This window comes from Halictus rubicundus, chromosome 10 (assembly GCF_050948215.1).
Source record: "Halictus rubicundus isolate RS-2024b chromosome 10, iyHalRubi1_principal, whole genome shotgun sequence".
NCBI lineage: Eukaryota > Metazoa > Arthropoda > Insecta > Hymenoptera > Halictidae > Halictus > Halictus rubicundus.
The window spans coordinates 1,792,440-1,905,770 of record NC_135158.1 but is presented as its reverse complement, the minus strand read 5'-3'; the positions used below and the strand labels follow the sequence as shown (position 1 = coordinate 1,905,770).

The 113,331-nt window shown below is 41.7% G+C and overlaps 2 protein-coding genes across 6 annotated transcripts; one reads left to right on the top strand and one right to left on the bottom strand.

Moving 5' to 3' along the window:
- Positions 1 to 16,646: 16,646 nt before the first annotated feature.
- Positions 16,647 to 35,723, bottom strand: LOC143358221 (mitochondrial basic amino acids transporter). 4 transcript variants are annotated; one of them, XM_076795191.1, is made up of 4 exons: positions 35,463 to 35,723; positions 35,096 to 35,201; positions 34,752 to 34,879; positions 16,647 to 17,714 (listed from the first exon to the last, which is right to left on the bottom strand). In XM_076795191.1, the coding sequence occupies exons 2-4, from the start codon at positions 35,127 to 35,129 to the stop codon at positions 16,677 to 16,679; spliced, it is 1,200 nt and encodes a 399-aa protein (XP_076651306.1). In that variant the 5' UTR covers positions 35,130 to 35,201; positions 35,463 to 35,723; the 3' UTR covers positions 16,647 to 16,676. The 4 variants fall into 4 exon arrangements, with proteins under 4 accessions (XP_076651306.1, XP_076651308.1, XP_076651305.1 ...); XM_076795193.1 differs by having other exon boundaries at positions 16,647 to 17,710; positions 35,463 to 35,481; XM_076795190.1 differs by lacking the exon at positions 35,463 to 35,723 and having other exon boundaries at positions 35,096 to 35,270.
- A 550-nt stretch (positions 35,724 to 36,273) lies between these two features.
- Positions 36,274 to 95,434, top strand: Hn (phenylalanine hydroxylase). 2 transcript variants are annotated; one of them, XM_076795188.1, is made up of 9 exons: positions 36,274 to 36,294; positions 36,729 to 36,966; positions 73,552 to 73,680; positions 76,300 to 76,454; positions 77,761 to 77,943; positions 88,322 to 88,518; positions 88,989 to 89,251; positions 89,325 to 89,554; positions 95,058 to 95,434. In XM_076795188.1, the coding sequence occupies exons 2-9, from the start codon at positions 36,892 to 36,894 to the stop codon at positions 95,215 to 95,217; spliced, it is 1,392 nt and encodes a 463-aa protein (XP_076651303.1). In that variant the 5' UTR covers positions 36,274 to 36,294; positions 36,729 to 36,891; the 3' UTR covers positions 95,218 to 95,434. The 2 variants fall into 2 exon arrangements, with proteins under 2 accessions (XP_076651303.1, XP_076651304.1); XM_076795189.1 differs by lacking the exons at positions 36,274 to 36,294; positions 36,729 to 36,966 and adding an exon at positions 72,483 to 72,613.
- Positions 95,435 to 113,331: the final 17,897 nt, after the last annotated feature.

Here is a 113,331-nt window from a genome sequence, read left to right as displayed (position 1 = left end):
ATGGTATTGGGTCGTAAAGGGGTGTTAAGCAGAGCTGCAATGCAGCCCATAAAAAATTAGTAGAACGGTGAAATAAAGAGTAAACTAGAATGTTTTCGAGTAAAATTATTTAAAAATAGTTCTAATGTGTTTTTAAAGTCATCTAGTAAAAATCTTATGGTGTTGAGGCGGAAAAAAATATTTATTCATGAAAGAAAATTTTTTTTAATTAGTAATAACAGTAACTAAATATATGAAAAAAATTAAGATAGTGTTGATGACAATAGCTCATTATTAAATTAATATTCAGGTTGGTCGCTTTTAAACTTCGATATGAAATCTGTATTTGTTCGAATTTTTCCGGATTTTCCATTTTTTACAACTAGAGTTTGCAACTACAAAATTGGAAAAAAATAAAATACGTATCATTACAATTAATATTATTCTTAATTTATATTAATTAGAGATTTTGTACACAAGATTTACATGTTAGTTACATATTTCATATAAAACAATTAAGCTGTACGTTCTAATCCTGGTTAAAAAAATAATGTGCGTTCAGTCTTATGCTAAAAGACTGACCGGTTCTGTTCCAGGAAAGACTGACCGGTTCTGTGCCATGCTAAAAGACTGACCGGTTCTGTTCCAGGAGAGACTGACCGGTTCTGTGCCATGCTAAGGCTGAGCAGATGTCAGCACTATATCGGGAACGCCGAAAACCCGGGCGTGAGCACTCTCATTCCTCTCTGGTACAAGGTTGCAAGGGTTCGGGAGGCCACGATATATGGCCCGATAATGCAAAGATCGGGCTTTTCAAGGGTGAAAAGCGTTAGATAAAAGATAAATCTAGGTCGCTTGACTACCGGCAGGTCCTACTTTTGCATTTTCTAGGCGTAATTTGCAAAATTCGGCAAAATTTGCACATAAGGACAATTTTCTTAAATAACCGGGTTCTTATGGAGACCGTTGGACTCAAGCGACCTAGCAGTGACATATACAATGTCAATGCAACCTTTATTGTATTGTATAATTACGTATTAAACACAGGAATCGTGGCCCCCGAAAACCATCCCGCACCTATTATTTCAATTAAATATAGTTCCGGCATTTTTCGCTACGAGCGCTGTATTCTGTTTCCGATCATTGTCGCATGATGCCTGTCAGAGAGGCTATCTGAGCACGCGTGGCCGACATCATAAACAACGGCGCTGCCGTAGCTTCGTTCGAACAGCCGTGCCGCGATGAGAATAGCAAGGTTTCGGGAGGCCGCGATTCCTGACTCTATAATACAAAGGTGGGGCATGTCATTGGTCAAAAGCGGTAGACGAAGGATAAATCTAGATCGCTTGACCACCGGCAGGTCCTACTTTTGCGTTTTCGAGCAACATTTTCCATTATTCGGTCGCATGACGCCTGTCAGAGAGGCGATCTGGGCACGCGTGGCCGACATCGTAAACGACGGCGCTGCCGTAGCTTCGTTCGAACAGCCGTGTCGCGGCACTCTCACACACCGCCAAGTCGGCCTGTACGTGTACCGATGAGACTAGCAAGGGTTCGGGAGGCCGCGATTCCTGACTCTATGGTACAAAGGTGGGGCATGTCATTGGTCAAAAGCGGTAGACGAAGGATAAATCTAGATCGCTTGACCACCGGCAGGTCCTACTTTTGCGTTTTCGAGCAACATTTTCCATTATTCGGTCGCATAACGCCTGTCAGAGAGGCGATCTGGGCACGCGTGGCCGACATCGTAAACGACGGCGCTGCCGTAGCTTCGTTCGAACAGCCGCGTCGCGGCACACTCACACACCGCCAAGTCGGCGTGTACGTGTACCGATGAGAATAGCAAGGGTTCGGGAGGCGACGATTCCTGACTCTATACTACAAAGGTGGGGCCTGTCAGTGGTCAAAAGCGGTAGACGAAGGATAAATCTAGATCGCTTGACCACCGGCAGGTCCTACTTTTGCGTTTTCGAGCAACATTTTCCATTATTCGGTCGCATAACGCCTGTCAGAGAGGCGATCTGGGCACGCGTGGCCGACATCGTAAACGACGGCGCTGCCGTAGCTTCGTTCGAACAGCCGCGTCGCGGCACACTCACACACCGCCAAGTCGGCGTGTACGTGTACCGATGAGAATAGCAAGGGTGCGGGAGGCGACGATTCCTGACTCTATAATACAAAGGTGGGGCCTGTCAGTGGTCAAAAGCGGTAGACGAAGGGTAAATCTAGATCGCTTGACCACCGGCAGGTCCTACTTTTGCGTTTTCGAGCAACATTTTCCATTATTCGGTCGCATGCTGCCTGCCGTAGCTTCGTTCGAACAGCCGTGCCTCGGCACACTCACACACCGCCAGGTCGGCTCGCTCGCACGAACTTGTCCGATTCTTTCCGAACCCGCCGGACAAAGTCGAGCAGGCAGCCCGAAACTCTCGGGTAGCCCGAAATGCTCGGGCCCCCCGAAACTCTCGAGTAGCCCGATGTGTCATGAAGTATCGCACGCCCGAATCGAGCCCGCCCGACTGTCTGCGACCCGACCCGAATCCGAATATCGGGCGGCCCGCACATGCCTACTTGTTACACAAGTAAATATCATCGGAATTATATCATATTTGGTTTAAAATTAATCAAAAAAATGCCACGAATATGTTGGTAAAAGTTTCATAAAAAAATAACGAAAAATAAAGAAGTTTTGTAATTGGATTAGTAGTGGTCGTCTGATCTCACACCGATATAGCCGACAATGTGTGGCCCACTCCTCGGCGACGACGGTTCTCGAGTTTCTCTGTCCGCTTTGCCAACTCGACGAATAAACGACGACGACGTCCGACGAGGACTGACGAGCGCCGAACGTCGAAGACAGAGCGACCGACCAACAGCCTACATTGTAAGCAGATGAAGAATCGAGCATTATTGGCAATTTATGCTTTTATGTTTTTAATCAGAACAATATTGTTAATACGAATAAGTTGTAGAGCTTACCCCGATCAAAATGAGTCGAAACACGACATCATTTGGACTGTTTTTAATGAGATTGTAATTTTTATCGTAACATTACGTATCAATGAAACTTGTTCGATTACACTCGAATTTGCCCTCATTTTTATCGGGAATATCCCCTCCATTCGCTCGTCACAATTTTATGAAGATATATTGAAAAATCTAAAAGTTTATTCGTGAGCGATTCTCCATCCGCTTACATTGTATGTCGTTTGTCAGTCGCTGGGTCTTCGACGTTCGGCGCTTGGCAAAAGTTATTCGCAGATTTATTCGAAGCCTTCGAATAAAAGATACAGATAAAAGATGAAAAAATTATTCGAAGTTCGAATAAATCCGCTACGAATAAAAAAAATTATCTTTATTCGTCAGATAAATTCTCGTCGAATAAAGATACTTTCTTTATTCGAACCTTCGAATAAGGAATATAAAGGCTATAGCCGGTTTTGGGGGCCAAATCGGCCCCGGAAGGGATTTTATTCCAATTTGCGACATTCGATAGCCTACCAAAAAAGATACCTTTCAGCCAAGTTTTAGCCCTATAGCTCATCCGTAAGGGTAGTTATAGAGGAAAAACAAAAATCCAGTTTTTGGCCCATTTTCCCCATTTAATGACAATTTAAAATTCTGAAAAAATCTCACACATGTCGGACACCAAACCACATACTTTGAGTCGTTTTCAGATTTTTCCGTTGCAAACTCTGGCTGTAAAAATCGAAAAACACGAAAAAAATCGAAAAAATGCAGATTTCATATGGAAATCTAAGAGCAACTAGAATAAATTTATTCTATTTCTAGCCGTACGATTGTTGTTACGCTATTGTAAAAACATTTTTTAACTATGTTTAAACTATTTTTTAATAATTTTCCGGAAAAATATTTTTGGAGTACTTTCAACCTTTAGTCATCTATGGGCTGTATTACTTATCTAATTTTTATTTAGATAAATATTTTGCCCAACTCTGCCATTTTGCATTATCGAGCAATGAATCGCCGCATCCCGGACCCTTGCGATTCTCGTAGGTACACGTACGCGCCGACCTGGCGGTGTGTGAGTGTGCCGAGGCACGCCTGTTCGAACGAAGCTACGGCAGGCATCATGCGACCGAATAATGGAAAATGTTGCTCGAAAACGCAAAAGTAGGACCTGCCGTTGGTCAAGCGATCTACATTTATCCTTCGTCTACCGCTTTTGACCAATGACATGCCCCACCTTTGTATTATAGAGTCAGGAATCGCGGCCTCCCGAAACCTTGCTAGTCTCATCGGTACACGTACAGGCCGACTTGGCGGTGTGTGAGAGTGCCGCGACACGGCTGTTCGAACGAAGCTACGGCAGCGCCGTCGTTTACGATGTCGGCCACGCGTGCCCAGATCGCCTCTCTGACAGGCGTCATGCGACCGAATAATGGAAAATGTTGCTCGAAAACGCAAAAGTAGGACCTGCCGGTGGTCAAGCGATCTAGATTTATCCTTCGTCTACCGCTTTTGACCCATGACATGCCCCACCTTTGTATTATAGAGTCAGGAATCGCGGCCTCCCGAAACCTTGCTATTCTCATCGCGGCACGGCTGTTCGAACGAAGCTACGGCAGCGCCGTTGTTTATGATGTCGGCCACGCGTGCTCAGATAGCCTCTCTGACAGGCATCATGCGACAATGATCGGAAACAGAATACAGCGCTCGTAGCGAAAAATGCCGGAACTATATTTAATTGAAATAATAGGTGCGGGATGGTTTTCGGGGGCCACGATTCCTGTGTTTAATACGTAATTATACAATACAATAAAGGTTGCATTGACATTGTATATGTCACTGCTAGGTCGCTTGAGTCCAACGGTCTCCATAAGAACCCGGTTATTTAAGAAAATTGTCCTTATGTGCAAATTTTGCCGAATTTTGCAAATTACGCCTAGAAAACGCAAAAGTAGGACCTGCCGGTAGTCAAGCGACCTAGATTTATCTTTTATCTAACGCTTTTCACCCTTGAAAAGCCCGATCTTTGCATTATCGGGCCATATATCGTGGCCTCCCGAACCCTTGCAACCTTGTACGATCTAGCGTTGTGTGCAGCAAACCATGGCACACGCACACGGCACGCACACGGCACACACACTGTCATTTGAGCTTCTCCTATGCGGCCGTTCGTAGCGTGAAGATCGCTAGGAAGCTTCTCCTAGTTCCTGTTTGGAGCGTGGCGACTCAAGGCCACGTAGGAAAACTGGCCCTTAAGGGCAGAGAGGAATGAGAGTGCTCACGCCCGGGGTTTCGGCGTTCCCACTTTCGTGACATCGCCGCTTTAGCATGGCACAGAACCGGTCAGTCTTTCCTGGAACAGAACCGGTCAGTCTTTTAGCATGGCACAGAACCGGTCAGTCTTTTAGCATAAAACTGAACGCACATTATTTTTTTAACCAGGATTAGAACGTACAGCTTAATTGTTTTATATGAAATATGTAACTAACATGTAAATCTTGTGTACAAAATCTCTAATATTAATTGTAATGATACGTATTTTATTTTTTTTCCAAGTTTGTAGTTGCAAACTTTAGTTGTAAAAAATGGAAAATCCGGAAAAATTCGAACAAATAAAGATCTCATATCGAAGTTTAAAAGCGACCAACCTGAATATTAATTTAATAATGAGCTATTGTCATCAACACTATCTTAAATTTTTTCATATATTTAGCTACTGTTATTATTAATTTAAAAAATTTTTCTTTCATGAATAAATATTTTTCCACCTCAGCACCATACGATTTTCACTAGATGACTTTAAAAACACATTAGAACTATTTTTAAATAATTTTACTCGAAAACATTCTAGTTTACTCTTTATTTCACCGTTCTACTAATTTTTTATGGGCTGCATTGCAGCTCTGTTTAACACCCCTTTACAACTCAATACCATGGTACCATCCATATTCAAGGAAGAACAATTTTTTGCGACGACCATTGAAAAAACAAAAGTGTTTCCTTCATTTCAGTCCTTTAGTGCGTTGGTGACGTAGCGCCCAGCACACCTACCTGTGTTCTGTGTAACATCTGGAGTTTTATGGTACGCTAACAATTGCTATTGACTCGCAAGCCAGACCGTACAAGCGAATGCATCCACAACTTCCAGAGACCTGCCTCCAAAACTAATTAAAGGAAGGCTAGACATGCAGTGTGTACTATACTCCTCAAAAGAGGCGGATTCCAGTCGCTCGTGTTATAAACCTCATTCGATACTTCATCGAAAGGGTGATCTTACATATTTCTGTAACAGTTCCAAGTGCATGCACTTTGTTCATGATACCCTCTTTGTAATTATTAAATTCAATTAAATATTAAGTAAATCTTTCACGGTGCTAACGGCCCTCGCAGAGATGGGCATTATTTGGGATAAAAAATTATTTAAATGAAAATTTGAATAAAAGATACTTTATCTTTATTTGTTATTTGAAGGTTCGAATAAAAAAAAGCATCTTTATTGGACGAGTATCGGATAAATAATTTTATTCGACGAGAATTTATCCGACGAATAAAGATAATTTTTTCTATTCGAAGCGGATTTATTCGAACTTCGAATAATTTTTTCATCTTTTATCTGTATCTTTTATTCGAAGGCTTCGAATAAATCTTGGAATAACTTTTGCCGAGCGCCGAGCTTCAAAGACCCAGCAACGACGGACGACATACAATGTAAGCAAATGGAGAATCGCGCACGTATGAAAGTTTAAACTTTTAGATTTTTCAACATATCCTCATAAAATTGTGACGAGCGAATGGAGGGGATTTTCCTGATGAAAATGGGGTCAAATTCGAGTGTAATCGAACAAGTTTCACTGATATGTAATGTTACGATAAGAATTACAATCTCATTAAAGACAGTCCAAATGATGTCGTGTTTGGACTCATTTCGATCGGAACAAGCTCTACAACTCGTTCGTCTTAACAATATTGTTCTGATTAAAAACATACAAGCATAAATTGCCAATAATGCACGATTCTCCGTCTGCTTACATTGTAGGCTGTTGCTCGGTCGCTGGTCTTTGAAGTTCCGAGCTCGCGGAGTCCCGAGATATCGGTGTGAAACAACTACCAATCCAATTGCAAAACTTCATTGTTTTTCATGATATTTTTATGGGACTTGCGCCAACTAATTCGTGGCATTCTTCTGATTAAAATGACACTAAACACGGTACAAATTGGACTGTATTTAGCATTTTTATCCGTAGATTTATTCGAAGGCTTCCCTCGAAAATCCCCTCCATTCGCTCGTCACAATTTTATGAGGATATGTTGAAAAATCTAAAAGCTTAAACTTTCATTCGTGCGCGATTCTCCATCCGCTTACATTGTATGTCTTCTGTCGTCGCCGAGTCTTTGATGCTCGGCGCTCGGCAAAAGTTATTCGAAGATTTATTCAAAGCCTTCGAATAAAAGATACAGATAAAAGAGGAAAAAATTATACAAAGTTCGAATAAATCCGCTTCGAATAAAAAAAATTATCTTTATTCGTCGGATAAATTCTCGTCGAAGAAAATTATTTATCTGATACTCGTCAAATAAAGATACTTTTTTTATTCGAACCTTGGAATAACGAATAGAGATAAAGTATCTTTTATTCGAATCGTTATTTAAATAATTTTCTATCTAAATAATGCCCAACTCTGGCCACAGGTGCCTTTTGGAAGGACAGCCCACCTGTTATCTAAACATTCTTTTAAAGTCCTTTTTTTACAGTCGCAGAGGAAGAAACGCTCTGTATTTTGGATTTCAAGTAATTGTAGAAACTTGTATGATTCTGTTATATATACTACTTTCACAAAATTAGAAAATAAAAATTATGTGGCGTGTGTAATGTCGTACAAAGCAGTGTCAGATGAATGATAATGTGTTCAGGAACTGTTACAGAAATATGTAAGATCACCCTGTCGATGAAGTATCGAATGCGGTTTATGACACGAGCGACTGGAATCCACCTCTTTTGAGGAGTTTAGTACACACTGCATGTCTAGCCTTCCTTTAATTAGTTTTGGAGGCAGGTCTCTGGATGTTGTGGATGCATTCGTTTGTATGGTCTGGCTTGCGACTCAAGCGTACCATAAAACTCCAAATGTGACACAGAACACAGGTAGGTGTGCTGGGCACTACGTCACCAACGCACTAAAGGACTGAAATGAAGGAAACACTTTTATTTTTTCAATGATCGTCGCAAAAAATTGTTCTTCCTTGAATATAGATGGTACCATGGTATTGGGTTGTAAAGGGGTGTTAAACAGAGCTGCAATGCAGCCCATAAAAAATTAGTAGAACGGTGAAATAAAGAGTAAACTAGAATGTTTTCGACTAAAATTATTTAAAAATAGTTCTAATATGTTTTTAAAGTCATCTAGTAAAAATCTTATGGTGCTGAGGTGGAAAAAATATTTATTCATGAAAGAAAATTTTTTTCAATTAATAATAACAGTAGCTATATATATGAAAAAATTTAAGATAGTGTTGATGACAATGGTCGCTTTTAAACTTCGATATGAGATCTGTATTTGTTCGAATTTTTCCGGATTTTCCATTTTTTACAACTAAAGTTTGCAACTACAAACTTGGAAAAAAAATAAAATACGTATAATTACAATTAATATTATTCTTAATTTATATTAATTAGAGATTTTGTACACAAGATTTACATGTTAGTTACATATTTCATATACAACAATTAAGCTGTACGTTCTAATCCTGGTTAAAAAAATAATGTGCGTTCAGTTTTATGCTAAAAGACTGACCGGTTCTGTCCCAGGAAAGACTGACCGGTTCTGTGCCATGCTAAAAGACTGACCGGTTCTGTTCTAGGAAAGACTGACCGGTTCTGTGCCATGCTAAGGCTGAGCAGATGTCAGCACTATATCGGGAACGCCGAAAACCCGGGCGTGAGCACTCTCATTCCTCTCTGGTAATAGCATTTCTGTAAAGGAAACTGTACGGCAGATACCGACCACCGAATCTTGAAAAGTCACGTGACTGACCCGGGCCCTTAAGATCAAAATTTGATAGGTATATGGGTGGTGGCCTGGGTTTCTTGTGGAGCTGATGGGTCAGCCGTTGGTTGGAATTTTGATCTGACTGCTGATTGTGGTCAGTAGTTTGCTTTCCAGGGTTTGGAGGTGAAGGAGGTCTATGGATTCTAGTGGACTCCAAGGGGTCCGTGAGATTCGGGTTATCTGTGAACGATGACAGGACCTGGTACCTGTTAGATAATACTATTGGGTTGTCAGTTGACATGTTTGTAGTTGGTTCCGTTAAAGGAGGAGATTTAGTATTGTTGGATTTTTTATTTTTCGGTGAGGGGACAGCCCGGTAATCGTCCTCGTCCGAGGGCACGAGATTATTGCCTTGGGACGTGGAGTCCCTACAGGAGGAAGGGATTATCTGCGGATGTTTGGATATATCCAGCACAGGGTCCTCCTGATTAAAGAGTCTGATGTTGTCGGTAGTTAGACGGTGAAAGGTGAGCGGAATATCATGAGTTATAATATTTGCTGATTGATTAAATTCTGTAGATTTTTCAGTAAGTGGAGGAAGTGGAGAAATCTTCGAAAGATATGCGAAGTATATGATTGTACTATGAAACACTAGCCAATGCTGGCGTAAGGCGCGAACTATAGGACTCGAGAGAGGCGACTGAGTAGACGTCCGCACTCGAGCGCGGCTCGCGATGGAATGAAGACAAACTCCGCTTGCTGATTTTTTTTTTTTTTATTACGGAGTAAGGGCAGAGGAGGGGAAATCTCAAGCTGGCGAGCCGTAGGCTTTCAGGAAAGCCTTGGCTTTCTTATCGGCTGACTGATTGATTGGTATTACCTATGGAAATGGAAGGGTATGAGAACTGGTTGATTAATGCCCAGGAAATTGGCAAAAACCTGGGGGTAAATAAATAGGAAAGGATATACCTGTCCGTGGACTATGCCCATGAGTTTCGTTCCCTTGCACTAAAGAGTAAGACTTGGATGTTTTCCCCAGAATTTCCGGGGGGCTTGCTGAGGACAAGCCCTGGGAGAGGGGGGGGGGGAAGCACCCAGTTATAAAGACTGGAGAAAGGAAGTAAAGTTGATTAGTCCAGGGTCGACATGACCTGGAGAAATGCCTGGAACTTCTGAGAGTTTGTGGTGCATGCTCTTAGTTTTTCGGCAAGGATTTCAGCAGTTGATAGCATTAAGTTGAGATCACACAATTTTGTGATGTCACGGATAGTGTCGGACAGTTGAATGAATTTATGTATGTTTGGATTTGGATTAGTCAAGTTTGGGACTATATTGACATTGTGACTACCCTCTGAGCTAGGGTGGCCCGTACGGGATCTGGCTTTAGCAGCCTGAGCATATGATGTATAGGCTTGAGCCGAAGGTGTGAGACTTTTAGTTGGAGCAGTTACATGTGGAATTCTATTTTGTTCTGTCGGTAAAGGTTTAGCAAAGAGAGCGGTTTTTTGTGGTTCCGGAGCTCTCTCTTGGCCAAATATTCAGCCAAGGCCGGGCACTGGGAATAGTTGGCAGTGTGTTCACCCTTGCAATTTGCGCAAGTAGGGGAAATTTCATACGGCTTGTTACAGTCGGAAGAGGAGTGATGCGCTGCGCACTTGACGCAGTGTGCAGGAAGATTACAATTGTTTGCTAAGTGCCCGAAGGTCTGGCAGCGAAAACACTGTGTGTAGGCTCGTTTTGAAAGGAATTTTTCCCAATAAACCCGAGTATTGAATATGAATCCCACCTTATTGATGGCAGCTGTGGTGGTGGAGGAAGAGAAAATGGCCTTATAGATGGTATAATGAGATGGGGAATTTTTTGGGGAGATCTCCGTTATAGAGGATATTTCCAGCCCAAGGGACTCGATTTTCTCCATGAGTTCAGTGGAGGGAATGGGGAAGACAAACTCCGCTTGCTATTTTTTTTTTTTTTTTTTTGTAAAAGGAGTGTTAGGACAGAGAAGGAGGGGGGGTCTCTATCCGGCGAGCCGGAGGCTCGCCGGGTGAGACACTTCTAGGCCTATTTTAGCCGCACCTGGAGGCCTTTGCCTCCTTATCGGCTAATAGAGTAGGATTGGGATTACCAATGGATGTTGGTGAGCCTAAGCTACCTGATTATGACTCAGCAAATTTGCAAAAACCTGAGTAAGATTGCAAGGAAGGATGAGTTGAACATCCGTGGCGAAAGCCATGGAGTATAACCCCGAAGGGCTGTAATAGGAATTTTTCCCTTGGTTCCGGAGGGTTTGTGTAACAAGCCCAAGGAAGTCGGGAGTGCATCTATCTGATTATAAGATGATGTGATAACCTTATAAAGTAGCACCCATAAGGAAGGAAGAAGGGAGCATGATAAGCTGGAGATATTATGCTAAAATAGTTTAGATGAGATTAGAATGCGAGAGGAAATGAAACTTTAATTTTGTACGGTATCTTGTCTACAGTGTAACTCCCCGTTAGTTTGACTAACGGGTTTTCATGCTCGGAGACATTATAGTTAGCTATCATTTTATTTATAAAATTATTAATTAGCGGTATGGATGTTAATTGGTGTAATTGCTTTGTGGGAAATCGTTTATCCTTGTTAAGGATAGTTTTCAGGATTTTAGACTGAGTCCGCTGTAGACAAATCTGGATAGAAATAGGAGTGGCATAATACCAAATGAGAGCCCCGTATGTGAGCACGGGTCTGAGGCACATCAAATAGGTGGTTAAGCGAAGCTTGAGTGGTAGATGCGAAGAAGGCGCAATAAATGATTTTAATGTAGCGAAAGCGCGTAGAGTTTTATTTGTGCGATCCTTCAATGCAGGTGACCATAGTACCATAGTTTGTCATGCAGGATAACACCCAGGTATCTCACCTGGCTCGCCCATCTCACAGGTTCACCATTTATCATGAATTGATTTTGCTCTTTAAAAGCGTCCGTACGAGATCTCAGAGCCTTTGAAAAAAGAATGGCTTCTGATTTAGAAGGATTAGGTACTAGTTTCCAGTCACTGAAATATTGTATTACACAATCAAGGTATCAAGGTGGGTCAGTCGACCCTTTCTCGTAGAAGTAGAGTATATTGCTGTGTCATCAGCATATAACGCTTTTTCACACAGGAGGGGATGTCGTCGATGTACAAAATGAACAGTAATGGTCCCAGTATGGAGCCCTGAGGTACTCCAGTTTGACAGTTGTAAATAACGGATTTATGAGAGTTTAAGCATACGTAGCACGTACGCTCAAGCAAGTATGAATTTAGTAATCTTAATATGGAGTGAGGTAGTGCCATTTCATAGAGTTTGTATAGAATGGCTCTATGCCATACAGTGTCAAATGCCTTGGAAAGGTCTAGTAAGACCATGGCAACTTCCCTTTTTACATTGAGCGCATGTGCTACGTATTGCGATATACGACCTACTTGGTGCAGGGTAGAATGTTTTTCACGAAAACCAAACTGTTGACCAATGATAATATTGTTCATTTTGACGTGATCCAGTATGAGATTGAATATTATTCTCTCTAAGAGTTTACCCGGGATGGGTAATAAGCTAATCGGCCGGTAGCCGGAAGGATCAGAAGAAGGTTTGCCCGGTTTGTGAACCGGGATCACTTTTGCAAGTCTCCATGCCCTGGGGAAATAGTTATATTTAAGTGAAGCCTTGAATATGTAATGAAATTGGCAGAAGATTTTATGCGAGGCGTTTGCCAACATCGGAACGGTAATTTTGTCAGGGCCAGGGGCCTTTTTGGCCTTCATTTTTCGGACAAGATCGTATATATCCTTGGGTGAGGGTACCTTGACGGGGACACAGTCACTCACCTCCCCCCAGTCAAATTGATTGTAAAAATTGTTGACGGACTGTTCATGTCGTGAGGCAATCAGGGCCGCGTCCTTGTGGACCTTGGCAAAGTTATTTGCTAAAGCATCAGATTTGTCATGGTCAGAGTGCAAAGTTCTGCCTTCAACGTTGAGGACTGGTATGGATAACTGGCGTTTTTTAGCTAACGTTTGGTACGTACTCCAAAACGTAGGATCAGGTTTTATAAAGCTCTGTAGCATTTTAGCCCAGGCTAGTTCCCGGATTTTATAGATTCGGGTTCGTATTTCTTTATTTATTTCCTTCATTAGCTGGAGGAAATAAGAGTCGTACGAGATTTGATATAGTCGCCGTAGTCTCCGCCTGGTCCTCAACAGGGCAGTTAGACGTTCATCATTTGCTATTGACTTTCTTCTGATTGCAACAGGAGAATTTTCCATGTTCGGGTCCCTGGACGTAGAGTCCCATTTGGAACCAATCAGAAATGATGTGAGTGATTCTATGCATAAATCAATATCGGCAGGGGTTTGTAAGTAAGTGACGATGCCCCAGCTCAAGGTAACCTCTTTGTACTTTTCCCAGTCAACAGATTGGTGAAATAATGAACCCTGGGAGGGGTCCGTAGGAGCAATTCTTTTAATGGAAACTGGCCTGTGTACCGTCCCGAATATGTCAAGGGTCACGCATTTAAATGACGCTGTGGAGTTGGCGATGAAAAAATCAATGATGGTGGGTGAAACCCGCGGCGCGTAATGAGTGGCGAGCCAGGTGCGATTATTGTAAAGTTGGATTTAAGCATGAAGTTGTATAGTGTAATACCAGCCTGATTTGCTCTGGCATTTTTCCAGTACCTGTGCTTGGCGTTCCAGTCACCGCCAATTAAGTACGGTGACCCGTAATTTGTTAAAGACAAACTCCGCTTGCTACCGGTTCCGGCCGGATCTATATAGGCCAGCGTTGACCACAACGAGAGCTCTCTCGTGTCGCGAGGCAATTGGCAGGCGTTGGCGCTCGCTGATTGGCGCGCTGTCGGGCCTAGCTGTGACTGGCGCGGGCCTGGTCGCGACGCGAGCTAACAACGGGACGATGCACAGTGGTGCCAAATGGCTAAAAAGCGGCAAAAAATCTGTAAAAACGAAACTATCCAACGAATTTGTTTGAAAATTTGTGGAGAGACTGCCACAGGTACAACGCTTATTTGGCAAAAAAAATTTTGTAAAAAGTTGTTAACATTAAGTAATATGGGCTAATCGAAAATCTCTGTTTTCTGCCCATTTTTTATTTATGAAAGCATACAAAAAATACTTTAATAGATTTTGGTCTGGAACTAATCGTTTCGGCAAGGTGTAATAGTGATCTAACTGTGTGCAAAAAATTACGAGACCCTTCGAGACCTTTTCGCCGCAATTTAAGTTTAAATATCAACTTTCAGAATTTCCAAGAGTGAATCGTGCGGAAGTTACGATTAAAAATTTCACCTGAAACATTAAATAATCGTGACATCCGCGCGATTCATTCTTGGAAATTCCGAAAGTTGATATTTAAACTTAAATTGCGGCGAAAGGGTCTCGAAGGGTCTCATGATTTTTTGCACAAAGCTATGATAGATCAATATTATAACTTGCCAAAACGATTAGTTCCAGATCGAAGCTTTTCAAAGGATTTTTTGTATTCCTCCATAAATAAAAAATGAGCGTAACGCAAAGAGGCTTCAGGTTAGTTCATATTACTTAATGTTAAACAACTTTTTTTGAAAAATTTTGTGCCAGTTAATAGTTGAAGCCATTTGCAAAAACCCATATGATTTGTAGCCCCCTAAGTATTCAATTGTAGGCGGAGTAATTACATAACTATCGCACTGAAGACTGATGAATTCCCAAGAGTGAAGAAATGGTTATTTACCATGCGTATATCTCCGTAAAAAATTTTTTCTTTTAATCTGACTTTGGCCCATCATGCACGCACTATTAGGCTATACAAAAATAATTTTTTTTTTATAAAAATCGAAAATTTATAAAATAGATTTTTTGCCGCCTTGGCACCACTGTGCGATATTTCATTCCAAGTTGAAGAGGAACAGGAAGAGAATGACGAAATTGGCTTCATCCTACAGTATACTGCAGCAAGCGAAAATGGAGTGCTACCTATTTATAAATGATTACATTACCAGCAAGCGTATTTTAATAAATTTCCTTTTCAGACTAAGTACATTAATTCTTATTAATACATTACTAAAAAATATTATTCTTAATGTTGTATTAAGCATTTTCATTTGTTCATAATTATTTTTTTTAAGTTAAAATACTATAAACAAGTTAATAGGTACATTTTATGATGTGGAAAAATTGCCACGATCCCTCCGAAGCTGAAGAGGAGTCTCTAGCATTCAATTACGAAGGATCGGACCACCCTCTGGTGGAAGTTGTCCGAGGAATAGTTGCAAGCACTCTCACAGGGATGACAGAGAAAATAAGAAGCGAGATAATAATACATTTCGTGTGTCGCGTCGGATCGCGTGACAAGTTTCAGGACTGTATCTTGGGCCCAGGGAGCCCGGATGCCTTTTCTCCAAAATAACATCTTCTGCTGCTGCAACTTGGGGACACCCGCTTCACCTGACCACCGGAAATCTCCCCGGGGAGGAACGAAAAGAATCCCGAGTACGGGCAACCTGGATGCGCTGAAGAGGGACCAAGGGGATACAGGAAACAGCTGATTCGATGTCCCGCGGATGCCTCGCCCCGCAAATTCGATGGTCCCCTGCGGAAGCAGCTCGAGGAGCCCTGGAATGTCGCCAGGTCGAAGTCCCTTCCAGCCGCGAGGAGCGTCCTACGTAGAATCCTGCTCTCATATTGAGTTAGTGCAGCCTTTGCAACCGTGCCCTCGGAGGCTTCATGTTAAATTCCGATTTTTCATGCAACACTAGCCGGTGTCTGGCGTCCGAGAACTAGCGAACGATCTTTTATCGCGCTATCAAAGCCTCCGAGTCCACGTTTTATCCCGGGCGGACTATGCATCGCACGGCCGCGCATAGTCTGGCCATAACGCCTGTAAAATCTCGGAGTCGCCTATCGTTCCGCCTCTTCGTCCGAAGCCCGGAAAAATAAGTGACGTAATAATTTTAAACCAGTTAAGTGAAAATTTTCTACATTGCTTAAATACTCCACTGTCCGTCGACGGAGATGTGGAAAATTCTGCCACGTCCTTGCGTTCATACGAGATGAGAAAATATTATGAATTTAATAATTACTGTTAAGTTACAGAAAAAAATCAAAAAACATGTGTATAAATTGTATAAAAATCGAATAACAATTACAAAGGAAAATAGCTAAAGTTTTTAAGGTATTGGTTAAATAAATAGTGATATTTGAAATCTGTCTTCACGGATCTATTTTTACAAAAAATACACAACTTTTCCATTTAAACCATTCCTCTAGCTCTAACAGTTTCCAAGTTATTCGATAAAACATGTTTAACTCTCAAGTCTGAGTGCTGTTTTCACCCTTTCGATTTGGACGATCACCAATAAAAAAAGACAATTGTCGAATATCTAAGAACTACCTTTCACAAAAGTTTCATTAAAATTGGCTTGTAAACTTACGGCTCAATTGAGAAGAACAGTAGGATTAACTTAACATATATATTTTATTTTTTTATTAATTACTGGTCTAAAATGTTTTTATATAAAAGAAATTAGATTAGATAATAATATAAATTAAACTATTTAATAATAAATGAGATGAATTAATGTATACAGAAACTTTTTTGACCCACTGTATACATATGCATATAATGTAAAGTACAGTTTGCGATCTCTGCACTGAGAAATATATGATATTTAATTGTTAAATAAATTATTCCAAATTGTTTAGCATTACAATATATTTTGCGTCTTTAAGAGCAGTTCAACAGTCCAGACGTATCTATAATACACTTCCCAATGCTTCGTTCAACTTTCTTTTCGTTACATCCTGTATCAACATCTTCTCTTTCTTTTGACGTCTCCGTAATTTCAGTGCATTTATCGCCTCGAACGTGTTCAACGGCATTGTGTTTAATCCCCGTCTCTGATCCTCTACTAAACTGTGCCACAACAGGCTGTTTAAATACGGAATTACCAATGCACATCATTGATAATGTCGAATACGTAAATCTAGGGACTATTATACTGTAAGAAGCATCTATGGGAAACGAGTTCCATTTCTCAAGGAAAGGTACGTCGGACATTTTTCTGACGGCTTGAACAGTTTCAAGTTTCTTTGTCTGGGATGTCTCATGAGTTTCTTGACCACATATTCGAAAGATCCACGTGACCACAGTGAATGTTACGGCGTTCGTGGGAAAGGCTCGGAGAATCGTAGAACTCACACCTCTGTACAAACAAGAATAACCTTCGGTTTTGATCGATTGTCTAAAGCAATTAACCACTCCCGTGTAACGATTGTTATCGGCTTGGATTCTAGACTTGATCACGTCTAGAGGGTAAGTTAGCACCCAAGAAGCGGTTCCAGCAATTCCTCCGGCTAGTAGCATACACGGTGTTGAAACTGGTTCGTTACCGGAGGATCTTGTTATTGCTTCATATGTTAGGAAGTAGACGCCAAAACTGGGAGCTTCTCTGAGAACCGTGATATTGAATCCTTTGAATACTCCTCGGTAACCTTCGTATTTATAAGTATGTTTCAGATACTGTAGAGGTCCAGAAAATTGGCCGCTCGACGTCTGTAATTGGATACGAGTTTTAGCCAACTCTATCGGACTACAGATAGGACTTTGGGCAATTCCAGCTATGGTACCGGCGATGAAGTGCGATGAAAGGGAATCTCTGTTGGCCATGTGTTTTTGAGTCAGACCGTATACACCGAAGGTGATTGCGTTCACCATTGCTACGCCTGTCATTGGCGACGTCATACCTCGATAAAGGCCTGCTACCTAAAATGACAAGTATTAGTTCGCATTCAGAAGAATGAGGTAAGATAATTACTTATTCTCAGGCGTGTACGGGTTCCCGAGATTTCGGGTTCGGGTCGGGTCGGGATTTTTCGGGCGAGACTGACCGGGCCCCCGAAAGTATGATACGTTTCGGGATCCTGAAGCTATCCGACTATTTACATGCGAACATATCGAGATCCGGAAAAAGTGTATCGAGAAATAGGGATGTCGAAACGATCTGACTATCTATATCAGAGCTGTTCAGCGTCTGTCCGTACGGGCAGCAATTTTCTTGCCCTGGGCATACACCAAACGGTGGACACTAAGCCACGCCCTTGCGGGCACGGCTGCATTTATTTGTCACACTGCATGTTTGTCACAGTTACGTGGCCAGCTACAACTGTGCTACGGCCTACCTCCACTCCACTAGGACACTTGTCCGTAGCTATGCAAGTAGCTGTGCCTGCGAGCTATGCGAGAGTTCAATCGGAATATTTTTTAGTTACAATAACATGGTTCAAAGAGAGTTTTAAGATGATTGTACAATTTCTTACACTCATCTTTTAGGAGATATTAAGAAGAATTCGGCAAGCACCATAAAATGTATTTCTTCTTCATCTAAACCAAGGGAACATTAAAAAAATATCATTTACCTTAATTGAATCGATACTCAAAGTGGTGTCCAGTAGCAGTAATACAATCGCGTATACGGTTAAGATGCAACTGCTTAGTTCTTTCTATGACGTCTGCATTAGTGGTTTAGCATGCATCTACAATTCTCTGTCGCATATCTTCCGGCATTGTTGGAGATTATTTATAAAGTTTCTCTTTCAATGCATTCCATGAAAATGAACCTAACGAAGATCGGGAAAACGAGCTGGCCAATTGACTACACTGTGACGACCGATCCAGCATCTAGGAAATTTCCTATCGAATACTTGACGTGCTGCCATTGCATAATGTGCTTCATAGCACAGAACGAAATGTTTACAAACAGTACGCGAGAGATCAAGTAAAAAATGACTAACGCTAATCTATTAACAGTTCTGAAAAATGTACAATAGTGTAGCTTAATATTCCTCTTTAACATGTTCGCGACGGGGCCTGAATTTAGTGTTCCCGCCGTGGGACGGGGTTGTTTATCGTACCGATGAGACAATTGTGTATGTACTACCGGTGGCTCATCCCGTCCCATGAGACAGACAAGAATGTACCACCGGTGGTATATCCCGTCGCGAATGTGTTAATAGAATCTTGCAAAATTCTTCCGATTAAAAGTTTTCTTCAGTCTTTTTAGATTCAGAAAAAAATATTTTTTTATGATACCTTGCCGAATTCGTCTCAATATCCTCTAAAAGAAGCCTGTCTAACTTTTTCTTCATTGCGGGCCACACACGGTCCTTATCATAAATCTGTCCGTTCCCCCACTACTTAAGCCATCACCCAGGCTCCTTCATATATCATAATATACGATATGAATAGTTCCGCGATGAAAATAAATGCCATGCGTTTCTGGCGATACGACCGTGTCAAATAGTGGGAGAACGTCATTTCTCATCTTAGCGGCATGAAGAACTGGGAGAACGGGCTAAATGTAGATTGCGGGCCGCGTGTTGGATAGGCCTGGTCTAAAAGAAAGGTGTAAAAAATTGTAGGCTCATCTACAAAAAACTGGGACTTATTAATAGCTCTTCTAATTTAATAGCTCCTCTGAACCTAAACAATCCGTATAAAAGAAAGGCTATTCTCAATGTGGCATGGCGAACTCAAAATAAATGAGCCGCCTTATTGAATGAGACGCTATCAAGTTACGCACGTTTCATGACAAATACATCCAAACTGCAAAGGTGGACGACACAGTACAATTTTGCAAATCGAGGGAAAAGCATCGCATTATTTTTTAAATAATTAAAATTATATAAAAATAAATATGTATCGTCATTTTATGGAAGTTATTTATCTACTAATTCAGTCAGCAACAAATTGGCTATTATCTACGTTTAATTATATTAACAATAACTTTTTTTAAGGACCGGTCATTTTGACCGCACACGCAGGAATAGGTCTACAAGAAGTGTCGGTAGGTTTAGTATTAACCCCTCAACGACGGGAGGTGCGTAACGGAAAGCTGTTTTTCGTGCTGGGGAGTCCGTGCGAGCAGCGGCATCAATATGCTCGGGTGCCATGGTCAGATCAGGGGAAAAAGTTGAAGAGCTCAGGGTAACAAACGGTCAGCTCAATTTCGACGTGACTGTAAAAGAACAAATTCTTTCGATAGTTCGGTGCCACGTACGTTCATATCATGAAACGTTTATGACTGTTTGTTGCCCCGAAGATTAAAAACTCTAAGTGGGCAGTCATGTCTAAATCGAGCTGACCGTTTGTTGCCCCGAATGTTTACAGTCGCTCTGACTGTTAGTTGCTTCGAACGATTCTGAAAATCCAAGTGGGCAGTCAGGTCCAAATCGAGCTGACGGTTTGTTGCCGTGAGCTCTGCAATTGTAATCAACCGAAAGTACGAGCGTGCCGACCATGTACCGTATTCGTATTGTTTTGTAACGACGCGCTTCGCTCGACCTGTCTGCTGCTGGCCTTCTAACCGGCATCCTCTGACGATTTTGACGATGTTTTGTTTGTTTGTTTTTAACATCTTTAAAGTTTGGTAACTGGTCTCAATTTCTTTACGAGGTCCCTTCCCGTCGCGGGGTACGGCCCGTTCAATCCTACGTAGAATCTTGCACCCGTAGCAGGCTCATTCAGCCCTCGCGACCGTGCCCTCGGAGGTATTGTCCCAGATCCGGTACTTTCGTATGACACCCAGTGGTGTATGGCGCCTGAAACCGCGAACGACTCTGTCGTGTCACCGACGCTTCCGAGCCCACGTTTTATCCCGGGTGGACTGCCTTACGTGCGGGCGTGCGTAGCCCCCGTGCCTGTAAATACCCGGAGTTGCCTATCGCCCCCCCCCCTCTGTAAGAGGCCCGGAAAAATAAGGAACGTGATAATATCTACACTCTACACCCATGATGGGCACGGTAGGGGTTCCTCAAACGCTTACTTCACCCACCAACCTCTCTTTCATGCAGTACGAACTTTCGTCGCGTTCGCTGGTGTCTCGCGTCTTGCTTGCACCCCATGGTAACGACGCTTACTGGAAGGGGACGCTATGGTGTGGACGGTCTTGTCCCAATTGCTGCTCTCCACAGTACTATGTATTGTGACGTGGCAAGATTTGCCTACGTCCCTCCGAAACGGTAAAGTGTGGGGATTTTATGGCGTACCGATGTACGTATTGGTGTATTCCGACGGTCCTCCACGAATGTGGGGACCAGGAACGTAGATCTCGTAACGAACGAGAGATTGGGGTCACCAGTGGCCGGAAGCCACACGTCCTCTCGCGAGAACGCTCGGAATAAATGTCCCGACGAACTGCGCCCAAGATGGACGCGCCACGTGGTCGCGGCAAGGAGGAACTAGGTTATGCGCGTGAGGCCCACTCCTCACGAGTAATGGACACGTCGGGTAGCAACCGAAATAACGAGGTTTATTGAACAAACTCCGAAGGAGAGCTCGCGACACCCGAGAACGAATCGCGACAACAATGTCCGGAGCCGGCACGGTCGTGCGGTACTACGCCGCAGAGTAAACTTTTTGAAGACAAGACGCGTCTGTGCGCAGCGAGGTTCTCTCGAAGAAGCCCCAGAGAAGAAGGAAGAATTGACGGCGAACGCGACTCGTTCCATCCGCATGCGACTTGGCGCAGGCGCACAACGTGCAACCTACGCGCCACCGTGCCGCCGCCCCACAAAAGAGAGGCCGGGCTGCCCTCTGGCAGTGCCGATGCGAAAACGATGCAGTCGCGAGCCGGAAACCCAAGGGACGAGATTTAACGCGTTTTGAACGCCGCGCCACTTGGCGCGACGCGAATTTTCGGGACCGTAACACCCCAAGGAACGCGAGGAACCTCACAGAGACGCTCACAGGACCGGCTCCGGAGGAGATTCCGCACTGAGACACCGAACAAGATCATCTCCACCCCGTCGCTGTCTCGCCCTGAGATAAACCAGGACCCGCGCGGGACCGGCTCGAAACCTTCCTCCGCGCGAAGTGACCAATCATCGGGGACAACCGCCAAAGGGATCGCAATTCACCGGATGCCGAGGGACCCTGTAACACAGGATCCGCCCCTGCCGCGATAGCGGCTCTAATAGGCCTGAGCGTCGCGTCAAAAGAATGAGGAAAGTGAGGGACGCCCCACTTCCGCGTTCCCGAGCCACTGAAAAGTAGGGCACTGTGTCGTTGGCCATAGTCAGTAATAGTCGTTTAACGATTGTCTAAATTATAAAGTCAGTTTGCGTTGCCGAAAAATAGGAACCAGCGAGAGGCAGCTGCCAAAGAACCGCAGTCACAAGCTGTTGCCGTTGGTAAGCGCCGATCAAGCTTTCGTACTATTTTGATAATTTCGTGTTGGCTCGGGTAGCGTTTTCGTGGGTCATAATTCGCGTCGCGAGACGACGAGATCTCGATAGGGCCGAGAATCGCGAGCAGAGAACGTTCGTGTAGGTCGCGAGTCGAGGGAACGCGAATTCGGTCGGACAGCGGAGGGCCGCGTGGCCGTCGCGAGACGGTTGTACGTTACCGGGATTGTAACGCGGAGTCGCGGATTCGTGGGAGGCTCGCACCGCTGTCGATTTTATGATTGGGGAAGCACCAACTTCGAGCGCCTTCCCACCGCGGGCAATACCCCGAGCTCCTTCCGCGTAGAATCCTGAATTTGTTCGCGAGACTTCCAGAATATTGCGCGGCCCTCGCAGATTCGGAATTACCGTTCGTGTTTCGCGATTCTCAGGAAGTCGTTTGCGCGGCACCTCTGGGTGTCTAATAATCGTTCCGATAATCTTTCGCGAAAACCGAATCTGCGAGAAGTCGTTTGTCCTGGACAAACGTGGACCGAAGTGGACCGAACGTGGCCCAGCCTTCCGGCCTGCAAATACCCGGTGTCGCTCAGTTTTCCGACCTTTTGACAGGAACGAAAACTGGTCGACGTGACAGTATACATACAATGCGATGTATCGGGAATCCCACAATGCTTACATATTAATATGAATATACAGATATATACATAAATGTATTATATACAAATTGTACATGTGTGAGTTAAAAAATGTACAAGTAATTATATGTATATAGAGTATAATAAATATTATATTTTAAATTGTATTGTACATACACAACTTTACGGAAATCATTATCTTGTAATTTCGGAATGATAATGTTATTAGTAGACTGCAGATTTTATGCATTTATAACAAAAATGAATATATGTAATTCAAAACTGTAACGACGTTAGAAGAATCTAAGAGTATTATTGCACAGTTTTCAACTTACTAAAATGGTTAACAGATAAAATTCACTTTTGTCTAGTTTTTGTGTCTCACAACGCTTGAAAAATGTTTATTTTGCATAAAGATCCGCAGTCCAGTTAATGGTAATTCAAGTACATGACGGAAGTAGATTATTTTCATTGTGTATATTCATTGATTGTATTATCTTTTTTAATTTCTTGATTATTTGAAACCGATCGTTTTCTGATAGAAGTGGTTTCGATTTTTCTTAAATGTTCGAAACATTCCTTCCTCACTGTAATATTAAAATAAAAATAAGTAATTAAAACTTCACCGCATATAAATGATTCATAGAAATAGCGAAAATTGTTTCACTTTGTGTTCCATTCTTGAATTCACACGTACATGTATGTATAATTTATATATAACATATATGCCTGTATGTTCATAATAATATGTACGTACTTGTGAGATTCCCCAGTTAGTCGTCGTGGAATTATCCTCACTACCTTATACCTATACCCCGTGAGGGGCCAAGAAACTCGAGAGCCGCCGCCGCCGAGGAGTGTGAACATAACACGGGTCGGATATATCGGTGTGAGACCAGGAGGCCACTACTAATCCAATAAGAAAACATCTTTCTTTTCCATCTATTTTTTTTTGTGGGACTTCCACCAACATATTCGTAACATTTTTCTAATAAAAATAATACCAAATATGATATAATTGCGATCATATTTACTTGCGTAATGAACGATGAAAGTTACTTCCCATTATAATTGTATTGACAATTATATTACAACCATATTGATAATTATATTACAATTATATTGACAGTTATATTACAATTATATTGGAAAATTAGTGTAAATCTGATCCGAATTGTATCATGTTTGGTATCATTGTAATCAGAAAAATTTAAGAAATATATTGGTGAAAGTCTCGTAAAAAAATAATTCATAATAAAAAAGATTAACTTTTGATTGAAAGGCCTGAGCTCTCGCCAGTCTTTCATCTTTCCCGAACGCTTCGACTCTCCGTTTCTCTTTCTTTCCCATACGACGTGTTTACGCGGAGAACTGTAAATGGCGGTGACTATCGCTGTCCTTTTTTACGTTCGGCACTGAATCAAAGAATAGTTCCCCGGCCGCGACAAGACCCGAGCTGCTGACATATAACGCGGATTCACTGTATATGTATGGTATTGTATAGATATACGGAGATAGTCAGATCATTTCTTGATACGCCCTTTCGGGATCTCGATACGTTTGTACTAATGTAGTCGGATAGCTTCGGGATCTCGAAGAGACATACGGAGCCGGAAGATCTTAGACCATACATACTTATAGACCCGGCATAGGTATAAGACAGGCTTCGGAATTAATAGCAATTTCCGAGGCATTTTCGACTGCTACGCCCCTTCTGACGGTCCTAGTTCTCGAGTCACCTCAGGCCTGTACCATATGAACTGCGCGTGGACCGCTTTGCCGCCTTGATGATTCTGTGTAACCACATACACATAGAAGAAACTCAAATACGTATACGAACTTGCAAGCGTTCACGGGGAGTCAAACTGACGCTTCAATATCGCAATGAGCAATTCAGAAGTGATCAATTTGGTTTCCTAAAAGTCCAGTTTAGGACTGTTCGGTCTCTAAAATGCCTATTTGTACGTTATCATGGAGTGATTTGTAATATTCGGCGGCATACTGCCTGTCATGAGGCGTCTGAAACTGCACCTCGTATTTCCAACATTTTTCACTACTAATGCCACTGTCATTGTCAGGCAGTATGCCGCCGAATATTACAATTTACTCCACGATAACGAACAAATGGACGATACACTACGCTGGCAAGACCCGTGTTGTGACATACATCGAGAATTCACTGTACTGGCGCCTTTAACTGACGTCACAAGATAATTTCAAATGTTGGATCGTGTGTTCGATACAATACATATACAGGGTGAGTCCGAAGAAACAGAACACCTAAATATCTCCGTTACTCTTCGTTGTACGAAAAAACTTCTTAGGACAAAGTTACACTGTTTGAAGGGCCACATGTAACGGTGTAAGGGAAAAAAATTTCAAGGTCATTTTTTAATGAGATTTCAAGGTCATCGATGTTTTTTTTAAATGGAATGATATATCTTCGTTAACGTAATGTTGTAGTTGACAAAATAACGAATTCATCCATGTAGCGCAATATGACCTACAAATGACCTTCAACCCAGAAAAATAGAATAAATAAAATTCAACGTGTAAGATTCATTTGCTTTATTTCTGTCACGCAAAATGTTAAAAAATATTCCCTTGAGCTGCTATACATTCATTTAGCCGTGAAGTTCTCACCTTCGTACATTTTTTATTTTCAACACTACCAGTTTCACGGAATTTATTTATCAAATTGGAGTAAACGGAAACTGATGGACAATTACGATTAGGAAATCGGTCCTTGTACAACCGCACTGCTTCTCTTAAACACTGTCCACTTTCTCCATAAATGAAAATCATGTCAATCTTATCTTCCTTCGAGTAACGCATTGTGAAACGAGAGGGAATATTTTTGAACATTTTGCGTGACAGAAATAAAGCAAATGAATCTTACACGTTGAATTTTATTTATTCCATTTCTCTGGGTTGAAGGTCATTTGTAGGTCATGTTGTGTTACATGGATGAATTCTTTCCATCTTACCTTGAAAATTTTTTCTCTTACCCCGTTACATGTGGCCCTTCAAACAGTGTAACTTTGTCCTAAGAAGTTTTTTCGTACAACGAAGAGTAACTGAGATTGTTGCAGATCGCAACAACGAAGAACGGCGCGTGCCGAAACGCCCGTACGGCGGCTTAGGCCGCGCGATTTACAACCCGACACCAGACGCAGAAACCCTACGGACTGGTACCGAACTTTATAATTTACAGCTTTTTAGGGCCACCGAGACCCTACAATAAAACAGCCGGACACCACGTGCGACAGGACAGAAACAGCGACGAACGCCACCATAAATTTAGACATCGACAAGACGAGACAAGCTTCCTGACAGCTTCCCCCTCCGATTTCCAAACTTCCCAAGACACACCCACGACCAATTAAAAAACGCAACATTCCACCATCTACAGCGACAACCGACCAATGACGACACAACCGAGGTGACGTTAGACGAAACGTAACGAGACACGAGCAGATCCTTTAAAAACTCGAACAAAACGCTCTAAGATCACTACCTACAGATCGCCACGTCGAAGTCATTAAATACAATACGTCACGGAATTTCGCAACGCACTTTGTACATATTGATATTAAATAAATTGTGATTAGTGTACATAGTACCTCGTGTATGCCAGTCAATCGAACAAGGTGCTCAGTGACTAATACTCATTGAGAGAAGGCGCAGTCTCCAAATTCCTGCTACCTTCGTATACATAATTTTGGTCCTTCGAGCCGGACACAGTACCGTGGTATCTGTGTCCATCAGTATACGTGCATCGCGAAATTCGGAAGAGCAAGTGCAAGGAGCAGCGGAGTCGGTCGTGCCTTGAGCATCACCTCTGCAGCATCCAGAACAAAGGGTACGGATTCAACGGTGCTGTAGCATCGCCTCCCTATCAACAACACCGGATTCGGTTGTGCAAAGACACAACGTCCGGAACATCATCATCACGGATTCGGCTGTACTGGAGTACAACATCCGCACCGCAGCGAGCAGATTCGGTGACGTCAGGAGCGTCACATCCGCCGACTGCAATCGACCATTTGACATCGAGATCATCGCTGCCGAGGAAGCGCATCGGGATCATCGAGAGTCATCAACCATCGCGACTACCAGTCACGGAAGCAGAACTGCGGAAACATCTATAGGAGGATCTCATCTGGAGCTTGCCGAATCACAGCGTACACAACGGGGAACGACGAGATTCGTAAGTCGCTAGTCGCATATTTCCGTTCCGTTTTATATTTTTCGGTTTCGGCATAATATAACGTAATTAGTCAACATGTCAAACTCTAAGCAAATGAGCGAATCAGAACTAGTTAGGAAACGCGCTTCCCTAAAAGCAAAGGCAACTGCGTTTCGTAAATACTTAGATCAATGTAATAAAGCCGAAGAATCCACGAGCAATGAGCTGCGGACGCGAATCGCGAGAATGCAGGAGGATCTTAAATCATTCGATTTGATTCAAGACGCACTAGAAGTAATAGCGGGGCCGGAAGTATTTGAGACGCGGTTACAAGAACGAACACAGTTCGAAGACGCTTATTTTAAGGCAATTGCGGAAGCACAAACGATAATCGATAACGCGGCGAGAAAGGTTGAGGAAACGTCAGGCAAGGGCCAACCGGTATCTTCCGTAACTGAGAGTACGGACGAATTACATGTAAAACTGCCTACAATGCACCTGCCTAAGTTTTACGGGTCGTACGAAGCATGGCCAGGTTTTTCAGATACATTCAAATCAGCCGTACACGATAACAAACATTTTCGAGACGCACAGAAATTAATGTACCTACGCTCGTGTCTGACAGGTAAAGCAGCGGAAAAAATAGAATCATTAGAAACCACTGCAGCCAACTATTCGGTCGCGTGGAACATTTTAGAAAAATGTTACGATAATCCCACCGCTATTATAAATAATAGAGTAAAGGCACTGTTTGAATTGCCTCTTGTCACTAGAACGCAACAAAATTCCTTACGAGAGCTGTTAGATACAGCTAACAAACATTACCGCGCGCTAGAGGCCTTAGACAAACCGTTTTTAGAAGCCTTTCCAGTATATGCTATCGTCTCGAAACTAGACGAACAAACTCGCATCAAATGGAAGGAACATACACAGGGGAAAACATTTCCGACCGTGAAAGAATTATTAGAATTTTTGCATGACCGTTGTCAATTGTTAGAAGAGTCGCAACAAGAAATATGTAGAAAATCGTATCAGCCCATACAACGTACATCAGCACCACAGAATCAGTATAATCATTCGAAATCGTCACTCGCATATCCAAGCAGCGTAACATCTCCGTGTATCTGCAATTTATGCAAAGGAGGTCATTATTCGCAATACTGCCCGAAGCTTGTAAACATAAACGTAGAACAACGAATTGAATTGGTACGGAAAGCGGGACTCTGTTATAACTGTCTTCGTTCAAATCACGCGACTAAAAATTGTAAAGCAACCACGTGCAAAAAATGCAAGGGAAAGCACCACACAATTTTACATATAGACAATCAAGAATCGAACCAACCCTCGCTGTCTCCAACTACCACGCTAAGTTCAATGAATTCACCTTCGGAAGTACTATTGTCGACTGCATTGATTCACATTGCAGACGAACACGGCAAGCTTCATACATGTCGCGTCTTGCTAGATTCTGGATCTCAATCGCATTTCCTTACAGACAACTTAGTCGCCAAGCTCGGTCTCCGGCGCGATCCAATAAACATTCCAGTGACCGGCATAAATCAAATCGTTTCGACAATTAAAACGTCTGTTAGCACCACGATACAATCGCGCATGAACATATTCACCGCCAAACTAAATTTCTTGGTAGTTCCCCGGATCAGCGGATCCATCCCGAATCAAGCGATACACGCCGCGGAACTAGCAATACCTGCGAACATACGCTTAGCGGATCCCAACTTCCACAAACCCTCGCGAATTGACGGCTTAATCGGAGCCGAGCTTTTTTACAAACTGCTCGCGATCGGTCAAATCACCCTTAATAATACGTCTGTTATCCTACAAAAAACCAGATTGGGCTGGGTAGTATCGGGCAACTTACCGACAACAAATAAATTAAACTCACGGGTTTGCAATTTAGCGCTAGATTCGCTTCATAACCAAATCGCGAAATTCTGGGAGGTGGAAGACAGTCCTGAACGGTCCCCCCTATCAAAGGAAGAGTCAGAATGCGAAAAACGATACCAAGAAACAAGTACCCGTAATACACAAACAGGTAGATACACCGTGCGGCTTCCGTTCAAAGAGGGTACCACGAGACTCGGCGAGTCGTACAATGTAGCAGTAAAACGGTTCTATAGTTTAGAACGCTCATTTAACCGAAACCCTCAATTAGCATCTCAATATACGGAATTCTTAAGAGAATACGAAAGCTTAGGGCATATGACCGTAACACAGTCTTCCGCGACCGATAGCGGTTACTACCTGCCGCATCACGGGGTAATAAAAGGCAACAGCCTCACCACAAAACTGCGGGTTGTGTTCGATGCGTCATGCAAAACCTCGACAGGTATATCGTTGAACGAGACACTTATGACCGGGCCCACCATCCAAGACGATTTATTTTCTCTATTGATTCGGTTTAGATCACACGTTTATGTACTGACAGCAGATATCGCGAAAATGTACCGACAAATAGAAATTCATCCGGACGATCGCAAATACCAACAAATTCTCTGGCGGGAAACTTCAGATCAACCCATAAAAACATATAAGTTGAATACAGTAACATATGGAACCTCGTGCGCTCCATTCCTAGCCATCCGAACATTACACCAACTAGCAAGGGATGAAGCCGCGAATCACCCAATAGCGTCGGAAATACTTCGTACAGACTTTTATGTTGATGATTTGCTGACGGGCGCGAGAACGTACGAAGACGCGATCAAAATTCGGGAGGAAATCACGACGCTCTGTCAAAAGGGAGGATTTCAACTCCGACAATGGGCATCCAACGTCCCCGAACTAATTGACGGCCAACAAGATAAATGTGAGGAGGCTCACCTTAACTTAGACCTAGACGAAACAGTAAACGCTCTAGGTATACAGTGGAACGCACGGGAGGATTCGATAAGCTACGCGAACAGAGAATTCACATTTACAAAACGCATAACAAAACGAACTATATTATCACAGGTAGCACAGTTATTCGATCCTCTAGGACTGCTAGCACCGATCATAATTCGAGCAAAAATACTTATGCAAGAGCTATGGGCAAACAAATTAGAGTGGGATGAATCAGTACCGATAGAACTCCATACAAAGTGGATTAACTATTGTCAAGACTTAACATACGTAAAAAGGATAAACATAGCACGTAAAGTAGTAATTAACAACTACACGTCGCTACAACTCCACGGATTCTGTGATGCTAGTGAACGAGCGTACGGAGCATGCATTTATATAAGAGCGCGGAACTGTCGGGATATACAAACGCAATTGCTATGTGCCAAATCGCGGGTAGCACCGCTGAAAACATTGACGTTACCGCGACTAGAGTTATGTGCTGCACATCTGATGACTAAGTTATTTAATAATGTATTAAACAGTTTACGTCATTTACAATTTAACGAAATCAAATTTTGGACAGATTCAACAATAGTACTAAATTGGATAAATTCATCCCCACATGCTCTAAAAACCTTTGTCTCTCATCGCGTAGCGGAAATTCAATCTATCACGAGTAAATACGAGTGGCGACATGTACCTTCAGGCGACAACCCAGCGGACAAAGTATCGCGAGGTTTAACAACTGCAGAATATATAGGAGACAGATTATGGCAATTTGGGCCCACGTGGCTGTCGTCTGAAGAAAGTCAGTGGCCAACTACTAAATTAACTGCAACGGAAATACCGGAAATGCGCCCCCTGAAAGCGTTCGTTACTCAACAAACAGAGTGCGAAACATTACAGCGATTCTCATCATTTTTGAAACTACAACGTGTCGTAGCATATTGCCTTCGGTTTCGCACTAACAGCTCGCGCAAGGAACGCGTTACAATTGGACTCACAACAGACGAGATAAACAAGGCCGTTTTGCGAATAATAAAGCTCACACAGCAGGAAGGGTTTGGCAAGGAAATTCATAGCATCACCAAACAGAACGATAGCAGTAGCGCATTATCCCCATTAAATCCATTTATAGACAAGGACGGATTATTGAGAGTAGGCGGTCGATTAGCACACTCCAAGCTAACATATTCAGAAAAACATCCATTGTTACTACCAAAGGGCCATCACGTCACAAACTTGATTATAAGGCATCATCATCTGCAAAACTTTCACAGCGGAATCCAAGCGACTCTTCATTCCATTCGACAAAGGTACTGGATTCCGAGCGGCAGAAATTCGGTAAAACACATTATTCACGCTTGCGTTACCTGTCGGCGCGCTAAACCCACGACAATAGATTACCTAATGGGAGATCTACCAAAAGACAGAGTCAATTGTACACGACCATTTTTGCATTCAGGCGTTGATTTTTGTGGCCCAATATTCATAAAAGAAAAAATTAAACGAAATCGCGGGAAAGTAAAGGTGTACCTGGCCATCTTCGTGTGTTTTGCGACAAAGGCGGTACATATAGAAATCGTAAGCGATCTGACAACGGAAGCCTTTCTCGCGGCGCTACGTCGATTCTTTGCGCGCAGAGGGAAAAGCGCTCATATCTATTCGGACAACGCGACAAATTTTGTGGGCGCTACACGAGAATTGCAAGAATTGTACGCATTTGTAAGATCTCAATCGATAAACAATAGTATCGCAAACACGTTAGCCAACGAAAGCATACAGTGGCACGTCATTCCACCACGTTCGCCGCATTTTGGGGGACTTTGGGAGGCGGCCGTAAAGTCACTCAAATTTCACATGACGCGAATAATAGGCGAAACCCTACTATCATATGAGGCGTTATTAACATATGTTAACCAGATTGAGGCTATTTTGAACTCCCGACCACTGACACCTCTATCCTCCGATCCAAACGATCTTTCCGTCCTAACACCTGCACATTTCTTGATAGGCGACACACTAATTACTGTACCCGATCATAACTGGTCAGAGATCCCTACTGGTCGATTGTCATCGTGGCAACACGTTCAGAAAATGCGACAACATTTTTGGCGACGATGGAGTAAGGAGTATCTACACGAACTCACCACACGCAAAAAATGGCACACTCGTAAACCAGAGCAAATAGAAATAGGCAGCATCGTTACTGTACGTGACGACAATTTACCAGCGATGCGGTGGACTCTCGCTAGAGTAACACAACTTCATCCGGGAGAAGACGATATTGTCAGAGTCGTCACTATACGAACCGCGAGCGGCGAATATAAAAGATCAATTAAATGTCTAGCACCATTACCGATATAGTATTTAAGTTTATTTCATACTCTATATTATACATATTCATAAGGCGCTATATATGTATATATTAGTGTAAAAACCTCGTAACGTATAACACATGTAAATAGGATAATGTAGATTAAGCATCGACGTACATAGTTCACATCGCGTACACATTGTATTCATAGACAGGGACTCCAGTTGAACATAATCGTTCAAGGGGGGCGGCATGTTGCAGATCGCAACAACGAAGAACGGCGCGTGCCGAAACGCCCGTACGGCGGCTTAGGCCGCGCGATTTACAACCCGACACCAGACGCAGAAACCCTACGGACTGGTACCGAACTTTATAATTTACAGCTTTTTAGGGCCACCGAGACCCTACAATAAAACAGCCGGACACCACGTGCGACAGGACAGAAACAGCGACGAACGCCACCATAAATTTAGACATCGACAAGACGAGACAAGCTTCCTGACAGCTTCCCCCTCCGATTTCCAAACTTCCCAAGACACACCCACGACCAATTAAAAAACGCAACATTCCACCATCTACAGCGACAACCGACCAATGACGACACAACCGAGGTGACGTTAGACGAAACGTAACGAGACACGAGCAGATCCTTTAAAAACTCGAACAAAACGCTCTAAGATCACTACCTACAGATCGCCACGTCGAAGTCATTAAATACAATACGTCACGGAATTTCGCAACGCACTTTGTACATATTGATATTAAATAAATTGTGATTAGTGTACATAGTACCTCGTGTATGCCAGTCAATCGAACAAGGTGCTCAGTGACTAATACTCATTGAGAGAAGGCGCAGTCTCCAAATTCCTGCTACCTTCGTATACAGAGATATTTAGGTGTTCTGTTTCTTCGGACTCACCCTGTATACTGTTTTTACTATTCTTTTTTTTTTTTAATAAAGAAAGTTATGAGGAAATAAATACAGATTTCATATTATCAACATCTACATTAAGAGATAACTTTTTCGAAATTATAATTGACAAAATGAATTAGCACTATTTAAAATAATAAGAGTAAAGTAAAACTGTACGAGTAATAAAATAAAATATTTATACAGAATGAGATACGTCAGCGACTCCACTTTCCCCTCTATTGCCGGGTCCACACTTGTGTTCGCCGGCTGCAGCGTGTTCGCTCGCTGAGCGGTACACCAAAGGTACTATTCGCGGGTCTATATGGACGCGTTTGTAACAACACCACAGTGTTCGATGGTATAGAGTAGGCCTCAGCGAGTTAGTCCCCACCATGTCCACTTTGCGTTTTCCTTCGGCACGAAGCACATGATCCCTTCATCGGCAGGTTACTCACCATTACGACGTATTCATGTATGTACATATACATGCCGAAGGAAAAGTCGGAGTGGACTTGGTGGGAACTGACTGGCCGAGCAGGCGAAGAGGAGGAGCAGCCAGATCTGTTCCACGAACCATCGTTTACCAGGCCTGATATAGAGTATACGGGATTTCAGGACAGAATTAATAACTCCTAAACTAATACATTTTCGATCTAAGAACATTTTCGATCTTTTATACTTTTTTAAAGATCATATGAGAATCTATCAGATGATGAAAAAACATACAATCTTTTTTTAAAAAGTTTAAACAATTTCAGTTTTTATTAAATAAAAGAAATTACTTGTTTTGATATTTTAAACAAATGTATTAAACTTGAGTAGGAATCACCCGATGCTAAAAATCGTAAAGTTACTAATAATCTCTGACAGAAATCGCTATTCGAAAATTTGTATCATCTTTTTATATTTTTAGTCCAATTATACCGAGTAATTTTTCAGTCTTTATATAATATTTTTGCAAAATTTCTGAATCCCGTTTTGTTTTTTAATAAGTCATTTGTTAAACATATTCCACCAGAAACGCGTTTTCTCGAAAATTTCTCTTTGTCAGCATTGTCGCTTTTTTTTTTCTTAACACTATCTTCTTATATTGCTAAACATGCAGCTGATACAAGTAAAAGATCTTCTTCAGACATATTTTATAATTTTCGTATGTGCACCCAGCAAAATCTACAACAAACTGTCCACAATCACCAAGCGAACAAACCTGGAACTGTTAGCGAACAGCTCGCGAACAGATCTACTCAGTGTGGACCCGGCATGACACTACAGCTTGGCTGTAATGCGACTTCTCTACAGCTTATAGCATTTTACCCACAACCGTCATCTGGTAGATGATATATGGGACAGTGCATGTTATCTGAAGCCGGGTCTATAAGTATACCTATATGGTCTAAGAGCCGGATACTTTCGGGGTTTCGAAAAGTATCATACATTCGCCCAGTCGTTCTCGAGCCGAGTTCATATCGGGAATTCCGAGATTTTGGGTTCCCCCACAAGCCTGCTTATTCTGCATAATTCTATTGTCAGTTTCTATTCGTTACAGTTTATAATATTATGTGTTTAATTATTATTAACGCTTAAATTTTTAAATATACATATACACCATCTAACTGGCTATTATGTGAAAAAATGTGTAACTTTTTCAATAATATTAGTAATAGTAAGATTCACTGTAATTCTTTTATCATCGAGTTCTATATGTATAATTATATAATTACCGATTCCTTCGTAATGATTGTACGGAAACAATGCCAATTGCCTTTGTATTTTGGGTTTCGATAGTCTTGCGTTTGCATGTGTACCTTGATCGTATCCAAAGGATATCCCACCACAATACCGGCAAATCCTATAATTCATTATTCATAAATGTAATTGACGAATGTTAATTGATAAATCGATTAAATAATCAATTAATAAACCCGTACATTTCGGTTTTCTGAGAATAAAAATCCTGCTTTAATTTTCACATTTAAAATGTTAACTCTTTTCATTTGTCATATGATTTTAGAGTTGGTATATAATACACAATACATAATACACAGTACTGGTATTCCAGAATTACCTCCCAGACATCCAGCGATGAAGTCAAGAGCCATTTTCTTGTTGATGTAATACCCACGCGTTTCTTCCACCCGTACAGCGACTGCGTATTTTCAAAATGACTGCTTCTGTAAATGTGTTCTACGTCGTTTACGGGTGCACTAAGATACAAACAAGTTGAAGATCGATTCGGTTTCACAGGTAGAGAAGGTCGATCCATGAAAGATTGATCCTCTCTCTGTCTTCGTACTTCTGTCTACGATACAAGTACAAATGAGAAATATGTTTTTTATAATGCTTCTTCAAAAAAAGCTTCTGATGGAATCAAACATTTCTGGTGAATGGATATTTATTTTGTGTAATTAAACTAACAAGCAATTGGTACTTACCAAATAGTGAGTCATCGCTACATCTCCAAAGGTATACTAGCGAACGTTTTCATCTCCTTTAGTCATGGAACTTTCGATTTTTGTTGATTTTTATATTCAATTCAGACGAAAGAAAGCTTTCGGTACACACCACTTGTCGGATAAAATTGATTACTGAGTACGAGCTGTTTGGTTCTCAAAGGAAAGATCGTTCTTTTATTATCATCATATTATTGGTACACGACTACAGACATCATCAAGTTATTACGACAGTAACGTTAATAACTTCGCTGGACCTATCGCGACGAAGAAGCGATGCGAGGGTCAACTGTTGATAAGAGGTCGATTTTACGTCGTCCAATCAAGTTATTTGGCTGTACATTTGCTTTGATACACGATACACAGCTGTTCGTCAGCCGTTGCTTCGGTAGAATTTCCTTAATTACGTTGGAAAACGACGAAGAAATGGTTTCAACGAGTAGCCTCCATCGAACAGGAAAACTTTCGCAATTAGAAAAGACAAAGACAAATTTATTCAACAACTTGATCTCATATCGAAATACATACCTATGTCGCATATGACAAATGTAATATATCAATTTTATTCAAACAATTCAAATGTGGTGAAGCTACACGAAGAGTGAAGAGTGTAATATTTATTACAATTTAAATTTCGCCATTTCGATTATGAGCGATTAATATGAGCGATGAATTTATGAAATTTTTAACACTTTCTAAGTATAAATGACAATAACTATTAGATAATATAATCTACAATTGCTTACCAAATATAAATTTATTTCCAAGATCAATATCCTACACTGTCATTGATTACACAAATACTTGTTGAGAGGTAGGTTTGGTTGAAACAGCAAGTTAAAAATAAATTGTGTCTGTTTTATCTTCGCAATACGTAAAATATTATGAAATGTTGATGTCCGTTCTATTATTTAGAGTAAATTATATTATACAAGACGTTTCATAAATGTCATACATAAACGCGATAGAATCACGAGAACACAACTTATGAATAGACTGCTACATCTTTGTACAGAATAAGAAATTTCTAAGTCAACTGTAAGAAGTTATGATGTCAGGTAACTTCTTTCGAAAGACATACCGTAGGTTTAAGAATTAAAATTTTGATCTCTTTTTAGACGCTAAAAAGATCTTAATCTTTCAGTATTTAAAATCTGATGGTTAATAGATATGCATAATTATATTTATCTAAAAAAAACAACAACCTTTGTATTGCGTAATCAATAATAAGTGTTTATTTCGTTGTAGTATAGGCCGGAACGTTTTTTTCAAAGGCTGCGGCGGTATCTTATTAAAACAAACTAACGCGACGCTGCAGAAATCAGTCACATTAAGACACTCGGCTTGTGAAAATCATAACAGTTCCGATCACGTTCCAACGCTTTGTATACTACATCATCAGGGTTGTAAAATGTACGCAAAACCAATTTCAAAAACAGAAACCATAGAGGGAACGAACAATCTCGACGATTCACCCTTTGACAAGGTGAGGAAGAATTTGTGCATGAAATGTTGCTCAACAGAATTACTTACAATCGCTTTACTAACAATTTAATCATGTATTACAGAAGAGGAACATTTTTACAAACTAATATGTGAAAAAGAAAGTTATATAATATTTATGTCCATTTGCGTGTCAATATAAATGTATGTGTTTATGATCAAATAATGTACATAATTTTTAAAATCCTGTTATTTGAGTGAAGTAACTATGTACATTTTTGTAGACAATACTTTCGGAAAAATATACATATAGACCGCTTGTGGCAGCACTCGCTTCATGTCTGCTATATTTGCTGTACTTTCGAGAAAGTACATTTGCGTTAATTTGCCATTGTTCCGAAGCTAAATAAAGAAGCTAACCAAATATATTTTAAAATTATTTGAACGCTTATTATAAAGTTGAAAATACTTAACAAACTAAGGTGGAGCGGAAAAAACTTTTTTCTGATGATCAAATTCTAATAGTGCGGCGAAGTTGCCTACTTGGTCAATAAAACGTGTAAAAAATGTCAGCTTACTAAACGCACACTTTTTACGTACCTTCCTTTTTTATCCAGGACTATATTTGTTGCGCAAATAAAACAAAGGAACACCCGTGGTTGGTTTTTGGAAAGAGAGTAATCTCCTATCGGAACTTTAAAATATCAAATATGCACTTTTACCTCGTAACCAAAACGAAACTCGTGTTATCGATAATTAGACAGCGGATTTGATGCATTTATGACAAAAATAAGTACGTGTAATTTAAAACAGCAAAAGCATTAGAACAATTTAAGAATACTGTTATATTATTTTCAACCTACTAAACATATTGAGGAAGAAAATTTTCTATTTCATTCGAGTTTACTGCAATTCGGGTAGAACATTTTTATTTTGCATAGAGATCTGCGTCCATCAATAATGGTATATATATATAATATAATATAATGGTTAACGGTGACCAAAAAGTAATTCTTATCAACGATAATGGTTATTCGTAAACGAAAACAATTCTCGTTGTCAATAACAGTTATGCGTAACCAAAAATAAATTCCGTCATCGATAATAGTTACTAATGAACAGAAAAATTTTAGTCATTCATAATGTTTATTTGTAACCAAAATCATTTAATTTTAACTCTTATGCCACAACTTTTAGAATTTTCGTTATAATAATTATGGTCTCTGGTATTTACATACATACAATCTCTTTCACATTAATCTTCACCGATAAATTTATTATTAGTGCATTTCCATGGAGGTTGTGGTGGTGAAGAACGGAAGTTAACGTGCAAACCGAAAAATGTGGTAATTCTGAACTACTGCATGATACTACCAATAACTGTAGCCTTGGTTATCGCGGTTTTTTAACGTGGTTTGTATAGCATTGAACACTTCAAGCAGATTACAACATCAACATATAACTTACGACGTATTTAATTAATCCGCATATATACTATAGATATATTAATTCTCATGTTACGGAATATGTTTGACTTTAAGAATACTGAACAAAATCTTAAAGTAAAATTTCAATGCAAGAATGTATAATGTAAATTTTATCAAGTAATGCAGAAATAAATACTTTCTGGTTTCCAAAAAAGAAATTTCGAATTCTTATTTCATTGATAAGAGAAACTCTTCTCTTGTAGATGAATGAGATATATGTATGTACATATTACAGTTCTGTGGATTGTGATTAATTGGAATCTTTTATAGATAAAATTGGTACGCTTATTACAGAATTATTTAGCATCGTGTAATGATATCACGCTCAAGATTACACAGAACTGATTATGTGCATAAATGAAATTAAAGACGATTAACATACCGTGACTCGCATTAATATTCGGACACTATGATGTATAAGATATTATCGTTGTTATATTTCCTTTCAATAATGTTAACGGGTTAATGGAGATATCATGCATTAAAGCGAACATTGTAGTTAGAAGAAACATAATCTTTATTTATTTAATGAATATATGTTCTTGAATAATAATAGATAAATGAAATAATATGCAGATTTTATGTCGCAAAAATATTCGGTCACGTTATTTACCCTACGCTGTGTTTGCTTAACACTTTACCGACCGGTAGCCTATTACAGTGAATTCGCAATATACAGTGTGTCCCACGAGCTCTGTCCACTTGAATATCTTGGTTATTTCAAACAATACGAGAAAATGTTACATACAGAACTTGTAGGGTTTAAGAACCTACATAATATGGTATAAGTTATATTGTTGCAAGTGGAGGCGTAGAGATGATATAGAGGTCACCTTTGTTTTTTTTTAATGAAATGTCCAATATTTATGGTCGATTTCGATAGATTGGCGTATTTTGAGTATATAAAGACTAAATTGTATTGTATTGTATTGTGTATTTGTTCTAAAACCTACCGTTGCTGAGATATTTGACTGTTTTTATCCCATTACTTTTAGTGTCAGTCAGTTTCTCAGTTAGTGAACATAAGATAGTCAATATGAAATTTTCATTCGAAGAACAATTAGAGATGCTTCTAATTTATGGACAAAGTAAGAGAAACGCAATTGTGGCTCGAAATTTGTAAGGTGAAAGATATCCAAACCGCATATGCCCTTCACACAAGATTTTTGAAAGATTGTGTAAAAAATTAAAAGAAACTGGAAGTCTCGCTGTTCGTAAGATGAATCGTGAAAAGCCTGTATGTAGTGATAAAGATAATGAAATTAATGTTGTTGCAATGGTACATCATAATCCTCAGATTCAGCGTGAATCTGAAGTCAGCAAAAGTAGTGCGTCACGAATTCTCACTCAAACAAATATCACCCGTGCCACATTAGCCTTCACGAGAAATTACATGACATGGATTATGTAAATCGTGTTAGATTTTGTGGATGGGCTCAAGAGCAGCTACAAATCAATCCACTTTTTTTCTCTTTAATACTATTTACCGATGACGCTACTTTTACCAGCACTGGACGTGTTAATTTACATAACACGCATTATTGGTCACTACAAAATGCTCACTGGCTACGAGAAATTCATCATCAAAGACGCTGGACCATTAATGTGTGGTGTGGAATCATAGGGCAACAAATAATTGGGCCTTATTTCATTGACGGCACTTTTACTGGTCAAAAATATGATACGTTATTAAGAAATACATTGAACATTGAAAAATATTGTGTATCGAGATACACCAACAACTCCGGAAGATATGAAGTTTGATTTTAATCAGAAAAATTCCACCAATACATTGGCGAAAGTACCATAAAAAAATAATAAAAAATAAAGAAGTTTTGTTATTGGGTTAGTAGTGATTTCCTGGTCTCACACCGATATACCCGATTCGTGTTATGTTCACACTCCTCGGCGGCAACGGATCTCGAGCTTCTGGGCCCCTCACGCGGTATATCCCGCGGTAGTGACGATAATTCCGCGACGGCTAACTTGAAAGCCTTGTCGACGTGTATCCCAGATTCACTGTATTACAATAAAGGTTGTATAAAAGGTTGAATAGATGCAGTTTTGTCATTATTACAAAGCAATATACATCAGTCGCATTTATTACTCCTTAGGTCTAGTGTCAATGGTTTAATTGACGGTATGTAGCAAATTTTTGACGTAGAAGAGGAAAGCGAATGAAAAAGAAAGAGAAACAGCGATCGCGATGGTCGGAAAAAATTGAAAACGTATTGTATTGTTTAAAATACGAATCTGATGCTAACTTTTTTATTTTAATTTTTTTTCTGATACAACCTTTATTAAAATTTTTGTTATACTGCGTATCAGCAGGTCGCGCTATGCTTCAACGGGCTGTTAAGGTGTTTATGTAAACAAAAAATAATTTTCATTTTCCAAACTTGTTATACAATAAGCCCTCCAGTGTACGATCTAATTGTAATCAAAATCTGGGCAACTTGCGGCTGGCGAGCCACAGACGATTCCTCTCCCTACCTCTGTGTCCTCCCCACCAAATTCCCATAAGTTCGTGCCGTTTACTCTTATACCATTTAAATTCTAAAAATGAAATATGTAATCACCCTTTCATTCCACAACCTCTTCTGACCATTTTGGCAAAGACATCATACCATCATTATAAAATTTCTGCGGTTGTTCATTAAAACACTTTTCAATGGTGAATAATATAAACATATCCTCGGCACGAATTTATGGGACGACCTAATACATGCATACATTCGCAGCACCCGAGGACGCGACAGTGACGGGCAATTTTTTATCTAAAATTTTTGAGAAAAGATAATTTTCGGTTATCCTTTATTCGTATTTAGTTTTCTGAAGAATAAATTCGACATAGTTTATCTATGAGATTGTCTTACAGGAAGTTCATTCGTCACTTATGGTCTATTCGAAGCTCCAATAAACGTATTCAACGCCTCTAGCGGCGAGACGTTATTCGAGAGTCATTATCCGTGACAGTGTAGCTGATAGGTTTTAGCTTATCCTTATTTTTAAATATTTACTTTTTTTTTAACATTGTTTATTGACGGTTTAGTATACATTCTTTGGTTTTATGGTAACAATAAACATTTGAAAAAAAACTACCAAATAATATTGCTGTAGGTGTCCGTTGGTCCGTTCGCAAACGGAGCTCGCGGATATACGGCGTCTTATGTCTAGCTATTTAGGAACGTGGCTACTGACTAGTAATATTGCAGTCGGGTAGGACTTACGGCTGATTGGTAAAGTACAAGGGGAAAAGAAACAGGAATAAATACTATAAAAGAAAGAAAAACCCATGTTTCAGTCTTTGGATTGGCCTTAGTAACTAATTAAGGGCTAACTTACAAAACTAGCTTAAGCCCAGGGGGTTGAATGTACAGTATATATAATTATTTACAGAGGGTTATAATATCTACAACTACATATTTACAGAAGGCTTGGAAGTGAGCCTTAGCACGTTTCTCTAGCTTGGTATGGAGATCTTCGTAGTGCTGCTCTACGATTCATTAGGTTTGATATATGGGCGTCTTCTCGTGAGAGCCACCAGTATTTTTTGTGGTTTAGTCGGTGGAAGTCGAATTGCTCGCATGTGGGAAGGACTTGGGAGTATTTGAAGTTGTTTTGGGAGGTGCTGGGGTTCGAGTGGTGGTATGCGATGCGTTTGTCGGCTTTGTTGCGTCTCCTGTGGTAGATGATGTTGATATTGTCAGCGTTTTGTATAAGTCCTGTCTTGTCGCAGTGGATGAATGTCTGTGGGGAGATGAATGCCTGTGGGGAGATGTAGCCTGTTGCGAGCTGGTTTGGGAGATGGAAGGGTCTTGACACGAGATGGACTGTAGAATGTTGTTGTCGATTTTGGGGTTTGAGCTGAAGTAATCTCTGGATTGTTTGATTATGAAGGAGGATTTATCCCTATTTTAGGGATGTTGGCTCTGTTGTAAATTGTTTGATTACTGATGAAGTGTTGCCATTCGGAGTGCTAGGATCGATAGAGTTTGAGGCAGGCAGTGAGACATCTGCGCTCGAAACTTCTGAGTTTTTCCATGGTGATGTGATTGCAGTTCCACCATATGGGGGAGGCGTATGTGACAATGGGGAGGACCAGTAACATGTGTGGTATATGTTGTAACGGTGCATGCCTTGTTGCGGGAAGCGCTGCGAGGCGTGCGAGCCCTCCCCGGATTGGCTCAGCGGCCAGGGTTCTTTGGGGAGGGGGAACGAGGTGATTAAATGAGAAACGCTCGGTTAATAATGAAAGAAATGATAATGTTTTATTTTAATTAGTCTCGGTGGCCGGATTCCCCGTTGGTCCGGCGACGGAGCCTCGGCGGGGGACTGTCTCTCGGCCGGCCTGGTTACAAAGAAACAAAGAAAAAAATGAAACGTGAGTGTGGACACCCGGTAACGGCGCGGACCTAAATTACGGTCGAATAACGCGAGCTTAATCCTAACCGATGGAATACCTAAATCTAACGCCCTTATCTACTATTAACGCGGCTTAATCCTACTTTACACGCGGAGCGTCGGTATCTCCGGTACTGGTACTGGTCCCGGTGGTCTGGAGTATCGCGGTGGGCGCCGTCCGCCGGTGGACGACGGCAGAAAACCGGAATCAGGTTCGGTACGGTGCGCGGTACGGAGGTGCGAGGAGCGCGGGGCGAGCCGGGCTCGCTTGGCGTCGGCACGGCGATCGGGCGCTCTCGGCGCGGTCCCGAACCCCCAAGATTTTCTCGTCGCGCGGTCGCCTCGGCGAGATGGTCGCAACGGCCACGGCCCAGCAAGAGATCGTGAATTGGCGACGTTTCCTGCGTCGGCTGGGCTCGCGGGGCGCGGGGAGGAGGTGCGGGATTCGCGGAACGCTCCGTTTGTCGTCCCCGCGCGGCTCGAGTACGTAGACGCAGACGTAAACCTACCTAGGGTCTACGACTCGAAACCGGCGAGGTCGCTCGTCCCCGGTAGTATACCGTGAGGCGAGCTCCACACGCTGCTGCGGTCGGTTGGAGACTAAACTCCTAAACTGGAGCGCGGCGCGGAATCTCGGACAGGAGCGCGGGATGCGGGAACGGGTCCGAGGAGTGGGGATGACGGTCCGGGTGTCGAAACTACGGTGCTCTGAAAAGAGCAGGCCGTCGATCGACTGCCTCCCAGAACCTATTCGCGGTCTCGGTTTCGGCGTATGGGACGTAAACCCACGTACGCCTCGACCGGTCCCAGCGCTTCGGCGTGTTCGCCCGATAGTAGACCGAGGCTAGCACGATTCCGCGCGGCTGCGAGAGGATCTGGGCTCGGGTGTTCGCGCGAGAGCTGCTCCAGACCAACTCCGCTCTCGGGTGGTTTCGTCGCGATCTTTATAGCCCGAGCGCGGACCTCGTGTGCTGGTTCGCGAGCCTTCGGCACACGTCGATTGGTCCGCGCCCGGGCCGGTTTCGCGGATTGGCGCGCGGCTGGTCCTAGTCGGTGATTGGTGCGGGCTTGGTCGAAAACTTGCTCGCAACGAGACGTACGTGTCTCGTTGCAATGTTTTAGAATAAATATTTATTTAAAATATAAAAAAAGGTGTTGAATAGATAATTTCGATGTCGGAAACAATTACAACAATTTCAACTCTCAAGCAACGCACACGTTCTTCATTCTCCGCAGTCAACGCAAATCTGTCTGTTCTCCCCAAATATCCTTTTCTAGTCGTCACTCACACACCCGCACTCATCCCCAAATCCTGTGTGTGTCCCTCGAAAATCCCAGCCTACCCTTGGGCCTGGTCTTCGTCAGGGACACTTTCCCTTCTATGGCCCTCTTCACTTGGGTCTGGCTTTCGTCGGGTACGTTTTTTTATGGCCCTCTTCTTTGGGTCTGGCTTTCGTCGGTCCTCGACGTTTTACGGCCCTCTTCCTGCCATTGAGAACCCAACGACATCTGGCCTAAATCTACTACACATGTATAAAATGATTTTTATTTTTTGTGATTGGTGTCTATTATAAAAGATTTGGCTGTTGGCGAGAAAGACAAGTCTCGCCATTTCAAGTTGGGTTTCGATGTGTTTGTTTCTTCTCAGCAGGTAGTCAATGTGGACCCCTAGGTATTTTACGACTGTTTTATGGGGGATGGTCATTTTAGAGTTAGTGCCCGGTATTGAGGTGGTTATTTGGAAATCTGCGCTGCCTGCCTTGAGTTTGGAGGATGGGTTGTAGAGGGGTTTTCCGAAGAGGATTGTTTCGCTCTTTCCGGGGTTGAGGCGGAGATTTCAGGTCATGTAGTAGTTACTTATTTTTTCCGTGAGGGCTTCGAGGTTGTCGCGGACTATGGAGACTTTATTGCCGGCTGTGTAGATAATTAAGTCGTCTGCAAAGGCTATAGCGAAGGATTTGCCGTCTGTGTTTAGGTTAAATAGTTTGGGTAGGTTGCTTAGGAAGATGTTAAAGAGTATCGGTGAGTTGACCGTACCCTGTTGGAGGCCTTCAGTTATTGTGAATTTTTGGGATGACAGATGCTTGCCGTTCCAGGTGGAGAAAGTTTTATTGGAGATTATGTCCCAGATCGTGTATGTCAGTCACGTGGGGAATTTCTTTTTGATAAGTTCGTAGAGAAGCGCCAGACTGAATCAAAAGCCTTCTCGAGGTCGAGGAGCGCTGTCCCTACGAAGTGACTTTTGGCCACTATGGGGTTGATGTCGGGGAGGAGTTTGTGGAGTGCGTGGGTTGTTGAGTGGCGGTGTTTAAAGCCAAATTGGCAGTCGAGATTATTAGGTTTTGGAAGTGTCGCAGGTGCTTCTGTGTATGATGATGTTGGTGGCTGGGATGTGCAGTTGGTTGATGTTAATGGGGTGTTTGGGGCGGAAAATAGAGTTTATTTTGGGGAAGAATTTGTCGGAGTTACGGAAATCTATCCTTTTGATTGTGTTGGGCCAGTATTTGTCTATGGCTAGTTTGGTTTCGTTTTGGAGGTCTTTGTTCAGTTCTTTTAGGAGTTTGCAGGCGGAGGTTAGGGGTAATCTGTGATGTGGATTTATAGATTGGAGTTTGTGCAGTGCTGTTATGATGAAGGATTTGGTTTTGAGGATTTTTGAAATTTTTCGGTTTAGATATCTGTGTGTGTTGTCGGAGGGTTTGTGTCTGGGAACGTAGTTGGAGATGGCGGTGTTGATAGCTGCGGTGAATTGGTTTAGGTGGGTGTCGATTTCGGGGATGGTTAGGTTCTGGTTGTGTGGGATTTGGGTATTGTAATTTTTGGCTAACTTTGCGGTGAATCGGGACCAGTTGGTGGCTTTGAAGTTATATCTGTGCATGGTGGGAGCGGAGGAACCAGAGGGGAGAATTGACGTTGGCTAGTTCGAAGGAGAGGAAGATGGCCGCGTGGTCGCTATCGTAGGGGAGCGTTTTGTATTTTCCGTTTATGGCGTTATCAGGTTGAAGCGAGCGTCGGTGAGAGAGATATCCAGGTAGAATTGGGCCGGTTTGTATGTCGGCTGAGAGGGGGTGATGATTCTGGTTTTGTATTTAGTTCCGAAGGAGTCCTCCCATTGTCGCTTATACCTGCCGCGTTGGTTGTCTGCTTTGTTACCCGAAGCTTTACGGCGGGCGTTGGGGTCACCAGCTATGATGTAGTAGTTGTTATCCTGGTGAAGGTTGAGGGAGTCGAAGAGGTTGTTTAGTTCGGTTATGAATAGGTTTCTATTGGCAAAATTGGCGTAGGTGCTGAGGATGAAGAGGTGGGTGTTGTTACTGAGGGTGATTTTGACTATGGAATGTTCAAGTATTTTGTACGTCGGTGTAGGTGGGGGGGGGGGGGAGATCGGTTCGCAAGGTATGTCTTTTTTTATAAGTATCGCAGTACCACCACCTTAGGTTGCGTTGGGGCGGTCTGTGCGGATGATGTCGTAATGTTGGAAGGTTAGTCAGTGTTTGGCGGAGAGTTTGGTTTCGGAAAGGAGGACTATGTCGTGGTTGTGTTTGCTGAGGAAGTGGAGGAGCTCTAGTCTTCTATGGTTGATTATGATGGAGTTTACGTTGATGGCGGCAATTCTGATTTGGTTTGGATGTCGGTGTTGAGGAGGAGTTGGAAATGTATTCTATTTTTTGGAAGTTTGCTGCTATTTGGGTTGCTAGTGTTTGTAGTTGCATACTAACTAGTTTGGTTATTTTATTTTTGAAGTCAAGTAACCATGGCGGTGATTGCTGGGACTGGTGGTGCTGCTGGTGTTGGTGTGGTTGGTGATCGATGGGTGCGGTGTATCCGGGTGGTCCTGGTGTTGCCTGGTGCGGTGGTGGTCTGGAGTTTCTGGCGGCTTGTGCGTAGGAGGTGTTGTTCCTGAGTACTGATGAGGCCAGTGATACGATTTTATTGGTTGTTGTGTTGCGGCGGTCGTTTAAGATGGATTTTTTTTTGTTGAAGTGCAATTTTAATGTAAGGCAGCCTTTGTAGGAGGCCGGGTGTACGGTCTGCTTGCAATTGGCGCATCTTAAGGCGGATCTGTCATCTTGCAGGGGGATGCTGCATTTACCGGGTTCATGGGTTTGTGCGCACTTGACGCATCTGTACTTCAGGAAACAGTTGCTACTGTAGTGTCCCAGCCTTTGGCACTTCTTGCATTGGAAGATGGGCGGCTTTCTTAGGTGTTCCCACCTGATATTCTGGTAGGTCAGTACTTTTACATTGAATAACTCGTTGGTTGTGCTGTCTGGAAAAATCTGTATGAGGTGACGGAATCGGTCGAGGTGTAGTTTGTCAAATATGAACCTGATAAGTTTTATTATTTTGATGTTCGAGAGTTGTAGATCCGTTAATTCTTGTTTTATTTCTTCCTCGGTGAAGTTGCCCTTATCTCTTTGATGAGTAGAGATTTGGGTCTGAGGTTCCTTGGGGTGAATGTGTAGAATTGTATGTTTAGTTACGGGAGGTGGGCGGTGACCGCGTGGTAGTGGTCTGGTGAATCTACGTATACAAGGTGGTCGGTTTAAGTAAGGCCACCTAAATATCTCTTCAGGTTATTGTGATGCAAAAAATATGTGCATGGTGCCAAGGGACCAAATATCTGGTAAGAATATTTTCTTCTGAAAGTCATTTTTTTCGGAGTTATCAAGGTCATCGGTGTTTTTGGATACATAACTACATTTTTTTTTATTGCATCGTGTAACTGAACGAAAAGTACATCCATATATGTATAATAATATGACCTTGAAATGACCTTGATCTTCGAAAATTAAATTTTTACCTAGAACTGATGTCTATCGAGATCGTAGGCTTTGACCAAGACTCTACAATCGAGAGCGTGAATGTAAATAAACATGTGGAGTGTAAACGTCTGGTGTGACATTTTAAATAATCAAATAATTGGTCCTTGCTTTATAAACGATACTTTAAACGGAGAAAAGTATGCAACATTCTTGGAAAATGAGCCACAAATACTTGGACAAGATGTACCACTAGACATCCGTTTAAGAATCTGGTATCAGCATGATGGTTGTCCGGCACATTCTACAAGTCTTGTGAAACAAATTTTGGATCTAAAATTTCCAAATCAATGGATTGATCGCACTGGAGTTGTAAGATGGTGATCGCGTTCACCAGACATCACACCAATGGACTTGTTTGTGGGGAAAATTGAAACAAACAGTTTATAATGAACAACCAATTACACCAGACGACATGAAGAATCGAATAGTTAGAGTTTGTGCTGATATTAATTCCGAAACAATTGAAAGATCTGTACAGTCGGTCATTGCACGTTTCATGGAATGTATCACCGTAGGAGACAATTTTTAACATCTCTGATGATAACTTAAGAGAAAGTGAGTGTTGTTTTAACAGTTAACACACACACATCTGCTGATCGACATTTTTAGTGTGATGAAAAATATTTTCTTCGCATTCACAGGTTCAGGAGTCGTGGCCAAAGATATTCGACATCAGTTCTAGGTAAAACTTTAATTTTCGAAGATCAAGGTCATTTCAAGGTCATGTTATTATACATATCTGAATGTATTTATCGATCAGTTACATGATGCAATAAAAACAAATGTAGTTATGTATCAAAAAACACCGATGACCTTGACATCTCCGAAAAAATGACCTTCTGAAAAAAATATTCTTACCAGATATTTGGTCCCTTGACACCATGCACATTCCGTAACAAATATTTTTTGCATCACAATAACCTGAAGAGATATTTAGGTGGCCTCACTTAAACGGACCACCCTGTATAATATGGTTGTCAGGGCTGACCTTTTTTTATAGTGTAAGCCTTATAGGGGATGTTCAGGCTTTTTATTGGAGGTGGTTTGACTGTGTTTTGTTGGGTAGTGCGGAGTGGTTCCGATGAAGCGGCTGTGTTAGGCTCTTCGTCCATGGTTACGTCGGGGTGTAGAGGGTGGAAACGATTACTTGTGTCGGTTGAGTTGTCTTCTGGTGCCGGTGAGAGCGTGGTGAATCTCTTGCAGGTTTTTTGGGGGAGTTTCCCACTCATTCGTCGGTAATGGAGTTTTCTCGAGGTTTATGGGTGTTGCGAGTTTGTCCGTAGGAGGCGGTTGTGTTAGGCTTTTCCTGGCGGCATTGAGGTTAGGCGCGTGGGTGAGTTTTTTCTGGAGTTGTTGTTGCCGCTCTCTTTTAGCAAATATCAAAATTTCCAAAATCTACATCCAGCTCTAGGTAGCGTATTTTTGGAGCTTTATGCTTTCTAGGTTTGAGTTGGTAGTTGGATGGATCGTTTTCTTTATTCGAACTTTCTAGGGAGAGGCTTTTCTGTGGGCCTTGTAGGTTAGGCTCGTCAGACGGATCCATCTTGGGGGCCCTAAGTGACGCCAAGCACGAGAAAAAGCGCCCATGCGAGAAAAACACCCGGACCTGGGTGGGTCTGGGTCGGTGGAATTGATCACAATACGATATACACTAATGTCCTCATTATTGTTGCACTGAAAACAACGGAAGTACCGGGAAATTGTTGAAAAAAGACTCGAGTGAAGCGGGTGCGATCTGCGTGCGGCCGAGTCTCGCGACGCTCCCCTATCTTTAACCATTATTCGACAGTCGAAGGCAGCGCCACTTTGTATCTTACGATTGTGTCCATCAGAATCTGGCTACGGAAGTTTATCTGTAAGATTTCAATTGAACCAGTGCATCTTAATCTTTACAAGCTATTCGAAGCTCAATGTAACAAGATGATTCACTCGACGCTTTTATTCGTGACGAGTTATTCGAAACGGATAAAATCACATGTATCTTTATTCGTATTTTTATTTGGCTTCAATTAACTGACATCTTGATCCGACGTTATCAGATAATAATATGTACCGGGTGTATAAAAAGTAATGGTCATCCGTCCTAGGGGTGAAACTACACCTCTGGATCGGTGGACATTTGTCAAAGATATTTGTCGCAAAATCGTTTCTAACAAAGAAAATTGTTGTTAAACGTTTTTTTTACATCAACACCTTTTCCTCGTCGAGAAGAGAAAAAGTTTGAAAAGAACCATATGTCGCAAACAAATAGTTATTGAGATATAAGCTGTCAAAGATCTTGCAAAATTTGATTTTGTGTAGCTATGTGTATAGACGAAAGCCTACTACTACAGTACCGTGTCGATGGGGCAGTACATTATCGTGGGCGTGTCTCGAGACGAACGAAAGCGACATTTATCGCTAGGCTCGTACCAAGTCATTGTCTCCCTGCCCATTCAGATCATATACAGGGTGAGTCACCAAACGTTAGCACCTCAAATATCTTTGTTGTTTCTAAAGATACGTAAAATATGGTAAGGACAAAGTTGAATGGTACAATGGGGCTGACACGATGCAAAAAAAAATTTTGTTTTTATGTCATTTTTTTGGAGATATCAAGGTCACCTTGACTTTTTTAAATGGAACCACCATTTTTTAAACACCTACAATGATAGTCCCTTTCATTAGGAATTCAGTGACTATAATTAGTCCAAGGTCATTCAAGGTCAAGGACAGAAAAAACGTATAAAACTAAAATATGGAAGCAGAATACCTGTATTTTATAAATGTTCGAAATGATGGCCGTCTGCGTCGATACATTGTTGTAAACGAGCTCTGAAGGAATGTTGAACTCTGATAAGTGTATCCGACGTGATATTCGTACATGCTGTGATGATACGCTGACGCATATCTTCAACTGTTGTTGGAGCATCCGTGTACACGGTCTCTTTTAGCAGACCCCATAAAAAGAAATCCAGTGGATTTAAATCAGGCGAACGTGCTGGCCATGAAACTGTTCCGCCTCGTCCAATCCATCGGTTTGGATATCGAGAATCCAACGTTTCTCTTGCTACTCGTGCATAATGAGCAGGACAACCGTCATGTTGGTACCACATATCGTAGCGATTTTGTAAAGGGACATCTTCTAACAAAATTGGCAGATCTTCTTGCAAAAATTGAGCGTATTTCTGTCCCGTCATCATTCCGTTAACGAAATATGGTCCAATTACTTTGTCGTTCAAAATACCACACCACACGTTTACGCTCCATTGTCTTTGATGATCAATTTCTCGCAGCCAGTGCGGATTATCCACAGACCAATAATGGGCGTTCCGTAGATTAATTGAGCCATGATTAGTAAATGTTGTTTCGTCCGTAAACAAGACATTAGAAAAAAATGAATGATTTTGAAGCAATCCCCATTGACAAAAGTTAATTCTATTTTGAAAATCATTCCCGTGCAATTCTTGATGGAGCGATATGTGGAACGGATGAAAGGGTCTAGGTGGATAAGACAGGTCTAGCGGCCCCGGCGGGAATTTTATTGGTATTGTGTGGAAAACCATCATTTTAGGTTGAAAAACAATCCCCTAAAATTTTAAGTCGCTAACCCTTCATTTAAGGGTGATATGAGGGTAAACACCCTCAACTTTAACATTTTTTTTCTCGGTTGTTAATTAAGATATTGAGATGAAATAAAATCGAAAATATTCGAACTTACTTCCTTCATATCATATATTTTTTTCATAATTGTAATTAAATTATTAAGACTAGAAAAAAATTATTTAATTTTTAATTTTTTTTTAGGCGTGGGGGTAGCAAGCAACCCTTCGAGTGACCACTTCCAAAAAATTCAAGAACAATGTTCTGTTACCTATCTAATACGTACAAAAGTTTCAAGATCGTCGGATTGGTGGAACATAGTTAAATATTGAAAAACAAATGAAATTACACCATTATAATAGTATAATGTGTAGTGCAGTGTTTCTTACGACTAATTATTAATTAATAATTCTTATCAGGAGATTATGTCCCTCCTTGATCAATTATTCGCATCGTATTATATTCTATTCCTGTCTTCCCGAATTTGCAATATAAATAGACATTATGTAGGTGTAAAAGAAAAGTTTAGGAATCATAATATAGATTTATTCAATCTTCGTCACTATTTTCCTCAATTACTGGTACAGTATGTGTCGTATCAAATATATTGGTTAATATCTCCGCTTGTTTTACAATTTTCGATTTAAATCGCCCATGAGATAAATAGTAAATAATGGTAGCGACATGGGAGCAGCAACCTACTGTTCTGTTGCCATTAGCACAGTCGCATGTATATCGTGTAATAGCAGTATAACTAATCGAATGTGGTACATATTCAATGTAGCATTGATAACTTTTGCGATTAATATGCCTCGAATGAACTTTCACCCTTATAATATTTTTAGTTTCCTTTAAATATTCCATATTTAAAATATCATCATTCCTCATTAACTCCGCTAGATAGTATACTGCCTGGGTTAATTGAGGTACCTGTACATAATATTACATAAGTAGCATATAGTTTTATATGTGATAATGTTATACATATGCAAGAAAGTATGTTACCTGTGAACAAGATTTTCAAATCTTTCTCAGTCATTTCTGGAAAATCCATTACAACGTTGGCAGTCATTCGTGTAAATGGTTTTCTACGGCGATTTAATTTTTTTCCTTCTACTAGTTCCTGAAGCGTGTTTGTTTTTATCCGTTGATTCTTCATATAATCAATAATTAAATCTATTTCTGGATCTGTATCTAATCTTTTACCAAATTCATTGTGTAGAAAGGATGCTATTCGACACAATGATTTAAGACATAGTAGAAGTTTATTGTCCATTTTGTGGTGTAATAAACGATATTTCTGTGCAATATCGCCATGGACAGCTTCAACAATCCATCTTATTTTTGTTACGAAGCGTGATGAATTTGCTTCTGCTGTTGTCAATTGTGCTCGATTTCCTTTACAAGCTGGCATTAAAACATTATATCCTCTATTTTTATATGCTCGACAACATCTCGAAAACCACGGTCCACAACGCAAAAATCATTGGATTGTAAAAATGAACTTATTCCGTTAGGATCTACTAATAAGATTTTCATGATTGACGCATCATTCATGGTACCATTAAATGGTCCTGCCGTGTCAATAATATATCCATTTGTTGTGCAAATTGTAAACGGTTTACATAATGATGTTTTCTTCTGTCCAGAATATGATTTCCTTTGATATACATTATTTTTACTTTTCTCGCGTCTAACATATGTTCCATCAAAAATGACTACTAATTCAGAATCTTTTATTTCAAAAAGTTTCCGTGGTGCGTACGCTGTTTCATTTAAAATGAGGTCGGCTCTGGATTTTGCATTTATTCCGAAGTGATTTCCCAAAACATCCTTTTCAAATGCGTTAATTATTTTGTAACGGTGGCGTCTCGCTTGCGTTGTGGCGTGAGCGAGGCGCGCGTGCCCTCCCCTGGATTCGCTCAGCGACCAAGGTTCTTCGGGGAGGGAGGATGAGGTGGTTAAATGAATCACTCTCCGTTAGTGAACGAAACTAGTTTATTAATTTAATCGAAATGGCAGAAAAGAAATAAGATATATATATTGTCAAGATAAAAGAAAAGAAACGGGGAGCGGCCTGCTCGTTTAATCGCTCGGATTCTCGGATGGTCCGGCGACGGGCTGGCGATGGCCGCTTGCCTCTCCACCGGCCTAATAATAATTAAACAAACAAACAAACAAAATAAACGATCCGTAAGAGTGGATGCCCGACACGGGTAGCTTAACCTAATTGATTGACTTATTCTAATTACGCGGGAACTAGCCTAGGTTAACCGCGGGGCGCCGGTACGGTTGTCGGTTTCGGTACGCTTCGCGGAGGTTCGGTGCGGTACGCGGATAATGATACGCGCTGGACGCGGGCGAGCCGTGCTCGCTGGAACGGTGCTTGTCTTCGGACGCCCTCGGCGCGGTTCGGGTAAAATCGCGGTACGCGTAGAGAGCGTGGTACGCGGGGAGCGCGGGCGAGCCGTGCTCGCTGTAGCGGCGCCTGAGTCGGGCGCTCTCGGCGCGATCCCGAACTCTCCCGACTCTCGAGGTGTTGTTACCACCGCGGCCCAGCGAGCTATAGTGAATTGGCCTTGTTTCCTCCGTGGGCTGGGCACGCGGGGCGCGGAGAGGAGGGGGTATGGAATTCGCGGAACACCCCACCCGTCGTCCCCGCCCGACCGCGGCTCGAGCACGTAGGCACAGACGTAAACCTAATGCCTACGGCCCGAAACCGGCGAGGTCGCTCGTCTCCGGTAGTATACCGAGAGGCGAGTTCCACACGCTGCTGCGGCCGGTCGACGACTAAACGTGCGGAGCGCGACGCAGGGTCCCAGAGGGGAGAGCGGGACGCGGGAACAGGTCCGAGCGGTGGGGATGACGGTCCGGAGTGTCGTACCTTCGGTGCTCTGACAAGAGCAAGCCGGCGATCGACTGCCTCCCAGGATCCGGTCGCGGTCTCGGTTTCACGTAGGGGACGTAAACCCAACGTTTCTGCCGATTCCAGCGCTTCGTCGTGGTCGCCCGATAGTATACCGCGGCTAGCACGATTCAGCGCGGCTGCGAGAGGATCTGGGCTCGGGTGTTCACCCGAGAGCTGCTCCAGACCAACTCCGGTTCTGGCTGGTTTCGGCGCGATCTTTATAGCCCGAGCGCGGACCTCGTGTGCTCGTTCGCGAGCCTTCGGCGCACGTCGATTGGTCCGCGCCCGGGCCGGTTTCGCGGATTGGCGCGCGGCTGACCCTAGTCGGTGATTGGTGCGGGCCAAGGTACGACTTCGTTCGCAACGAGACACATACGTCTCGTTGCAAGTTATTCTATTCCAAATAAAAATAACGAACAAAAAATACATGTGATTTTATCCTTTCCGAATAACTCGTCTCGTATAAAAGCGTCGAATAAATCATCTGGTTATATCGAGTTTCGAATAACGGTTAAATCTTGCGCGATATCTGGATTCGAATAACCCACAAGGTTACGAATGAACTCCTTCCAATAAAATCTGACGAATAAACTATTTATTATGCCACCAAGTTGTGACAGATAAAACCGTAAGAAATATGGTGACGCTGTATTCAACTGTCGAATAAGAGTTGAAGATAACGAGAAATCTCTCGGTGAGACGGACGAATAAACACTACAAACCAAGCTCTTGAGGGATGAAAGTTACAGATAAATTCTCGCGCTACATTCGTCTTCGAATAACAAACAAAAGATACAGCATATTTTATCTAAAATTTATTTAAATAATTTTGTATTTAGATAATGCTGATAATGCACTGTGACGTAAGGTAAAGCACGGTAAAAGTAATATGAAATAGCTGATAGAGGGGGATCGATACACTGGTGGTGGGAGTCGTGAAGTGACAGCGGGGAAGAAATTGCTCGGCCCTGACCCAAAAAATGCAAACAGGAGATTGACAATGAGCGTGAGCGTTCGAGGTACACTGGAACGATAAAAGGCCTGTCTATCAACGTGTGGGATCGGTAGACGAGGTAGTCGGGATATAAATCACCACACAATATCGTTCGCTGCAGCAGTTTTTATTTCGGTGTGTCTCGTTGAGCGTCTCGCGACGAACTGCTCTTCGGCGAAGGAATTCGGCGACTCAACGACGCGGGTACCGACATACAATGTTTCATCGCCGATCGTTGGTCGCCGTGCGCGAGGCTGCGTGCCTTTGTATATTTTTCCTTCGCCGAAGTTTCGGCGGGCGACGATCGCCGTGCGCGAGGCTGCGTGCCTTCGTATGTTTTCCTTTCGCCGAAGTGTCGGCGGACGACGGTCGCCACAAACGTATTGTTGGACAATATTAATACAAACGTTTTTATATTTAATTTTCTGCTATGAAACCATTCCCAATAAATTTCTGAAGTGATACATCATGTACAGTAAATATGGGCTAAATCATTATAATCAGAAAAGTATCACAAATATGTTCGTAAAATTTAATTAAAAGTAAGTAAAAATAAAGAAGTTTCACTCATTGCATGAAGCATTTTCTTCGATACGCTATTTTTTGTTGCGCCTTCGGCTGCGCGGTACGTGTTTACACGCGCTGTCCTTTTCTACGTTCGGTGCGGTCGGTGAGGTTACAAAAGAATAGTAGAACTGTACGATCTAACAAGGAGAGAGCAAGTCCTTCGAGTCATCGATTTAATTCTAAGTTTGCACATTTGTAGATTTTATATGATCATATGTGCCAACACTCAATACATAGTTCTTTAAACACTTAATTAAAAATGCATGACATGGCGTCAACGTACCAGAGGAGTCGCGTCCCAGCATCCGCCGAGTGCAGTCGACCCGCTTGTACGTCTCTGCAATCCTGCGAATATAGTGTCGTTAATCAATCACCAGTGCCTCAAAACTGCGACGGTGTCACGCATAGTGCCACCCTAAGAGCCATACACAGCTGGACCCACCAACAAAATAACATACGACAAGGATTTCTCAATTAAATCAGTCCCGATACACGGCTAGCAACCCTCGCGCGGTATCGAGCCCAATGGCGGCGTCCCTCATTCTGCGTCCCTAGCGACGCCATTCCACAGAAGAGGACAACGAAGAGAACGGGCCTAAAGACCCGAGCTCATTACCTGGCGTCGCTAGAGCCCCTAAACTAAACTCTTTACGACTAGACCGTTTATACAAAAAGCTTCTCAAGGAAAATGGTCAAACACCGACACACAAAAAAATACAGCCCAATCTCGGAGTGGCCAGAAAAAGATTCCTCCGCACCTCCACACGAATCTTCTCGCTCCCTGCAAGCAACACCCACAGACAACGCCGCATGGATTTCACCCGAAAACCCAGCCAAACACACAATAACAACCAGCCCACGGAAAAAAACGCCAACTCGACTAATAAATTCCAGCGTCTTTCTGAAACAGAAGACAGCAACATGGAATTGGACAACAACATCACCGCCAACAAAACAGCAAACTCCCCCTCTCCAGCTAAATCATACAAACCACCACCCATCTTCAATGTTAACACGAACATCAACACACTAATCTCCTCCATACTGGACCACAGCATCCCAAAGACGGCTTTCCTGGTTAATGGAAATGACCCTACCAATCATACAATCTACGCCAAAAACTGCAACACCACAAAGCGATCATCAATACGCTCACCGACGCAGGCACACAATATTATACATATACCCCTAAGGAACTTAAGCTGAAATCCATACTCTTGAAAGGAATAAAAGGGAACTTCACCACTGAAGAAATCTCTCAGGAAATCAGCGACATGAATCTGGAAAACATCAAAATTGAAAAAAATCACCAAATTCATTTATAACAAGGACCGGCCAGAAAATTACCATTACCTCTTCCAGCTATCGAATGACAGCCGCACCGCCAACCTCTTTAAAGTCAAATCCGTAGCATTCCAGAAAGCTAAATGGGAGCACTTCAGGAAGCCCGAGGGCTTTCAATGCAAGAAATGCCAAAGGCTTGGCCATGCTAGTAAAAACTCTAATCTGAGTTACCGTTGCGTAAAATGTGCACAGAACCACGGCACATAACACAAACAACTATTATATCATAGCAGAAGACCTAAACGCCCGACGGAAGGACTGGGGTGACAAAAACAGTAACCAATATTAAGATAATAACTTCGGCTGTTCCCATCAACAAAGCAGGTCTATCTTTTCTTGAGATCTGGCTAACCGACACCAGACCAACATTATACGATAACCCACAGGAAAAGCCAACACCCTGCCTTTCCCGAGTGACCACCTTGCTGTGTCCCTAGACTTTGACATCCCCAGCACCTCCAGCTTGCACTCATGTTCACCGCTCCAAAACATAAGACATAATTTCAAAGCCACGAACTGGAAAAAACTCACAAAATCCTCGCAAAAAAGCACCAACCCCACCCCTTCTGACCGCAACCTCACCATCCCCGAAATAGATAAACACCTGTAACATATCATTGACACCATCCAATTTGTCATCAATAACCATACCCCAACTTACAACAACACCTGCAACACTTCCAGATACATCAACAAACATATTCGTAAACTCCAAAACAGAAAACAAACTATCGTCTCTCTCCTACACACCCTCCATCTAATCGATCCACACTCCAAACTCCCAATCAAAAACCTAGCCAAAACCACGCTCAAAGACATAATAAAATCACTCCGAACTGCCTTCAGCTCAGCTATTGACAACTACTGGACGAACCTGATAAAGCAAATAGACTACAAAATCACAGACTCCTTCTTCCCAAAAATCAACACAGTATTCAGAAAAAAACCAACCACCATCCACGACATCCAAATACAAACAAACGACAAAACAATCCTCCCCAGAATCAACCACAACACCACCACCCTACAAAAAATAAACAACCGCCACGTACTCTCTATACTCCCTGACAAACTCAATGCAACTCAATTCTACGAAACCGTTAATTTCCCCAGACACCTCAATGTAGGCACGCGCCTCAAAACCATCATCGACATCACCACCAAGAATTCATAACCACCATAATCCAAGAATTCTCCTCTTACAGAACACTATCCACTACCATCACACAGTTCTCTACCGAAAACGCTAAATCCCCCATCACACCCGACATCCCCATATCACCTTTCTGCTGCCCACTTACCATAAAAAAACATCATTAAAAAACTACTGAATAAAACCTCCTGTGGTCTCGACGGTATCCCCCCAATACTACTGAAATATATCCCTCGAAAAATGATATCCGACCTCACAATCCTCTTCAACAACTCTGTTGAGTCGTAACCCTCAACGGTATTTCCATGTAATTCATAAGGCATCCGGGCGAACAAAGACGGACCCTTACCGTAATTCCGCAACTGCTGGGGTGCACGCGGGCCGACCATCGTACCACGAATTTTCTACCTTTTTTAAAAGAAAATATTGTTTTACCACTAGGGACCCTCGAGTTCCGTTTATGACCACCATCAAAGCCCAGTCACCGTCTCCGAACGACGGTCAGGTCAGCGAGGCAAGCGCGGCCCTTAGCATAAGCCCAAATAGATGCGGCCATTTGGGTCTATTTTCGCGCTGTCTCGAAGTACCGACACATACAATAGGAATTTCCATTGGGACTTGGAGGGGAGCCTTCCACCTCCACGTCAGGAGGTGGTCCTAGAAGATATTCCTCCTCCAAGTCTCATCAACCAATGAATTTGCCCTTGGTCATCCCCGTCAGATTTTTCCTCATCAACGGGGGTGGAACGAAGGGGACTTCGAGGCAACTTTGAACAAGATGGACTGTACCGACCGCGATATACCATATAGTTGCTGTGCGTCACTCATGAATTAGTTGATAGTGTTTTTTGTTGATTAAATAAACTTTTTACGGAACAACGGTATTATATTTTATCTCGACGAGGTCAAGATTCATTAATGTCGAAATTGACCAGTTGAGCATCGACAACCCTTTTTTTTCCGTGGGAAAATGCTTTTCGCATACCCCGGCTCCCTGGGGGAAGCCGGGGTTATGTGGGACTATCCCTGGAGAAAATTCCCCAGAAGGCTACCCACTAAAAACCCACGCCCACATAAGCTAAAGGGGAGGTGCCTGGATCACGCGTCTACTCAACAGGACACCTCCCCCAGGGTTAACCTCCCCCACTGCCTACGCTACAAGACCCCGGGCGGAGGGACCCGCCTGGTGTCCCCATCCCTCGAGCCTTCGGATTGGGCTTCCCGAGCCCCAGCTCGGTCCACCCACAGCTCCCGGAGTCTTCGTGCCCCGCTCGGGGCCGGTGTCCCGAAGGAACCAGCCCCGGCCGAGGCAAGAAGACGCCACCACCGGAAGGAAGGGCCGTCGGAGGCGCGATCCGGCACGCCCCGACCCTTCCTCACCCAAATCCCCCCACGAATCCCCCTCCCCTAAGGGAGGGACTGACCGACACCCCCCAAACCGGGAAATTAACCCGGGGGGTGTCGTCCTATCACGGGGGGAGCTATGCTCCCCCCGGGGGCCGGGGTCAGCTCACAACCCGGGCCCCCAAATTCACCGCCCCCAATGGTGGGGGCATAACAGGGCGCGGGGAAGCACCACGCGCCAACCCCACTCCGCCCCCCACTCTCGGGGGCACCTGCTGACGCGGGGGAGACCCCCGCGTCATCCCCACCCTCGCCGACCCCCTCGTGGGGGCCACACGTCGGCGCGGGGGTCGCCCCCGCGCCCACACACTTCTCGCGGAGCCCGGGTCTTTCTCCCGGGCCCGCTCGGCGGCCTCCTTCTGCTTCATCACTTCCTCGCAGAAGGAGGCCACCGCCTTTCACGACCCTACGCCGCCGACCATGTGGTCGACCACGGCCGGCAGCGCGAGTTCCCACCCGCCCACCGCGGCTCTCAGGACACGGCGCGGCTCGGCCCAAGCTGGGCATTCCTCCAGAGTATGCCGCGCTGTGTCCGCATCTTCGCCGCAGTGGTAGCACTGCGCGGTCGGCCCCTGCCCCATCGTGTGCAGGTACTCTCCAAAACAGCCATGGCCGGAGAGCACCTGCGTGAGGCGGAAGGTCAACCTTCCCCGCCTCCTGCACCATATATAAAATATGGGCAGGAGGGCCCGGACAATCGGACGTGTGAAGGGCATCAACAGCGCCCTCCACTCCGAAAAAGCTTCCGTCCGGGCCTGGCGATTCTGGCCCTCGAGCTCCAACTCCTCCTCGCGCGTGAGTTCCACCCCCGGCGGGCGGCGGAAGGGGCGTGCGATCTGGTATAGCTTCGCCCGCTCCGCCGCCACCACATGGAAGGGTGGAATCACGGCGAGGAGTCCCGCCGCCTCGGTGGAGATGGTGCGGTACCCCCGTATGACCCGCAGGGCCAGCCGCCGCCGCACTTTTTCTAAGAGTTTTCGGCTGGGCGTGCTGGCCCCGAGCGAGCGGTGCCACACGGGGGCCCCATACAGGGCTATGGACCGCACCACCTCCATATAGAGGCGGCTTACTTTCAAATCCGGCCCCCCGACATGCGGCAGCAGCCGCGCCAATGCGGCTGTCGTCCTCCCCAGTCGGGGGGCGAGCATCGACAACCCTTGGGCGATCTCAACAAACTCCATCAATCATAGCTACTTCCCAACCTGCTGGAAAAAAGCAAAAGTTCTCCCAATACTTAAGAAAGATGAAAACCCCTCAAGTTACCGACCAATCAGCCTAACACCCAATCTGAGCAAAATCTACGAAGCCATAATCAACAATATATATATATATATATATATATATATTGTAACCGTACATTCCTTTCTCGACTGCGTTGATTCGATTTATCCATGTCCCGACGACTCAAGGGTTATTTATACTAAGACACGGGGGCCGGTTACTACCCCCAATTCCCTACGCGTGTCAATTCGCGAAGGAGATGGATTCGTGCCTCCAGGCACTGGAAAGCGGCGAGGTTTGGACGAGACAAATAAAGCTTGTAGACAAATTTCTGGTAAAAGGGCAGTATATTCTGGGAGGAACTATTTATACTTTCGAAGAGCAATCTCTCCGATATGCTCGGAGACGAGCTATTTGTTTACAGGACGGCCCGTGATCTTTCCCGACGTACGGGGCAATAAATTCCTTTATGATGACGCGCTGAATACCGCGTATCGGTAATCCGCATCGAATTCTCGTAACACGTAAACACGCAATGTATACCGTGTTACGACGCACGCAGTTCGCTCGCTTTGCCTCTACACCTGGTTTTTCAATGAACGATTTTAACGATTTGAATGTGGATCGCGCCTCGCGATATGCGAATTCGTGACCTGTCTAACCAACCGTGCACCCGGCCGCAAATGCGTACGAGTAGTCCGGTTGGAGACACACACTAAAAACCCCTGGCACTCCACGCGACCAAGAAGTTTACTCTTCAGCACAATACGTGGCCTCCGAGCAATCTCCGTATCGGTAGCGGCAGAATGACAAGAATCGTGCACAGTCCGCTCGCTCTAACCCGACCCGTGTGCCCGACGCAATGACGGTTGAACGACTCGTTTCGACCTCGTCACCGATCGAAGGCGAACCTGTCAGACCATCCAAGTATCTTGCCGAATTCTCGTACAAATGGCCCAAGTGGAGACGCACACTAAAAACCCCTGGCACTCCATGTGACCAAGAAGTTTACTCTTCAGCACGATACGTGGCCTCCGAGCAATCTCCGTGTAAGTAGCGGCAGAATGACAAGGATTGTGCAGGGTTCGGTCGTATCAAATCGACCCGAAGGGAAATTGTGAGTTCGTTCGAACAATCCGTATGCGTACGACGCACTGCACGATTGTGGACTTGTCAGACCATCCATGCACTCGTCCGAATACTCGTATGAGTGGTATGGATAGAGACGCACACCAAGCCGTAGGTCACGCCACGCTACCAAGGACTATGCTCTTCAGCACGATACGTGGCCTCCGAACGTATTCCTTGTTGATAGCGGCAGAATGATCACGACCGTGCAAATCCTACCGAAGCAGTGATGGGCATTTCGAACGAGAACCACGAAATTTACGATGACGAAGTGTCCACTCGGTACCACGATTACGACGAACGATTTATAAATTCTAAATAACCCGTGATAATTCCACAGAACACAAACTGCGTCTTAATCGTCGGCAATGCCACAGCGCAGTTTGCACCTGTGACTCCTCGGTTTGAGGCGCTTACGCGTCGAGGATAGAACAGTCGGTTTGCCTGTTCTATCGGGTCGGTTTGACCCCTCGATCGCGTACCGTGTTTCGCCGATGGGACACTTCGCGAAAGCGTGCGGCTAGAACCGCTTCCAGATGTAGAGTGATCTATCTGCGGCACGCATCGACCTCCTTCGATCGGTATCGAGTGGGGATCGATGCGTGCGCATTGCGACAAGTGTCGCGATATCTCGCGGTCCTTTTCTCCGTCAGGACTCGCGGGTTACGTCACCGAGTGTTACGGTGGGGTTGACATCGACGTTCGATATATGGGGTGTATCGATATGTAACCTGTACGGTTACAATATATATATATATATATACTTTTATTTTGCCTTCCCTAACGGTTACAATTTCTTTTTCCTTACATCACCTTCTCCTTCTATCGCCGTCTTTCCATCTTCACTTAACCTAACTTAATCCTTACCTATCTTAACCTAACTTAACCTAACTTATACTTATACTTAGCTTATACTAGACTTATATACTATATAGCGAGAAAGAGAGAGTTTATATACAACAGACCTTATATTTATGACTTAACCTAGCTTATACATAACTTAATTATGCTTATGAACTATATAGAGAGACAGAGAGAGAATTCTATATACAAAAGACCTTATATTAATAGCCTTACATTTACCCCCCTACCCTTTGGACCTCCCCTTTATCCCTTCTTCTTATTTCTTCCCAACATAGCCGCGCCAGCTTCCCCCGTTTCCCTTCAGCTAATTTCTTCTCATATCCCCACGCCCTCAATCCTGCCTTTCCCCTCAATAACTCCCTCTGCATTTCCTCCCTCACCATGTATCCCGGCGTTGTCCTTCCCACTCCCAGGACCCACCTTAGATATCTCTCCTGCAGCTTTTCCATGCCTTCCCTCTCTTTCCATCCCCAAATTTCCACCCCATAGCTTATTACCGACCATACTAACTTGTCAAAAAGCCATACTCTCCTACCCCAATCTTTGCCAAACCTCCTTTTTCCTATCCCCCACACCTTCCCCATTATTGCTGCTCCTTTCCTCACTCTTTCCTCCACTTGCGCTTCCTGCCCACCATTCCTCCGTATCACGTACCCCAGGTACTTGTACTCTCTTATTTCCTCAATCTCCCTGTCCTTCCACCTCCACTTCACCCTTTTCCATCTCCCCCCGCCCTTCCTACATCTCATCATTTTGGATTTCTCTGCGTTTAACTGAAGCTTTTTCCCTTCCAGGTACCGCTCCATCTTCCCCATCATCCCTCTCATCCCCTCCTCATCCTCCGCCAGCATCGCTATGTCGTCAGCGTACGCTAGCGTATAAATTTTCTTCCCTCCTATTTTTACCCCCCCCCATCCTCCCCTCTCCAACTCTTCATCTACATCTGCCATTAGCAACGTGAATAGTAGTGGGCTTAGTGGGCACCCTTGCCTCACTCCCCTTACAGTCCAAAAACATTTTCCTTCTTCTTCCTCCACTCTGACTTTGCTTTTCGTTTCCTTCAGCAGCTCCTCGCACCTCTCTACTAGTCCCTCCCTTACCCCCTCCTCCTCATTGTCCTCACCAGCTCCTCCCTGTCTACCGAGTCAAAGGCCGCTTTTAAGTCTATGAACATTATAATCAACCCCCTCTTTTTTGTTTTCTTTCTTACCTGTCTGTTTATCAAATAATTTAGTACATACACGTTATCTATACGCCCCATCCCCTTCCTAAAACCTGCCTGACTGTCTGGTAGTAACCCTTTTCTCTCTATCTCCTCTCTCAGCCTCTCCGCCAATATTGACGCGTATATTTTATAAGCTGTCTGTGTGAGCGTTATTCCTCTGTAATTCTCCACCTTACTATTATCTCCCCTTTTGGCTATTGGCACCACTATCCCTTTCTCTCAGTCTTCCGCCCATCCCTCCCCCCTCCAAACTTTGTCACAGACTCTCCATAACCATTCTTCCATCTCATTCCCTCCATATTTCCATACCTCATTCGGTATACCGCCCCCCCCCGGCAGCTTTCCCTTCCTTCAAACCCCTAATCACCCTGCTGACCTCCGACTTATCTAGCTTCCTCTCCCCATCCCTCTTCCTTCTGCCCACCCCTTCCTTTCGTTCCCACCTATCTACCCCTCCTAATATTTTTTTAAAATATTCATCCCATTCTTTCATCTTTATCCTTTCGTCTATCCTCGCTCCCCTCTTCCTTTCCATATTCACCACTTTCCATATCTGACTCTCATTTTTTAGTCCCTCCACCATCCTTTCCCATTTCTCTCTGTCTATGTTCTTCTTCTTCTTCTTCACACAACTCCTTATATCTTCTCTTCTCTTCACACAACTCCTTATATCTTCTCTTCTCTTCCTTAAATTTCTTACCCTCCCCTCCCTTCTTCCTCCATCCCCTTAGTTCCTCTCTCACTTTCCTTTTCCCTTCCCTACATTCCTAACAAGCGAAACCATATTTCTGGGGTAACAACCCCTCGCCGGCCTCTCGCGTTGCTCGCAGCCTGGCTCGTAACAAAGTCGACATTGACACTTATTGGTCAACACTACTCTCAATACTCTAGTGCCGTTGATTTCTACTTCCGTCCACGACCATACTATTCCTGAACAATAAACGTCGCAAGGTTGAACTAGCGACGTACACTTGGACGGAATCACTTTAATAGTACAAGTGCATAGTACTTCATCCGTTACAAACACATCATCATCGTACGTTTATATATCTGTTCGCTATTACCAAGAATCAATTAACAAAAGAAATTTTTCTTAATTTACATGCGGCTCAAAAAGGGTCTATCAAAAAGGTTTTGTATATTTTACTTGTTAGCTTGCCCAATTTCGGACATGATATAATTACGTTCTTACATTTTTTTTCCAATTCAGCTACTTTTTTCCTTGGGTTCTTGCATGCACAAAAATACATGAGGCAACAGTTTTCCTGACATTGTCATAGAATACTGGGCTGTGTATTAATACGTTGTTTTATTAATGCATTTTCGATTAACGAAAATAGCTTTTTCTCCTACTATTGCCAAGGTTCTATCGAAGGTTGATTGATACTGACATCCCGTTTGATCTGCATTAATTATATATTTTGTATCAAAGGCTGTAGCCGCATAGTCGACCCTTAGGGTCGACCCATACAAGACCGGGACGGGACCGGGGACGTTTGGCTACTAGATTCGAAACCATGGTGTAGGGTTTGAGTCGACGGGGCTTCAGTGTTCCAAACTATATTTCTGCTCGCCCCGGTTGGGTCATTATCTCGAGCGTTTGACCATTTCCAGAAGGCCTTTCGGGAGCGCGTTGACAGTTCCCTGCTGTGCATGGCACAAAAAAAATGTTTTTAGGGCCTTCACGGTTCCTTCGGTAAACTATCGGTATCTCCCCTTTACAATACCATGGAAATAGAAAACCTTCCTGCCTCTTGGTGAAACATCATACATCCTTGTATTGTATGTAAATTATACATACATATATTGCAAAAACGAGAATAGTTGTTACTTTTTTTTTAAGGAAATATCCACATTAGGAAGGGGATCATTCCATGTGAATTCGATCATTTTTTGGGGACTATGTCTCGAATTTTGATGACATTGAAGTATGTTGTGGTCCAAGAGAAAATGGGAGGCGGGGGTTGAGCCGGGTTATCACAAAAGACTGCTGTTCTCAAATAATTTATTTTTTCCTTGGTGAATGTCATTTCTTAATTAAAAAATATTAGAAATATCTTTGTTTTGCAAATTTTACCACTGGTTCAAGTGTGAAAAAATTTGAATAAATATGGCTGCATTTTACGTTTCTTCATCTTACTCTTTGAAATTTCGTTTTGTAATTCGCGGAGCCGCAAAACTATTTATTGTACTATTCATTATTTTAGGTTCATAAAATTGCTGGATATTCTTTAGACATTCTGAAGTAAGGGTCGCCAGCGAAAAAATGTATGTATATGGAAAACTCCTAAATTCTTGTCCATGATGGCCTAAACATGGTTAGATGGAAGGTTCCCTGGCAGGAATGCGATGGCGTATCTATATCTTGTCCAATGAGACGAGACTGTAGACGTAAACATAGGCGCTCGAGTGCGACAGAGTTGAAGTTACCCTTACAAGACAATTAGCAAAGGACGCACGCTGGGTGCTTCACTGCCTTGGTCTCGTTGGACAGAGCATAGGTACGAATGCGCGGCCGATTGGATCAGAGTGCAAGGGACAGGCCTCGTTTCAGGCGTACTTTCGGCTACAGTCGAGATATTGGCTACAGCGGTCACACATACCATGTAGCGGGTGACGTCGAAGCCAAAACAATGGGACTACGGGCGCAGCTGTGGTGGGGATAGGCATACCTAACGGTGGGCTTCTCAAGAATGGTGACACTTTAAAAATGGCGAAATTAAAATGGTTTCAAGTGTACGCTGCACCGCGACATTGCCTTCTTTTTGACGGCAGACGAGCGTTTACGAGCAGCAACCGAGCAGCTGTACTTGTTGTCCTTACACCATGTACATACGCGACTGCCACATGATCTAATACAATTATGAATTGTTAGAGAAATTCACTTCACGGACCTGTTTTTAAAAAATCGGACACTTCAAAATTGACGAAATTAAAATTATTTGAAGTGAACGCTGCACCGCGATACATAGCCTAGCAGCACGGTTGGCGCACGGTAGAAGCAGAGCCCGGGAGGCTGTTAGGCCTATGGCCTCCCGGGCCCGGGTTCACTTGAAATAATTTAGTTTCGTCAATTTTGAAGTATTCACTTACTTAAAAACAGGTCTGTAGAGGGGACACTTGGGGCTATAACCTCATTTTTTAAAATAATACAACGTTTATAATGTTCTTTAAACATTCTGAAGTGGGGGTTCGCAGAGTTTGTCCTAAAATTGAAACTTTCACGTAGCAACGAGAAAGAAAACAGGAAAAGAGGTCCGTATTTTATTGGGGTATTGTGCAGTCGGAGTGTACAGGAAAGGTAAATACCATCATTAGCACAGAGGACATTGGTTTTTCCAAACCTGTCGGAGAACAGCGGTCGATCAGTCGTGCACTTACAATTGGCTACCTGAATCGCCGAACGTCGCGTCCTTACCTGGTTTTACCTGATTGAAACCTCGGAGGCTCCATAAATTAAAAACCAAAATTTCAAAGAGGCATCATCGAAGTACTGCTCTGTAACTATTATATTAAAAGAACTATGATATTCACTTTTTGACCTATCAATCGAATCTCGAAGGATTCTTTGATAGCGAAAAAAATGTTCATTACACAAACCGCTGAAAATGAGTTTTTGGGAGTTTATAGCGAAAACATAAGAATGAGCACGATCTAATGAAAATGGTGACTTGTTTAAAAAAAAGTGGTGTCACCTCAAAATCGACGAATTTAGAATTATTTGAAGAGTGAGCACGTCGGCTGTTCGAGGCGGTGTACCGCGGAGCAGCGTTCGCTTGAAATAATCTGAACTCGTCGATTTTAGACTATCCATTTTTTTACAAACAAGTCTGCAAAGGGAACACTTGGGGCTATATCCTCATTCCTTCTAAATTTTTTAATGTCCCTCTGCTATTTTTCCGAGTGATTCCGAGATTCGATTGATAGGTCATCATCATCGGTGAAGTAGTTTTTAAAATAATACAACATTTATAATGTTTTTGTCCCTTCGCCACGACCACGCCACGGCGACCGGGGTCGCTGAGTATTCTTCGCAAGAATATTTCGTGAAACCCCGGCCCGGGCCCGGTCGGCTCTACCATAGGATCCTCAGGGGTATGCGGGGAGTAAACGGTGCTGGGGTTCTGGTAGCTAACCCCCGTGGTGCGCGGCACTTGGCCTTTGTTGCGAGCATCTTGAGCGCCTCTCAAGTCTGTATGGCATAGGGAAAACGTGCCCCGTTCCCGGTCCCGGTGAGACCCGTTTTGTATGGGTCGACCCTAAGGAGGTCAAAGATGACCTCGAACCAAATTGAATTTGCAATAGGCCATTCAATATCTTATCCACAGAAAATACTTTGTGCTAATTTTCAACCATACATGTCGATATGAGGGAGTAGTAATGGGATGATTAAGAAAATCAGGTTTTTCCGTAATTTCTCTTATTCTCTTTAATCGAAAATTCTGAAAAAAATCAGACATATTTTAACTATTAGAATGCACATCTATGAATTTTTTCAGAAGTTTTAACTTCGACACCGAATTTTAAAAAATAATGAAATTTTGAAATGCCGATTTCTTGTAAAAGTTATAAGATACTAACTTTATATTTTCACAGCTTTAGCATCTCGTTATGATTTTTAACATATAATTTTTTAGATTTTCCAACGTGGAAGCACATAGTTAAAAAAGACAAAAATCACTATTTTTCATTTTTCATGCCCGTGCAAGTACAGTGAAAACGGGTTATACGTCGCCTAGACTTCTGAGTTAGCCGACGACAAAGTATACTGCGGTATCCGAGAACCTATGTGCATAACCGCACGGACGCGGGCGACTTTAAACAATAATAACTTGTGATATGGGACGAGATGGGAAATAATTCTTACATGATTGTATAGAACAAAGTATGCTGAAAATACTCCATTTTGTAAAATTCTATGATCTCGTATGATACAGAAGATATTCCTTGCGAAGTCTTAAGAATTTTGAAAATTTTCTATATTGCATTTGACATAACATGTGAATACACATACATTATGAATAGAAATTTCTAATCGACAATGGTAATTTTCAGCTTAAAGATAAACCTTTCATTTTAAAAAAATTGGAAGGAAAATATTAAAAAGGATCGTCAGGGCATCTCAAAGAAGAAAAACAATTTTTTCCACGAGAAAGGCTATCTTCAAAACTTCCAACTTTAACCGTTTATTACAATAATAGTATTTATTAAATTTTATTAATTTTTTCATTTTGAAGGTTGATGGATATTTAGAAAGCAATGAGCATTCAACATAAATCAATATGAGACAGTTGATTTTTTGGCAAAATGTCACTAAATTTCGCGTTTTAGATCACTGTGCGCCGCCGCCGAAGAGTGTAACATAACACGGTCAGGTACATATATCGGTGTGAGACCAGAAGACCACTATTAATCCAATAACAAAACTTCTTTATTTTCCATTATTTTTTTATGGGACTTTCACCAACATATTCGTGGCATTTTCCTAATGATAATGATACAATTCCTATTATGATATAATTCCGATGATATTTACTTGTGTAATGAACGATTACACTGTCCAACAAAATCAAACTTTTTTCGAGTTTTGCAGTACCAGTTGGGTGATTCTTATACACATTGTCATCCTAAAACCAAATATGAAAGCAGAATTGCTCCATCACGCAACGTTTTCGAAAAATTTTGGTTTTTGTAAAAATGCCCGATTTTGATACAAAATGACGTGGTACGCAAAAACTAAACACGCGAGAAAGTTCAAATTCGAGACAAGAGATAGAGGGGACTCTCCGCTACATATTCATATAGTCAATTATATTTTTATGTACTTCCCAATAGTTGTAAATGGTTGTTACAGTTTGAAAATGTGCCGACGCGGGTACTTTGTACGCTCTATTTTTGTATTTATGTGAAAAATCCTTTATCTAGCAGGAATTTACTATACAGGAATGCATTCTACAGACATTTCTGGTAAAGTAACCATTCACGAAAAGTATTTGGTTCCCTTAATATACGAGAAGGTTCAGAAAATATTAATTGACAGCGTGTGCGCGATGCGTTCGCGCCAGACGGCCATTGCAGCCTTTTCTCGACTCGCCAGGGCCGTCGCTATGCGTAGTCGACGTTGGTACCACTCAAGTATGTCTTTGCTTACTATGCTTAATTACATACATTTTTTTTTGTCTTTTTGGATGCCAATCATTACAAAAGATTATAAAAATACGAGTTATATTCACATTTCATTGTAGAAATGCTTAATAACGTAAAATTTAATACAAAACTTACCTATTTCTGATGTAAACAAATTAAAAATATTTTCGCCTTGCTTGACGCTTGTTCCTGGTATACCGATTTTCAATAATAAGTGTCCAGCAGTAATCAGCAAGCATCGCACATAAGTTTTTTCCTTTGTAACGTTTTTCCATTGTTGAAACATCTTGATGAAAGATTAATGCTGGAATTGTATTCCTTGTTTTGATTTTAAAATAATTTCATCATGAATATAACAAAAACAGTCCGGCAGATTTGTACACCTTCGCGACATATCTCACCATGGAAGTATCTGACAAAAAAATGTTTCTGACAAAATTTATTTGTTTTTTCCTGTAGAATCGAAATATGTAACGTTTTATAGGGGGTTCCATTTAAAATTATAAAGGTACCCCGGCCCCCTTTAAAGGGAAAGGGGGGCACCACTTCATGCTTATGTAATTAGAAAGGCTTATGTAATATCAAGAACTTTAAAATCGATGGCATAGTTTTCGAGATATTAAGCTGTTAAGGGTTATGTGGGCCACCCTGTATATGTGGAATTTTTATGATAAAAATGATACCAAATACGATATCATTCGGATCATATTTACACTAATTTTCCGTTACTATAATTGTAATAGAGAGTAACTTTCATCGCTCATTACACAAGTAAATATCATCGGAATTATATCAAACTTGGTTGCATTTTAATCAGAAAAATGCCACGGATATGTTGGTGAAAGTCTCACAAAAAAGTAATGAAAAATAAAGAAGTTTTGTAATTGAATTAGTAGTGGTCTTCTAGTCTCACTCCGATATACCCGTGTTATGTTACACTCCTCGCCGGCGACGGCTCTCGAGCATCGCTGTGCGTTTCTAAATACATGCAACATTGTATCAGAGAAAGACATTTTCCCAGTCTTCTTGTCACTATCTGCCAATTTGTCACATGTTTATGACATATGAACGGATAGTGACAATTGACGTTTCCAGTATGCACTGTGAAATATAAAATGCAACGTTCCGCGAGAACCTCAGATTTCGTCCAAATGTCACTCGCCAGAACCGCGAAACTGACTTATATCGGAAATTAACTGTACATACATAATTATTTTTGCATTTGTTTGACTGAAAAACATACAAAATTAATCTTAACTTTTTTCAAAATACAGTATTGATTAATACTGCAATGATAAATACTGCATTGATTAAGCAGCTGATTTTTAAAAAATTTCATCATGTACGGTTTTGTTTTTATTCCCAAAAGTGTTTTGACGAGTATACTCGTCATGAAGAAATGGCAATATTTTGTATTATGACGAGTATACTCGTCAAAATAGCTAACTGGTTAATTTTCGCGACGCAATTTACTAAATTGAATTTAGGTACACATTTTTCAAAGAGGTCGCAACAGCTAGCTAGTTAAATCCAAGTTTGCATCTGTAACACAATGTTGTTGAAATGACTTGTCCTAATATAGGTATTGAATTAATTTACATGTTATGCTCTGAAAAAATGCTAAATATTATTATTTGGGGAAGAAGTTTCGTCGAAAAACAAAATTAAAAATGTGTTATTTAAAATTTTTTTCCAATGTCTAATTATAAGTTACATCTATAATTCTTAGTATCTGCATAATAATAAAAGATAAAGGTCGATATTCTTTATCTGTCATAACTAAGTGGTAAAAATGAATAGATCTGACTACGACTTACATCATCAGTAATATGGTAATTTCATAATGCAATTACATAAGTACTACGTCACTACGACGAATAGAATTTACTCCTCAAATTCGGTCGAATAATGTATAGACGATGCATAGATATTTCTCTGAATAAGCTGACCCAAACACACTGTTGTACATTCACTATGAGTCGGGCCAATAACACTTTTGTTCGGTGAAATCGACCTTGACATCCAAACAGCTGGATTTCATTAGCATGATGCAAATCCTTCGAAAATTACGCTCGATATTTGTAAGATGTTTATGTTTATCGTACTCATGAGCATTTTTATAAGAAAACAATTGGATGATAGGCGGCATAGCGGTTCTTTCCGCGCCGAACATCCACGAGAAATTCTATAATTGATCACTGGGTAAAATTTGTGTAAGCAGTCCCGTTTTTTTCGATCTGTTTAAGAAAAATGTAACAAAGTGAGGACGAAGGGAGGGGGGATTGCTTCGGTCTGTATAAAACGGATGCGATACGCGTTAATGGAGAGTAGTTTCTATAAACCTCCTCACTAGTAATAAGACGTTTGTGTAAAACGATTGAGTTCGTTTTTATCAATTTCTGTGTAATTATCGTGACCTCGTTAGCAATGTTGGATGTAAGGATTTTCAATAAAACTTGTTTTATTTTATTAACACATTGACTGCCACGTCGATTTGGGTATACAATATAGATGATTAATTTTTACTGCAATATATTGGGGAAAATTAAATTTTATTACGATTGAGGGATGCAGAAGGGTTATAGGTTATGTGTTAATCACTATGATAACATTTTTCCAGTTTCGTTAACTATATTATTTACTATGCTGTTTTTATTCTTTGTGTTAAATTAAAAACAGTATAATGTTAGTTTACTTTAAATTCATATTTGTTAGTTTATTCATTAAAATTTCATATCGATTGCGAATTTACTTTTATGTTGAAATTCAAATTTAATTTAATCTAATTTCGAATTATGATAGTTTAATATCAACTTAAATAATCGACCAACTATCTGGACGAATATAACAATTCAGACAAAATTCTAAAATAATAGGAACCAAAAAAATATTACACAATAAGGTTGAAATATCTTCCGTTTCTATTATTCGAAGAGTATATTCGGCTGAGAAGATAAAATACATCCTCGAAGGAAATTAAACAATCGATGTACCATTCGATAGTTTATCAACAGAAAATTTTGCACGATGTTTTAATCTTTTATTTTGGTCGAGGTAGTGCTTATAAGGAAAAATCAGGTTTACGGGTTTTCCAAAATTTTCTTCATTTAATTAAATTAAAAAATTCTGAAAATATGTAAAACATAACTCAACACTTTATGAACTACATTAAACGAAGGCGTACTACAATATGTAGATAAAGGGGTCACTAAGCGAATCACAAAATAAAATAATTACGAAAATATTAAAAAGAAAGCAGAAGAACACTAGCTGCAGAATGAAAATCTAACTTAAAATTTAACTAACGATAAATAAGAAATAAGTTAATTAAGGAACAATTAATCAAATAATCAATGTTTTGTTAATTTTTAAAGCCAACGCTAATACATGGAGGCAATTACATTAAAGAAGGCAGAGATTCTGCCAAAAGTACCTGCTTGATTTTCTCTCCAAAAGAAGATGATTCCGTTGGAGCGCTAAGAAAATATCTGGAGTTGTTTGCAGTAAGTATATAAGTTGGTAAAAAGTTATGAAAGTAAAGTATTCTATTTATTACTTTATTTTTAATGTTAGCCATGGTCATCAATTGATTGTTAAATATCAAAATTCGCAATTTTGATTGTTAGCATGGAACGTCAGAATCTCTATTTGGAATATTCTATGCGAAATCGGACACTTTTTGGAGTAATGTTTTGGATTTTGTTCAAAGGGCCCAGCCGATTAAGATGGTCAAAACTGCCCGCAATAACGCCACAATAATATAAATATTAATTTATTGCCTAATCCAAGAAAATAATATCATTAAATTCGAAGTAAAATCGGAGTACTATAAATAAAAGTTAATTAAAAATGTTACCTCAATATTTTTAAAACATTAAAAAAATATTGTTAAAATCACATGAATGAACCATATAAGAAATTGAAAAAATAAAGATGATGTATGGAAAAAAACTTTTCAAACGACGGGATTCGAACCCCAGCGTATCCGCTCCGTAGTCCGACGCCTAAACCGATGTGCCAACCGGCGATGTTGTAAACCTTACGAACATTCTGGTATATGCCGCACAAAATACAATTCATTTTTTCTCTTAAAACATTTCTTAGGTCAAACACTTACTTGTTTCAATGTAATAATGTTTAAAATGACTTAATATATATCTGCGGTAAAACCAACAAGTGTAACTTTCCTCCTAATAGCAGAAACGGCGAAAAAATTCGGTTTTTCTTGTTTTTGACAAGGACTTCCCACAACGAAAAATCTAAAAAAAATTGACGACACTGCCTGTTATGGTACTTTATCGGGGCACTAAACAGCAAAATAGCATGTTTTCATATTTTTGAGAAATGTACATTTTTCCGATTTTTTTGAGGTTTTGATTTTTTACGACCACAGTTTGCAAGAAAAAAATCTGAAAAAATTCTCAAAAATCTGTCTTAGGATCCAAAATATGCCACATTTTTTTCAGAATTTTAGGAAGCATCAGAGTGTGGGAAACGCGCGGAAAAGCGCGAAATCTAATTTACCCTGTAACTACCCTCACGGGCAAGATAGGGGGTTGAAATTTTGCTGAGAGGGGTTTTTCTGGGACAGCTTTCGAATGGTTCATTAATCATTGAAAAACCTCTAAGGGCAGTTTTGACCATCTTAATCGGCTAGGCCCTTTGTTGTAGTCTTTAGTGACGTATGAATGAATCTTAAAGGATTTTCCGATGTCTTAAAAATTGTTGCATACAGCCACCCGGCCGCTACCATATCGCGGTGCAGCGTTCACTTCAAATAATTGTAATTTCGTCAATTTTAAAGTGTCCGCTTTTCTAAAGTCAGGTGCATAAAAGGAACACTTGGAGCTATATCCTCGTTTTTTCAAATTTTTAAAACAGTACCTGCTATGAAACCATTGCATTTGTTTAAAACAATTGCAAAATAAATAAATGGTGAAACAAACATTTTTTTCAAACGATATTTTTTGTAGATACTCTTATGTTTTCACTATAAGCTCCTAAAAACTCATTTTCATTGGTTTGTTAGTTCTAGTCTCATACTTTAATGAAACAAGGGTGACACGTTTCTTTACACGTCTGTAAAATGAAACATTTGTAAGATATCGGAAAATCCTTTAAAATTCGTTCATACGTCACTAAAGACTACACCATATTAAAATTTAAACGAAATCCGAAACATTACTCCAAAAAGTGTTCGATTTCACGTGGAATGACCCATTTAGAAGTTCATCGTGTCTCAACCTTTTTTACCTCACAGTTCCTTTTTCTAAATTGAAATTTTAATGGTCCCTAGATCTCCCTGACACTCGGTAAGTAGTAGCATTAATGTTGGAAAACCATTATTTAGTCAAACAATATTTCTTTAAAAGACGCAGATAATTAAAACGCTCCTTGCACAATGTTACTTCTGCGTAGGCAGAATATTTTTGAGGAAATCCTATCGATATTTTTTTCGAATCGACTTCGATTCTTCGTTCCTAAGACCATTATGCAAAGATTAACAACAAATAAGTGTTTATATTTCTTGAACCAACAAAAGATATTATAATGATTATCATGTTTATACATAGAAGGCTATTTGGTAATTGTTGGTGTAATTTTTATTTTCCTTATTTTGTCAGCTACTTATAAATTCTTTGCCTTCTTTTATATATGTATACGTTTTTTAGTTTTTAATAATATTTACGGTCTATACTGTACGTATACAGGGTGTTCATTCGAAAACTTTCCAGCGGAATATCTCGAAAAGCATGAAACATATTAAAAAAGTGTAAAACACGTGTCCAGGGATTTCGAGGGGGAAAGAGGGGGGCAGTATCAGTTTTTTATTTGGCTGGCGTTTTCAAGGTCATTTGAAGGTCAACTTTGTTTTTCAAATGGAAACCTACATTTTTTATTATGGGATTTTATTGTACGTAAAAAGACCAGATAGTAGTATAATTTTTTTATCTGCGCACTAGTTTCGGAGATATTTAAAGAGAAGTAGAGCGAGTCATACTTATACTGCGAGGAAGTTCGTAATTTCTTTATAATCTGTTGGAATAGCTCTACATTCCTGTACAATTCTGCGACGCAAATGAAATAAATAATAAATTTCATTCGACTGCTTTTATTTTCAGAAAAGTGGAGTTAATTTGTTACATATTGAATCCAGAAGCTCTCTTCGCTGTGCAGACGTCTATGAATTTATGGTCGAGTGTGCACCGGGTGGAAACCTTGACGCGGTAGTGGAAACTTTACGTGAACAGAGCAGTTACTTTTCGATTATTTCTAGGTCATTATATCTTACTTATTTGATGGAGAAATTAATTCGTTAAGTCTTTTTATGAAGTGAAGTGCAAAACTATTATACAGTGAATTTTCGATTTATGTCAGCAACACAGATCTTGGTGTCGTGTATCGTCCTGGACATACTATTCTTTGATTCGCGCCGAACGTAGAAAAGGACAGCGATGCTCGCTGCCCAGGCTTCGGTCACCGAGGAGCGTAAACATAACATGGGTCGGGTATACCGGTGTGAGACTAGGAGACCACTACTAAACCAATAACAAAACTTCTTTATTTTTCATAATTTTTTTATGGGACTTTCACCAACATATTCTTGGCATTTTTAAATGAAAATGATACCAAATATGATATAATTTTGATGATATATACTTGTGTAATGAACGATGAAAGTTACTTTCCATTAAAATTATATTAACGGAAAATTAGTGTAAATATGATCCAAATCATATCCTGTTTGGTATCATTTTAATGAGAAAAATTCCACAAATAGATTGGCTAAAATCTCATAGAAAAATAATTAATAATAAAAAAGTTTAAGTAGTGATTTAAAGGCCTTAGCTCACGCCAGTTTTTCATCTTTCCCGAACGCTTGGACTCTCCGCGTCTCTTTCTTTCGCATACGCTGTCCTTCTTTCCTACGCAAAACTTTCCTAACAAAGTTCTCGAGCTTCGCTGTCCTTTGCTACGTTTGGCACTGCATCAAAGAATGATATCCCTATGACGACAAAACCCGGGCTGCTGACATAAAACGCGGATTCACTGTACGGGTTGTCCCGAGTTTTTCCGGTAAAATTACGGGAGCATATTCTACGAGTAGAAATAAGAAAAAAATGTTATTTGAAGTTCGGTCAGAAACGCTTCGTTACAAAGTTATAAACAAATAAAATTGAACGAAATTAACGTAGACTGACACATAGAACATGCAAGAAATGTTACCACAAAGTATCGGCAATCATACTCGTTTTGGTTGAGATCGTCATGGTCAAGCAAACATATTTGGACTCAAAGAACTCTAGTGATTGTTAAAAACAATAGTTGAAACACTTGAGTAATGAAATTGAGAGACAAACGGCATTTATTGGTTATGAAATAATAAACATTATTTGCATAAAAACCGTCATCTACTTTAAATCATTGAAAATTGTTGGCAATCGACAAATATTTCGAACATTGATACTGGAACAAATTATACTCGCAAATTGCACCAAATTCATTTCTAGAACAAATATTTGATTAGTTTAAAAAACGTTCTTCGTTGATAGTGTGATAAACATCTTTACTTTCTTTTACAGAAATCACAAGGATAACGTGGAAACTGTGCCGTGGTTCCCACAGAGAATCAGAGATCTGGATAAGTTTGCCAATCAAATTCTGTCATACGGCGCAGAATTGGATAGCGATCATCCTGGATTCACGGACCCGGTTTACAGACAGAGACGCAAATACTTCGCTGACATAGCTTACAACTACAGACAGTAAGTTTGAAATTACTTTAACTATATAAGTAATTACAAAAGCCGTATGAATATTTAAACTGTGGATTAAATCATCCTTTAAAGTATACTGTGGCATTCTGTAGACACTATATGCATCATTCAATTTTATTTAGAAAGTGTTAGTAATTGTTTATATAGGGTCACTCTACGCGAAATCGGATACTTTTCGAAGTACTGTTTCGAATTTTGTTCAAATTTGGATATGTTGTAGTTTTTAGTGATATATGAACGTATCTTAGAGGATTTATACAAATTTTTTTAATTCTTGGTTTACAGACGTGTAAAATAAAGTGTCAATATTTTTTCCATTACATTATAATGGCTGAACTAACAAACAGATGAAAATGAGTTTTTACGAAAACAACCTTCACAAAACAATTTATATCACAGTTATCTTTAAGAATAGAAACATTTTTGTTTTTTGAAACGCCATCGGGAAAAACTGTTCTTTTTAAATAATTAGCATCAATTATTAGTTAGCATGTAAATGTAATTTTGTAGTGTAAAAATATTAAAAATGTGGAAACATTTTTGTACAAAAATTTTGACAAAGATTGGAAATATGTGACCGCACTGTATTATTGTTTCTCTTGAAAATTCCATTTTTTAATTTGGGGTCGCCTAAAAATTCGAGCGGGACAGGCCAACAAAGGACATGGCGCACAGTGGTGCCATTTGATCACAAAGCGGAAAAAAATCCGTGAAAACGTAAATATCGAAAGAATTTGTTTGAAAATTTTTGGAACGTTTGCCACAAATACTACGTTTATTCGGCAAAAATGATTTATTTAAAAAGTGGTTAAACATTAAGTAATATGGGCTAATCATTTTTATTTATAGAAGCATATAAAAAATCTGTTAAGAGATTTTGGTCTGGCACTGATCATTTCGATAAGGTGTAATATTGAAACAACTTTGTGTAAAAAATCTCAGCCAGCTACGGCCGCTCTTGACCGCAATTTAAGTTTAAATATCAACTTTCAGATTTTCCAAGAATAAATCACGCGGAAGTTACGGTTATTTGATGTTTTGGGTGAAATTTTTAAAAAATCGGACCTCGGCGCATTATACCCTCACTATTAGGCAATATAAAAAAATATATATTTTTTTTATAAAAATCGAAAATTTATTAGCTGAATTTTGTGCTACCTCGGCACCGCTGTGCGGCGTTTAGCGATTTAGGTAATTGTACCGACCAATCGGCCGCTATTCACCACTACTTTTGAATTCTTGTCCATAATGATCTAAAAATGGTTAGATGGAAGGTTCCCTGGCAGGAATGCGATGACGTATCTATATCTTGTCCAATGAGACGAGGAAGTAGACGTAAACTTAGCTACTCGAGTGCGACAGAGTTGAAGTTATCCTTCCAAAATAATTAGCAAAGGACGCACGCTGGTACTTCACTGCCTCGTCTAGTTGTACCGAGTAGAGGTACGAGTGCGCGGCTGATTGCATTTGGCTACAGTCGAAATATTGACTACAGTGTTCACACATATTATGTAGCGCGTAACGTCAAAGCCAATACATTGGGACTACGGGAGGAAGTGTCCGTTTTTTTTAAACAGGTCCGTAAAGGAGACATTTGGGGCTATAACCTCATTTTCTTCAAATTTCTAGAAAGGTACATGCTATGAAAGCATTGCATTTGTTTAAAATAATTGCCAAATAAATGGTGAAAAAACATTTTTTCCAATATTTTTAGTAGACACTTATGTTTTCACTATAAGCTCCCAAAAACTCATTTTCATCAGTGTGATAGTTCTAGTCTTATAATTTAATGGAAAAATGGTGACACGTTTTTTTACACGTCTTTAAAATCAACAATTTTTAAAATATCGAAAAATCCATTGAGATTCGATTCATAGGTCATTATCATCGGTAAAGTAGTTTTTTAAAATAATACAGCATTTATAATGTTTTTCACCCTTCGTGCAGCCACACCATGGCGCACAGTGGTGCCAAATGGCCAAAAAGCGGCAAGAAATCTGTAAAAACGAAACTATCCAACGAATTTGTTTGAAAATTTGTGGAGAGATTGCCACACGTACAACGCTTATTTGGCAAAAAATTTTTTGTAAAAAGTTGTTAACATTAAGTAATATGGGCTAATCGAAAATCTTTGTTTTCTGCCCATTTTTTATTTATGGAAGCATACAACAAATACTTTAATAGATTTTGGTCTGGAACTAATCGTTTTGGCAAGGTGTAATATTGATTTAACCTTGTGCAAAAAATCATGAGACCCTTCGAGACCCTTTCGCCGCAATTTAAGTTTAAATATCAACTTTCAGAATTTCCAAGAGTGAATCGTGCGGAAGGTACGATTATTTGATGTTCCAGGCGAAATTTTTTAGGAATATTTCTAAATAAAAAAGAAAAATGTGAAGTGCATATGATTTATTAATTTTTGATGTATAAAAAAATATTTAATAACTTTGTTTATTTGACAAAAAATTGATATATAAATATTTTTTTATATGTATGAATGTCACATTTTTTTGATTATCTGATATGTATCCCTTAAAAATTTTACCTGAAACATCAAATAATCGTGACTTCCGCGCGATTCAATCTTGGAAATTCCGAAAGTTGATATTTGAACTTAAATTGCGATGAAAGCATCTCGAAGTATCTCATGAAATTTTGCACAAAGCTAGATCAATATTATAACTTGCCAAAACGATTAGTTCCAGATCGAAGCTATTCAAAGGATTTTTTTGTATTCCTCCATAAATAAAAAATGAGCGTATCGCAAAGGGGCTTCAGGTTAGTCCATATTACTTACTGTTAAATAACTTTGTTTGGAAAATTTTTTTTGCCAGTTAATAGTTGAAGCCATTTGCAATAACCCATATGATCTGTAGACCCCTAAGTATTCAATTATAGGCGGAGTAATTACATAACTATCGCACTGAAAACTGATGAATTCCCAGGAGTGAGGAAATGGTTATTTACCATGCGTATATCTCCGTAAAAAATTTTTTTTCAAAAATCTGACTTTGGCACATCATACACACACTATTAGGCTATACAAAAATAATTTTTTTTTATAAAAATCGACAATCTATAAAAAGGATTTTTTGCCGCCTTGGCACCACTGTGCGGCGTTCAGGGTCGTTGAGTATTCTTCGTCAAGAACACTTCGTATCACCACCTAGGCTGTGGCATAGGATCCTCAGGGTTAAGAGGGGAGTAAACGGTTCTGGGGTTCTGGTAGCAACTCCAATGGTGCGCGGCACTTAGCCTTTGTTGCGAGCATCTTGAGGGCCTCTCAAATGGCCTTCGAACACGGTCAGTTATGTATGGCCTACGAAAACGGGCCCCGTTCCCTAACACTCGATCTGGGACAGCTTTGCCTCTCGGTGATTTCGTCGTGACACGGAATCGTACTTCCGTTACAGTTGTTAACACGACTACTAGAAGCGATTGATTCTTGTTTTCCCCACCCTACGCCTTATACGCGGTTTGCCTAATTGGGCGCGCCGCGCGCGTGAAATCCCAGATTGCAGGACCGTACCCTCGAGTGGTCCTCGGGCTCCGGATCATATCGCGAAATACCATAACGGCCGCGCCTCGTGACCTGGGAGGTTCGTAACCGCCCCACTGTACGACCACACCACCCACGCCATGTCCCAATTTTTGGGCGGGATGAGGCGGCGCAAGGACCGCGAAAAGTCGGATGTCCGATAGTGGTTCTTTGTCCCGCGTCGGCGCTTTCCGGTGCGGTGGTCACTTTTCGAAATTATCCGTGCACACGGGGTGTTTCCACGAAGTGGCCATGGTTTTGTCGTCGGGCGGTCCCACGAAGCCAGGCGCCCTTTGGCGTCGTCGTAAGAGTTGGTGGTGCACACAGCACGTTCCTAAAACTTGGCCTTATTCGGCGCGCACCATACCGTGGTTCACGTGAAATAGTGTTTAAACACTCTCCGGTTCGAGGCGACAATGATTCGAAGTCTTTTGAAGGAAGAACGGAGTTGAAGGATCGAAGAGACGTACAGGGATCAAAACTGAAGCACCTTTCCGAATTTCGGTTAATCACCAACTGATCGATTCACGTCTGATCCACGCGCACGCCGCTCCTCCGTCCCCGTGTTCCCCGCGAGCCCTGAGCTGCTAGATCCACCCGAGTATCTCGCGGAGTTGGCGGGGCGCAGTGTAGCTGCCGGCGCGTAGGCGCCGTCGATCGGTTCACCGACTTTAATGTATACAATGTATCTTAAGGAAGAAGCAGAAGATGACGAAATTCTTCTAAGAATGTTGATGAAATAATGAAGAACAAAAATAAAAAGTATATATAAAAAACGAAATGAGGAGGCTTATGGCAATATATTAATACAAAAGCATTTACTGAATAATGTGAACAAGTGGATTTTGTTTTGTGTCATATTGGCAATAAATTAAATAAACCAGCTTGACACAGGCCACAGATAGCTTCGGTAAGTGCGCGATCACTCCTGGACTCAGTGCATTTTGAGACCTCTTTCTTGCGGTTAGTTTCGGTTAATATATTTTACAACTTAATTAAAACCATGCATAGTACAAGGGACATTGGCTTTTTCAAACCTACCGATGAATAGCGGCCGATCGGTCGGTACAACTACCTGAATCGCCGGATGCCACACAGTGGTGCCGGGCGGCACATAATCAAGTTTATAAATTTTCGATTCTATAAAAAAAAATTATTTTTGTATAGCCTAATAGTGATCCAAAGTCTGATTTTAAAAGAAATTTTTTTACGGAGATATTATTATACATAGCTTAAAATATTAACAGCCAAAAATAATTTTTCAAACAAGTTGTTTAACATTAAGAAACATGGACTAATCGGAAATCTTTGTTTTTCGTTCATTTTTTGTGAGTTGCAAAACGCGCGTGTCTGCGTCTCGACTGCTTCGGAAGCAATGGGCCCAAAACATGTGTCTGCGTATGGAGCACCATTCGGAGGTCTCAAAGCGTAGGTATAAACGAAAACGTACGCGTCGAGCGTCTACAGTAAATCGACAGACACACGTTTTTGGGTTCGGACGATCCTGTTTCCTCTTCCTTCTCAAGCGACAAACAAGGAAAGACATACCAAACCGCATTGTACGAATGCAAACTTGTGCGTCCAAACGCGTAGCAGAGAGTTACGACGAATGGAGTTTGCATCGCAAAACGCTGCGTCCAGACGCACCTAGGAAAATCAACCTTTACACTCCGTAGTGAGGTCCTCGACCGACGGCAGAACCTATCGCGACGAGCGAGAGAACCTGACCGCGTCAGGCTCGTCTAACTTGTCCGGCGGCGCACAGTGGGCAATTTGGACAAAATCGGATTCAAAATCAAGGAACTTTCGATAGGAATGAGGTAGAGCGATGAAATTTTTTTAAAATGAAAGCTGCAACTTTGTAGAATATGGGAAAATAGAGAGATTGTGGTACGAACGTTTTTTAACCTCGAGAAAATTCGTTAAACGCGCACAAATTCAAGAAAATTTTAGTTTTTCCAATACCACGCGCGGAAAAAATTTGTTCACGCAGATTTCAAAACTGGTCTCAAAATGTGTCTACGACTTCAGGATTTTGCAAAAAATAGATTTTTGTGACAAAAACTAATGAAGTCATTTTTTCGTTGAAATGATTGGATGGTAATAATCTCCCTATTTTTTCCATATTCTACAAAGTTTCAGCTTGAATTTAAAAAAATTTCATCGCTCTACCTCATTTCTATCGAAAGTTCTTTGATTTTGAATCCGATTTTGTCCAAATTGCCCACTGTGCGGCGCCGATATGCGGACTGATGGCCCTCAAGGTCATACCACAAACGAGGTATAGGAGTAGACCAATCACCATATGGGGTTTTGTGTCTCACATGCACACATGTAAACAACTGGTTTTCTTACGCCCTCTTCGCTGACGAACAATAAATGTTGGAACTAGATCCACAAAAATGATCAAATCTGGTCAAATACAAATGATTGACGAGTTATGTACATATTTGATGTTACGACTATATGTTCAAATTATATTTTTTTATTTGATGTCATTATGTTATATATCTATAATTATCTTTATCAATACAATATTAATAAATATAGATACCACGTTTCCAAATTATAGAAATACAATTTTCATAAATCTTGCTCCATATAAACATTGCTCCATACGTATAATTATTATTCGCATTTCTACAATTTTTTAACACTATCAATACGCATCCATTTTGAATATATTTTGTAACTGAACTTGAAAAAGAAATTAAATTGAAATTTACTATATATTTTCATGTATATTTCATTTAAACAACATAAATTTTAGCTTTAAAGAATCATGCAAAATATCAATTAATATTAATTGTGAAATTCGAAAGAGTTAAGAATTAATTAATCAATAATTATGTAGTTGATCGTTTTTGCGAGATGTCAATCTATTTAATTACTGACTCAGAACGTAGTTGTATTATTTTCTTTCACGTTTGTAGTGAGAAAATAAACGACGAACGCAACAGTACGACACATACGAACACTACCGCATTCATCGAGCTCGATCAGACTCGTTCAGTCATGATGTCAGAATCGCGCGACACCGTCCCGGGGGGGGGGGGGGGAGGACACTGTAGAGTCACAGCCGAGTCAGAGTTCAATCGCGAGTCGAGTTTAATCGCCTGTTTTAGTTGAACTACCCCAGACGCTGTCGCGACATCACTCTGTAATAATAAACAACTCAGTCACAAAACCTGATTGGAACAGTATTCGAAGGCATTCGCCTTACCATAACCCTATTCCTTCATCCGAAAGCATAAAATTGCCGATTTTATATCGAAGTTTTCAGTTGACCACATTTATGTTATTATGTTATTTGTGTCTCATCGTGATTATTAATGTGTATTTTTTACAGATTTTCCAATCTGGAAATTTCCAAATTGGATGTTCAATCATTTGAAGAAAGTGCACATTTCGAATTGAAGTTTCAGAGATACCAGTTTTATAAAAATTCAGTAGTTAGATATTATTGAAACAATTTCTCTTAATTTTTTCAGAATTTTTTATAAATTGCATCGTCGTTAAAAAAAAAACAAAATCAATTGTTTCGATGCCTTCTGACCGTTTTGTAGGTGCATTATGTAATATTGAACATTTTTATATTCCGGAAAACAGTGTAGAAACTTAAAACTGCAATATAAAATATTTTATTTTGTCGCACTGTACACGCGATATTGCAACATTCCACTGCTTTAATAAACGCTAACAGTTTCATTCATCATATAGGCCTAGCATCCGCGCGGTGTCTAAACTAGAATCCTCGACATGAGATTTAAAATTCTATCAGCAACAGCGCCATTGTAAATATTGGTTCCACAATATTAGTTCTGGATGATACGGTAGGATGTAACACGGAATGGCACGGGGGCTCTAGAGCCCCCCGAGCATGAGACAGGAAAATACATTGGGTGATTGGTCTACTCCTATACTCTATACCTCGTCTGTGATCATTCCCAGCTTCGGCTGGGGCTCAAACCGCTTTTCCGCGCGTCTCTCGACCACTCCTAACGAGGAGATCGAGGAGATATCCTAGTCCTAGTAAGATTTGGGGACGTAATCCAGACCTAAACCAGACCTACTCCATGCATTTACAAGTAAAGTTTTCTCAAATTCGAAGCCTGCGAATAAAAGATACAGATAAAAGATGAAAAAATTATTCGAAGTTCGAATAAATCCGCTTCGAATAAAAAAAATTATCTTTATTCGTCGGATAAACTCTCGTTGAATAAAATTATTAATCATTAATTATTTATTCCATACTCGTCGAATAAAGATATTTTTTTATTCGTACCTTCGAATAACGAATAAAAATTTTTTTATCTTTCATCGTTATTCGAAATTTTTATGAAGATAATTATTTTGCCCAAATGTAGTTCTCTGTAAGTATCTCATAAACTGAAGCTGAGCGCCAAAAACTACAAAGGGAAATGTTGTTCAGTATGGTGATATCCACAACATTTTTCAAGGTCATTGAAATCGGATAGGAGGTAGCACTTCGAAACGTTTACCAAAAGTATTTGTCTTCCCCCACATCGGAAAAGTCCATTTTCTTAGATTTTCATTTCTATTTTTCACGCATTTCCAATAATCTGACAAAAATATTTCGAACAAAAGTCAATCGATATTTAGTCGTCTGTAAGTCTTGCGGAGGTTCTATGTCGGGAATGATGGACGGGTACTAAAGTGTATACTGCTCGAAGCTGGACTAGTCTTTATTTCGGAGAGGGATGCTACAAATCGCGTGGCCCGCGTGTCCGCTCTCCACGAATTCTCTTACAGAACTAACTTACAAACTAACCGTTCGCTCGCGGACGCATTCTCGAAAATCTCTCTTTCTTCATTCTCACGGTCTGCTTTCACTAAACTAAACACACTCACCCTACGCGACACTCGACCCAGTAATCTAAACATCCACTCGACGCTATCGCGCAGCACCCAACCCGATATCCATTCAAACAAACATACTTTGTCTTAAAACTAAACACATAGCGGAGACGTAGCGCCAGCTTGTCGCCGCCACAGTCTCAATATGCAAAATTACAAAAAATTGTTTTTATGAAGAATTATGGTCATCTTAATTTTTTAAATGCCACTATATATTTTTTATTACATATTGGTATAGCTGACGTCAAGACGAATCCAATGACCTATATCTTTCGTACTTATCAGATCAAAATCTTAGACAAAAATAGACAAATTATTTTAGAAATTGAAAATTATTGTATAATCTGATTCATTAATATCTAATACGCGTGTTTGATGAGTTGTTTGATAAGAAAATTCAAATAATTGGAAAATATTTAAATTCTAATAATCATATTTCTCTTTTGCTAAACTGAATATGTTCCGAATTATTTAAGAAACTGAAAATATGACCTGAACGTAGTGGAATAGCAAAAATGTTATTTAGATAACTGATGTAATTTGTACTATATTCAATAATTTGAAAATTTGTGTAAGACTTTGTAGAGAAAGGTCCACCAACTCCGCACTCGTATACACTACTTTATTCCTACTAACTATGTACACTATTTACACTTACGGCTAAATAATTACGCTAACTTATGTCTACGCGGCGCGGAATAAATCTGCGGCAAATCTATAGCGAAAAGTTCTGTGAGCTGGCCACGTGTTCGAGCGCGGTGCGGTGCGTGCGTGTGTGCGTGGCCTGAGTACGTACGTGCGCCGAGTTCGCGGAAAACAGAGATCGATTCCCCGAATCGCTGTGAGGTATATCCACCTCGTGTTCCAGAACGTTCGTGAATCGCCGATCCGCGTCTGCGCACGAGGGGTCACGAACTGTTTGTCTAGCGGCCGATTACGTCACGCGCTCGCGGACTCGCGAAGTGTGTCCTTCAATCGGTCGCTACAATTTCTTTGGAACCTAGTAGATCCTTTTATTTCTTATTGGATATACTCCAGTACTCGTTACTGGAATTGCAAAATGCACGAGTAACTGCGGCCATTTGCGATATCTGGAGATCTATGGTGTGGAAGTCATAAAAAGGCTCAAGCGTCTGATATCCAATAAATATAAAAGAATTTGAAAAATATTATAATAAATAAAGTTACCTTTAGGACCGAATACCGACAGGTGTCCGAAAAATGCTTCTCGTTGCTTATAAACCAAGAAACACCGACTAGGAGCTCAGTGTTCGCATAACCATCGATGACGACAGTTTTGGCAATGCCATCATTAAATATTAAATCAGTTTCGTGTAAGCCGGAATGGCCCAGTAAAGTAAATTTTATATCATAAAATTCATTCATCATTTTGAAATATTTTGGAGATAGTAATTTTAACGAAATAACGTATGTAAGAGGAGTGTAGAATAATAATAATTCGCAAGAGTATCAAGTACTCTGTCACGGGAGTCAGAGCACGACCCTATGACGACTGTCGAAAGACTCCCATCCGAAGACGCCTCGCGCGACGCTCGGCCGGCCGAAACATCCGAGCAACGATCGGCCGCATGTGTTCCAACGATCAAAGGATCCCGCATCGCTTTGTCGCACGGTGTCGGTTTCCTTTTACAACACGTTCCAAACGAAGGACTACGAGCCCCCTTCTTATTAACACCTCTCTTCACGTAATAGAATATTAATAATAACATAGTGCGAAACATGAAATAAGACGATGTCTTCCTATGACAGCTATTATACTAAATATGTGATATATGCGAATTTTCAAATGCAATCTTCTCGGAAATAATGCTTTCAAAGCGCAAAGGTCAAAAATATCTAATCCCAAACTTTTTTCTTAAAATATTTAAAAGAGTAAATTTGTTTACTAGCTTATTTGTGATTACTATAATAATTAAATTACTGTTTTAGTGGTCAGCCTATCCCGAGAGTGGAGTACACGAAAGAAGAAATTGAGACGTGGGGTGTAGTTTTTAGAAATCTGACAAAATTGTATCCAAAATATGCCTGCAAAGAGCACAACCACAATTTTCCTTTGCTTATCGAAAATTGTAATTACAGAGAAGACAATATTCCTCAGTTGCAAGATATATCAAACTTTCTTAAAGGTACTACATATTTTAAGTCATTTATTAAAAAATTACAATGTTTAATATTCATTGTTCACAGGATGTTCAGCGGCAAGTGGGAGAAAGCTTAACACAATGAATATTATGAATAGGAAATTGCAGTTTGTATATTTCCAAGTTATTTACGATTGAGATTTACAAATAGCATCGTGCAGTATCCCTCTATATTAACTTTATATTATCGTGAGAAATTACATACATGTTAAATTTTCTCCTATTTATGTTGCTATATTTGGTTGCTCTAAATATATTTAAATTCTTGATTATTAATTGACAGCGATGATCACAATTATTTCTATTATTTGACCAATTTTGAACGGATAGTCGTGTTATCTTTATTTAAGCTTGAAGCAATTCTAAATGAAATAGTTTTTCAAAGTTATTAGATATTATTAAATGGTAAGTAATTATTGGATTTAAGTTTAATGTATTTTTTAAACTCTTTACAGATTGTACTGGTTTTACTCTCCGCCCTGTAGCCGGTTTACTATCTTCCCGAGACTTTCTGAATGGTTTAGCTTTCAGAGTATTTCATTCTACACAATACATAAGACATCACAGTAAACCATTGTATACACCCGAACCCGACGTATGTCATGAAGTATTGGGTCACGTACCACTATTCGCTGATCCTTCATTCGCCCAATTTTGTCAAGTTCTCGGTTTGGCATCTCTAGGGGTTCCTGACGAATACATTGAAAAACTTGCCACGGTAATACACATTTTTCAACACATAGTTTTTCAATTTTGATTAACAAAGCGACAATCAATTGTGGATATATTAGTGTTTCTGGTTCACTGTGGAATACGGCCTCTGTCGACAAAATGGCGAATTGAAAGCGTATGGTGCCGGCTTGCTTTCTTCTTTTGGCGAGCTGAAGTATTGCTTGAGTGGTAAACCTGAACTGAGACCTTTTGACCCGGCGCAAACAGCGTTGCAAAAGTATCCGATAACAGAATACCAACCTGTCTACTTCGTGGCCGAGGACTTCGAAGATGCAAAACACAAAATGATGTAATGTATCTGAAATGTATTTTTTATGCTAGACAGTACGTGCATTTTCAAGTTTTGCGTATAAAGTAAAAACTGGTAATATGAAATTCTTGATTTGAAAAGTTTGCTAAAAGTAAAGGAATTTGCCTTCTTTTTAGTGAAACCTATGTAATGCAACGAAGGAATTAACATATCATAGTATTTATAGAGTCAAATTTGAAAAAATTTTCTGTAAAGGGTGAATCATCTACCGTCTGTACCAGTGATGGGCACTATCGACTAAAAACTATCGACTACGTCGATAGTAGCTGTTACTATTTTCAGTCGACTGATTTTACTGAACTATCGACTAAATTTTGCAGTGGTGGGGTATTACTATTGTTACTATTTACAGTTCACTGCTTTACTGAACCAAAGATTTCCTCTCTGACTGAACTATCGACTGATTTATGCAGCGGTAGAGCGGGCGGAGCTATCAACTGAATTTAAGCGTGATTATCGATCAGATCCGATCATGAGATTTACTATCTCTTTACTACCCTATTGTTTATTTCGTTAGCGCTATCAAATTAATTAATTCATAAAACATATGTATGTATATTCAATTGTTCTACTACTAAATACAATTAATTACTACAAATATTCTCCTAAAAGATGAATAATATAGAAAAGCTTTTCATCAACGTCATCGAACATCGAGAACATAACCAGTAAAGCACTCAGTCGACTGAAAACTGTCGACTATTTAAATCGATAGTATGTCGCGACTAAATAGTAAGTAGTCAATAGTTGAATTTAGTCGATAGTGCCCATCACTAGTCTGTACCTCGACTATGTTTGCTGTTTTTGAAGAAACGATACATCTTGCAGACAAAGTTGAATGTTTTAATGGAGCTCACACGATCCTATAAAAATTATTGTTTTTATGCCATTTATTTTTTAGAGATACATATCAAGATCAACTTAATTTTTTTGTACGCCCATTATTATAATAAGTTTTTTGTACACCCACAACGATAGTTTCTTTCATTAGAAATTCAGTGACCATAATTACTCAAGGTCATTCAAGGTTACAGACAGAGGAAACGTATAAGACATGCTTGGGCAATTAGGCGCTCCCGAGAACTTCGGGTCAGAATCGCCAACGAGAGAGGTGTCGCACGCACTATTCTATCATCAGATTTTAAAATGATGCACTACACTATAGGGACTAAGTATGTGAATATTCCAACTAATTGTAAGTCCGTGGAGTATTAACGAAGAAATATTCTGAGTCTCGAAAACGATATTCACCGCACTATCTATGACAGAGCCGGAAAACTGACGGCCCATGGGCCGCACACTGTTTCTTTCGCTTGTTCTTACTGTCTACCAGCGTCTTCCACCATTCGATTGGTATCCTATAAAAGAAATAGTGTATGGCCCGTGGGACAAAGTTCCCCGACTTTGAAGATAAAGGCAAGTAAGGAGTGGTGCTGCAGAGTGGGAGAACTGGCAAACTAATGGTGGGTATCGTACAGCGACAGCGGGTAAAAAGTTACCGGCTCTGATCTATATGTATCCGTAGAGTGTAGGTTTTGGAAAGAAGTCACGCATATCGAGGTGGAGACACTTATGAAACTTTATTCGCGCAATTCTTATGGCATCGCGTGAGCCCCATTAAACTATTAGACTTTGTCCTCAAGACATTCAATGTATCTTTAAAAACAAGGATATTTGCGGTACAAACGTTAGGTAACTCACCCTGTATTTTGAACTTTTGGTAAAAGAACTAAAAGTAGAAATTACGTGCTAAATAGATGATACGAATAAATAAATATATTCCATTTCTTTAAAAAGAAGAGTTAGACACGTGAACAGTATGCCTAACAGATGCTTGATTGATATGATCATCGGTTGGTGTGATTATTTATTGCTTCTGGGAAACTAATATATAATTACCTTCAGAGTTCACTATTTCTTTATCGAGAGTTTACGATGTTCCTTGTTATGTGCTATTCCATATTACCGGCATTTACCCTACCTTTTCACGAAAATAATAAAGCTTATTTATTTCTTCGGTAAATATTATTGGATCGTATCTTTTACCGTTTAGATAATGAGCAAATGATCGACAATTAAAATAACGAATAATGTTTCAAATTAGCAAAAGTTATTGAAAGTTATAGTGATTGAGAATATGTAATCGAGTAACATTACTTTCTAAAGTGTTTTTTCCTTCTATGTATTGGATTGAGTTAAATCTCAACACAGGATAGAATTGAATCCAAACAAACGTTATAAACTTAGCTTTATTCGTAGACAAAATTAACATTTGTTTGTAATTTCGGAAAGGTCGCGAAGAGAGTTTTATCCGTTTCGCTCGCTTACTTAGAAAACACTGCCGAGTCGAATTGCTTCTTTCACGACGATGGTCGCGATTTCCCCTCCTCAGCGACACTTACGCTTGTTTTAGCGCACACCAATACGAAACTTAAAACTACAAGAACACAAAAAAACGCCATTCTATCCGCAACATCCTCACCCTCGTATAAATCGCAGGGTTTATACTTCATCCATCTTCAATAATCGCACAAGTTTCCGGCCTTATAAAGTCACCCAACGGAGTGCGCACCCTCGCCACTCTCAACTTCTCCATCTTACCCAGGGTATACTTGGATAATCGGCCCTTTCTTCCATTCGTTTCGCGGCGATAGCAAATCGACAATGACAACGAGGTCGCCCCGCTTTAGCGGGTCTGTCCTTTTGGACTATTTTGACCGTGCTATTATCGATGGGAGATGCTCCAGTAGCCAACGCTTCCAGAAGGCGTCGGCAAAGCTTTGCGCCATCCTCCATTGCTTTCGCAAACACATGGTACTGTGATAACGGGCGCGAATTCACGGAGTGTTCTATCTCGGTCAACAAGGTACATATATAACACTTCTTCCGTAGGAACTTGTTCGCGCAATATCACACGTAATACGGTTTTCACGGATCTCACGAGGCGTTCTTTTAACGTCTTCAAGGCGTGATCATGAACACTTCTCGGTTTAGCATCAACGCGGACGCCAAAATCGTCCAGTTGAAAATAAAACTTGACTAATTCGTCGAGTTCTTGGCGGCCATCGCGCTTCTCGCTGTCTAATGTATCGTCGCGGTTAGCTAAATACACCGGCGAATTTCGGTCAACTGCCCCCTGCGGCTGTATCGTACCGTGTAAGACCCATCCTAGAAGAGACTTTGAAAGCGCGAGCTCATGCTTCTTTATCTCCTGCAACTCGCGAGTAACTATTAGGGACCAATTATCTTGGCCCAGAAGTAATTTGGGCTGTGCGCCCTTATACGCGCACAAAGTTACGTGATCCGTATCACTTACGCGTTTTACAATATAATCCGGGAGAGATTGGCTGGGAAGATCTAAATCTTATAAATAGAATAGGAAGATCTAAATTTTGTTCTACTACTTCTTACCATCTACATCAGTGGTGGGCACGGTAGGGACCCCTGAGTTACCTGCTTCCTCCACCAACGTCTCTTTCGTGCAGCGCGCATCTTCGCTGCGCAGCGGTGCCTCGTGCCTTTGTCTCTCCTCTCGTGTATCCCTCCGTAGCCGACCATATTCGCGGCTTATGCTGTCTATCCACATCCACGAAGCGTCGTGTCATAATAGGCGTTTGAGCAAGCTTCGCAGAGAGGACGCGTGAGATAAGGCCGATTTATACTACCGTTACAGACACGTAACGTAACCGACCCGACAAATATTCTCGGATACATTTAGATAGAAGTCTTTATACTAACCCGCACAGGCACGTATCGGTACCGATCCGACTATCCAACATTCTCGCGAAGAATACTCTGTTGGTGCTATGCCTTGCCGAGTCCGGTACGTGTCGATGCGGATAGTATGCACACGTTCCGGCACCGTACAGACACAGACACAATCGTGGCAGCGCGAAAGTTCTTTACCCGTATTTAACCATAAATGTACCGAGATTTTTGTATATCTATTCATACCGCTAAAATGACCGGCTCTGAAATAAAAGTTATTTTTTGCCAAACTCTATACATATAATAGTGAATTTAATATTATTAAAATCAAGAAAACTATACAGACTTTATATTAATGTAGTAGATGAGTATAAAATATAATTTATAAAATGATATATTTAATAATAACTATCGTTAAATTCATAATTAACGCTTTAAAAAACAAATTTAATGTTATAACTTTTATATGTTTCGACTCAGGTCAACTCTGATTATTAATTCGATTTCTGCACATAAAAACCTATAAAATCACACGTTTGTACTAATTTCAACTCAAAAATTATTATTGTGTGTCGGTGCCTCGATGGTAAATGTCAGTCGACTGTCAGTGCCTCGACGGATAGTATTTATACTACTATTTCCGACATTCTATTGTCTGACATTCTCTATTCCGTTATTCGGAACGGTGCCGTTACGAATACGTTACCTTAAATCGGCCTTAATCCGGTAATGATAGAGAGACGGAAACTCTATTCTCCTGAATCTCCCCTGTCTGGCTACACTGCATTCAGGTACAGAAGCTTCTCCATGAACGCCAGAAGTCTTCCCTACTGTTTGTGCAGCGTTCTTTCCCTTTCGGGGATAAATAACTATCAAATATCGAAAATACACCTTATTTTTCTCCATCTTTACTCTTGTATTAGGTAGCTGTAAAACTGATGACTCCAAAAATGACTTGCAGAGAGACGCGGTGAAACATACCCTTCCAAAACGGGCTTGAGCAACTTACGGCTCGCAAGCCACAGAGGACTCCTTTTCCTACTCCTGGGTCCTCCTACCAAACTTCTGTAGAGTGTAGATGTACACGCATATATTCGCAGTCACGCGGTCACGCGAGGCAGAACATGAAATAGTTGATAGTGGGGAAACCGATACACTGGTAATGGGAGTCGTGCAGCGACAGCGGAGAAGTTGCCCGGGCCTGTTTCAGAACATGTAAACAAGCCTTTCTTTTGGTCACATATAGAACGGACGCTAAAAAAATACGAATGGCAAACTGAAGGACTAATACAATTTGGAAATGTATCTCTATGTCTATATACACGAACTGCTTCTCTGAAACATTGTTGGCTTTTACGGTAAATTAAAATCATATTAATTTTCTTTTATACGTTAGATATTACATACATTGCCATAATTTTGAGGATTTCACTAATTGTAAGAATGCTGATAACGGGAGACGAATTGTTATTCGAACTGATCACGTTCAGTCAATGCTACCAATGCTTATTATATCTAGACCTAGAGTATACGTTTCAGGACGAATCAACGAAGTAATTACAGTTCATAATATTAGGAGATATTCTCCTGAAGCAAATCTACGAGATACAATGATCGAAACTGTATAATTATACAAAGTGTTACAAACTTAAACGGCCAAACTGCGAGGGTATAATCTATACCCAAAAGGAAAAAATGTTATACGTATATTTAATTAGAAGAAAATTTTGCATACTTAATGTGTACTAATTAGTTATTCTTTTTGCAATTGCAGTAAATTCGCTGATAGTATTCCGAGAAAATTTGGAGCCAGATACGATCCATATACTCAGACTATCAATATAATCGACAGCAAGCATCAGATCGAAGAACTTATTTACAACGTAAATCACGAAGTACAATTTTTAATGGACGCTTTGAAGAAACTGAAATAATAAAACTATGCAATAACAATAACGTTAACAATAATAATAAAGTTGTATTAAATAATGTAAAGTTTCGAAAGACCTACTCGTAAGTGTAGTAGGTTCATTTATCTTAATTTTTTATAATATCTTGATGATACACATTTAAAAGCTGAGCTCTCCAAAACAAAGTTGATAATATTATTTTGACATTATATTGATTCAATAAAAATTTCATACTTTACAACTACTTATTTTTTAATACTATATTTAAGGCGTTATAATTTACAGTTGTGGCATCTTTACTCGATTCACTGATTGTGTGACATTATTTGTTCACATTCTTGAATCATACTTAACCTGATAATTGGAAATGAAAGTTATATTTATTATTCGCTTGTATCTTTGTTAGTTTGGTTATGGAAAAAGGAACTTTCTAGAACAGATAAATTTTCGGCACAACACACCGTAGTAGCAGTTCAATGGATTAAGCGCAACGTCAAAGGTTGATTGATGACCCTTAGCATTCTTCCGATTACTCACACACGTTTCTGGCTAATGTTCCAAATATCGGTCAAATCGGATTGAGCTCAAACTTTTGGGTAAAACATGTTTCCAAAAAAGATTGTTGGCGACACAAAAAAATTGTTGTATCATTTCATTGTCATTTTCTACCATACCGACATAACATTTTCTACCCTTACCGGCATTTTCGTACCAATTTCAACCGCCGGGAAACCAGAAACTCGGTGGAAGATCACCTCTGCGCGTATACGGTCACCGACGAGATATTTAGAAAGACTGCCTTACGGGAGAATGTGTCGCTCGAAAAATACGGTGTTGTCTACCACCCTCTAGGATAGATTTTGCCTGGAGTAAGAAACATAAGGCCAACGACGGTATCTCGTCAGTGCAGAAGGCCACTAAGGTAATTCTCGTCGGTGAGAAGGTGAATCATCACGGAACCATATCGATTATCAAATGTTACATTCTCCGACGAATGTATTCGAATTAAAAAGATATTTTTTTTAGTGTTGCTTTTTAAGATTTAAAATATTGAAAGTAAAACTAATATCAAGGACGAAAAATTCGTAAAAATATTTTACGTAAGAAATTATTAAAGCATAATTTTAGAAAAATCAATTTCTACTTCAAATTTCATATGAGATACCTTAATTTGTAATTTAAAAATGTTTCAATAACAAGCATTATTTCCTTACACTGTTTTTGTAGATAATTGTTCCAAGGATCGATCAGTGGGAACAGAAATATGTTGAAAACCAGAGTAGCGTTTATTTAACGTACTATTCCGAATAATATAGAGTTTTGAGAGAGAATCACGTGGATGAATTAATATATATAAAATAATATAATTGTAGGAGCAAAGATGAGCAAATTTTTATTGAAATAGACATTTCAAACAGCGAATAAAAGTTGAAAAAGTAATTTGTTACTTGTTATTTGTTCTGAATAAAGATAATTTTTCATTGGGTTGAGCGATTCATCTTTAGCGTTGAATAAAGTGTTCATTTTCATCTATGTCTTTATTCGGCGGTTTATTCGACTTCGAATAATTTTCGGAGCCGTGTTCGAATGCTGTAACGAGGACAGAGCAGTCAAAGACTGGCGCGCGCGTTACAATGTATGTAGTTGTACATATGTATCGCCCAATGACCAAAGCGGGGATCGAATAAAACTGTAGACACTTATGAATCGTAGTTCTTTTTAGACCTTTGAAATTTTTAATCATTTCATTTTTGGTTTAATTTAGCTTTACACGTGAATTTATTGACTCTGTTGTAAAAATTTATTTCATAATAGCTGCTTTTTCGATTAAAGTTCTAATGATATGTTGCAACTGTAAAAATAGGATCGATGTCCCCTTTCAATTTCTATAAAAAAACCTGCATTTGTGGAATTTTTACGTGTCTTTCATTTTTTGTAAATATGATTTTCAACCGAAAAATCGACAGAAATTCTCAAATATGAATATCAATAACCGCAATTCGTCAGATTTTTTCAATATTTTTGCATGCAATTAATTGGAAAAAGTTGACCAAAAATCGAATGTCGCGACGGTCATTCAAATATGTTGAAGGGCATTTTTGACTATCTCGTCCGGCTAGGCTCTTTAACGACGAAATATTCCAAATTGTAATATTCCCATATTTCAATATCATTTTAAATATTTCAAGTACTATTTAAAAGTATTAATGAGTTTGAATAACAAACTAATTTAAATAGACAATGAAATTTTGACAAAAAGTATAAGATTACACTGTCCAACACCAAAATCGTTTTGCAATACCTGTTGGGTGATTCTTATACACTTTGTCATCCTAAAACCAAATCTGAAAGCAGAATTGCTCCATCACGCAACGTTTTCGAAAAATTTTGGTTTTTGTAAAAATGCCCGATTTTGATACAAAATGACGTGTTACGCAAAAACTAAACACGCGAGAAAGTTCAAATTTGAGTCAAGAGATAGAGGGGACTCTCCGCTACATATTCATATAGTCAATTACATTTTTATGTACTTCCCAATAGTTGTAAATGGTTGTTACAGTTTGAAAATGTGCCGACGCGGGTACTTTGTACGCTCTATTTTTGTATTTATATGAAAAATCCTTTATCTAGCAGGAATTTACTATACAGGAATGCATTCTACAGACATTTCTGGTAAAGTAACCATTCACGAAAAGTATTTGGTTCCCTTAATATACGAGAAGGTTCAGAAAATATTAATTGACAGCGTGTGCGCGATGCGTTCGCGCCAGACGGCCATTGCAGCCTTTTCTCGACTCGTCAGGGCCGCCGCTATGCGTAGTCGACGTTGGTACTACTCAAGTATGTCTTTGATTACTATGCTGAATTACATACATTTGTTTTTTGTCTTTTTGGGTGCCAATCATTACAAAAGATTATAAAAATACGAGTTATATTCACATTTCATTGTGGAAATGCTTAATACAGACAATTGAATACAAAAACTTACCTATTTCTGATGTAAACAAATAAAAAATGTTTCCGCCTTGCTTGACGCTTGTTCCTGGTATACCGATTTTCAATAATAAGTGTCCAGCAGTAATCAGCAAGCATCGCACATAAGTCTTTTCCTTTGTAACGTTTTTCCATTGTTGAAATATCTTGATGAAAGATTAATGCTGGAATTATATTCCATGTTTTGATTTTAAAATAATTTCGTCATGAATATAACAAAAACAGTCCAGCAGATTTTGGTCTCATTTTCATCGGGATAAGCTCTACAACTTATTCGTATTAAAAAGATTATTCGCATTAAAAATATAAAAGCTTAAATTGCCAATAATACGCGATTCTCTATCAACATTAAGTATCAATAAAAATTGTTCGATTACACTCGAGTTTGGACACTTTTTCACCAGGAAAAGCCCCTCAATTCACTCGTCACAATTTTATGAAGGTATATTGAAAAATCTAAAAGTTTAAACTTTCATTCGATGCAGGATTCAATCCCGGACCAAAAGATTCTCAGCCGGAGATGTTACAGCCTGCGCCAACCGAAACTGTTGAGAATCACAGTCATATATTGAAATGTAACGCAAATAAAATATTTTATATTGCAGTTTTAAGTTTCTACACTGTTTTCCTGAATATAAAAATGTTCAATATTACATAATACACCTAGAAAACATCGAGAAGGCATTAGAAGGATTAGAAGGCATCGCAACAATTGATTTTGTTTTTTTTAACGACGATGCAATTTATAAAAAATTCTGAAAAAATTAAGAAAAATTGTTTCAATAATATCTAACTACTGAATTTTGATAAAACTGGTATCTCTGAAACTTCAATTCGAAATGTGCACTTTCTTCAAATGATTGGACATCTAATTATCCAATTTTCTTAAACATGTTTGCATAATCTGGAAAATCTGGAAAAAATACACATTATTAACCCTTAGCACTCGAAGCACGACTGTAAGGCGCCCCTAAAAATTGCTGTATCATTATCCAAAATATATTTGACTTTATTAAATTTGTTCGTATTTAATAAATTACTAAACACTTCAGTACTGTACAAGTAAATTCGACCACGGAACCCTCCCCTTCTTCCCGATCTCCTACATACTTTTTGATCTGGGGGTCCTGATCCCACACTCGGCCATCCTGCAACGGCATTCGCCCTCGAATGTCCGTCACAGCGTCGTCTCATCGTCTATTTTCGTGCTGTGGCCATACACAGAGCCACCAAACACAACTCGTAACAATTCACAAACTCACAGCGCCATCGTGCGGCGATCGGTGTTCCCCCAATCCCACTTCTGACACCAATTGTAGGATCTCGGGAAAAATGAGGAGGGTTCCGTGGATGAGCGCGTTAGTCGATCGGCTACCACCAGTGATGCCGGGGTTCGATTCCCGCGGCGGCGGTGCCCTCATTTTTCCCGAGATCCTACATAGTGTTAAAAAATTGTAGAAATGCGAATAATAATGGAGAAATGTTATTTACGATCAAGATTTATGAATATTGTATTTCTATAATTTGGAAACGTGGTATCTATATTTATTAATACTGTATTGACAAAGATAATTGTAGATATATAACATAATGACATCAAATAAAAAAATATAATTTGAACATACAGTCATAACATCAGATATGTACATAACTCGTCAATCATTTGTATTTGACCAGATTTGATCATTTTTGTGGATCTAGTTCCAACATTGTAACCGTGTTATTTCAACTATCGTCTACTGCCCGTACTTTTATTCGCGATCGTCCGAACGATCTCGTCCGCGCTATCGAGGACCGTTGCAACACACGTATACGCTGCCGATTTCTCGGGAGGCGCACACGTATGCCGACTCGTGCAAGGCTACGATCGCTCAGCCAACCCTGAGGAGAACATCCGTGATCTCTTCGCAGTGGATCAGAATGTTCTTCGGTATTGGAGGAGCGATTTTGACCGCACCAAATCCTTGTCGTCGCGACTCCGCCGGACGACTGGGGTCGTCGTAACACCCGTACACAAAGCTGAGAGGTCGGGAAGTGTGCACGGATGACGACACGTACAAGACCTTTGCTCACACGGCCAACCCTGAGGACTGCCCCGTCGTCACTATTCAGTGGGTTCGGGTACACTCCGGTGTTGGTAGAGTGAACTAGGCAGTACGGAACCTGTCCCCGACCGGTCGCGCTTCCACACGAGGTCGTGGACGATCGCCGACCACGCGCACGCTGTCACTCGCTCACGAGGAGTGCGTGCGATGAAAAACGTGTCTGTATGGATTTTCCGATAGTGATATAGGGACGGCTACGACCCTTGTAGGATAAGGTTCGTGCCTCCAGGCACTGGAAGGCGGAGAGGTTCTAACTACTTGTGAATCATTCGGATGTTGGAGGTAGAATTGAGATATATTCTGGTCTTTGAAACTGTTACAACACCCGCTGCGCAGTGTTTTATTAACGACGCGGTTGCGCTGTATTCGAAATGTTTATATATTCGCTGCGCAGTGTTCTATCGACGACGCGCTATCCGCCGTTCGCGCCTATTCTATCTCGACCTTGTATGATCGTGCCACCGCGTAGGCATTTACACGAGCCCTGCTCTGGCTCCACGTCTGGGTCCTTTTTCATATACGATTATCGTACGTTGCTCACGTTGCGCTGTTTTCGGAGGTTACGCGGTTTCGTCGTGATTCTCCCGAACGAACGTGAGTTGTCGTAACATACGAGCACCCGCTGATTACTCAGGAAGAGTGCCCGGATGACGACACGTAAGAAGCGTCGGTCAAACAGCCGACCCTGAGGATCGCCTCCGTCGTCACCTTGCGATGGTTTTGGAGGCTTTCTGGTGTCGGTGGAAAGACTTTAACCGCACTAACTTACTGCGTGCCGCGTTACGAGTACCCGGCACGATACTATTCCGTCGTAACACGCGCGAGTTTCGTTATTTGCGATCGTCTATCTGACTCGGATGCGATGGACTTTCCTTCGTCTCGTTATAACTGTTCTCACTATTTAATTATCAGTTACGGCTGTTTATTGCCGTCTGCAAGATTTTGTAAGCCTGCTGTCGTGCGGTTTGCACGTGCCTACCTCGGTTTGAGGTTAACTCGAGACGAAGGAACGCAGTCGGTTTGACTGTGTCGTTCCTGAGTCGGTTTGACTCGATCGCCGCGTACCGGACCGCCCGAAATTCCCGAGACCCGAGCTAGATCGCTCCCAGACGTACAGTACCCCGGTTTCGTCGCGCATTGACCTCCTTCGATCCATATCGCGTGGGGATCGATGCGTGCGCATACTAATTAGTGGGGGATCCTGTGATCCTTCATTACGACGAGGATAGCAGGACGGCTGGACGTCGTGGTGGGGGCCCGCGTCGATCATGCGACACGTCGCCCGATTGATATGTAATCGATACAGTTACAACATTTATCGTTCGTCAGCGTAGAGGGCGTAAGAAAACCAGTTGTTTACATGTGAGACACGAAACCCCATATGGTGATTGGTCTACTCCTATACCTCGTCTGTGGTGATAGTTCCACGTTCTTAGTTCCACTACCGACGAGAATATCTCGACATTAGGGCCGTTACCGACCGCTCCCAGCACCCACCTGGCACCCACTTTGAGACTTGCAGTTTAACACGGGGGCTGACAGTCTTTCTAAATATCTCGTCGGTGATACGGTATAAAACTTTATTCAGGCGTGTATCTATTACCAAGGCTTATACAGAAGTGGTAAAAGGCGGCAAATCCGCCGCGACTCTTCAACCACGCAGAGTCTAGAGAGGCGACTATCTCTTGCCGCTCGCATGCGGCTAATGCCGGCAACACTAGCGCCACGGCAAGGTGCGGAAACGCATGTAGCCCCTACATGTTACACTTCTACAGCGTTGTCAAGTCTAAAATACGCAACGTTGTCAAATTATGAGTTTTCAATACAACCGAAAATTATCGAACAGCGCAATCGCGAAGAGGCTCTTTTCTGCCCGTTCATCGTAAAAGGAGCGTATTAGAAATAACTTTTCTCACGTTAACAACTTCACGCTAGCTTATAAGATATTGAACTTAATTTATTTTCATTTAACATTGTAAAATATTTGTAATGTTTCTATTTCTATCTATTGTACATTTTTTATTGCATTATTCAAAATTTTATGCTTAACATTCCCTTAACAAATTCGCCCCCGGCCCTATTTTAATCTAATTTGAACCATTCGATAGCTTACCAAAAAAGAGACCTTTCAGCCAAGTTTCAGTTCGATACCTCATCAGTAAGGGTAGTTATAGAGGAAAATCGAAAATCCAGTTTTTGGCCCATTTTCCCCATTTAATGACAAAATGAAAAATTCTGAAAAAAATCTGACACATTTCGGATACCAAGCCACATATTTTGAATCGTTTTCAGATTTTTCCGTTGCAAACTCTGGTTGTAAAAAGCAAAAAATACGAAAAAATGCAGATTTCATATGGAAATTGAAGAGACACTAGAACAGATTTAATTTAGCAGTGAGATATTGTCCTAAGTATTATACTAAATTTTTTTCAAATTCCTGGGTTTGGAGCGCCATAGTTGAAAAAAATAAAAACCACTTTTATTCTGCGTTTGTTGGAGATTTATCGAGGAATCGAGAGGAGGCGGACGGGTTCGCAAACTCCGAATTCATATTTAATCTTTACATATAGTTCTGTATTTTAAACATGTTCGGTAACGAACAACCCTGTACAAATCTGTAAATACATGACTCAGATGACTGGATCGACGGCGCGTGCGCGACGTCGTTCCTGCGTCCCCTCCCGCGCCCCGCGAGTCCCGGGTGGATCGAGCAGCTCGGTGGCTCTCGCGGGGCGCGCGGGGGACGGGCGCCAGGAGCGATCGATCTAACGGCCGATCGAGGCAGTCTTTCTGTATTATCGACAATCGACAGTTCTCAAGCGTTTTTCTCTCCGTTTTCCTTGCGATTATCGATTCGTCGGACTCTTTCCTGCCACCCCGTTTCTGCGAACTGACGGAAATCTTTCAGCATCGTGAAAGATCCGAAGAGTTCGAAACAGCGTTTTTTCCGTGAAAAGCTGTTATAATTATCGTAAAAATATATTTTTAAACAAACATCATCCAGACTTTAAAGATTACGTAGTACAAAAAACGAAAATTATACTATGCAGGGTACATTCGAATATTTCGAAGGTACTTTCAACGGCGCCGGTTGGTGCACTGGCTATGGTCTCTGACTGAGTCGCGTCTCAGCGTCCGCCTCTTGTGGGTCTCTGCAATCCTGCGAATATAGTGTCCTTACTCAGTTATTAGTGTATCAAAACTGTGACAGTGACACGCGTGGTGCCACTCCAAGGACCCTACTCAGCTGGATCTATCAACTAAACAACATACGACAAGTATTTGGCAATTAAATTGGCCCCGATACACGACGAGAAACCCAAAACGGTGTTCTGAGTCAAATAAAACGATCCTAGCAACCACACGATTTACGCTAAAAGCCTTCCACACCACCAATCCATTATCAATATGCTCACCGAAGCAGGCACCCAATACTATACATACACTTCCAAAGAGCTAAAACCAAAATCATCCTCTTGAAAGGTGTCAAAGGAAATTTCACTACTGAGGAAATCTTGCAGGAAATCCTAGACAAGAATCTGCAAGCTATCAAGATTGAAAAAATTATCAAATTCATCTACAATAAGGACCACACGGAAAACTTTCATTACCTCTTTTAACTATCGAATGACAACCGAACCCCAACCTCTTTAAAATCAAGTCGGTCGCTTTCCAGAAAACAAAATGGGAGCACCTGAGGAAGCCTGAGGTCTTCCAATGTAAAAAGTACCAAAGGCTAGGCCACGCAAGCAAGAACTGCAATCTCAGCTATCGTTGTGTAAAGTGTACCCAAAACCACGGCCCAGGCAACTGCCCGTCACCAAATCGGATAGCAGAAGCATCCTGCCTTATATAAAGGTTGTTCTTATATCAAATTCGCACTGAAACAAAAGCGCGAGGCCCACATTAAACGCACTCAAACTACAAGCAGCAAAACCACCAAGATCAGTACCCCCATATTACAGAACATCTCTTATTCGCAAATGGTCACTAGCAATGGTGCAAACACTCAAAGCCAACCACCTCGGAGCTTCCGCTTACATCCGGAAATACCAGGACACCGCCAACAGGCCGAACACTACCCTGAAGAGGCACACCGCATCCACACGAAACACTCTACTGCCCCTAACGGCAACTGGCTCGCCGACATAAAAAAAGAAATAGTAACCATCATCACCTCACAACTCCAAAGCATCGCGACACAGGTGACATCCAACACCGAAGAAATAGAATTTTTTCTAAACACTCTCTTCGAGCGCTATAGCGAATTGTCCGCCCCCAGAACCCCCCCCCCCAAATAGCAGCAACCAATGTAAATTCCATTATTGCCCACCACCGTAGATTAGACTTAATTCAATTTCCCCAAACACATAACCACGATATCTTACTTTTATCTGAAACCAAACTAAGCCCGAACCACAAAATCAAACTCAAGAACTATAGCATAATTAGGAAGGATAGACCTGACGCGACACATGGCGGCGGAATAGCCATAATCATCAAAAACTCCATAAAATATGAACCAATATCCTTCCCATCCTCCAACACCAATCAGACTCTTAAATACACCATGATCAAAATAAACCTCAACTTGAATAATAGACTGTATGAATAATAGAACCGTGCGGCACACGGTTGGCGACCGTAATAACCATTAGGACGGTCCGCTTGCAGACGTCAAGGATTCGGCCATAAAACCGTCCCTGGCATCTGCAAAGTCAAAAATGACTTTACTTCTTTATTGGTTTTACGTGCGCAACAAAAGAAGCCTCGCCAGAAACATCGCCAGCCGTGCACCGCTACAGGACCGCCTGGCCACGCGGCCAGCGCGGTCAAGGAAAGTCCCAAAATGTTTATAGTCACCTAACTGAGCGACAGGGATTTCCGTTCCCCTGCTGAACAGGAGGAAGTGATAAAAATAAAACTACCACTTGGACGGCCTGAAAGTAGCAGGCTCCACCCCTGTAGGTAACGCCTTTTCCGAAGAAAAATATAAATAGTGACGACCCGCGGAGTGCAAATAACAACAGTCAACCGTCGCTTGTCTTTGTTCCTCTCCTTATCTTCGTCCGGACCACCTTAACAACCATGTCGAGAAACAACAGTGACATCACTCCTAGCTGTTCAACAGAGATCAATAAGGTGGGAATACGCATACCACCCTTTTGGTACACCAACCCGGCACTGTGGTTTATCCAAGTAGAAGGACAATTCGCGCTACATGGTATTACAGTCGACAGCATGTAATACCATTACATCATTGCAAACCTGGACTGCAAATGCATGACGGAGGTGGAAGACGTAATAAGAAACCCCCCAGACACTGGAAAATACGAGGCTGTCAAAGAAAAATTAATCCAGCGCATGTGAACATCAGAGGAACAACGGATGCAGCAACTTTTGGAACGCGAGGAAATCGGTGACAGGACACCATCCCAATTCCTTCGGCACATCAAGAGTTTAGCAGGCGGGTCGGTTAGCGATAAATTTTTGCGTACTCTCTTCATCAACCGATTGCCGACATCGATGCAGCCCATCCTTGCAACACAAGTGGACGCGCCTTTAGAAAAAACAGCCGAACTCGCGGACAAAATAAGGGAACTTAACCCTTCGGGACAATGTGCTGCAGTGGCTTCCACCGATATCAGATTTGACGCCCTATGCGAGCAGATAGCACGATTGACGCAGCATGTAGCAGAATTAACAAAACATGCAACCAGCAGCAACGAGTACCGACGTAGCAGGTCTCGCAGCCCAACACCGAGAAGGTGGAGAAGAAGGAGCAACCCGCGAAGTCCACCCCAATCCAACGTTTGTTGGTACCATCGCAAGTTTGGAGACCGCACGACGAGATGTATAACGCCCTGCACATACGTCAGCCAACAGGGAAACGAAGCCGATCGACACTAGATGCGGCAGAAAGTGCCGATTCAACGACAAGCCGCCTCTTCATGATCGACCGGGACACAAAGGTGCAGTATTTAATAGATTCTGGTGCAGACATTTGCGTATACCTGCGATCTCTTATAAAAGTACGACCGATAAGATCTAATTATACATTATATGCAGCGAATGAATCAATCATCTCAACGTACGGTAATATCGTTCTGCATTTGAATTTCGGGTTGCGTCGCCCTTTAAAATGGAAATTTGTGATTGCGGACGTTTCGAAACCTATAATCGGTGCTGACTTTATGTGAAACTTCGGTTTGTTGGTAGACATTAGGAATAAGCGTCTTGTAGATAACGTGACAAATCTCACCGCGAGAGGAAAAGTAGGTATTACAGATATAGAATCACTAAAAACGCTCGTCGGTGATTCACCTTACATTAAACTTTTGACAGACTTCAAGGAAATAACTTGTCCGACGCGAACAACTAGAGTCATAAAACATAACATAACACATCACATTAAAACCACAAACGGGCTACCAATTTTCGCTAAACCAAGAAGACTTGCCCCTGATAGATTAAAAATCATAAAACAAGTGTTCGAGATTGGCGCGCGAACGCCATATTGCCTCTGCGACACCGCGCGATCCCGCCAAATAGGCATCGCGATCCGACCAATACACCGGCCAATAAGCGGCGCGCGGAAATTGCGTGCCTACCGATTTACGGGCGCAATTGGCCAAATTCCTTCGCGATCCTTCTGGAACACTCGCGAATGCTAAACCGGAAGCATTGACGCGAGACGAACGTTCCAGAAGGACCGAGTTAATAAAAGAGAGAGACAGGCGATGGCTCGCTCTCTTTTCGCCTCTCTTATCGCATCAGTCAGCGCGCATACTAATTAGCCAGACATTCAGTTTTCAGTTAAGAAAGACCGCTTTCAACAAGAATTCCAACACCTCTTGCTGAAGGGAGTGATTCGGCCATTTAAAAATCCATGGGCTTCACCCCTTCACCTAGTGCCAAAAAAAGATAATGGGTGGCGACCTTGTGGCGACTATCGCGTACTAAACGCACGCACAACACCTGACCGTTATCCGTTACCCCATATCGAGGATTTTTTGCAAATGTTACACGGTAAAAAAATGTTCTCAAAACTAGATCTCGTTAAAGCTTACCATCAGATTCCAGTAGAACCCGCGGATATAGATAAAGGAAGGACTGGCACAAGCTACTCTCCTGGCGCACTTCATACTTGGCGCCCAAATATCGCTCACTCAGCGTAAACGCGTTCGATTACGCAATAGGTGCAGTACTACAGCAACACGTAAATAATAGCTGGCAGCCTATAGCTTTTTACACCAAAACCCTTTCCTCCGTTCAACGCAAATACAGCACATACGATAGAGAACTATTAGCGATATATACCGCCGTACGACGCTTCCGATACCAAATCGAAGGGCAATCCTTTATTGTATTTTGTTTCGAACTATAGCGAGAGGAATGAGGTATAAAGGTTGTGAGAGAGGCAGGTAGAGAGTAATAGTAACACTGAAAATTTTGACGGGATTGGGCAGGCTGCCGATATGGCAGTAGTGACGACGGGGGAGGACTCGGATGGGGGTGGCACAGTCATCTCCATCCCGAGCTCCATCGGCTCGAGCGTGTCGCGCGCGGGCGCCGAGAAGCAAGGTACGGTGTCTGGGGCCACTGACCCCAAGCGGGCTTGGTTAGAGCTTTCCGCGCAAAAGAGGGGGCAGCGCACACGCAGTGGGCGGGTGGTGCAGGCGGACCCTGGGGAGGGCTCCTCGGCAACGCCGGTGATCGAACCCGTCCTCGGCAACCGCGCAGAGAGAGGTCAAGCCAAGAGGGTGGAGGAATTCATCGAGTCGGGGGGGGGGGGGGAGGGAGGCTGCCGACGGCGCAGCTGGTTGAGGAGCTGGAAGAGGCCATGATGAGAGTGGAGGCGGCGCAGGGTACGCCCCGGGGGCGTGCCCCCGTTGCGATGCCACTGACACAGGCGGCGACGCCCTTGATGATCTCGAGGCGGGGGATCGGTTATCCCCTTACACTCGGTCACCAACGGCGTCTCCGGAGGCCGTCGGGCATCGCGGGCGGGGGCCCGGATGACCATCGGGCGGCCTAACAGGGGCGGGGGGGAGGCACCGCGTCGTCTGTTGCGGGGTGCCTTCGGATAGAGCAGGTACGGGAGGGGACCGCGCCCCCCCCGGGTGGTATGCTAAGGCGGGGGCACACCGAATTGAAATACACGCGCGGGACACCGGTGCTCCAGGAGTCTAGGGACGGACGGGGAGGAGTTAGTGGGTATACTCGGCATTGCACTCGCCTGCCGAGGAGTCCCACATAACCCGTTCCACCCCCCCCCCCCAGGGCCAGGTATCCGTAACGAAATTACCTCCTCGGAAAAAAAAAGAAAAAAGGGAAATCGCCAACACGCCGTTGGCAACACTACATCCTCACCGTTGAGGAAGAAGGCGGTAAGTGGGGAACACTCTCCCCACTTGCAGGACACTTCGTGCTCAGTCTTCGAACAGTCCAGACGTACCTTGTGCTCGCGCCTGTTTAAGGGTGCCGGCAGGCATTTGGCCTTGACTGTCATGCTATGTTACGCTGTGCCTTTTTTTCTAGACATTTTACATCTTAAATAAGTAAGTAATCAATTAAAAATGCATACCACCGTGTTTATACATGTCTTTGCTACGTCCGTCCATAGCCTTTTTTTCTATACGAACACTAAATCTCTCGAAATTAAGAGAATCTCTCTGCAATATACGTATATGAACTTGCAAGGGTCAAAATCTTGACAAATTGACGCTTCAATATTGCAATGAGCAGTTTAAAAGTGGTCACTTGTGTTTCCTAAAAGTCCAATCTACGTCTGTACAGAGCCCAAATTGCGAATTTCTACCTCATCGTGGAGTAATTTGTAATATTCGGCAGAAAACTCGCTTTCTGAAGCAAGTATGACGTCACAAGATGGCTGCCGCAGTGAGATTCTCTTAATTTCGAGAGATTTAGTGTTCGTATCGAAAAAAAGGCTCTGTACAGACGTAGCAAAGACATGTACAAACACGGTGGTATGCATTTTTAATTGATTACTTACTTATTTAAGACGTAAAATGTCTAGAAAAAAAGGCAAGCGTAACATAGCGTGACAGTCAAGGCCAAATGCCTGCCGGCCCCCTTAAAGTCGTGGACGACCACGCATGTGGCCGCCATTTTCAATAAAGTTCAATCTCTAGTTTTGTTACTTTGCGTAAGCCTTTATTTCACCACGTGTTTCCGATCCTGATCACTGATGCTCTGGCATCCGAGTTTGGTAACGGTCTCGCAGCAAAACCGCTACACCCTTGAAGGAATTCGGGTCACTAATGTAGGATCTACTTGATGCCCGATGTGGAAAACAGAAGGAGAATGGAGAGCCTACATCCTCTCCACGTGTTCAATGGTCATAAAAGCACCACAAGGAGATTCACCACGATCTTGGTTTATTTACCTTCCCCGCTCGAAGTGCAGCGAGAGATATCGAGCAATACAGAATTGAAGATAACGCATCTAAGCGATGCCCGGATCTTTCGCGAGTACAATATTACTTAACTAACACGTAACGTGGTATATTTGAGCGCCGGTAGAAACGTGTGACTCGTTCGAGAGATCAAAACGAAAGGGGCGAGCATTCCGCATGGCTCGCAGAATAGGCCGAAATACGGCGAGCGCGCAGGCGCGATGCCCCACCATCGGTCGGGGGGAAAGGCGAGCCCACACACTCCCCCCCTAGTGCTACGCACGAGTAACAAAAATAAGGGGGCAAAATACACAAAACAACATGCCAAAACGCAATTACAATGTACATCCTTAATGACCACCACAACAAGATTCTGGCGCATGACGCGATTAGGTCAGCGTCTCGTTACATTTACGATTTAAAAGAAACCGCTTTTCGCGAATAGGACTCTAAATTGGCGGGGGCCAGACCGCTCGAAAAAGGGTCGATATCGATCGAATCATCCAGTGCTGGGTTGACCAGAAAGCTAGTTTCAGCATCTCTATGGATGTGTTTTCTGACGTGCCATTTACGTTGATTTGAAATACCCGATCAGAAAGACGGGAAAGAACTCTGTGAGGTCCCAAGTGTGGTCTCTCCAGAGCCTTTTTGGCCATGTTACGCATGGAAACATGCCAGCATTGATACAGGGATTTAAAAATAAACGCGCTTCTTGTTGTGATGGGCTGCAGGTACAGGTAGTGTTGTAGATCATGCCCCGTTCTATTTGGGTTGCCCCGGCTGCGCCGTACCTCGAACATACAGTTCATACCGGTTTCTACTTCATATTCGTCATGCCAGATGTTATGGCTCTACTCTCTCGTCGCCTGCCTTTATGTGTGGAGGGACAAGCAACGTCGATTCCACTGCCACCTCGAGTCCAACCCATTCTAGGAACTCCCGCTATAAGCGGGAGGGGCTTGAATCCCGGCCCGAGGGGTTAAGATCCCGAAGGATCTTAACCGTGTGGTGGTGTCCAATAGTTCACGCGTTCGATTCCACTTTAGTTTTAGTACGTCTCGCGCGAAGTCCCGGAAGCTCTTGGATAGAGCTTCGCTTACCAGGAGTGCTGGCTGCACCGGCCACTGGTGACCTTTAGCTGCAGCTTCCTGGCGTAGGAGTTCTCGCGCTTGAGCGTACTGCGGACAAACGTACAAGATGTGGCTAGGTGTTTCCACTTCGCCGCACTCCCAGTGTTCATGACCATCTCCGTTGCCACACCGCCAGAGCTGCTCGCTTTACCTCAGCTAGTGCATCGGCGGGCGTTACAGCTCCGGAAGCCAGATCGGCTTGACTAATACGACATGTCTCAAACTTGATATCAAGTTCTTTTCGTATCTTGTAGGCGCATATTCGCTCCGCTATCACCAAGTCTATCGGTACCGCACCGGCGATCACGGGGACCGCGTCCGTCTATACCGTTCTATAGGCCTTGAAGCAGCCAAGGAGATCTCTCCTCTGCGCTTTGATGAGAATTTTTCTCGATACAAACGTGAGAAGGTCTGCCCAGCCCGCAGCAGCGTACGCCACGATTGGGACGAATAGGCCACGGTACATAGTACCCATGGCCCAGTGTCCCAATCCCCAGTTCGAACGAGCAATCTTTGAAAACGCATTACACGTCTCCATAGACTTAGCACTCACGTACGCAACATGGGAGGTAACTCCCAGTTGTTTGTCAAAGTATACGCCGAGATACCGAATGGTATCCTTTACGGCGATACTTCTGCCATCAATCCTTACCACAGGCGGCCTTTCTCTATGCAGAGAGCCTTTTAGCAAGATCATCTCGGTCTTAGGAGCAGATAGCGATAACTTTTGTGATTTGCACCACGCAGAAATCGCATCTGCTGCCTTTTGGCCTTTGAGCCGGAGTTCCTTCCTCGTGTTGCCACTGACAAGTACGAGGAGGTCATCCGCATAGGCGATGGGCTCGCAATCGAGACCGGTGTTCGATAAGAGCTGTAGAACTCCGTCAAAGACTAAGTTCCAACAGCTTGGACCGAGAATTGATCTCTGTGGGCAGCCTTTGGTTATGACTTTCCTCACTTCTTCGTGATTGGACACTATGGTCACCACACGGTTGGAGAAATAGTCCACCATTAGCCGATAAAGCTTGCGTGGACAACCTCGCCTCCTCAGCTCGCTGAGGATGCTCGGTCACCAGACATTGTCAAATGCCCCCGAGATGTCGAAGGCGAGCGCCATGACTTACTTATCTTCGCAGCTGGACACCAGACCCCTCAGCTTTACCGCGGCATCTTCCGTGGATCGCCCAGGTCTGAATCCGAATTGCCGGTCAGATGAGTATTCCGAGCTTAGGAACACTTTAGCTAATCGCATAGCGATTAGCTTCTCAAGAACTTTGCCTACTACGGATAGTAGGCAAATCGGTCGATAGGACTTCACCTCCGTCTCCGGTTTGTCAGGCGTTTTCAGAATAGTTCTGATTGGGCCGACTTTCCACCTGGAGGGGAAGATCCCGTGCTCAAGGCAACGGTTATAGAGCCGAAGCAGCTCGGTGCGAAGTATTCCGACCGAGCATTTTACAAGTTCCGGCTCTATTCGGTCTAATCCAGGGCATTTGCGTCTCTTCAGACGTTTCACCGCATCTTCAAGCTCCTTGCGCATGAAAACTGGATCGTCTTCACTCGCCGGCTCGGTGGTGGATTCCCGTCTGAGTCGCGCTTGTTTTGGAGTGTCGCTCTCGGACGAATCGTCCGGGATTAACGCATCCAGTAGCGCGGACGCGGGGACTCGAAGTCCACCGTGTGTCCTTGATTTGTGCGAATGTTGGACATCACTGTTCCAACATTCAGCTTTTCTCGTGTGATCTTGTAAACAAGACCCCACGGTTCTTTGTTCCCCTGCTCGGTTACAAAGTTTTTCCAACTTTGTAGCCTTGCAGCTCGCACGGCAGCCGTGTAGGCTTTTCTCTGCACGAGATACTCAGTCTTCCGTTCTGCCTTCTCGACCTCCGAACATCTCGGGTTTTGGAAGGCGCGCCTACATTTGTAGACCCGCTTCTTCCGTCTCATCAAATCTGGTGTCCACCATGGGACAGATTTAGAGTGAAACCGCTTGGATCGCATGGAGGATTCGCACGCTTGGATAATCGATTGCTCGACTTCCTGTGCGAGGCGTTCGACCTCCTCTCGGCCATTCGGCCGGAGGGTTAAGTTCCTCCTGCTTTCCAGCAGCGTTCGTTCGAATCTGGGCCAGTTCGCAGTGTTCAGGTTGAACCGCCCCAATTGACCCCAGTTCTCCCTTTCTACTGCGAACTGCAACGAAAACTCAATGACTCGGTGGACACTGGATGTTAGGTCTCTTCGGACCTTCCAGTTTCACACTTTGTCGGACATGTCGTTAGTCACTAATGTGACATCGATATAGGACTCTCCACGTGGGCTGGAGTACGTTGGCATACTACCAGCCTCGTTCAAAATAACTAAGTCGTGTCGGTCCATGAACTCTTCGAACTTTCGGCCTCTCGCGTCTGTCTTCGGACTTCCCCAAAGGGTAGATCTTCCATTGACATCAGCTGCAATCACGACTCGGTTATGGTTTAGCGCACAAACACAT

What these genes read in the sequence shown, in the direction of transcription:
- LOC143358221 (XM_076795191.1), bottom strand. Translation starts at nt 35,129, where the DNA reads ATGGCTCTTGACTTCATCGCTGGATGTCTGGGAG. An exon ending in CATCGCTGGATGTCTGGGAG is followed by an intron (nt 34,880 to 35,095) that starts GTAATTCTGGAA and finishes AATGAATTATAG; the next exon opens with GATTTGCCGGTATTGTGGTG. An exon ending in CAATCATTACGAAGGAATCG is followed by an intron (nt 17,715 to 34,751) that starts GTAATTATATAA and finishes TTGTCATTTTAG; the next exon opens with GTAGCAGGCCTTTATCGAGG.
- Hn (XM_076795188.1), top strand. Translation starts at nt 36,892, where the DNA reads ATGTACGCAAAACCAATTTCAAAAACAGAAACCATAGAGGGAACGAAC. An exon ending in ACGATTCACCCTTTGACAAG is followed by an intron (nt 36,967 to 73,551) that starts GTGAGGAAGAAT and finishes TAATTTTTAAAG; the next exon opens with CCAACGCTAATACATGGAGG. An exon ending in ATAGCTTACAACTACAGACA is followed by an intron (nt 77,944 to 88,321) that starts GTAAGTTTGAAA and finishes TTACTGTTTTAG; the next exon opens with TGGTCAGCCTATCCCGAGAG.